This window comes from Pantherophis guttatus, chromosome 1 (genome assembly GCF_059756535.1).
Source record: "Pantherophis guttatus breed Tessera chromosome 1, ASM5975653v1, whole genome shotgun sequence".
NCBI classification, from domain to species: Eukaryota; Metazoa; Chordata; class Lepidosauria; order Squamata; family Colubridae; genus Pantherophis; species Pantherophis guttatus.
In genome coordinates, this window is record NC_142063.1 from 345,736,157 (window position 1) to 345,865,706 (window position 129,550).

Sequence of the window (129,550 nt, forward strand, 5' to 3'; positions counted from 1 at the left end):
AACTAGGTAATCGCATCAGTACAAGAAGAGAATTGGGGTTTGCGGAGAGGAGGAGGAGGAGGAGGTGAATTGTGGAGCTCCTTGGTGCTCTCTGAGCTCGGCTGTTTTCTTGCAGACCTTTCATTACCAAACTAGGTAACAAACATCAGTGTAAGTAAGGAGTGGGGTTTGCTCCAAATTTATATCGTAGTTCTGGTTTATATTCTAATGGGCAGCAATTAGAACCCCTCCCTTCAACACTGATGGCACTATCTAGCTGGGTCATGAAACGTTTGCAAGAAAACCACCAGGGCGTCAAGGACCCCAAAGTTCAACCTTGAGCTATAAATATTCATCTTTATCGAGAATGCTCTGAAATGCTTTTTTTTTTTTTTAGAAAGACCAGGGGTAAATTAAAACTCTGCCGTTGATGCCATAGTAACAGTAGTCCTTGACTTATGACCAAAATGCCCACTACGTCAGTATATCATGATGTTCGTAAAACATATCTTACCACCTTTTCTGCAACGGTCATTAAACGAACTTATGACCCTTTTTGTAGTGTCCGTTTGAACTTACGACCCTGACAAAAGTGGCTTACGACCAGACCTCGGATTTATGACCCTTGCGGCATCTACAAGGTCACATGATCAAATTTGGGTGCAAAAGTCAGTGGGGAAAGCCAGATTCACTTAACAGCGAATCTAAAGCGACCTAAAAAGGTCGTAAAAATTGGACGCGACTCGCTTAACAACCGCCTTGCTTAACATTCTCATCCCCAATGTGGTCATAAGTCGAGGACTGCCTGCAACAGCTCTTTATAAAAGTTATATTTTTTTTTCTTGCTTGCAAAAAAAAAACAACCCATCTTCAACTTTGCTGTGGCTGTAAGAAACACAGATTTCTAGAGGAGCTGAACTAGAAGGAATATAGAACTATTTTCATTACAGAAATGGTTTCTTTTTCCGAATTTGGTTAGCCTAATTAAATTCAGATGGTTTGAGGTCCTCTTTTTCAACCCAGAAAATAAACTTTTGCCATTAATGAAACGTTTCTGCTTCGGATCGTGTTTCGTTTGGCCGTTTCTTCTCAGTGACAATTCTTCCTTCTGCAGAACTCTGTACAACACAGAATATCAGAACTAGTGAAACGGAATATCCATTTAATGTTCACGCACGAAAGGAGGGAAAAGAGCCTTGGTGGCGCAGCAGACTAAAGTGCTGTTAAGTAGCACCAGCTGCCTGCAATTACTGCGAGTTCGAATCTCACCAGGCTCAAGGTTGACTCAGCCTTCCATCCTTCCGAGGTAGGTAAAATGAGGACCCGGATTGTGGGGGCAATAAGCTGACTTTGTATAAAAAAAAGAACACCGCTTTGGGGGGGGGGCAAAAGCCCTACTAAGAAGGTATATACAAAAGTATGAAGGCTATTGCTTAACGCATTGTAAGCCACCCTGAGTCTCCGGAGAAGGGTGGCATATAAATGGAACCAATAAATAAATAAAATAAAATAAAATAAAATAACACCTCTTATTTAAAGAATTAAAGTTGCACTTAATAGAAAAACAAATAACGCCGTCATCTTTTTGTTCTTTCTTCGATTTGCTTGCAAAAGCTTAAATAAACACATCTATGGAAGATTGGAGCATGCTCTGGATAGGTTCATCTCCAAACATACAGAATCATAGAATTCTAGGGACCTCGGGAGGTCTTCTAGTCCAACCCCGTGCCCAAGGCAATAGTCCTTATTCCAGTGGTGGGATTCAAATAATTTAACAACCGGTTCTCTGCCCTAATGATTTCTTCCAACAACCAGTTCAGCAAACTGCTCAGAAAGTTAACAACCGGTTCCCCCGAAGTGGTACGAACTGGCCGAATCCCACCACTGCCTTATTCCATCCCAAATAAAAATATGTCCAATCTTTTCTTAAAAATTGGACTAAACCCCCTAAACCTCACTTTCAACTGAATGACTTTGGCTAGTCTTAATTCCATCATTCTTCCCCAATTTACAACCAAGGAACAATCAAGTTGCAAACCTCTTCTAATTTAATTTTTTTTTTTAGAAATAACGTTAGCCCTCCACCACGTTGGAGGTCAGACAGAAGGCTTTCCCTTCCCATTTTTTTGACTTTTTAAAATCTTTTAGCTTTGTGCCCCCAGGTAAGAATGATTAAATCCAACAGCATCCCTCCAATAAGGGAGCGATGGAAACCAGGAGATCCTGTAGCTAAATCCAGACTGAACTTTTCAAATAAAAGTTTTGTTTTTTTAAAATAAAAAAATCCCCAAGACTTACAGAGATAGCTAAGGTTTATCTTCTGTGGGCAGCCTCTTGTTCTGGACGGTCTTTAATAATTTTCTGCGAGGGACGTCCTGCCTTAGGCGTTGGCTGGTGGGGGAAACCCAGCCTTTTTCTCTTCTGGAATCATTTATTGGTGGAATAGCCCATGTCAAAGGAAGATTTGATAGGCAAGCGGTAATGCCGAAGAAAACCCTGAATTTGACTAATACGATAATGGAGAAAGCAAATTCTCACTGCAGAAATGACGGCTGCTCCCAGGAGGCCTATAAAGCTTTTTTTTGCAAAGGGAAAAAAACAACAACAAAGAACACATTTAACAAAATAACAGAAATAACAGTGTTGGAAGGGACCCCGGAGGTCTTCTAGTCCAACCCCCAGCTCAGGCAGGAAACTCTATACACCGTTTCAGACAAAACGTCGTCCAATCTCTTCTTAAAAACTTCCAGTGATGGAGCACTGACAATTTCTATCGTATTTTCATATTTCAGGATGTGGAGATTCTAGAAAGAGTGCAGAGAAGAGCAACCAGGATGATTAGGGGATGATTGGAGGCTAAAACATATGAAGAACGGTTGCAGGAACTGGGTATGTCCAGTTTAATGAAGAGAAGGACTAGGGGAGACATGATAGCAGTCTTCCAATATCTCAGGGGCTGCCCCAAAGAAGAGGGAGTCAAGCTATTCTCCAAAGCCCCTGAGGGCAGGACAAGAAGCAATGGGTGGAAACTAATCAAGGAGAGAAGCAACCTGGAACTAAGGAGAAATTTCCTGAAAGTGAGGACAATTAACCAGTGGAACAGCTTGCCACCAGAGGTTGAGTGCTCCATCACAGGAGATTTTTAAGAAAAGACTGAACAACCATCCTTTCCTTTCCTTTCCTTTCCTTTCCTTTCCTTTCCTTTCCTTTCCTTTCCTTTCCTTTCCTTTCCTTTCCTTTCCTTTCCTTTCCTTTCCTTTCCTTTCCTTTCCTTCTGCCTCCTTTCCTTTCCTTCTGCTTCTTTTCCTTTCCTCCTTTCCTTTCCTCATTTCCTATTCTTTCCTTCCCTCCTTTCCTTTCCTTTCCTTTCCTTTCCTTTCCTATCCTATCCTACCCTATCCTATCCTATCCTTTCCTCCTTTCCTTTCCTTTCCTTTCCTTTCCTTTCCTTTCCTTTCCTTTCCTTTCCCTTCTCTTCCCTTCCCTTCCCTTCCCTTCCCTTCCCTTCCCTTCCCTCCTTTCCTTTCCTTTCCCTTTCCCTTCCCTTCCCTCCTTTCCCTTTTCTTCTTTCCTTTCCTTTCCTATCCTATCCTTTCCTCCTTTCCTTCCCTTCCCTTCCCTTCCCTTCCCTTCCCTTCCCTTCCCTTCCCCTTTCCCTTTCCCTTCCCTTTCCCTTTCCCTTTCCTTTCCTTTTCTTTCCTTTCCTTTCCTTTCCTTTCCTTTCCTTTCCTTTCCTTTCCTTTCCTTTCCTTTCCTTTCCTTTCCTTTCCTTCTCCATCTCTGGAGGTTTTCAAGAAGAGATTGGACCACCATTTGTCTGAAATGGTATAGAGTCTCCTGCCTGAGCAGGGGGTTGGACTAGAAGACCTCCAGGGTCCCTTCCATCTCTGTTATTCTGTTACATGGCACAATCTCGTGAAACAGGAAAATCAAAGTCTGAATCTTTGCAGCTTGGAAATTTAAATTCCAGGATGAGAAGAATAACAAATGCTAATTTGTCTTCTAGCAACTGCTTTGCAGATGTCCAGAAAATTGTGTTTAGCTTGACTGGCTTTAGGATCTGGGTTTTTTTTTTTAACTGTAGGGGAAAAAACAGATATACTCTGGATGTGATCTCACTTCCACATCACACAGCCTATTCAAGGACGCTACAATATCAGCAAAGACCTTTTTTTTTACTGTCTCCAGATTTCACTGCAAAACGTTGCTGGGAAATAAAAAAAACTGGCCATAAAAACTCTCCAAGGAATTAAACACACACAGACACACACACAATGAGCACGGCAATACAAACAGATTTCTTTCGAAAACAGAGCACCAGGTGGAAATGCCGCATTGTTAGGCACTGAGTTTTCATCGGAAATTGGAGCGAATGAGAAAGCAGCCAGGACCCTCCAAATTCATTTCTTATACAGGAGCCTGGATAGCTCAGCAGACTGATAGCATTGTAATTAACATCCAGCTGTCTGCAATTACTGTAAGTTCGAATCTCACCAGGCTCAAAGTTGACTCAGCTTTCCATCCTTTCTAAGGTAGGTAAATTGAGGACCCAGTTGGTGGGAGCAATAAGCTGACTTTGTATAAATATACAAAAGGATGAAGGCTATTGCTTAACGCATTGTAAGCCGCTCTGAGTCTCCGGAGAAGGGCGGCATATAAATCAAATTTAAAAAAAAAAAAATACAGGGAGTCCTCAACTTTACGACCACAATTGAGCCTCGGATTTCTGCTGCTGAGCAAGATATTTGTTAAAATGAGTTTTGCCCCATTTTACGGCCTTTCTTGCCATTGTTGTTAAGTGAATCACTGCAGGGGTTTAAGTTAGGAACACGGTTATTAAGCGAATCTGGCTTCCCCATTGATTTGGCTTGTCAGGAGGTTGCAAAAGGGGATCACGTGAGCTCAGGACAATACAAGCGTGATAAGTACATGCCAGTTGCCAAGCATCTGGATTTTGAACTTGGCCACAGAGATGTAGCAACGGTCGTAAGTGTGATCTATGGTCACAAGTCTCCAGAAGTTGTGAATGCTTCAACACTGGATGTTTTTAAGGAGATTGGATAACCATTTGTAGGGTTTCCTGCCTGAACAGGGGGTTGGACTAGAAGACCTCCAAGGTCCCTCCAACTCTGCTATTCTGCTATCCTTCCTTCCTTCCTTCCTTCCTTCCTTCCTTCCTTCCTTCCTTCCTTCCTTCCTCCCTCCCTCCCTCCCTCCCTCCCTCCCTCTCCTTCCTTCCTCCTTCCCTCCCTCCCTCCCCTTCCTTCCTTCCCTTCCTTCTTTCCTTCCTTCCTTCCTTCCTCCCTCCCTCCCTCCCTCTCCTTCCTTCCCCATCTCTGGAGGCTTTTAAGAAGAGATTGGACAGCCATTTGTCTGAAATGTTGTAGGGTTTCCTTCCTCAGCAGGGGGCTGGACTAGAAGACCTCCAAGGTCCCTTCCAACTCTGTTATTCTATTTTCTACATTCTAAGTCACTTTTTTTTTTTACTGCTGTCATAACTTCAAACAGTCACTAAGCGAACTGTTGTAAGTCAACGACTAGCTTGTATTTGGAAAATTCAATTCAATTCAAATCTTGATTGTCAGTGCACAACATATGTAGAATGAGATTGGTTGAGCTCCCTCCCGATGCCCTGAAAATATCATCAGGGAATCTAACATTGTGGTCTCTTGCGTATAAATCTTTTCAGATTAATCTCCTTCAAGGTATTATATACTATTCCTTAGTTTTAAAAACAGTGATGGATACCCAATCAGTTTTGCCTTCTGAGCAATGGGTGCATTTGAGTTGGCCACTTTTAGGTACACCGAGAGCGTATGCACCAAGATAAATTCCTTGTGTGTCCAATAACACTTGGCCAATAAAGAATTCTATTCTATTCTATTCTATTCTATTCTATTCTATTCTATTCTATTCTATTCTATTCTATTCTATTCTATTCTATTCTATTCTATGCTTCGATTGCTTATTTGTACCCTATGACTATCATTAAGTGTTGTACCTTATGATTCTTGGCGAATGCATCTTTTATGTACACAGAGTGTATGCACCAAGACAAATTCCTTGTGTGTCCAATCACACTTGGCCAATAAAGAATTCTATTCTATTCTATTCTATTCTATTCTATTCTATTCTATTCTATTCTATTCTATTCTATTCTATTCTATTCTATTTAATTCTTATTCTATTTCTTACTTCTGTTCCATTCTATTCTAATTCTATTCTATTCTATTTAATTCTTACTTCTATTTAATTCTTACTTCTATTCTATTCTATTCTATTCTATTCTATTCTATTCTATTCTATTCTATTCTATTCTATTCTATTCTATTCTATTCTATTTAATTCTTATTCTATTCTATTCTATTCTATTCTATTCTATTCTATTCTATTCTATTCCTGTTTTCTGACCCGGGGGGGGGAGAGAAAGGGTTAAAGAAGGGCATGGCTTCAATCGTGTTGTTGCAGCCACCATTTTGACTTTTTTTGACCCCCTCGGATTCTCCACGGCCGCCATTTTGGGCAACGGCCCAGCCAAACGCTTCCAATCCATCCATTGGCTCCAAAAAGCCCAATCGATTAAATGGAGACTGGGTTGGGGTTTTATTATTATTTTTTTTGCTAAAGAAACAAACAGCGAGATGCTTTCTTTTGTTCAATTTCCCACAATTAAGTCCAGGAAAGAAATTGAGCAGCTTTTAAGGACCGGGCTAATTGCTCAGAGCTGTTGAACGACTCGGCAATTTACCTCAAGTCCTCCAAATTTACTGGAAAACGGATGAGGCAAATCAAGTCAGACACGTCCTTCCGCCTCCCTCTGTTTTTCCCATGCTGAGTTCCAGAAAAAATTTCATCCGTTTACTTCACCGATGGGTTTCATGTTTTGTTGCTACCAGTTCGCCGCGCAGGCGGACGCTTGCTTCACACCCGCGCACTATTCGTGCGTGCACCCGGCTTTCCACACATGCGCTTTGCTCATGCGCTTGTCTTCCGCACATCCATCGGCCTCAAAACTGTGCCTAAATAGGACGGCATAGAGCCGGGGAGGTTGGGAGGGCCCAAGGGTGGGCTTCAAAAATTTTAGCAAGGGGTTCTCTGCCTGGTTGCTGGGTGGGCCTGGTTGCTAGTCGGGCTCCTGCACCACGGTGGTGGGGGGAGTGTTTTTGCCCTCCCCAGGCTCCGGAGGCTTTCCTTGAGCCTCCGGAAGGGCGAAAACGGCCTCCCCAGGCTCCGGAGGCCCTCTGGAGGCCAGAAATGGGCCTGTTTCCGGCCTTCCCAAACTTCTGGTAGGCCTGTTTTTTGCCCTGAGCCTCCACACCAGTGGTGGGTTTCAAAATTTTTTACTACCGGTTCTGTGGGTGTGTTTTAGTGGATGTGTCTTAGTGGGTGTGGCAGGGGAAGCCTTCTACAACGTTGTAGAAGGCTCCACACCCATTTGCACTACTCAGGTGACCCTGAGGACACAGAGAAACCTCCAAGTGGCCTCAACGACTCTCTAAAATGATGCAATTGACCAGGAGTGTAAATCCTTCCATTTCCCACCATCCGGTCAGAGCTGAAGAAGCTTCTTGGGATGAGAAGCGAAACGTCTTCAAGAAAAACCAGAAAGTCCAGTTGCCTCTTGAAAAAAGGACCTTTGGGACAACCTTTCCCTAGTCAGAGGGGAAAGAATAAGTTTCAAGAGGAAGATGGGACACCAGAGATGCTCTGCCTTAATAGAAGATTTGTAGCTCAGGGTTCAACTGTGGTGGGAAAGTGGGGATTGTGGAGAAGGAACAAGAGGAAGAGGAGGAGGAGGAGGAGGAGGAGGAGAACTATGGGGTCCTTAGTGCTATCGGACTGCTTGTTTTCTTGCAAACGTTTCATTACCCAACTAGGTAACATCATCAGTGCTAGAAAAAAGTGGGGATTGTGGAGAAGGAACAGGAGGAGGAGGAGGAGGAGGAGGAGGGGGAGGAGGAGGAGGAGGAGGAGGAGGAGGAGGAGAACTATGGGGTCCTTAGTGCTACCGGACTGCTTGTTTTCTTGCAGACGTTTCATTACCCAACTAGATAACATCATCAGTGCTACAAGGGAGTGGGGTGTGTGGAGAGGAGGAGGGGAAGCACTGTGGGGGATTCTCAGTGATTTCTGAGCTTGGTTGTTTTCTTGTAGACGTTTCATTACCCAACTAGGGAACAATATCAGTGCTAGAGGAGAGGGGCTTTGGGGAAGGGAGGAGGAGGAGGAGGAGGAGGAGGACTGAAGGGTGCCCTCTGACCTTGATGGTTTTCTTGCAGACATCTCATGACCTAACTAGAGAACAATATCAGTGCTAGATGGGAGGATGGTTGTGGAGAGGAGGAGGTGGTGGCGGAGGACTACGACTATGGAGTCCTGGGTCCTTTCTGAGCTTGGTTGTTTTCTTGCAGACGTTTCATGACCCAACTAGGTAACATCATCAGTGCATTCAGAGAGAAGGGGCTCAGTTATTATTAGCTCTGTCCCAAAAAGAAAGTCGGAGATAATTTTTCTTTACAAATCGGTTTTAATGTATAATCCTTTGGTCACTTTTCTTTTTTAGAAAAAAAATTAAATTCTGAATTTTGATCACGGTAACCGGGGAGATGTTGAAATGGTCGTAAGTGTGAAAAACAGTCATAAGTCGCTTTTTTTTAGTGCTATTGTAACTTTGGTCACTAAATGAACTGTTGTAAGTCAAGGACTGCCTGTAATCAAGAGGGGAAGCCATCTGGAAATTTCCTGACAGTGAGAACCATTAACCAGTGGAACTGCTTGCCACCAGAAGTTGTGGGTGCTCCAACACTGGAGGTTTTTAAGAAGAGATTGGACAGCCATTTGTCTGGAATGGTTTAGGATCTCTTGCTCGAGCAGGGGGCTGGACTAGAAGACCTCCAAGGTCCCTTCCAGTTGTATTCTGATTGATTCAGTTATAGAGAGATCAAGAATCTCAGCTGCAATGACCTAAGACCTCTTGATTTGAGCAAGGGGTTGGACTAGAAGACCTCCAGGGTCCCTTTTGAGTCTAAGATTCTATGATTCCTGATTGACCTCAGAATTCGATCACATGCCCAAGGTTAATATTGATCCCTTTTATGGGGAAACTAATCAAGAGAGAGATGCAACCTAGAACTAAGGAGAAACTTCCAGATAGTGAGAACCATTAACCAGTGGAACAGCTTGCCACCAGAAGTTGTGGGTGCTTCATCACTGGAAGTTTTTAAGAAGAAATTGGACAGCCATTTGTCCGGAATGGCGTAGGATCTCCTGCCTGAGCAGGGGGTTGGACTAGAAGACCTCCGAGGTCCCTTCCGGCTCTGTTCTGCCGTAATTCCTCTTTAGCATCACGTAAGCCGCACCCACGGCAGCATCGGCGACTTTGCCGTAGACCACGGGGAGAGCGAAGGCCGCCTCCACTTCCTGCTTCATCACCTCGTTTCGGCAGAGTCCGCTTCCGCTGGCCACGATCCGTTTCGCCCCGGCGTCCTTCAAGCTCTCGGAGGGAAGCATGGAGTGCAGGTTTCGGATCACCCCTCGGCACAAAGCCCGGATCACCTGCCCCAAGGAAATTTCGGAAGCCGCAATCGCCGTCACCGAAGCCAGACTGGTGGGCGCGTGCCTTTCCCCGAAGACAGTGGGGCAGATGTGAAGACGGGTCTCGGCGTGGGTCAGGCCGGCTTCGATCATCGGTCGGTAGAGAGTCGATTCTGAGACTTCGATCCCTGCGAAAAAGGAGGAGACAGTGGAGCAGGGATTGAAGGTGAACGGGGAAGACCTCGATTTATGACCACTATACAGCCCCAAATTTCTGTTGCTGAGTGTGACATTTGTTAAAGGGGAGGAGGAAGAGGAAGGAGGGAGGGAAGGAGGAAAGAAATGGAAGGAAGGAAGGAAGATGAGAAAGTGAAAAGGAAGGAAGGAAAGAATGGGGAAGGGAGGAAGGAGAGAGGGAAGATGAAGGAGGAAGGGAGGAAGAGTGGAAGGAAGGCGAGAGGGAAGAAAGGAAGAGAGGGGAGAGGAGGAAGAGATGGGAGGAAAGAAGGAAGGAAGGGTAGAATGGGGGAGGGAGGGAGGAAGGAAAGAATGGGAAAGGAAGGAAGGAAGGACAGAATGGGGGAGGGAGGGACGGAGGGGGGAGGAGGAAGAGAAAGGAAAGAGGGAGGGAGGAAGGAGGGAGGAAGGAAGGAAAGAAGGATGGAAGGAAAATGAGAAAGTGGAAAGGAAGGAAGTAGGAAGGAAAGAAGGATGGAAGGAAAGTGAGAAAGTGGAAAGGAAGGAAGTAGGAAGGAAGGAAAGAAGGATGGAAGGAAGGTGAGAAAGTAGAAAGGAAGGAAGGAAGTAGGGAAGAAGGACGGAAGGGAGAAAGAAGAAAAGGAGGGAGGGAGAAGGAGGAAGAGAAGGGAGGGAGGAAGGGAGGGAGGGAGGGAGAGGGAGGGAAGGAAAGAAGAAAGGAACAAAGGATGGATGGAAGGAGGGAGAGAGGAAGGAAGGAAGGAAAGAAGGAGAGAGGGAAGGAAAGAAGGAAGGAAAGAAGGAAGGAAAGAAGGAAGGAAGGGATTGCAAGGCTGAGGACAGCAAACCTTCCCCACCCCTCCCTCTGCTTGCGTTCCCAGAGCTAAGCTAAGCCCCCCCCTACCTAGCTCAGCCATCCATCCAACCAGCATCTTCACGAACGTCGCCATCACATTTCCGCCGTTCAGCGAAGCAGCCACCGCCAGGTAGCAGTTGTCGAAATACGGGAAATACTGTACAGGGGAATTCGGATCGGGGGACTCCACGGGCTGAAACTCGGGGGGCATGGAGACCGCCAACTGGGCAGACGTCCCGACGTTGAGAACTGGACAGGCGGGAAGGCGGGAAGGAGAGAGAGAGAGAGAGAGAGAGAGAGACAATAAAGTAAAAACGAGAAGCCTCCTTTTAAAAATGAGACTTTTCCCCCAGCCCGTTGCTCAACTAAGTTAAGTGGCAAAAGTATTTCATTTATTTAGGTTTACAAACAGCCATTCTCGTACGACCACAACGGAGCCCAAAATTTATGGGGAAGAAAGAGTCTGGGGAAGGCTGGGACGAGGGCTCTGCGTCAGAGGCAGAGATGGGGCCAGGGCCATCTGGGAGCAATGCACGGACTCCGGAGCCTCCAGAGTCGGACAGCAGAGGGGCAGAGGAACAGGAGGAGCCTATTCCTAGTGCGCGCATGCGCAGAGCTGCCAGAAGGCACGAACAGTTAAAACTAAAGGGACAACTCGGGAGTAAGGCCTGGAGAAGATTGGCCCCTCCCATAAGGCTTAAAAAGAGCAGCAAAGGCTCTTGGGCTCTTTGTAGGAAAGCAACGTTGTTAATTCTGTTTCCAGTCGGCATCTCTGTTTGATTCTGGACTCCGTGTGGCTTTGCCAAGTAGGTTTTTGGAAGAGTGTCAAGGGAGATAAAGGTGGGTGATTATCCCGAAGGACTTTTTGCAACTAACTGGGACTCAGCTGTGAATGAACGTAATTCACAGCTGTTGTAATAAAAGAGGTTTTTGGGACAACTCGTGTGTTTTAATGACTCAGGAAGCCTAGATCACAACAGTAAGCTAATTGGGTCATGAAACGTCTGCAAAAGAAACCGCCCAGCTCAGAGAGGCCCAAGGACCCCACAGAGCCAAATTCCTCTACAAGCCTAAAGTTTATTTTTTATTTTATTTTTATTTTAATTTGATTTATATGCCGCCCTTCTCCGGAGACTCAGGGCGGCTTACAATGCGTTAAGCAATAGCCTTCATACTTTTGTATATTCATACAAAGTCAGCTTATTGCCCCCACAAACTGGGTCCTCAATTTACCTACCTTAGAAAGGATGGAAGGCTGAGTCGACCTTGAGCCTTGGCGAGATTCGAACCTGCAGTAAGTTACCTTTTCCTGCAAAGCAGAATAATCTTCCCTCGCTCAAGTTCCAACATTTCCATTCTTGGCTTCAGCGGCACCTACCTGCATCGCTGTTTTCAGACATGCAAGAGTAAACCGAGCACTGGAAATCTCCCAAGGCTACCCCAACCTTGGTCCCGGCTGGGATCCGGTGCCACACCTGGCAGGTTTCCCCAGCAAGATCTCCAGAATCGACCACTTCAGGAAGCAAGTGGATAGGAAAGCCAGCGTCTTTCAAACTAAAAAAAAGAGAAGCAGGAATGAGAAGAGAAGCAGGCTGAATAATACGGGTAGGTAGACCTCCATTTACGACCACAATTGAGCCCAATTTTTTCATTGCTAAGCGAGACAGTTGTTAAGTTATGTTTTGCCCCATTTAAGGACTTTTATAGCCACCGTTGTTAAGCGAATCACTGCATTTGGTAAGCTAGTCACACGGTTGTTAAGTGAATCTGGCTTCCCCATTGACTACTGCTTGTCAGAAGGTCGCAAAACCGTCATAAATATAAGTCAGTTGTCAAGCGTCAAGTGACCATGGGGATACTGCAACGGTCATAAATGTGAAAACCGGTCATAAGTCATTGTTTGTCAGTGGCATTGTAACTTCAAATGAATGGTGGTTAAATTGAGAACTGCCTGTACTCCATTTTTATAGTTCTTTATGCCATTTCTATATTTGTTTGATTGCTGTATTAGTTCCATTTCTGTATTTATTCTATTTTTAAGGCCCCCCACCACAATGAATGCATTTAAAATAAAAAGAACATTTTTAAACTTAACTTAAACTTAACTTAAATGTTAAAGAAAGTGCATTAAGAGGGGAGGACTTCAGCTCCCAGAATTCCCCAGGCAGCCATGCTGGCTGGGGAATTGTGGGAGCTGAAGTTCAGTCTTCTTAAAGCATTCAGGCTAGGGAATTCTGGGAGTGGAAGTCCACCCATCTTAAAGCATGCTGGCTAGGGAATTCTGGGAGTGGAAATCCACCCATCTTAAAGCATGCTGGCTAGGGAATTCTGGGAGTGGAAATCCACCCATCTTAAAGCATTGCTGGCTGGGGAATTCTGGGAATGGAAGTCCACCCCTCTTAAAGCATGCTGGCTGGGGGATTCTGGGAGTGGAAGTCCACCCCTCTTAAAGCATGCTGGCTGGGGAATTCTGGGAGTGGAAGTCCACCCATCTTAAAGCATGCTGGCTGGGGAATTCTGGGAGTGGAAATCCACCCATCTTAAAGCATTGCTGGCTGGGGAATTCTGGGAATGGAAGTCCACCCATCTTAAAGCATTGCTGGCTAGGGAATTCTGGGAGTGGAAATCCACCCCTCTTAAAGCATGCTGGCTGGGGAATTCTGGGAATGGAAGTCCACCCCTCTTAAAGCATGCTGGCTGGGGAATTCTGGGAATGGAAGTCCACCCATCTTAAAGCATTGCTGGCTGGGGAATTCTGGGAATGGAAGTCCACCCATCTTAAAGCATGCTGGCTGGGGAATTCTGGGAGTGGAAGTCCACCCATCTTAAAGCATTGCTGGCTGGGGAATTCTGGGAGTGGAAATCCACCCATCTTAAAGCATGCTGGCTGGGGAATTCTGGGAGTGGAAGTCCACCCATCTTAAAGCATTGCTGGCTGGGGAATTCTGGGAATGGAAGTCCACCCATCTTAAAGCATGCTGGCTGGGGAATTCTGGGAATGGAAGTCCACCCATCTTAAAGCATTGCTGGCTGGGGAATTCTGGGAGTGGAAATCCACCCATCTTAAAGCATGCTGGCTGGGGAATTCTGGGAGTGGAAGTCCACCCATCTTAAAGCATTGCTGGCTGGGGAATTCTGGGAATGGAAGTCCACCCATCTTAAAGCATGCTGGCTAGGGAATTCTGGGAGTGGAAATCCACCCCTCTTAAAGCATGCTGGCTGGGGAATTCTGGGAGTGGAAGTCCACCCATCTTAAAGCATGCTGGCTGGGGAATTCTGGGAATGGAAGTCCACCCATCTTAAAGCATGCTGGCTAGGGAATTCTGGGAGTGGAAATCCACCCATCTTAAAGCATGCTGGCTAGGGAATTCTGGGAGTGGAAGTCCACCCATCTTAAAGCATGCTGGCTGGGGAATTCTGGGAGAAGAAGTCCACCCGTCTTAAAGCATGCCGGCTAGGGAATTCTGGGAGTGGAACTCCACCCCTCTTAAAGCATGCTGGCTGGGGAATTCTGGGAATGGAAGTCCACCCCTCTTAAAGCATGCTGGCTGGGGAATTCTGGGAATGGAAGTCCACCCCTCTTAAAGCATGCTGGCTGGGGAATTCTGGGAGTGGAAGTCCACCCCTCTTAAAGCATGCTGGCTGGGGAATTCTGGGAGTGGAAGTCCACCCATCTTAAAGCATGCTGGCTAGGGAATTCTGGGAGTGGAAATCCACCCATCTTAAAGCATGCTGGCTGGGGAATCCTGGGAGTGGAAGTCCACCCCTCTTAAAGCATTGCTGGCTGGAGAATTCTGGGAGTGGAAGTCCACCCCTCTTAAAGCATGCTGGCTGGGGAATCCTGGGAGTGGAAGTCCACCCCTCTTAAAGCATGGCTGGCTGGGGAATCCTGGGAGTGGAAGTCCACCCCTCTTAAAGCATGCTGGCTGGGGAATCCTGGGAGTGGAAGTCCACCCCTCTTAAAGCATGCTGGCTGGGGAATCCTGGGAGTGGAAGTCCACCCCTCTTAAAGCATTGCTGGATGGGGATTCTGGGAGTGGAAGTCCATCCTTCTTAAAGCATGGCTGGCTGGAGAATTCTGGGAGTGGAAGTCCACCCCTCTTAAAGCATGCTGGCTGGGGAATTCTGGGAGTGGAAGTCCACCCCTCTTAAAGCATTGCTGGATGGGGATTCTGGGAGTGGAAGTCCACCCCTCTTAAAGCATTGCTGGCTGGGGGATTCTGGGAGTGGAAGTCCACCCATCTTAAAGCATGCTGGCTAGGGAATTCTGGGAGTGGAAATCCACCCATCTTAAAGCATACTGGCTGGGGAATTCTGGGAATGGAAGTCCACCCCTCTTAAAGCATGCTGGCTGGGGAATTCTGGGAGTGGAAGTCCACCCATCTTAAAGCATGCTGGCTGGGGAATTCTGGGAATGGAAGTCCACCCCTCTTAAAGCATGCTGGCTGGGGAATTCTGGGAGAAGAAGTCCACCCGTCTTAAAGCATGCCGGCTAGGGAATTCTGGGAGTGGAACTCCACCCATCTTAAAGCATGCTGGCTGGGGAATTCTGGGAATGGAAGTCCACCCCTCTTAAAGCATGCTGGCTGGGGAATTCTGGGAATGGAACTCCACCCATCTTAAAGCATGCTGGCTGGGGAATTCTGGGAGTGGAAGTCCACCCCTCTTAAAGCATGCCGGCTAGGGAATTCTGGGAGTGGAAGTCCACCCATCTTAAAGCATGCTGGCTGGGGAATCCTGGGAGTGGAAGTCCACCCCTCTTAAAGCATTGCTGGCTGGAGAATTCTGGGAGTGGAAGTCCACCCCTCTTAAAGCATGCTGGCTGGGGAATTCTGGGAATGGAACTCCACCCATCTTAAAGCATGCTGGCTGGGGAATTCTGGGAGTGGAACTCCACCCATCTTAAAGCATGCTGGCTGGGGAATCCTGGGAGTGGAAGTCCACCCCTCTTAAAGCATTGCTGGCTGGAGAATTCTGGGAGTGGAAGTCCACCCCTCTTAAAGGATGCTGGCTGGGGAATCCTGGGAGTGGAAGTCCACCCCTCTTAAAGCATTGCTGGATGGGGATTCTGGGAGTGGAAGTCCACCCCTCTTAAAGCATGCTGGCTGGGGAATCCTGGGAGTGGAAGTCCACCCCTCTTAAAGCATTGCTGGATGGGGATTCTGGGAGTGGAAGTCCATCCTTCTTAAAGCATGGCTGGCTGGAGAATTCTGGGAGTGGAAGTCCACCCCTCTTAAAGCATGCTGGCTGGGGAATTCTGGGAGTGGAAGTCCACCCCTCTTAAAGCATTGCTGGATGGGGATTCTGGGAGTGGAAGTCCACCCCTCTTAAAGCATTGCTGGCTGGGGGATTCTGGGAGTGGAAGTCCACCCATCTTAAAGCATGCTGGCTGGGGAATTCTGGGAGTGGAAGTCCACCCCTCTTAAAGCATTGCTGGATGGGGATTCTGGGAGTGGAAGTCCACCCATCTTAAAGCATGCTGGCTGGGGAATTCTGGGAGTGGAAGTCCACCCCTCTTAAAGCATTGCTGGCTGGGGGATTCTGGGAGTGGAAGTCCACCCATCTTAAAGCATGCTGGCTGGGGAATTCTGGGAGTGGAAGTCCATCCCTCTTAAAGCATGCTGGCTGGGGAATCCTGGGAGTGGAAGTCCACCCCTCTTAAAGCATTGCTGGATGGGGATTCTGGGAGTGGAAGTCCATCCTTCTTAAAGCATGGCTGGCTGGAGAATTCTGGGAGTGGAAGTCCACCCTTCTTAAAGTATGCTGGCTGAGGAATTCTGGGAACTGAATTACACCCACTTAAAGCAGGCCGGCTGGGGGATTCTAGAATTCCACCCATATTCAAGTTGCCAGGTTTATCATATTATTTATTTTATTTTAGTTAGTTAGTTTGTCAAACATGTACAAGAAAACAGGCATAAGTATAAACATGGACATGAACATAGGAAATGAGTACAAATAAATGGGGGCAGTAGGACAGGGACGGTAGGCACGCTGGTTCGCTTATGCACGCCCCTTAAAGACCTCTTAGGAATTTTTTTTTTATTTTTTTTATTTTACTTCGAATTTATATACCGCACCTTCTCCCGAGGGACTCAGGGCGGTGTACAGCCAGATAAAAACATACAATATAAACATTAAAAACAATTAAAAGGATATATATTAATTTGGCACTAGTTTAAAATGACAAACCAATTAAAAATATTTTAAAATATGTTAAGCCAGCCCGGCTTGCTGGAAAAAGAAAGTTTTAAGGGCACGGCGTAAGGCACCGAGGTCTTGGATTCTCCTTATCTCTGGAGGCAGCTGATTCCAGAGGGTAGGTGCCCCTACAGAAAAGGCCCTCCCCCTGGGGGTCACCAGCCTACATTGTTTGGCATGGGGTGAGGTCAACAGTAGACAGTCTAAGGTTAAAGTTTTGGGGGTTTGGGGAAGAAACTACAGAGTCAGGTAGTGCATTCCAGGCATTGACCACTCTGTTGCTGAAGTCATATTTTCTGCAATCGAGTTTGGAGTGGTTTACCTTGAGTTTGCATCTATTGTGTGCTCGTGTGTTATTGCGGTTGAAGCTGAAGTAGTCACTGACAGGTAGGACATTGTAGCAAGACAATTTTTTGTACTACACTTAGGTCAGAAGGCAGGTGGCAGAAACCCCAGTGCACAGATGGTAGAGGGAACAGTGTATGGGTGCTGTGCAACATCAGCGGCCTGGGCAGTTAGTAGCTGATTCAGACAGTGAGGAGGCTGGTGTGGTGCTGCGCCAGCAGCCTGTGCAGCTGGCACTCGAGTCAGACAGTGAGGAGGCTGGAGAAGACGTGGTGCCAGAGGCAGGGATTCAGCCAGGGCCTTCAGAACCTCCAGAAGCTCCCATAAGTGAAGAGGAAGAAAAGGAGGAGCCTCTTCTCGATGCACGGGCGCGCAGAGCTGCCAAAAGGCAGGAGTGGCTCCTCAGGAGGAGGTCTCCTCGAGAGTAAGGCTTGGGGCTAATTGGCCACTCCCTTAGCCTATTTAAGGAGGAACGCCGACTGAAGCAATTTGTAGGGAACAACTTTAGTTCACTCTCCTTCGCGTCTTGATTTCAGAAAACGTTTGATTTGGCTCTTGTTTCTCTCTTGTCAGTTTTCCTGCAAATTGCTTCTGGGCATTCTGCCAACCACAGTAAGATTACGGTTATCTGAAAGACTGTGCCTCAGAATTGAGTTATTATTCTTTGGATTCTTGTCGGCTGTTAATGAAGTTAAATTAACAGCCCTTGTTCAGAAAAGACTGATTTAAACTGTGTTTGTGTCCGAACAACTACTAAGAAAGCTCATTAGTAGTCCTTAATTAGTAAACTAAGGTTTGTACGGACTTTGTGTGTGCTGCGTTCTTTGGGGTTTCGTAGCTGGGGCAGAACAATGGGGTGGCCAGGCCCCCTTTGAGGCCATGCTGAGACTTACAGTGTAGTGTTCCAGGATTTATCGAGGCTACTGAAGTATCCCCAGGCAGCAGCATTTTGCACGGACATCTGTGGCTTCTCTCGGCCGCAAAGCATGGCCACGACGTAGTCCTGGATCGTTCCAGCAGCGGTGTAGGGTGCCAGGAAATCTGGCCTAGGCAGTAAGGAAAGACAAGCAGTTCAGACAGACAAAGAGAAAGAAAGAAAGAAAGGAAGGAAGGAAGGAAGGAAGGAAGGAAGGAAGGAAGGAAGGAAGGAAAGAAGGAAGGAAGGAAGGAAGAAAAAAGAAGAAGGAAGGAAGGAAGGAAGGAAAGAAGGAAGGAAGGAAGGAAGGAAAGAAAGAAAGAAAGAAGGAAGGAAGGAAGGAAGGAAGGAAAGAGAAAAAGGAAGGAAGGAAGGATGGAAGAAAGAAAGAAGGAAAGGAAGGAAGGAAGGAAGGAAAGAAGGAAAGAAGGAAAGAAGGAAAGAAAGAAAGAAAGAGAAAGGAAGGAAGGAAGGAAGGAAAGAAAGAAGAAAAAGGAAGGAAGGAAGGAAAGAAGGAAGGAAGGAAGGAAGGAAGGAAGAAAGAAGGAAAGAAAAAAGGAAGGAAGAAAGGAAGGAAAGAAAGAAAGAAAGAAGAGAAAGGAAGGAAGGAAGGAAGGAAAGGAAAGAAAGAAGGAAGGAAAGAAGGAAGAAAAAAGAAAGAAGGAAGGAAAGAAAGGAAGGAAGGAAAGAAAGAAAGAAGGAAGGAAGGAAGGAAGGAAAGAAAGAAAGAAAGAAAGAAAGAAAGAGAAAGGAAGGAAGGAAAGAAAGAAAGAAAGAAAGAAAGAAAGAAAGAAAGAAAGAAAGAAAGAAAGAAAGAAAGTACATTTATTACTTTCCATACATTATGGAAAAACTGAGTGGCATAAAAATATGCATACACACAGACACACACACATATATATTCCTCAACTTGCAACAGTTCATTTAGTGACCATTCAAAGTTACGACGGGACTGAAAAACGTCTGACCCTTTTTCACAGTTACAACCTTTCCGGCATCCTCGTGATCATGTGATCGAAATTCAGATGCTCTGCAACCGGCTCGTATTTATGACGGTTGCAGTGTCCCGCAGGGGGGAGGGGGGTGTCGGGGGGGCGTCACGCGAATCTCCTTTGGCGACCTTCTGACAAGCAAAGTCGGTGGGGGAGCCCGATTCACTTAACAACCGAATGACTAACTGATCACTAACTGCAGGGATTCACATAACAACGGTGGCAAGAAAGGTTGTAAAATGGAGCAAAACTCACTGAACCAATGTGACCCTCCACAACAGAAATATTGGGGCTCCGTTGCGGTCGTAACAGATGACGTTATCTAGTTGGGTCATGAAACGTCTGCAAGGAAACCCCCAAGCTCAGAGAGCACCAAGGTCCTCACAGTCCTCTCCTCCTCTTCTTCCTCCTCATCCCCTCCCCCTTTTTTCTTCCTCATCCCCCTCCCCCTCCTCTTCCCCTTCACTTCTTCCTCCTCCTCCTCTTTCTCCTCCTCCTCCTCTTCCTCCTCCTCCCCCTCCCCTTCCTTTTCCTCCCCTTCTTCCTCCTCCACCTCCTCTTCCTTTTCCCCCTCTTCTTCCTCATCCCCTTCTCCTCCTTCACTTCTTCCTCCTCTTCCTCCTCTTCTTCCTCCTCCCCCTTTCTCCTTCTCCTCTTCCTCTTCTTCCTCCTTTTTCTTCTTCCTCATCCCCCTCCCCCTCTTCTTCCTCTTCCTTCACTTCTTCCTCCTCTTCTTCCTCCTCCCTCTTTCTCCTTCTCCTCTTCCTCTTCTTCCTTTTCCTCCTCTTCCTCCCCCCTCCTCCTTTTCCTCCTCCTCTTTCTTTTTGCAAACCCCCCTCCCTTCTAGCACTGATGACGTTCCCTAGTTGGGCCATGAAACGTCTGCAAGAAAAACACTAACCGCACAGAGCACCAAGGACCCCTCATTTCGACCCCAAGCCACAAATATTCTCCGTTAAAAACAGGGGTCTCCAATCTTGGCAACATTAAGACGTGTGGACTTCAACTCCCAGAATTCCTCAGCCAGCAGCTGCTGGCTGAGGAATTCTGGGAGTTGAAGTCCACACGTCTTAAAAGTTGCCAAGATTGGAGACCCCTGGTTCAAAAACATGACCCATGGAGGAAGCCCCGACCGACATCCGAAGGGCTGCCGTACCTGTTCTTCAAGAGCCAGAAGACGGTGGCGCAGCCGTAGCCGGAAGACACGCTGAGGTGCGAACGCGGCTCAGGGAGGGAAGAGAGGAATTTGGGGCTGCAGCGGCCATCTTGCCAGGTGATGAGGTGACTGACTTTCTCCGGCTGAAAACTCCACCGACTTCCACTTTCGGTCCATTTCCCACCTGGAAGAGGCAGCTGAGGGCTCAGGCGGAGGCGCATCAGGGACCAGGCGGATCACAATCCTGCTGTTTCACGGTGTCCTCGACACACAAAGGCCCCTGTGTGGCACGTTATTTAAACAGGTACCGTGTCTCCCCGAAAATAAGACCCTGTCTTATATTTTTTTTTGAACCCCCGAAATAAGCGCTTGGCCTTATTTTCGGGAAGGTCTTATTTTTTTTTTTTAATGGATTTTTATTAAATAAAGAATATATTACAATTCAACCTTTACGGTTCGGCAACGTGTAGTCATTTTGTATATTTACAGGTGCGGTATCTAATAATTTTATACAAATAACATACAATTTATACATAGGTTCTTATAAAGATGATTACAATTAAATTATGATATATAGATTTAATTAATAGTTAAACATTGTCCCTCATACGAGTTAACTTTTGCATTTATTTTCCAACCATCTATACCACAAATCCCATATCGTGTAGAATTCTGAGTCCTCCTTCCCGTTTAACACATATATTAATCTGCACATTTCTGCGCATTCCAATATTTTATTGACTATCTGTTCCTCAGTTGGACATCTTTTCTCTTTCCAATATCTGGCATAGGAGAGTCTAGCAGCTGTGAAAATATGTATAATCAAATATTTCTTTTCCTCTCGGGAAGGTCTTATTATTTGGGGGCGCATGGAGCGAGATGGGGCTCCTCTTGCCGTCTTACCTGATTTCCAGCTCTGTCTCCCTAACCCTAACCAGAGGAAATGGCGGGGACCGGCTGTGCATGCGGTTAAATATTTTTGGGGAGGGCTTATTTTAGCACATGTGCTCAAATGCCCAATTGGGCGTATTACCAGGGGAGGTCTTATTTTCGGGGAAACAGGGTAACTCGTCGACTTACAGCCATTCATTCATTCATTCATTCTTTTTTTTTTTTTAATTTGATTTATATGCCGCCCTTCTCCGGAGACTCAGGGCGGCTTACAATGCGTTAAGCAATAGCCTTCATCCTTTTATATATTTATACAAAGTCAGCTTATTGCCCCCACAAACTGGGTCCTCAATTTACCTACCTTAGAAAGGATGGAAGGCTGAGTCAACCTTGAGCCTGGCGAGATTCGAACCTGCAGTAATTGCAGGCAGCTGGTCTTAATAACCAGCTTAATAACAGGGTGCCTTAGACCACTGTACTACCAAGGCTCTTTCATGAGATTTATATTGCCGCCCATTCTCACATGGCAAGTCAAGGCAGTTTACAGGAATATAAAAACATCATATAAAAACAATGAGACTGTCAGGGTGCTAAATAATCCCATTCTGCTTTTGGGTAATCGCACCTTGATTTTATTTATTTATTTATTTATTTATTTATTTAATTTGTATACCGCCCTTCTCCCAGAAGGGACTCAGGGCGGTGAACAGCCAAAATTAAAAAACATACAAATGCAAAAGTTAAGATAATTAAAAGAATTAAATCATTGGCTACCCAAATTTAAAACCCTAAATCCATAAAATTTAAAATCCCAATTAAAAACCATTTAGGCTAGGCCGGCTTGATGAAATAAAAACGTCTTCAGGGCTTTACGGAAGGTCCGGAGGTCCGGGATCAATCGTATTCCAGGAGGCAGCTCATTCCACAGGGCGGGTGCCCCCACAGAGAAGGCTCTTCCCCTGGGGGCCGCCAGCCGACATTGCCTGACCGACGGCACCCCGAGGAGGCCCTCTCTGTGAGAGCGTATTGGCCGGTGGGAGGTTATCAGTAGCAGCAGGCGGTCTCGCAAATACCCTGGCTCTAAGCCATGGAGCGCTTTAAAGATGAGAACCAACACCTTAAAGCGCACCCGGAAGACCACCGGGAGCCAATGCAGCTCGCGCAGGAGAGGTGTTACGTGGGAGCGCCACGTCGCTCCCATAATCACCCGCGCGGCCGCATTCTGCACCAGCTGGAGCCTCCGGGTGCTCCTCAGGGGGAGCCCCATGTAGAGAGCGTTACAGTAGTCCAGGCGTGACGTAACCAAGGCATGAGTGACTGTGCACAAGGAGTCCCGATCCAGAAAGGGGCGCAACTGGCGTATCAGGCGAACCTGATAAAAAGCCCCCCTGGCCACGGCCGTCATATGCTCTTCTAAAGACAGCCGTGTGTCCAGGAGGACGCCCAAGTTGCGAGCCCCCTCTGTGGGGGTCAGTGACTCGCCCCCAATAGCCAGCGATGGCACCAGCTGGCTATACCGGGACGCCGGCATCCACAGCCACTCGGTCTTGGAAGGGTTGAGCCGAAGCCTGTTCCTCCCCATCCAGACCCGCACGGCCTCCAGACACTGGGACATCACTTCGAGGGCATCATTGGGGTGGTCTGGGGTGGAAATGTACAGCTGAGTATCATCAGCGTACAGATGGCATCGCACCCCAAAACCATGGATGATCTCACCCAGCGGCTTCACATAAATGTTGAACAGGAGCGGTGAGAGGACCGACCCTTGCGGCACCCCGCAAGCAAGGCGCCGCGAGGTCGACCTCTGCCCCCCTGCCAACACAGACTGCGACCGGTCAGAGAGATAGGAGGAGAACCACCGCAACACAGTGCCTCCCACCCCCAGTCCCTCCAGCCGGCGCAGCATGATACCATGGTCGATGGTATCAAAAGCCGCTGAGAGGTCTAACAGGACCAGAACAGAGGAACAACCCCTGTCCCGAGCCCTCCAGAGATCATCCACCAATGCGACCAATGCCGTCTCCGTGCTGTACCCAGGCCTGAAGCCGGACTTTAGAGACGTGGATCGAGACTTTTCCTTGCAAGCATACATTAAGAAAATAAACCCCGAAGATATATTTTTCTAAGAAAAAAACTCATTTATTTGTTATAAAGAAAATTAAAAAAAAACATCTCACTATCTAAATAATTACATTTTGGCAACGTTCCTGCCGGCCACCCCTCTGCAGCCGGACTTCTCGGCAGGAGAAAAAAGAAAAACGATAGGAAGGAAAGAAAGAAGGCGGACATGCGTAGTTAGCTTACGGATAAGAAATTTGGCAAGCTACGGAAAGTCTGCAAATCCAAAAATGTGAGCTCATCTGGTAAATACAAAAACGCAGTGACAGAGACCAATCAGAGAGAGAATCATATATGATAAAATAAAAATAACCCCACCACGCCGGCGACAGCACCTCACACGAGCCATTTAATGGGCTCCATCCGGGGCTGGGCTGCTGGGGGTTTGCAAGGGTTCGGGAGAACCTCTAGCTAAGATTCGGTGCAGTTCGGAGAACCCCCAAATCCCACTCCTGGCTGGCCCTGCTCTGCCCTGCCTTGCCCTGCCCATCCCGCCCCACCCCTCCCAGGAGTCTCCACGCAGCCCGTTTTGGATGCAGGTAAGTGCAGGGCGCGCACAGAGGCTCAGGGAGGGCGAAAAACGGGCCTACCAGAAGTTTGAGAAGGCTGGAAACGGGCCCATTTCTGGCCTCCAGAGGGCCTCCGGAGCCTGGGGAGGCCTTTTTTGTCCTCCTGGAGGCTCAAAAAAAGCCTCTGGAGCCTGGGGACAGAAAAATGCCCCCCCCCGCCATGGTGCAGGAGGCTGACATGGCCACGCCCACCATGGCCACGCCCACCCAGCAACCGGGCAAAGAACCCCTTGCTAAAATTTTTGAAGTCCACCCCTGGCTCCATCCCACTCTGAGTTCCCCAAGCCCGCTGGCAGAACCAGATCTTCAGTGCCTTCCGGAAGAGTATCAGATTGGGGGCCATTCTAGTCTCTGGGGGGATGATGTTCCAGAGAGAGAGGGAGCCACCACGGAGAAGGCCCTTCTTCTGGGTCCCATCAGGTGTATCTCCCTCAGGGATGGAACCCACAGCATTGGTGTGAGCCTTGGTGGTGTAGCGGACTAAGTGCTATTATGTAGCACTTAGCTGCCAGCTGCTTGCAATTACTGCGAGTTCAAATCTCACCAGGCTCAAGGTTGACTCAGCCTTCCATCCTTCCGAGGGAGGTAAAATGAGGACCCGGATTGTGGGGGCAATAAGCTGACTTTGCATTGCAAGCTGCCCTGAGTCTCCGGAGAAGGGCGGCATATAAATCAAACCAATAAATAAATAAAATAAATAATTCCCTGACTCCCCACTCTGGTGGGTCGGTCGGACTAGAAGACCACTGAGGTGCCTCCTAACCATGTTCTTCTATGTACTAAATTTCACCTTTTCCAGCTTCCCAAAACATCACCCCGTGCATTTGTCCGGAAACGCCAATGCAGCAAACTCTTTGGGTAAAAGCCGGAGAAAGAGTCACCAGACAGTTGTTCAAAGCTTCGATGATTCCGTGGACATCCTGCTCATTCTCCTATGAAAGAAAGAAAGAAAGAAAGAAAGAAAGAAAGAAAGAAAGAAAGGAAGGAAGGAAGGAAGGAAGGAAGGAAGGAAGGAAGGAAGGAAGGAAGGAAGAAAGGAAGAAAGAAAGAAAGATGGAAGGAAGGTGAGAAAGTGGGAAGGAAGGAAAGAAGGAAGGAGGAAGGAAGGTGAGAAAGTGGAAAAGAAAGAAAGAGAAAGGAAGAAGGAAGGAAGGAAGAAAGGAAGGAAGGTGAGAAAGTGGGAAAGAAAGGAAGGAAGGAAGGAAGGAAAAACAGGAGAGAAGGGAAGGAAGGAAAAAAGGGAAGAGGGGAGGAAAGAAAGAAAGAAAGAAAGAAAGAAAGAAAGAAAGAAAGATAGATAGATAGATAGATAGATAGATAGATAGATAGATGGAAGGAAGGTGAGAAAGTGGGAAGGAAGGAAAGAAGGAAGGAGGAAGGACGGTGAGAAAGTGGGAAAGAAAGAAAGAGGAAGGAAGGAAGGAAGGAAGGAAGGAAGGAAGGAAGGAAGGAAGGAAAGCAGGAAGGAAGGAATTAAGGGTTTATGAAATTAATTCTCAATTAGTCATTACAGGATTCTCTACGTCAAACTGAAAATGGGATTCTCCAGACTATGAATCAGAAATCAAAAGATGATCAGGGATGGAAATCTAGGTCCCAGAAGAATTAACCAGTGGAACGACTTGCCACCAGAAGTTCTGGGTGCTCCATCACTGGAGTTTTTTAAAGAAGAGACTGGACAGCCATTTGTCAGAAACGGTACAGGGTTCTCCTGTTTGAGCAGGGGGTTGGACTAGAAGACCTCCGAGGTCCCTTCCAACTTTATTCTCTATTCACCTTACCCGCAACTGAGGGTCTTTGATGGGCACATCAGCCTGAACCGGCTTGGTGCAGCTGGCGACCAGGGACGGGCCCTTGTTCGTTTTTTCCACCAGGGCCACTTTGACCGACGTGGTACCCAGATCGATGCCAAGGATGCACGGGGCCGGCAGCCCGACGGACCTCCGTCTCTCCTGCGCCATCCTTGAGGCCTGGATTCTGGACCACTGCCGGAAAAATGAAACCAGGTTAGTCCTACACCTGCTCAACTGGAGAGACCGCAGCGGGACGAATTTTGGATCCTTTTTAAATCACTGTTTTTAAAATGTCTTTATTGTTTTCTCTTTTTTTTATTTAAAAAGGTTTTTTTTTATTTTATAAACAAACAAACGATACATAATCAATCATTCAATATATCTTCTGAATACATCTTTTTACTCTTCCAATATTTATCATATCTTAATATTATCATTTCCTTTATTATATTTCCCCCACATTTCTTACTTCTCTATTAACACATTTATCTATCTTTTAATTTTATTAAAAATTAGACAATTTTATCCTCACACAACCTTCAACCCCCACCCCCCGACTTCCCAGAGCAAAAACAGGGTATAACATTAAACAAGCATAAACTAAAGTATACTAACTTACTACAAGATTCAAAACTCCCTCACACTCTTTAAATCCTCTTTTAAAAGTTATTCGTCAGCCTCCCCCTTTAAAATTCTAAATTAAACATTTTAAAACTTTCTTTAAATCATATCTTTTTAGGGAAAAAAAAAGAAAAAGAAAAAAGAAAAATACTATTTTAGGTTAAACCTTTTAAAATCTCTTAACTTTAAAGTTAACCGTTTTAATACCTCGATAACTTTTAAAAAGCTATTCATTTTTAGTTAAACATTTTTACTTAAACTTAAAAAATACTAATTTCAGTAAGCTGAGTAAAATGTCCTTGTTGTTTTCAAAGCAGAGACATCACCCTGCCAACAAAAGTGCGTATAGTCAAGGCCAATGGTTTTCCCAGTTGCAATGGATGGCTGTGAAAGTTGGACCATAAGGAAGCGCCAAAGAATGGAGGCCTTTGAACTCTGGTGCTGGAGGAGACTCCTGCGAGTCCCTTGGACTGCAAGGCCATCCAACCGGTCAGTCCTAGAGGAGATCAACCCCGAGTGCTCTTTAGAAGGCCAGATCCTGAAGATGAAACTCAGATACTTTGGCCACCTAATGAGAAGGAAGGACTCCCTGGAGAAGAGCCTAATGCTGGGAACGATGGAGGACAAAAAAAGAAGGGGACGGCAGAGAACGAGGTGGCTGGATGGAGTCACTGAAACAGTTGGCGTGAGCTTAAATGGACTCCAGAGGATGGTAGAGGACACGAAGGCCTGGGAGAACGTTGTTCTGTCCCAGCTACGGACCCCAAAGAACGCAGCACACACAAAGTCCGTTCAAACCTTAGTTTACTAAATAAACCAGTTTTTTTACAACAACGGCTGTTAATTAACTGCATTAACAGCCGCCAAGAATTCAAAGAATAATACTGAAAGCTTACTGTGGTTGGCAGAATGCCCAGAAGCAATTTGCAGGAAGCTGATAAGCAAAACAAGACACGAAGTTATGTGAACGAAGTTGTTCCCTGCAAATTGCTTCAGTCGGCATTCCTCCTTAAATAGGCTAAGGGAGTGGCCAAGTAGCCCCAAGCCTTACTCTCGAGGAGACCTCCTCCTGAGGAGCCACTCCTGCCTTTTGGCAGCTCTGCGCACCCGTGCATCGAGAAGAGGCTCCTCCTCTTCGTATTCTTCACTTATGGAAGCTTCTGGAGGTTCTGAAGGCCCTGGCTGAATCCCCACCTCTGGCACCACATCTTCTCCAGCCTCCTCATTGTTCGACTTGAGTGCCAGCTGCACAGGCTGCTGGCTCAGCACCACACCAGCCTCCTCACTGTCCGAATCAGCCACCAGCTGTACAGACCGCTGACGGGACGCAACAAACGTTGTCCATGGAGTCGTGATGGGTCAGACACGACTTCGCAACTAACAACAACAACATTGTTTTCAATTTGCCATTTAGGTTTTGAACTGGGCGCTGTCCAGAGCCATGGGTTGAAATGGTGGCTCTAGAAATCAAATAAATATAAGAAATGGAACAAAATCCAGCCATCGAATAAATGTAAAGATGGCTGACTTTGAATGAATGTGGAAACCGAACAAATACAGCAATCAAATCATTATGCAGGTAGTCCTCGACGTACGACCACAATGGAGCCCAGAATTGGTGATATTTTATTTTATTTATTTTGATCTGGTGAAACCTGCCTTTGGAGAGACGTTCAGTGGGCCTTCCTTACTCTTGGTTAAGCAAGGACAGACCTCGATATACGACCATTTGTTTAATGGCCGTTCAGTGTTACGATGGCGCTGAAAAAAGGGACATAGAATCGGTCCGTGCACTTAGATCCGTCGCAGGATTCCCGCTGTCACATGATCAGAATTTGGGCAGTGGTCATGTGATCGCTATTTGCAATATAGGGTAATCCTCAATTTACGACCACAACCAAAATTTCTGTTGTGAGGTGAGATATTTGTTAAGTGAGCTTTGCCCCGTTTTACGACCTTTCCTGTCACTGTTGTTAAGTGAATCATTGCAGTTGGTAAGTTAGTAACTCGGTTGTTAAGTGAATCTGTCTTCCCCGTTGACTTCGCTTATCAGAAGGTCGCAAAAGGGGATCACGTGACCTCGGGACGCTGCAACCATTGTTAAGTGTGAGTCAGTTGTCAAGCATCTGAATGTATCCCCACATGACCATGGAGATACTGCAATGGTCATAAATGTGAAAAAATGTCATAAGTCACACATTTAGAATAGAATAGAATCCTTTATTGGCCAAGTGTGATTAGACACACAAGGAATTTATGCTAAACTATATGATTTTTATATGGAGAAGACTGAACTGGATAAGATACTCATGGGAACAGAGGAAAACTTAATAAAAATTTTTAATAATTTTTTGTTGTATATTGAATTGGAGGAGGAGCAAGTAAAAGAAACGATGATAGCCTGGAGTAAAAATTTTGGTTATCCAATCGAATTTGAAAAATGACAACAACTATGGGAAAGGAACTATAAATTAACAATGTCCAGAGCATATAAGGAAAATCAATATAAGATGTTTTATAGATGGCATATGCCACCGGTGAACTTAGCAAAAATATTTAAAGATAAATCAGCTAAATGCTGGAAATGTCATCAAACACCAGGATCTTATTACCATATGTGGTGGACTTGTCCCGAAGCAAAAAATTATTGGTACAAGATTAAAATCTGGCTGGAAGAAATGATACAACAACGTACTGAATTTAAACCAGAGTTGTTCCTACTGGATATCTTTCCAGAAAAAATTAGTACGGAAAATGTATATTTGATTATACAATAACAGCTGCAAGAATTGTGTATGCTCAAAATTGGAAATTGGAGAAAATACCTTTGGAAGAAGTAATATAAAAAAAAATTTAGGCTGTGCAGAAATGAGTAGATTAACTTTGATGATTAAAGATAAGGAGGAATCAGAATATTTTAAAATATGAAATTATTTTTATAGTTGGTTGGAAAAGAGATATAAATGATTGATATTATAATTGTGTACAAATGATGACTATAATATTGATTTAGAAATGACATGTTAGAATAGTTTGGATGAATGTGAAGATAGAAGAAACTCATGGAAGATGGAGAAGATAACACCGAGGCGTCACAGGGAAGGGAGGATTGATGTATTAAATGTTTGTTTGTCTTAAAAAATAAAAAAAAATATTTTTTTAAAAAAAGGAATTTATTTCCAGTGCATATGCTCTCAATGCCTAATTTTCAAGGCCTAATTTTCTCCCCTTTCTTTTAATTTTTTAAACTGAAATTTTAATTTGTTTTAAATTATTGGGATTTTTAATTGTCTTGGGCTAAATTATTTAATTTGGTTTTAAATTGTTTCTAACTTTTGTATTTATGTATTTTATTCTGTGCCTGTTCACCGCCCTGAGTCCTTCGGGAGTAGGGCGGTATATAAATTTAATAAAACATAAACAAACATAAACAATGTACATACGATATACATATTTTTTCCAGCGTTGTTGTAACTTCGGTCACTAAACGAACTGTTATAAGTCGAGGACTACTTGTATTGATTTGTTAGAAGTTAAAAAGCCTCTGATCTGCCCTCCCCACTAATTTTAACAGATCTTCTGATCTGAAGTCAGAGAAACCCAGTATCCTTTCATAAAATACAATGTTTCCTTAAAGGTAACACACTGGAATCAATCAAAGTTTAAAAGAAGTGGGAATTTTGCAGCTAGGTCTGTTTTGCTTAAAACATGAAATTCTCCCAAGAAAAGACATATATGTCTGATCAGAGAGATATTTTTCTGATAAAGGAGATCACTAGGAGAATATTTCCTCTAATCATAAAAAAGCCATGTGTTTCCTTTTTTTTCTTTCTACCGGAAGCTGTGAGTTCGATCCTAGGGTAGAGGCAGATATTTCTTTCTCTGGGCACAATGAGAATATATCTGCTGAACAAAACTCCGCCCTGGCGACAGGAAAGGCATCCGGCCAGTAAACACTCAGCTCCATTCAGTTGCCCCGACTCCACCCCGATGCAAGGGATTATGGGGTCATTAAAAGAAAAAAAAATTAAAATAATAAAATCATATATTACATGTAAACCATGATTTATGATCTATGGCCGTGATGGCGAACCTATGGCACACATGCACGCGCCGGCCAGCTGATTTTCGGGCCTTCTGGGCCCACCAGAAGTAGGGAAACAGGCTGTTTCCTGCCTCCGGAGGGTTTTGGGGGTGGGTGGGAAAGGCCCGTTTTTCTTTCTCACCTGGTTCCAGATCCTCTCTATGCATCTGGGGAGGAGGAAAACAGCCTTCCCCATCCCCGCAAGAGGCTCTGGAGGCTGGGGACAGCAAAAAAACTTCACTTCCTGTCCAACCGGGAGTTGGGAATTGTTTTCAGGCCTCCGAGGGAATGGGGAAGGCTGTTTTCGCCCTCCCCAGATGCAGGCTGTTTTTGCTCTCCCCAGATAGAGGAACTGGAGCCAGGTGAGAAAGAAAAACGGGCCTACCAGGCCATCGCATGCCAGGAGCGGGGGGGGGGGGAAGGGAGGGTTGCGCACACATGCACAGGGTGGGGCGCATAGAATTATGGGTGTGGGCACACGCACGCACGAACCTCCCCCGCCTCCCCTCCTGGCACGGAATGGCAAAAAGGTTAGCCATCACTGATCTATGGCCTATCATTTTTGTTACTGTATGTGTGTACACTGAGAGCTTATGCACCGGAGACAAATTCTTTGTGTGTCCAATCAAAATTGGCCAACAAAATATTATATTCTGTACCATTCCTATTCCTATTTCTATTCACATGTCTTTCACCAAAGGCTTAAAATCCTATAAAAATCTTGCCGATGTGGCCAGCTGCCTCAAAGGCAAACCTTGCACAGGTAGTCCTCGACTAACAACAGTTCGTTTAATGACCGTTCAAAGTTACGACACTGAGAAATGTGACTTATGACCATTTTTCACACTTACGGCCGTTGCATCATCCCGATGGGCATGTAATCAAAATCCACATGCTTGGCAACTGGTTCATATGTCACGTGATTCCCCCTTTTGTGACCTTCCCACAAGCAAAGTCAATGGGAAAGCCAGCTTCACTTAACAACCGGGTTCCTAACTTACCAACTGCAGTGATTCACTTAACAACTGCAGCAGGAAAGGTCGTTAAACGGGGCAAAACTCACTTAACAACAGAAATCTTGGGCTTAATTGTAGTTGTAATTTATTTGGCTGCCCTCCCACTAATCTCAGTGAGCCTGGACGGCTTATAAACAACCTTCCAACAAGCAAAGTCAGTGAGGAAAGCTAAATTCACTTACCCAACTAAAGTGATTCATTGAATGACCGCAGCAAAAAAAAAAAATGGGTATGACTCACTTAACAACGGCCTCACTTAGGGACGGAAGCTCCTGTCCCAATTGTGGTCGTAAATCGAGGCCTACCTGCAAGCAGGCTGGCAAGCCTTGCTAATTTATTCAGGTGTCCCAGATTTCCATCATCCCAGGCCATGCTGCATGATGGGTATTGGAGTCCCAAACATCTGGAGAAGAAAGGCTCCAAAGAGGCTAGGGAAGAGAAATGCAACCTCAAAGATAAGGCAAAAAAAGTAGATTCCACAGCCTTTAAACCCCCAACTCCCCAAAGCAGCTGCAGAGATACATGCAATAAAACAATAAAATTATAATGACCAGGAAATGCAATTAAAACGGAGCAGGCAGCTGGAGCAATGCAGAATAGCTTTGAATCCTCATTTTCCAAGCATATCTTTCACCTTCCAAACAGATAAAGTTGGGTGGGCTGCGCTCTAGGCTGGAAAAGCAGCTGCGAAAGGCAGAAAAATCGGCTTTAAAATGAACTTTGGAGCAAAGAGGAAGCCTGCCACACTCAATATGGCGGCCGTCGGGGCGCGGCAGCCATCTTGAAGAGGTCACCCTCATATATGTGCTGTAGAAATGGCTTCGCCGCATCCAAGATGGCGGACTAAGACCGCGGTCGCCATGTTGGGCGTGTCCTAGAGCTTTTAATCATTCCCCTCCTGGACTTCGTTAAACTGGGGAGGTTTCCCGGATCCTTCACGCGCATGCGCACGCGAGGCTCGTTGCCACGGAAACGACCACCCTTTTACCCACCCAAGATGGCCGCTACGGCAAGCGACAGGGAAAGGGGATGCCCGTCCGGTCATTATATAGCGCGGATCTCGTGAGCAAACGGCAAGAACGGAACGATGGGGACGGGGCGGGGAGTCACGTTCGCGGGATGGAGCAGCGGCGCTGCTTCTCCGGGTAAGTGGACGCCCCTTCCCTCGAGAGGCGGCGGGGACGGAGACGAAGCCCCGAGGCTTCATTTGAGCGGGACGGAGCGACCTGAACGGAGTGGGGAGTGAGGAGGACTACCGCTCCCAGCGTGCCCCGCGAAGCCTCATCGCGAGCTTCGACGGTTAAGCCCCCGCGTTGCATGATGGGGATTGTGGTTTTGGGAAGAGTAAGCCCCCCCATCGGTCTGTCTAAGCAGACCCTTCTCCAACTGGGCGCCCTCCTATACGATGGGAGTTGTAGTCCAGGAGGATAGGGGGTGACAAATGACGACACCCCCCCCCCGCATTAATTGTAGACATTTATGCCCCTTCTGGTTTGGAAGCCCCCCCCCAAATGTTCCCCTTCCTCTTAGAATGTCTGCCCCTCTTGAGTCATAGAGCCTCTGAGCATGGGCAGAGTTCATGGCTTCTCTGATATCGAGATTCCTGGGGTTTTGGGGGAGGGGGGAATGGGACCCAAAGGCGACCCATATGCCTTTGGACTACAGCTCCCATACTTTGTGGTGTAGACGTGGGATTTATAGCTCAGGACACTCATCTGGGGAACCTAATAAATCATCATTTTATTTTTTAAATTTGATTTATATGCCGCCCTTCTCCGGAGACTCAGGGCGGCTTACAATGCGCTAAGCAATAGCCTTCATCCTATTGCCCCCACAAACTGGGTCCTCAATTTACCTACCTTAGAAAGGATGGAAGGTTGAGTCAACCTTGAGCCTTGGTGAGATTCGAACTTACAGTAATTGCAGACAGCTGGTCTTAATCACAATGCTATCAGTCTGCTGAGCCACCAGGCCCAGTCCATCATCATCATCATCATTTTAAGGTACTTGGTTGCTACCTAGGATGCTGGCAGCAACCTGTATCAACCATTAGCACCAGTCAATGGTATTTGTGATGCATTTTTAAATGTTCAGTTTTCATGTTTAATGAATAAAAGAGATGATGATGATGATAATAATAATAGGAGGAGGAGGAGAAGAAGTAGTAGTAGTAGTGGAGAAGGAAGAGGAGGAAGAAGGAGAAGAAGGAGAAGGAGAAGGAGAAGGAGAAGGAGAAGAAGAAGAAGAAGAAGAAGAAGAAGAAGAAGAAGAAGAAGAAGAAGAAGAAGAAGAAGAAGAAGAAGAAACTTAGTTGATACCTAGGACGCTGGCAGCAATCCGTATCAACCATTAGCACCAGTCAATTGTATTTGTGATGCATTTTTGAATGTTCAGTTGACTGAGTTTCATGTTTAATGAATATGTAAATCATCATCATCAACAACAACTAACAATAGTGGTAACAACAGCTAGAGCATTTTCTGTAGTCTTTATCACTTATCCTTTTTTAAAAAAACATTAGGAACAGTTTGTTAATCACAGTGAAAATGTTTTTCAGACATTTATTTTCGAATGAGTAACTTGCTTCCTGCTTGGCAAACAAACTAGTTTCTTCTGCATTAGTAAGCATTTTTATTCTTATTACTTGGATAAAAACAGAAACAAACAGCAAAGAAAAAAGGAGGTCAAGAGGCAAGAATAGAATACATAATAGGTAATGATGTATATAGTGGTATATAATCCCCAATTCATCTGTTTTATTTACTGTATATCGACCCATCATGTAGAGGTGACTCTTATTGGTATTCATCTATTTAAACGTTTAAATGATATTTAAACATATATCTAATTAAAAATATTATTGCTGTATATAGCTATATACTGTACTGAACTGAGACGTAAGTGAGAATTCAGAAGGTGAGATTTAATGTACTGATTAAGAGAAAAGTAAATATATTTTTTTTCCTGGTTCCTATTTAAAAAAACATTTAAACAGCTGCTGTCTGGAGTGTCAGCTGGGTTCTGTTTTCCCAGCATGAATGGATAATAAATCACGCTGGAACGAGGAAGGCAATTTAGAAAAAGGTTAAATCATGGCCAAACTTTGTAAAAACTTTGGTCCAATTGCCCTAATCTAACCTTTAGATACCTTTGGCCTGGATGATTGAGTTTTCATTAGTATGAGAAAGGCAATTATTTTAGCTGTTTATTTCTGCAAAGGTGCCCTGAATAAAAGTTAATTCAGATATTTATACAAAAAGTTTTTTTTCTTTACATCCTGTCAATCCACCAGTAATGTGATTTCTCTCACAAGATTAGTGTTCACTAATATTTATTTATTTATTTATTTATTTATTTATTTATTTATTTATTTAGTTATTTAGTTATTTAGTTATTTAAATTTCTATACTGCCCTTCTCCCGAAGGACTCAGGGCGGTGAACAGCCACAGGATAAAACACATAAATACAAAAAATTTAAAATAGAATAAAAACGAATTAAATAATTTGGCTGAGCAAATTTAAAATACCCCATAATTTAAAAACAAATTAAAACAATTTAAAAAGGGGAGAAGATTTAGGCCAGGTCAGCTTGATGAAATAAAAAAGTCTTAAGCGCGCGACGGAAGGTGCGCAGATCCGGGATCCTCCGTATCTCCGGGGGGAGCTTGTTCCAGATCGTAGGTGCCTCCACAGAGAAGGCTCTCCCCCTGGGGGCCGCCAGTCGACATTGTTTGGCCGACGGCACCCGGAGCAGCCCCTCTCTATGGGAGCGTACTGGCCGGTGGGAGGCTATTGGTGGTAGCAGGCGGTCCCGTAGATAATCTTGGTTGATACTTTTGTCTTTTGTTCGTACAAGATAACAAAACCTCAATCCAATCTCGTTGTCAGATATCTTTTGTACAGAATACAGGATAACAGCGTTGAAAGGGATCTTGGAGGTCGTCTAGTCCAACCCTACTCCAACTACTCAAGAAACCCTTTTTCCTTTCTTCTTTCTTCTTTCTTCTGTCTCTTCCTTCTTTCCTTCCTTCCTTCCCTCCCTCCCTTCTTTCCTTCCTTCCTCCCTCGTTACCTGTGTCTTCTTTCCCTTTCTATCCATCATTCCTTTCTCAGAATAACAACAGGATTGGAAGGGACCTTAGAGGTCTTCTAGTCCAGCCCGCTGCTCAAACAGGAGACCCCAGTCCTATTCAATACATTAAAACTCAAGATTGTACATGGGATACATGTGGGATTGTAATCTAAATGTTTATTTATTTATTTTTTTACCTTAGCCATAGAGGTTTATGGATAAAACAGTTCTGTTGTGAGGTGACTGTTGGCTCCCACATTATATTGGGAGTTGGTCCCCACGGAAAGGGTTCGCAACTTGGGCGTCCTCCTGGATACATGGCTGTCTTTAGAAGAGCATATGACGGCCGTGGCGGCTTTTTATCAGGTTCTCCTGATACGCCAGTTGCGTCCCTTTCTTGATCGGGACTCCCTACGCACAGTCACTCAGGCACTCGTCACTTCCCGCCTGGACTACTGCAATGCTCTCTACATGGGGCTCCCCTTGAGGAGCACCCAGAGGCTCCAGTTGGTCCAGAATGCGGCCGCGCGGGGGATTATGGGAGCGACGGGGTGCTCCCATGTGACACCTCTCCTGCGTGAGCTGCACTGGCTCCCGGTGGTCTTCCGGGTGCGCTTCAAGGTGTTGGTGACCACCTTTAAAGCGCTCCATGGCTTAGGGCCGGGGTACTTACGAGACCGCCTTCTGCCACCAATAGCCTCCCACCGGCCAGTACGCTCCCACAGAGAGGGCCTCTTCAGGGTGCCGTCCGCCAGACAGTGTCGGCTGGCGACCCCCAGGGGGAGACCCTTCTCTGTGGCGGCACCCGTCCTCTGGAACTACCTGTCCCCAGAGATACGCACGATACCAGACCCCCGGATTTTTCGTCGGGCCCTGAAAACACACCTATTCCACCTAGCCGGGCTGGCTTGATCCCATCCCTTCGGTTTTAATTTGTAATTGGTTTTAATCCGGGTTGTTTTAAATGGATAGCCAAAATTATTTAATGTTTTTTAAATTGTTTTTAAATTTTATATGTTATGTTTTACCATGGCTGCTCACCGCCCTGAGTCCTTTTGGAGAAGGGCGGTATACAAATTAAATAAAATAAAAATAAAATAAATAATCAGATTTGTAAAAAGTTTCATGCAAGGAAACATTTCTAGAAAAGAGATTTGCTGTCTTCGAAATAGCAAACTTGGGGCCCTTTGCATTTGTTAATCACAAGAATATATCCGACTAGGGCAGCAGTCACCAACTGGTGGTCCGCAAGAAAAAATTTTTGGTCCGCAGAAAAATTATTTGCATTTTTTATATTGCACTAAATCGGGGGTCCTCAAACTACGGCTTTGCTGAGGAATTCTGGGAGTTGAAGTCCACAAGTCTTAAAGTTGCCAAGGTTGGAGACTCCCGACTTAACCCGTTTAACAGCTGCCATGATTCACTTAACAGCCACGGCAAGAAAAGCCGTAAAATGGGGCAAAGCTCACTTAACCACTGTCTCACTGAGCAACGTAAAAATTTGGGGCTCAATTACGGTCGCAAGTCGAGGACTACCTGAAATGGTTTTGATTTTCTTTTAGTTTTGAGCAGTCTGGGGACAGCTTTGCTCCTTTGGCAGTCCCATTTTTTTCGGGATCGATCGATCATCTTCAGATAAGGATTGATTGTCTTCGGAGAGTTGAAAAATTTCCCCCACTGAGGCGTCACAAGGGCAATTTTTTTCCATTGTAAAAACCACAGATAAGTTTATCATGTGATTATCCGCGAAGAGTCACAATTTGCTTTGGGTGATAACTGTATTTTTCATGGCAGCTTGGCGTCTTGAGGCTGGATTTTTTTGGGGGGTGGTTTTTCTTAGAAAAACTGAGAATTTCCTCTTTTGTGTTCTCTTTTGCAGCTGTCGGCTGTTTCGGCGCAATGGCGAATAGACTTGGCCTTTTCTCGCTGCTGTTTCTATCCTTCGTCTCGTTCGCAGCCTGCGGTAAGTGATTTTTGGCTTGCAAAATCAGAATTTTCCGGTTTCCTTTTTCAACCTGTTCAACATCTGCTTCCTGTTTTTTAAGAGGTGCTTTATAAGAGTTTTTCCGACTTAACCACTTTCAGCTGAGCGGACTTCAACCCCCAGAATTCCCCAGCCAGCAGAATTCTACCTATCTTAAAAAAAAAGGCATGCTGGCTGGGGAATTCTGGGAATTGAAGTCCGCCCACCTTAAAGCATGCTGCCTGTGGAATTCTGGGAGTTGGAGTCCCCCCCCCCAGGTTAAAGTTGCCATATTGGAAAAACTCGGCTGTAGATAAACCGGCTGGTTAAATTCATCTCTTCTTCCCTTTCCAGCACCTGCCCCCTATTTATGCATGCATGGATGCAAATGAGATATTTTTAAACTATATCCCTAAATCTAGAAAATTTGAGTATCTCCTTTCAGTGTTTATCTCTACATGGACTCTATAGCAAAGGGAGTCCGATCTGGGTAACATGAAGACCTGTAGACTTCAACTCCCACAATTCCCTAGCCAGCATCTTTATTCCTCCTCCCCTCCTCCTCCTCCTCCCTCCCTTTCTTCCTTCTCTCCTCCCTTTTTCCTTCTTTCTCATCACCTCCCTCCTTCCCCTTCCTTCCTTCTGGTCACGGTTCCAAGTAATAAATCCATTTCAAGCCACAATCCAAGGCAAGTAGATTCCTCAAAGAATAGCTTTCTTGGAACGATCATACTGGCACATATCTGGTGAAAACCCGACTCTGAAAAGTCCAGCGGTTTTTCACCTGATTAAAAGTTTTCCTCTCAACCCCAAACAGTCAGTCACATGGTCCAATCAATGCGCTGTCTGATGGTCTGGTGACATCATTCCTCCTTCCTCTGACCAGGTGCAAGAACGTCCTTGGTTCCCAAGAAGAAAGTATTTGGTTTCGACTACACAACCCCAGCTGTCTCTAATCCCCCCTCCCTATCCCTCAACTCCATTGTGGCAGCACTGAAGCTCCAAGATGGCTTCGGCCAGGCCAGCTTCAGGGTTGACTCCTTCCTTCCTTCCTTCCTTCCTTCCTTCCTTCCTTCCTTCCTTCCTTCCTTCCTTCCTTCCACTCATCCATCCTTCTTTCCTTTCCTTTCTTCTTTCTCCTTCTTTCTTTCCTTCTTCCTTCCTTCCTCTCCTTCCTTCCTTCCTCTCCTTCCATTATTCCTTTCATTCTTCTTTCCTTTCGTTTCTTCCTTCTTGTCCTTTCTTTCCTTCCTTCTTCCTTCCTTCCTCTTTCTTCCCTCTTCTACTTCTTTCTTTCCTTCTTCCTTCCTTCCTCTCCTTCCTCTTCTTTCTTTCCACTTTCGTCCCTCTTCTCCTTCTTTCTTTCCTTCTTCCTTCCTTTCTCTCCTTCCTTCCTTCCTTCCTCTCCTTCCTTCCATCCATCCTTCTTTCCTTTCCTTTCTTCCTTCTTGTCCTTTCTTTCCTTCTTCCTCCCTTCTTCTTTCTTCCCTCTTCTCCTTCTTTCTTTCATTCCTCCTTCTTCCTTCCTCTCCTTCCTTCCATCCATCCTTCTTTCCTTTCCTTTCTTCCTTCTTGTCCTTTCTTTCCTTCTTCCTCCCTTCTTCTTTCTTCCCTCTTCTCCTTCTTTCTTTCTTTCCTCCTTCTTCCTTCCTCTCCTTCCTTCCTTCCTTCTTTCTTCTCCTTCCATCCATCCATCCACCCATCTTGATTTGAAGTTGAAAATCCACACACCTTAAAGCTGCCAGCATTGGAAACCACTGGTCTAGATCAGGGATCTCCAACCTTGGCAAACTTTTAAGTCCTTGTGGACTTCAACTCCCAGAATCCCTCAACCAGCCATGAGGAATTCTGGGAGTAGAAGTCCTCCGATCTTAATGTCGTCACCCTTGGGCTGTAGTCAAAGAAAAGGTGACACGGAAAATTGGAGGTGTTTTTTTTTTTTTAATTTGATTTATATGCCGCCCTTCTCCGGAGACTCAGGGCGGCTTACAATGCGCTAAGCAATAGCCGTCATACTTTTTGTATATTTATACAAAGTCAGCTTATTGCCCCCACAATCTGGGTCCTCATTTAACCTACCTTAGAAAGGATGGAAGGCTGAGTCAACCTTGAGCCTGGTGAGATTCGAACCTGCAGTAATTGCAGGCAGCTGTGTTAATAACAGGGTGCTTTAGACCACTGTGCTACCAAAGCTCTTTTTTGGGGTGTGTTACACCCAAAGGGCAATCTCCTCCAGGCCTTGAGCTTAGATCTGGGGGGAAGCTCATGTGCCAGCCTCTTAAATGGACTGGATAATGTGGGTTCCACTCAGGGGTGAAATGCTTCCAGTTCGGACCGGATCGCCCGATCTGGTAGCAATGGAGGCGGGTGGTTCGGAGAACCGGTAGCAAAAATTCCTGCCCTAACCCCACCCCCCCATTGCCCTGCTGAGCCGTGCAATCATCAGAGGCTTTTTTTTATTTTTAAAAGCATTTTTTCTACAACCTCTTTGGCCGAAAAAAATGCTTTTAAAAGTAAAAAAAAAAAAAAAAGCCTCTGATGATCGCACGGCTCAGCTGGGATCATCAGAGGCTTTTAAAAGCATTTTTTCTACAACCTCTTCAGCCGAAGAAGTTGTAGACAAAATGTTTTTAAAAGGAAAAAAAGCCTCTGCCGATCAGGCAACTCAGCTGGGATCGTCAGAGGCTTTTAAAAGCATTTTTTCTACAACCTCTTCAGCCGAAGAGGAGGTAGAAAAAATGGTTTTAAAAGTTTTTTTTAAAAAAAAAGTTGGCCACGCCCACTCAGTCATATTATCCCCCCCCACCAAGCCACGCCCACAGAACCGGTAGTAACAAATTTTACATTTCACCACTGGTTCCACTGCTGCCAAATCAAAATATTCTTGTCCAAAACCAGGAATGTGGGATGGAAAGGGACTTCAAACTTTCCTGATGGTTTTTTTTTCCCCCTCTTCCCAGTTGAAAAAGATGTACCCCCTGCTATCTCTGCTCCTCAACAGGTTTCCCTAGAAAAGCACAGCGTGAAAAAAATCACACTCGCCTTCAGGTAAACCACCTCCGATATTTTGCACCTTCCACCTCAAGGTAAACACACCTGGGGGGGGGAGGGGGAACCCAGGAAGTGCTAAACAGGCAAGTCATTCGGGATGCAGTCACTCCCGGTGATAAAAATTCAATTTTCTTTGTTCTGTTGGGACTTTCCGTCTGGGCATGACTTGTAGGATGTGTTGTGGCCCGTACGCAGGCTGTGCAGCTAGTAGCTGATTCCGACAGTGAGGAGGCTGGTGTGGTGCTGCACCAGCAGCCTGTGCAGCTGGCACTCGAGTCGGACAATGAGGAGGCTGGAGAAGATGTGGTGCCAGAGGCAGGGATTCAGCCAGGGCCTTCAGAACCTCCAGAAGCTCCCATAAGTGAAGAGGAAGAAGAGGAGGAGCCTCTTCTCGATGCACGGGCGCGCAGAGCTGCCAAAAGGCAGAAGTGGCTCCTCAGGAGGAGGTCTCTTCGAGAGTAAGGCTTGGGGCTAATTGGCCACTCCCTTAGCCTATTTAAGGAGGAACACCGACTGAAGCAATTTGCAGGGAACAACTTCGTTCACATACCTTCCTGTCTTGTCTTGCTTATCTTATTAGCTTCCTGCAAATTGCTTCTGGGCATTCTGCCAACCATAGTAAGCTTTCAGTTATTATTCTTTGAATTCTTGGCGGCTGTTAATGCAATTAATTAACAGCCGTTGTTGTAAAAAAACTGGTTTATTTAGTAAATTAAGGTTTGAACGGACGTTGTGTGTGCTGCGTTCTTTGGGGTCCGTAGCTGGGGCAGAACAGGATGATGTTATCGTCAGCGATGGGTTTCGCATATTCTTACCACCAGTTCGCCCCGCGTGCGTGTGTGCCTTTCTGCACATGTTCTTTGCTTGCGCAATCACCTTCCGCGCATTCGCCCGGCCTCGAAAACGTGACTAAATAGAACGGCATTACATCCTATTTAGGACCTACCCGCAAGACTCCGCTACCGGTTTTCTCGAACTGGCTGAATACCACCTGTGGTTATCGTGCAGCCAACCCTAACTTTCACGTCGTCCCGGCCGGGAATAGCAAGGGCTGGGCCCATCAGCAGGGCTAGATGGCACCGGGGGGGGAGGCTGAGGGTGCCAATTCTCCCGGCTGCATCTATGCGGTTTTCCTTTTTCTTGATGCCCCTGCAGAGTTCCCCCCAATGAGACTTTGGCGGTAAGGTTCAACATGACCTATACGTCCAAGGAGAACATCACCATCGTTGAACTGCCCGACCAGGTAAGTGTTTAGATGTAGATTTGAGCTTGCTTGAATTGGATTCGACCAGTCAGTTCAGTCTGTTAACATTTTGCAATTTAGGTATAGGTCAGGAGTCAGCAATCTGAGGCTCTGGAGCCAGATGTGGCTCTTTCATCCCTCTGCTGCGGCTCCCCGTCACTCAAAATACGCGTCACAGCCACCAACGTGCAACACCCACCGGCACATGATTTATTGAGCTTTTCAACCCCCGGTCGTCCAACCATGGATAAATCCAAGACAAGAAAAGTTTCAGAAGAAAACAGAACGTTTAATTCAACTGCATATGCTAGTTTTGTGGCCACTCAAGAAATAGTCAGGCACGGGAAGGGTTTTGTGGCTCCCGGTGTTTTCTTTTCTGTGGGAAACGGGTCCAAATGGCTCTTTGAGTGTTTAAATTTGCAGACCCCTGGTATAGGTAGTCCTTGACTTACCCACCCATCTTTTCACTTAGTGGCCGGCTGAAGTTATAACGGCACAGTTACGACCATTTTTCCTACGTATGACTGTTGTAGCATCTCCCACAGTCATGTGATCAAAATTAGGATGCTTGGCAGCTGGCATGTACTTATGACAGTTGCAGCATCCCGGGGTGATCTGATCCATTTTAGCGACCTTCTGACAAGCAAAGCCAATAGAAAAGCCAGATTCGCTTAATAACCACGTTTCTAACTTAACGACTGCATTGGTTCACTTAACAACGCTGTGGTGAAAGGGGGCAAAGCGGGGGCAAAACTCACGTAACTGCTCTCTTGCATAGCAACAGAAATTTGGGGCTCCGTTGTGGTCAGAAGGTGAGGTCCACCTACAGTCCTCAACTTATGGCCGATCGCTTAGCAACCATTTGAAGTTTCAACGTTGCCCCCCCCATGCTCGCATGACACATTCTGGGATGCTCAGCAACTGACTCGCATCTAGGTCTGTCCGCAGCCAAATGACTATGATTGATGACAATTTTTTTCTGCAAATGGGCGTAGACTTCAGGTTTCCAGCACAAAAATAGCCCAAAGCAAATAATGGGTTTAACAACTGCAGCGTGCCACAACCACTGTGTTCACTTTATGACCATTGCAAAAAGATCGTAAAATTGGCTTTACAAACAAGCATTACTACTTACAGCTGTAATTGCCAGGCTCAATTACTGTCGTAACTTGTATATCTGTAGATCATATCTGACTACCTGTATATCTCTAGTCCTAACTCCAGAATGTCCGGCTTGAAGTGGGAAAAACTTTAGATCGGGGTCTCCAAATTTGGCATGCTTTAAGATGGGTGGACTCCAACTCCCAGAATTCCCCAGCCAGCATGCTTTAAGTTGTGGACTTCCACTCCCAGAATTCCCCAACCAGCATGCTTTAAGATAGACGGACTTCCACTCCCAGAATCCCCCAGCCAGCCATGCTTTAAGATGGGGGGACTTCCACTCCCAGAATCCCCCAGTCAGCATGCTTTAAGAGGGGTGGACTTCCACTCCCAGAACCCCCCAGCCAGCCATGCTTTAAGAGGGGTGGACTTCCACTCCCAGAATCCCCCAGCCAGCCATGCTTTAAGAGGGGTGGGCTTCCACTCCCAGAATCCCCCAGCCAGCATGCTTTAAGAGGGGTGGACTTCCACTCCCAGAATCCCCCAGCCAGCCATGCTTTAAGAGGGGTGGACTTCCACTCCCAGAATCCCCCAGCCAGCATGCTTTAAGAGGGGTGGACTTCCACTCCCAGAATTCCCCAACCAGCATGCTTTAAGATAGACGGACTTCCACTCCCAGAATCCCCCAGACAGCATGCTTTAAGATGGGGGGACTTCCACTCCCAGAATCCCCCAGTCAGCATGCTTTAAGAGGGGTGGACTTCCACTCCCAGAACCCCCCAGCCAGCCATGCTTTAAGAGGGGTGGACTTCCACTCCCAGAATCCCCCAGCCAGCCATGCTTTAAGAAGGGTGGACTTCCACTCCCAGAATTCCCCAGCCAGCAATGCTTTAAGAGGGATGAACTTCCACTCCCAGAATCCCCCAGCCAGCATGCTTTAAGAGGGGTGGACTTCCACTCCCAGAATCCCCGAGCCAGCCATGCTTTAAGAGGGGTGGACTTCCACTCCCAGAATCCCCCAGCCAGAATGCTTTAAGAGGGGTGGACTTCAACTCCCAGAATTCCCCAGCCGGCAATGCTTTAAGAGGGGTGGACTTCAACTCCCAGAATTCCCCAGCCGGCAATGCTTTAAGAGGGGTGGACTTCCACTCCCAGAATCCCCCAGCCAGCCATGCTTTAAGAGGGGTGGACTTCCACTCCCAGAATCCCCCAGCCAGCATGCTTTAAGAGGGGTGGACTTCCACTCCCAGAATTCCCCAACCAGCATGCTTTAAGAGGGGTGGACTTCCACTCCCAGAATCCCCCAGACAGCATGCTTTAAGATGGGGGGACTTCCACTCCCAGAATCCCCCAGTCAGCATGCTTTAAGAGGGGTGGACTTCCACTCCCAGAACCCCCCAGCCAGCCATGCTTTAAGAGGGGTGGACTTCCACTCCCAGAATCCCCCAGCCAGCCATGCTTTAAGAAGGGTGGACTTCCACTCCCAGAATTCCCCAGCCAGCAATGCTTTAAGAGGGATGAACTTCCACTCCCAGAATCCCCCAGCCAGCATGCTTTAAGAGGGGTGGACTTCCACTCCCAGAATCCCCCAGCCAGCCATGCTTTAAGAGGGGTGGACTTCCACTCCCAGAATCCCCCAGCCGGCAATGCTTTAAGAGGGGTGGACTTCCACTCCCATAATTCCCCAGCCAGAATGCTTTAAGAGGGGTGGACTTCCACTCCCAGAATTCCCCAGCCAGCAATGCTTTAAGAGGGATGAACTTCCACTCCCAGAATCCCCCAGCCAGCATGCTTTAAGAGAGGTGGACTTCGACTCCCAGAATCCCCCAGCCAGCATGCTTTAAGAGGGGTGGGCTTCCACTCCCAGAATTCCCCAGTTTGAAGCATGGCTGGCCAGGGAATTCTGGAAGTTGAAATCCACCCATTGTTAAAATTGCCAAGGTTGAAAAACTTTTAAGCCCCAAGACAAGGTGGAGTCAGTATCCATCTGGATATTGACATCCATCTGGCCACACGCCCATCCCTTGAATCTTATTGGCAGTTCATATATTTTATGTCTCCATCCCTGACAGGTCATCATTGCAGCAGGCCAAAAGGAGGCACATTTCCTTGTGAAAGCTAAAGAGGTCGGGCAGGTGACGGTCTATCTACAAGTGAACGCATCCCACGACAGAGGGTAAGCGCCCATCCTGAACCATGTTCAGCCGGTGATTCTATTCATCGAGATGTAGTTTCACTTAGTGGCCATTTCCCCTTCTCTACTCCAGACGCTTTAGACATCCGCCTCCAACTGAGGCTGTGTTGTGTCTGTGGGCGCCAGTGGTGGAATTGCAGGAGGAGAAGCAGAAGAGCCCGGAGGGCGGCGTCAAGCAAGTCATCAGCCTAGAATCGTTACGTTCCCACAAACATAACCTCTCCCTCGTTCCTTTGCAGGCCCAGAATCCGGTTCCTTGTGATCCATAGCAAGGCCATAAACATTGTGGACCAAGTGATCGGTTGGATCTATTTCCTAGCCTGGTCGGTTTCCTTCTACCCTCAGGTGTATGAGAATTGGAGACGCAAAAGGTAAAAGACACGACGATCCTCATTTACCGTCCTCTGGAAGCTGCCAGTGTTAACCTGCGAGATGGCATTGAGAAGGCGCAGCAGCGGTTGGCACGGCGCATGCGTGTGTGACACCCCCCTCGCGCCCTGTTTTGGGCTAGCGGGCCTCTCTGCAGCCTTCTGGGGCCCAAACTGGGCCACGGGGGGGGCACCGCACCCTCCCCGCGCTCCCCCGGTGCATGCACCCACAACCCCTCCATCCCCGTGTGCACGCACACGCGTCTCCCACGTGTGCCCTGCACATGCGCAGCAGAGACCTGAAAATCAGCTGGCCGGCGGGAGGCGCGTGCGGTGGATCTGAGCTGGAGCGACGGCTTGCATGCCCGCCGAGAGGGCTCTGCGTGCCACAGGTTCACCATCACAGTCTTAAAGCATGCAGGCGGGGGAATTCTGGGAGTTGAAGTCCAGCCATCTTTTATTTTCTTTTATATTCTTTTATTATTCTTTTCTTTTATTTTCTTTTATTATAATTTTATTATTATTATTATTTTATTTTATTTTACTTTACTTTTTATTTTATTTTATATTTTATGTTTTATATTTTATTTTATATTTTATTTTATTTTATTATAATTTTATTATTTTTATTTTATTTTACTTTACTTTTTATTTTATTTTATTTATTTTATATTTTTTATTTTATTTTATTTTACTTTACTTATTTTATTTTTTATTTTATTTTATATTTTATGTTTTATTTTATGTTTTACATTTTATATTTTATATTTTATATTTTATATTTTATTTTATTTATTTTATTTTATTATAATTTTATTATTTTATTTTATTATTTTATTTTACTTTACTTTTTATTTTATTTTATTTTATATTTTATTTTATATTTTATTTATTTTATTTTATTATAATTTTATTATTTTTATTTTATTTTACTTTACTTTTTATTTTATTTTATTTATTTTATATTTTTTATTTTATTTTACTTTACTTATTTTATTTTTTATTTTATTTTATATTTTATGTTTTACATTTTATATTTTATATTTTATATTTTATTTTATTATAATTTTATTATTTTTATTTTATTTTACTTTACTTTTTATTTTATTTTATTTTATATTTTATTTTATGTTTTATTTTATTTTACTTTATTTTATTTTACTTTATTTCATTTCATTGAAAGGACAGTGCCATGTCAGGATAACAATGCCCATAAAGCACAACCAGAGAGAGATCAATGATAAATAACATACGTGCTAATGACTATAATTGTACTATGTTAACAGTAATTGCAACAATACAAACCCCCCCCCCCCCCAAAAAAAAAAAAAAAAAGGAAATAAAAGGAAATTTTTAAGCCCAGCCATCTTAAAGTACGCTGGCTGGGGAAATTCTGGGAATTGAATTCCGCTTATTTTAAAATTTTCCAAAGTTGGAACACAGTGGCCTAGAACTGGATTTTCCCAGCTCACTGACAATTATGATCACAAAATGCTGAGTTTAGTGCATTCGTGAAGTTCCTGAAATTAGCTAAGTTCCTCCCACAACTCTTCTTCTCAAACTTATTCATCCGTTCCTTTCGCCAGCGTTGTGGGACTCAGTTTCGATTTCATCGCTCTGAACCTGACCGGCTTCATTGCCTACAGCGTCTTCAACATCGGACTCTTTTGGATTGTCCCCATAAAGGTACCCAGAAGGTCCCGCCTTCTTCTCTGGCTGGGTGTCATCCGTCAACTTGGGGCACCAATTCTGGTGTAACCTCTTGGCCTTCTTCCACAGGAGCAGTTCCTGCACCGGTATCCCAATGGCGTGAATCCCGTAGCCAGCAATGATGTGTTTTTCAGCCTCCACGCGGTGGCCATCACTCTGTTCACCATCTTCCAGTGCTTAATCTATGAGGTAGGTGCACTGATGGTGTTGCCTAGTTGGGTCATGAAACAACCAAGTTCAGAGAGCACCAAGGACCCTATGTCTGTCTGTCTGCCTCTATCTATCTATCTATCTATCTATCTATCTATCTATCTATCTATCTATCTATCTATCATCTCTCTACCTACCTACCTCTCTCTCTGTCCGTCCGTCCATCCATCCATCCATCCATCCATCTCTCTCTCTATCTATCTTCTATCTACCATCTACCTACCTACCGCTGTCTCTGTCCATCCATCCATCCATCTATCTCTCTCTATCGATCTATTTACCTATCTCTCTCTCTCTCTCTTCTACCATCTACCTACCTCTCTCTCTATCCGTCCATCCATCCATCCCTCCATCTCTCTTTCGATCTATCTATCTTCTATCTACCATCTACCTACCTACCTGCCTACCTCTCTCTCTCTCCATCCATCCATCTCTCTCTCTCTCTCTCTTGATCCATCCATCCATCATCTATCTATCTATCTATCTATCTATCTATCTATCTATCTATCTATCTATCTATCTATCGTCTATCTATCTATGAGCTGTGGTGGCACAGTGGTTAGAACGCAGTACTGCAGGCTATTTGAAATTTGGCAGTTCAAATCTCACCATATTCAAGGTTGACTCAGCCTTCCATCCTTCCAAAGAAGCTGACTCTGTCAACCGCTTAGAGAGGGCTGTAAAAGCACTGCGAAGTGGTATATGAGTCTACATGCTATTGCATGATTTTACTCAAATTCAGCAAAACCGTTTGGCAGACTAAGAACATTCCTCTGGCCACGGGCCGCCCAGCGTCAAATTCTTTTGCCACCCTTGAGTTGACCGGTGAATTCCTTGCATTTATGCCCACTGGAATCCGATTTCTGAGGCCGAATTCTCACTATAGACAATGTTAACACTCACTCTCTCTTTACTTCCCCTGCAGAGAGGGACTCAGAAGGTTTCTCGAGTCGCCATTGCGTGCCTGGTGGCAGCGTGGCTGTTCGTCTTCTCCACTTTGGCCGTGACGGTCGCCCAAGAGATCACCTGGTTGCAATTCTTGTTTTATTTCTCCTACATCAAGCTGGCAATCACGCTCATCAAATACTTCCCTCAGGTGAGCGAAGGAAGGATCGGTTTTCAATTACCGTTTCCCCCGAAAATAAGACCGGGCTTTATATTAATTTTTGCTCCAAAAGATGCATTTATTTATTTATTATTTAAATTTATATACCGCCCTTCTCCCGAAGGACTCAGGGCGGTGTACAGCCAAAAATAAAAACATAAAAATATAAAATTTAAAACAGTATAAAAGTATATTAAACAAATTTGGTCCATATTGATTACAAAAACCCTCTTTTTTAAAAAAATGAATTAAAAACAATTAAAAGAGCTACGCCAGCCCGGCTTGCTGGAATAGAAAACTTTTGAGGGCACGGCGGAAGGTGCGTAGATCTGGGATCCTTTGTATCTCCGGGGGCAGCTGGTTCCAAAGGGCAGGTGCCCCCACAGAGAAGGCTCTTCCCCTGGGGGCTGCTAATCGACATTGTTTGACCAACAGCACCCTGAGGAGCCCCTCTCTGTGGGAGCCTACTGGCCGGTGGGAGGCTATCGGTGGCAGAAGGCGGTCTTGTAGATACTCAGGTCCTAAGCCATGGAGCGCTCTAAAGATGGTAACCAAGACCTTGAAGCGCACCCGGAAGACTACCTGGAGCCAGTGCAGCTCGCGCAGGAGAGGTGTTACATGGGAGCGCCACGTCGCTCCCACAATCACCCGCGCGGCCGCATTCTGGACCAGTTGGAGCCTCCGGGTGCTCTTCAAGGGGAGCCCCATGTAGAGAGCATTACGGTAGTCCAGGCGGGAAGTGACAAGGGCATGAGTGATCGTGCGCAAGGAGTCCCAGGCATTAGGACTTATTTTCTGGTTAGGTCTTATTTTGGGGGAAATATGGTACTAAATCAGTGAGGGCTAAACTTTTTGCCATCGCGTGCGAAAAGCGGGGGGTGAGGGGGGGGACACACACGCATGTTTGCCCGCATCCATAATTCTATGCGCCCCGCCCCTCCCTCATGCTCCCCCTGCTTTTGGCACGTGATGGCACGGTGCGCCCAGTAGGCCCATTTTTCGCTCTCCCCAGGCTCCAGAGCCTTTCTAGGAGCCTGGGGAGGGCAAAAACAGCCTTCCCAACTCTCCCTAGAGGCCCTCCGGAGGCTGGAAACAGCGTGTTTCCTGACTTCTGGTGGGCCAAGAAGGCCCGAAAATCAACTGGCCGGCGCACGCATGTGTGCCGGAGCTGAGCTCACGTGCCCACCGATATGGCTCTACGTGCCACCTGTGGCACAAGTGCCATAGGTTTGCCATCACGGTACTAAATGCACCATCTGGCTAACAATCTTAACTGGGGCTTATTTTGGGGAAAGGGCTTATATTACGAGCATCCTGAAAAATCATGGCTAGGACTTATTTTCCGGTTGGATCTTATTTTCAGGGAAACAGGATACTTCGCCGAAAAGCTTAGATTTTTCCCGATTCTCTTCCGCTGTGGACTCCGCGGTCCACACCGGAAAAGGGTACAGGTGGCCCTCAACTTACAATCACAAGTGAGCCCCAAATTTCCGCGCCTCAGCAAGACGGCCGTTAAGCGAGTTTTTGCCCCATTTTACGACCTGTCTTGCCGCAGCTGTTAAGCGAATGACTGCCGTTGTTCAGTTAGCAACACGGTTGTTAAGTGAATCTGGCTTCCCCATTGACTTTGCTTGTCAGAAGGTCGCAAAAGGGGATCACATGACCCTTCCCGTCGTAAATATGAGTCAGTTGCCAGAAGTCCAAATTTTGATGATGAGACCATGAAGACGCTGGTAGTCCTTGACATACAACCTTCGATTTAGTGACCGTTCAGTTACAATGGCACTTAAAAAATGATCTGTCGTTGTTTTTCATACGACTGGCAGCATCCCCACGAACACATAATCAAAATTTGTACGCTTGGCAACTGGTTCATATTTATGACGGTTGCAATGTGCCGGGTATCATTTTGCGACTTTTTGGCGCAATGCAACGTCAACAGGGAAGCCAGATTCACTTAACAACCGTGTTACTAACTGTGGTGGCGCAGTGGTTAGAATGTAGTATTGCAGGCTAAACTCTGCCCACAGCCCGAAAGTTCGATCCTGACTGGTTCAAGGTGGACTCAGCCTTCCATCCTTGCGAGGTCAGTAAAATGAGGACCCAGATTGTTGGGGGCAAAATGCTGACTCTAGAAACCTCTTAGGGAGGGCTGTAAAAGCACTGTGAAGCGGTATATGCTGTTGCTTGGGAAGGAAGGAAGAAAGGAAAGGAAGGAAGGAGGGAAGGAGAGAGGGATGGAGGGAAGGGAAGGAAGGGAGGGAGGGAGAGAGGGAGGGAAGGAAGGGAAGAAAGAAAGAAGGGAGGGAGAGAGGAAGGGAAGGAAGAAAGGAAAGGAAGGAAGAAGGAAGGGAGGGAGAGAGAGGGAGGGAAGGAAGGAAGAAAGGAAAGGAAGGGAAGAAAGAAAGGAGGGAGAGAGGAAGGGAGGGAAGGAAGAAAGGAGGGAGGGAAGGAAGGAGGGAGAGAGGGAGGGAAGGAAGGAAGGAAAGGAAGGAGAGAGGGAGAGATGGAGGGAAGGAAGGAAGGAAGGAGGGAGAGAGAGGGAAGGAAAGGAAGGAGGGAGGGAAGGAAGGAAAGGAGGGAGGGAGAGAGGGAGGGAGGGAAGAAAGGAAAGGAAGGAAGAAAGGAAGGGAGGGAGGGAGAGGGAGGGAAGGAAGGAAGGAAGGAAGGAAAGGAAGAAAGAAAGGAGGGAGAGAGGGAGGGAAGGAAGGAAGGAGGGAGGGAGAGAGGGAGGGAGGGAAGGGAAGGAAGGGAGGGAGGGAGAGGGAGGGAAGGAAGGGAAGAAAGAAAGAAGGGAGGGAGAGAGGAAGGGAAGGAAGAAAGGAAAGGAAGGAAGAAGGAAGGGAGGGAGAGAGGGAGGGAAGGAAGGAAGAAAGGAAAGGAAGGGAAGAAAGAAAGGAGGGAGAGAGGAAGGGAGGGAAGGAAGAAAGGAAGGAGGGAGGGAAGGAAGGAGGGAGAGAGGGAGGGAAGGAAGGAAGGAAAGGAAGGAGAGAGGGAGAGATGGAGGGAAGGAAGGAAGGAGGGAGAGAGAGGGAAGGAAAGGAAGGAGGGAGGGAAGGAAGGAAAGGAGGGAGGGAGAGAGGAAGGGAGGGAAGAAAGGAAAGGAAGGAAGAAAGGGAGGGAGAGGGAGGGAAGGAAGGAAGGAAAGGAAGAAAGAAAGGAGGGAGAGAGGGAGGGAAGGAAGAAAGGAAGGAGGGAGGGAAGGAAGAAAGGGAAGGAAGGAGGGAAGGAAGGAAGGAAGGAGGGAGGGAAGGAAGAAAGGGAAGGAAGGAGGGAAGGAAGGAAGGAGGGAGGGAAGGAAGGAGGGAGAGAGGGAGGGAAGGATGGAAGAAAGAAAGGGAGGGAAGGAAGGAAGAAAGGGAAGGAAGGAAGGAGGGAGGGAGAGAGGGAGGGAAGGAAGGAAGGGCTATTGCTACTAATTTAACTGTCATTCACTTAACAACTTTGGCAAGAAAGGTGGTCAAATGAGGCAAAACTCAGGAACTGTCTCACTTAACAATGGAAATTTTGGGCTCAGTTGTGGTTGTAAGTGAAGGATTTTACCTGTGGCTCTTTTCTCTCGGACGCACTGTGCGATATTGAGAAAGGAGAAGATGCTAATTTGTTTTGAGGTCTTGATTGTGGAAGAGCTGTTCTTTTCCTACTTACCCAGCATCCTGGTCTTTTTTTAGGCCTACCTAAACTTCCGCCGGAAGAGCACCATGGGCTGGAGTATTGGCAACGTCCTGCTGGACTTCACCGGAGGTGCCTTCAGTCTCATCCAGATGTTTCTACAATCCTACAACAACGGTAAGAGCGGCCCGTTGGGTCAGACCAGTGGGAGAAGGTGGCATACAGCTAGTCCTCGATTTATGTCCATCATTGAGCCCAAAATTCTATTATTAAGAGGCAGTGAAGTTTGTTTTGCCTCATTTTACGACCTTTCTTACCACCGTTCTTAAGTGAATCACTGCAGTTGTTTTAAGTTAGTAACACGGCTGTTCAGTGAATTTGGCTCCCCCATGGACTTGGCTTGTCAGAGAAGGTCGCAAAATGGGATCCTCTGACCCCCGGGACACTGCAACTGACTCACTTAACAACCACCTTGCTTAACAATGGAAATTCTGTTCTCAATTCCAGTTGTAAGTTGAGGACAATCTGTACTATTTGGTGATGGATTAATCATGCTTGGAAATTCCACAGGGGAATTCCACGTCATAAATACGAACCAGTTGCCAATTGTCTGATTTTAATCATGTGACCAGGGGGATGCTGCAATGGTCATAAGTGAGAAGATAGGATAGGATAGGATAGGATAGGATAGGATAGGATAGGATAGGATAGGATAGAATAGAATAGAATAGAATAGAATAGAATAGAATAGAATAGAATAGAATAGAATAGAAAATATGGAATGGAATAGAGTAGAGTAGAGTAGAGTAGAATAGAATAGAATAGAATAGAATAGAATAGAATAGAATAGAATAGAATAGAATAGAATAGAATAGAATAGAATAGAATAGAATAGAATAGAATAGAATGGCCAAGTGTGATTGGGCACACAAGGAATTTGTCTTTGGTGCATACGCTCTCAGTGTACATAAAAGAAAAGATACGGTCATCAAGAATCATAAGGCACAACACTTAATGAAAACTGCTCATAAGTGACTTTTTCCAGGGCAGCTGTAAGTTGTAGTTTGAACGGCCACTAAATGAATGGTTTTAAGTTGAGAACTATCTGTACTTTGCAGGGCTACTACAGGTAGTTGACTTACAGCCACAACTGAGCCCAAAATTTCTATTGTGAAGTGAGACATTTGTTAAGTGAGTTTTGCCCCATTTTACATCTTTTTTTTTTTGCCACAGTTCTAAAGTGAATTGCTACAGTTGTTAAGTGAATCACACAGTTGTTAAGTGAATCTGGCTCCCCCATTGACTTTGCTTGTCAGAAGGTCGCAGAAAGGGATCACATGACCCCGGGGCACAACAACAGTCATAAATATGAATCAGTTGCCAAGTGTCTGAATTTCGATCACGTGACCAGGGGGATGCTGCAAAGGTTGTAACTGTGAAAAACGGTCATAAGTCGCATTTTTCAGTGCCGTTGTAACTTTGAACGATCACTAAATGAACTGTTGTAAGTCGAGGGCTACCTGTATGCGCCTAACAAGAGCTACCCTTAATCCCTATTCACTGCATAGATAGATTGTCCTTAATTTATGGCCGTAGTCAGGACCAGAAATTACATTACTAAGTAAGGCATGCCCAATTTTACAACCTTTTTTTTTGTGGTTGTAAACAGTTTTGGTTGATTGTTCAGAGCGTGCTGGCTCCTGCATGATTCAATCTGAGCTGTGATTGGTTGCTATGATTGTGGAGGGGGTGTTTCCCTTTCTTCCCCACCTTTTTCTTTTGTGTGCCATTGCTTTGTGATTTATCTCACAATGTGTCTGCTGTGTCGATTTACCTCAGGATGCTCCTGCTGCGCTGATTTACCTCAGGATGCTCCTGCTGCGCTGATTTACCTCAGGATGCTCCTGCTGCGCTGATTTACCTCAGGATGCTCCTGCTGCGCTGATTTACCTCAGGATGCTCCTGCTGCGCTGATTTACCTCAGGATGCTCCTGTTGTGTCGAATTACCTCAGGATGCTCCTGCTGTGCTGATTTATCTCAGGATGTTCCTCCTGTGTTGATTTACCTCAGGATGCCCTTGTTTGCCTGACTATCTAGTTTTCTGTATATAGATGCAAAATATATTTTTCTATATAAAACTACGAGTTCGTGTCAGCGTCTCTGATTCCATTTAGATACCTGCTGCGCAATTTTCTTACAAAATTGTACAAACTCTTCAGTAAAATGCCAAAAACTTTTCATTCCATTGTGAATTATAAACGGGAAAAATCTATTTATGCTTTTCCAAGTATTTATTAGTCTCTATCGGTCAACCTACCAGTTCTTGTAAGCCTTCATTGTCTCTTTCTTCTTATTTTTCAGATGAATGGAAGCTGATTTTTGGAGACCCCACCAAATTTGGCCTCGGCCTCTTTTCCATCGTCTTCGACATTGTCTTTATGATCCAACATTACTGCTTGTATCGCCACCAAAATTACGAAGGGTTTGAGTAGATCAGTAGCCTATCTGAGTGCGTCCATTGCACTGAGAAGCCTTACTCCAAAGAAACCAGGACTGGCAAAATTGGTACAACTCAAGTTTCCACGCCACTTTAATTGCACCAAACCTACTCGGCCCTCTTGCGCCTTTGCGCCTCTCAATCCACCAGTGCGGCCTTGTCAAAGTCATCCTCCCGATTTTCTCGGATGCAAAGTCCTCAAAAGCTTCCGAAGAAGTCGTCATTTGCAAGAGAAGCAGAGATGCTCTTGTTTTGCCCTCCAATTTCTTACAGGAACCCTACATTGAAGGCATCTTGGCCAGGAAGAACCTGCTTTAGGAGTTTGGTTAGTTACAAGGAAAGGAAAAAACGGTTGTCATCGGAAGCTTTAAATCGGTTAAACTTGGAAGACAGCTTGTGTGACTTTGGGTCCCACTTTCTCTTGCACATGGGGAGAAATGGTTGGAGGATGTTGGACTACCTCGAAAAGCTTTACGTTGGAGTCAAGAACAATGCATTGAAAAATCTCTTGTAAGAACTTTTGTGTGAAAGGACTGAATATAGGGGTCGTGATTATTAAAGCTTTTCTAACAGGTTGTGGATGGCTTCCTTGTGGTTGCTTGACGAAGGCTCCTTTCAAAAGTCCTGTTGTGGTTGGCCAAGGTTTCAAGGGGTTCAGGACACCCGAGGGAGATTGTGGGTCCCTCTGGAAGGGATCGCGGAGCCCCATCTGCAACTATGACACTGTTGTGACCTAGGCTCACTTAGTCATTACAAGACACAATTAGTCCCCAACAAATTATTTTATTGTAACAGGTGAGAATTACTTCATTCCCAGTTTAGTCCAAATTAATTGCAAAACAAGTCTTTCAGAATAAGTCCTTTGGGCTTATCACAAACCTTTATCTTCTTTGGCACGCTGCCAAAGGCCTTTCTTGGCAAAGCCCCACAAAGTCCCGAAACGAGACACCAACTGGAAACAGATTTAGCAATGTTGCTTTCCTACAAAGAGCCCAAGAGCCTTTGCTGCTCTTTTAAGCCTTATAGGAGGGGCCAGTCATCTCCTGGCCTTACTCCCAAGTTGTCCCTTTTGCTTTAGCTGCTCTTGCCTTCTGGCAGCTCTGTGCATGCATGCACTAGGAACAGGCTCTCCTGTTCCTCTGCCTCTCTGCTGTCCGACTCTGGAGGCTCCGGAGTCCGCGCATCACTCCCAGATGGCCCTGGCCCCGTCTCTGCCTCCAATGCAGAGCCCTCATCCAGGGCTTCCCCAGACTCCAGGACTGGCCCATGGTCCTCCCCGGCCTCCTCACTGTCCGACTCCGCTGCCAGCTCCGCAGGCTGCTGGTGGACCACAACAGACAGGCCTATGGTTGGATTTCCGTAAGACCTTGTTTATCTGACCGGGATTGAAGACAAAGGGATCTGCTCCTTCTCCATTTAAATTGAACTGAGGGGGCTACTTTTCAGGAGGAGGGTGCTGCAATTTGGGGGGTCCTTAGTGCTCTCGGAGCTTGGTTATTTTTCTTGCAGACGTTTCATTACCTAACTAGGTAACATCATTGGTGCTAGAAGGAAGAGGGGTTTGCTGATTTTAGATAGTGGCTTGCCGTGTCAGTGATAGTGGGAGTCGTAAAAGGGTCGTAAAATCAGTCGCCACTCACTTAACTACTGCCTGGCTTAGCAACAGAAACTCTTGATCCCGTATTGTGGCTTTAAGTCAAGGAACATACGCCCACAATCATCGTCTTTTAACGATCCCATAATCCTTTGTTGGGTGGAGTCTGGGCAACTGAATGGAGCTGAGTGTTTACTGGCCGGATGCCTTTCCTGTCTCCAGTGCAGAGTTTTGTTTGGCAGATATATTCTTATTGTGCCCAGAGAGAGAAATATCTGCCTCTACCTAAGATCAAACTCACAGCCTCCTGATTGTGAGGCCACCGCACCACTCCAAACATACGACCACAATGGAGCCCCAAATTTCTGTTGCTAAGCAAGAGAGTTGTTAAGTGAGTTTTGCCCCGTTTTACGACCTTCCTTGCCACAGTTGTTAAATCAATCACCGCAGCTGTGACGTCAGTCACACGGTTGTTCCGTGAATCTGGCTCCCCCATCGACTTAGCTTATCATAAGGTCGCAAAAGGGGATTGCGCGATTCCAGGATAAATATTTAAGTCAGTTGCCAAGCATCTGAATTTTGATGACGTGGCCGGCGCCATGGCGATGCTGCAACGGTCGTTAAGTGTGAAAAATGGTCATAGGCCACTTTTTTTTCAGTGCTGTGGTAACTTTGGAGAGTCACTAAACGAACAGTTGTAAGTCAAGGACTATTTGTACATGTACAACGTTTCATTCTCAATTTCTCATTCTCATTCCTCATTCATTTCTTGGGCATATATGCAATTTTTTTTAATTGACTCCAGGCTTCTAGTTTAATTTCTTTTCTTTCTTTTTTTTAAAAAAAGGAAGAGACTTTTGAGATCAGAAGTCCAGCTTGGTTTATTTTGTGTAAAACGATCTACAGCAGCCTGTTGGTTGCTTTAACCTCCGAACTAAACCGATGCGATCCGGCAATACCAAAAAAAAAAAAAAAAAAAAAAAAAACCCACAAGGCTTTGTCAAAAAAACCACCACCGTCCTTCCCACCGCCATTTCTGCTTCGAAAAGACAAACCACAGGGATAAGAAACAGATAGAAGGGTTGTGACACATTTTCCTTGCAAGACAGGCCGAGATTTAAGGGCCCGGAAGTTAAACGAGTCAAAATAGCAGTCATCATCATCATTTTTTAATGACCCCATAATCCCTTGCGGGGTGGAATCTGGGCAACTGAATGGAGCTAGCAGAGTGTTTTAATGGCCGGATGCCCTTCCTGTCACCAATGCAGAGTTTTGTACGGCAGACATATTCTTATTGTGCCAAGAGAGAGAGAAATATCTGCCTCTACCTAGGATCGAACTCACAGCCCCCTGATTGTGAGGCAAGAGCTCACACCTCTAGGCCACCACACCACTCACGAGTCAAAATAGCAGTAATATACTAAAATAAATTAGTGATATAAATGTTGGAAGGGACGTTATTTACAAGACGTAGAAAAAGGCCTTCGGGGGAGAAATTTGGCACAACAGTCAAGATTGGAAGCTAACTTTGGAAAAGTCGAGAGACCCCTCGAGGGTGGAAACCGCGGCTTCCCGACACAACGGGAGTCGCTAACGTCGGCCTGTTTCCGACTGATCGTGGTTAACAGGAATTCTGGCCGAGCGGAAGTCCAGGCAAATGAAAGGCTTAAGGCCACTGAAACTGATCGCCTTCATTTGAGGACTTCTGGAAAGAGGGGACCGGTTTCAAATGCCCGTCTATCATGGCCTTCTCGGTGTCTCTGAGGAGACAAGTCAACGGTTGGACGCCTCTTAAACACAAAACCCGTGCGGGATTCTAGATATCGGCAGTAAAAACTTTGGTCTGGCTAAGAGGACTGCAAGAAGCTCATTAGGCGGCCATCTTGTCCCTCAAGATGGCCGCCTTACAAAAACGGAAATTTAAGAACGGACTCGTCCCACTGGAGGATTTCTGGGAGAAAAGCTCTTAGTTGGTTTCCCAGTGGATCAGAACCAGGCTATCCTCTCGTTTGCGGTTTGATGCCCACCGTCTTTGATCCAGTGGGCATCAAACTGCCCCCAGAGGCGCCCTTTACGGGGACGCCCCGCTGGAACAGAGTCATTTTTTGCATAGGTGTGTCAGGAGACATCTGTCTTTTTTTTTTAAGTTCCTCAGGTCAACAGGTGATAAAGCTCTGTGGTCCATCTTCAACATCTCTACGCCGTGTCCTGGAGGCCCGTCGCTCGTCCCCGCTCAGTGGCAGGGTTGGGACAGCATGGACTGTTGGACCGCTTTCTGCAGGGAGTGTCTGGTCACTAGCAGCCGGACCACTTCTTCGTTCCGCTTGGTCAGACGCTTGCGGGCTTGGTCGTGAGTCACCATGGTCATATCCCAGCCATTCACCTGCAAGAATTCAGAGCGAGTTTGACGGTAAGCGTCACGATCAAACACGGGTATTCTTACAGTCCCCGGATCACACATCTGAGTGTTCTGTCCCCAACCACACGCACACACATCAACAGATGTTCGAGAGTTAAAACCAAACCAGCTGGCAAAATCCTTTTCCTTATGATAACGGAACTTGGCAACAACCTAGTGGCTGCCTGCCAAGAGTTTATTATTTACGAAGAGGAGAGATAACTTCTCCCCACTTCTGGTACATCAAAAGAAACAGCTCAATAATTACAATCAAGTCCAGAGATAATCCAGCAAAGTCTTATAGCAAAAATCCGGCAATGCAGAATGGCGTGGAAGCTTTCACCTTTGTTCGTCACAAGGTTTGACTGGCCACCACGCTCCCTTTTATATCCTGTGGGGTGTGGTCCAGTGACTCAGCCTAATCTTGGGCACACCTTTTCTTCTGTTGCGTGCGCTTATCTCTGTGACGCTGTCGAGGATCCAGCCAAGACTCATTACTCTCGTCACTGTCCATCTGTGGCTGCGTGGATGTGCTTGGCCCTGGCCCTATCTCTTGCCCTTCGGCAGACACTGAAGGCATTGCCAGAGAGGAGGGTCCTGGAGAGGGAGGCCTTGCCAACTCCTCTCCTTCACTCTCAGAGTCCTTTCCTGCCAATGACACAGGCTCAGGTAACGGAGCCACAACACTGGGGCTCTTTCGCTGTCCCTTTCCAACCCGCACAAATTGCTTTTTTTTTTTTCCAAGAGGCAATTGGACTTTCTGGTTTTTCTTTTGAAGACGTTTCGCTTCTCATCCAAGAAGCTTCTTCGGCTCTGACTGGATGGTGAGGAATGGAAGGATTGAGACTCCTTGCAGGCAGCTGGTCATTTGCATCCTTTTAGAGGGTCGTTGAGGCCACTTGGAGGTTTATCTGGTTTATCCATTCCCCACCATCCACTCAGAGCTGAGGAAGCTTCTTGGATGAGAAGCGAAACGTCTTCAAAAGAAAAAAACCAGAAAGTCCAGTTGCCTCCTGAAAAAAGCACCTTTGGGGACAATCATGTCACGGAGGACTGAGAATCTCTACAGACTATTATTATATCAAATTCAAAGATCAGGAGAAGTCCCAATATCCCTTTTTCAAAATAACACAATTGATTAAAAGCTGTAAGCTGCAGGCTCACTTCCCTCGAACCGGTGACGTAGCTTGGCTGATGCAGGATTTAGATTATATTTAAATATAGTTTGTTGCTTTATTGTTCTTTTGGAAGAAGAGTTCTTCATAGTCTTGTTTCATCAGGCTGGCCTGACCTAAGTCTTTCCCCTTTTTAAATGGAAATTTTAAATTTGGTTTTAAAGTATTGGGGTTTTAAATTCGTTCGGCCAAATTATTTAATTCGTTTTATTCTTTTTTAAATTTTGTATTTATATTGTTTTATTCCTTGGCTGTTCACCGCCCTGAGTCCTTCGGGAGTAGGGCGGTATACAAATTCAATAAAACTAAACTAAACTAAAACTATACAATTTGGGTGTGGGAGTAGGAATGGATTTCCAGAGGAAAAAACTGCAGACTACAGGAATACATTGACACCACTCAGCTTTCCCTGAGGACACAGATAAACCTCCAAGTAGCCTCAACGACTCTCTAAAAGGATGCAAATGACCAGCTGTCTGCAAGGAATATAAATCCTTCCGTTCCTCACCACCCAGTCAGAGCTGAAGAAGCTTCTCGGATAAGAAGCGAAATGTCTTCAAAAGAAAAAAACAAGACAGTTCAGGTGCCTCTTGAAAAAAGCACTTTTTTAAAAAAAAAATTTGATTTATATGCCGCCCTTCTCCGGAGACTCAGGGCGGCTTACAATGCGTTAAGCAATAGCCTTCATCCTTTTGTATATTTATACAAAGTCAGCTTATTGCCCCCACAAACTGGGTCCTCAATTTACCTACCTTAGAAAGGATGGAAGGCTGAGTCAACCTTGAGCCTGGCGAGATTCGAACCTGAAGTAATTGCAGGCAGCTGGTCTTAATAACCAGCTTAATAACAGGGTGCCTTAAACCCCTGTACTACCAAGGCTCTTAACTTTTGGGATTCTGGAATAATAACAGAACCTTGGTGGCGCAGCAGACTTAAGCGCTGTTAAGTAACACCAGCTGCCTGCAATTACTGCAAGTTCGAATCTCACCAGGCTCAAGGTGGACTCAGCCTTCCATCCTTTTGAGGTAGGTAAAATGAGGACCCGGATTGTGGGGTGCAATAAGCTGACTTTGTATAAAAAAAAGAACACCGCTTGGGGGGGGGGGGGGCGAAAGCCCTACTAAGCAGGTATATACAAAAGTATGAAGGCTGTTGCTTAACGCATTGTAAGCCGCCCTGAGTCTCCGGAGAAAGGCGGCATATAAATCAAACCAATAAATAAATAAATAATAAATCTCCATCCATTTGGCTTTAAAGACACCAAGAGCGGAGCTGGAAGTGTCCAGCTGGTCCTTAAACCATACGGAATTTTACCTGCATGATTTTGTCCCCGACTTGTAATCCAGCCATTTCTGCAGGTCCACCTTCGGTCACGCGTGTGACATAAATGCCCTGGAGTGGGGGAGGGGGGGAGAAACGAGGTGAGAGGGGGGGGGGTCACTGCCTGGATGAGCTCTCATGAACCTGCCCCCCACCTCCCCCCCCGGCCATCGTTTACTGACAACCTGTTGCCTTTTTTCTCCAGCCATTGTTAGCCACGTAGGTAAGAGTTCAATGCGGGAGGTTCTATTTTATTTATTTACCGTATTTTTCAGAGTATAAGACGCACCGGAGTATAAGACGCACCTACCTTTTTTGGTGAGGAAAAGAAGAAAAAGAAATCTCCCTCTGCTCCTGCCTCTGAACAATTTTGCCTCCTTTGCAGCAAACAGCTTGCTTTACTTTCAATTTTCGTTTTCAGCATAGCTTGATTAGCACAAGGGGGAAAAAAAATCTGCTCCAGCAATTTACCTCTTTGCAGCAAGCAGCAGAGCCCTGCGCAAAACAGCTGAGAGCAAAACAGCTGAGAGTCGGGAGGCCGATCCAATCAACTTGGGCTAATTAGGCTGTGCTGAAGCTGAAAGGAGCTGTTTCTTCTTGCTGTTGGCTTGCAAGGCAGAGGCCATAGGCATAAAGGCTGGCTGGGTGACTGTGGGCCAATAACTAGGTGATGGTGAGTTCTAGTCCCACATTAGGCACGAAAGCCAGCTGGGTGACTGTGGGCCAATCACCAGGGAACAGTGAATTCTAGTCCTGCCATAGGCATAAAGGCTGGCTGGGTGACTTTAGGCCAATAACTAGGTGATGGTGAGTTCTAGTCCCACATTAGGCACGAAAGCCAGCTGGGTGACTGTGGGCCAATCACCAGGAAACAGTGAATTCTAGAACCAATCTCAAATAAAATATATTGTAAGAACCTTATCTTTACTTTTTACCCCATACCCTTAATGTTAATTCTTCCTGGAAACATTCCTTACTTAATAGCTTTCCATAAACTTATTCATCTTATTCTCTACAAATCCACTACACGTAGTCAAATACCCTCTTCACTATTTAATATCTATAAAAAAATATTGTAAAAACCTTCCCTCAACCCTTGCACCCCTTATATTTTCCTTATAACCCACACAAGTTTATATTTATTCTTCAACAAAACATTTTTCAATGTAAACCCCTGAGCTGAAATATTGGTAACGGAACCTCGATCTCCAAAATGGACTCCAACGTATCAAAGAAATATTATCAGTAAAGGGAGATCCATGCCAACCTTGTCCGTCTTGTCCTCCGAGAAGGGATTCTGAGCCGGATCCTGGTCGATTCCACCTCCAATGCTGAAGCCCAAAATGAGATTCTCGCCTTCACGCAGTTTGTGGATTTCAACCCTTTGCTAAGAAAAAAAAAAGAATAATCCAATTTGATCCCTCACGCCTGACTCCATCACAGCTCAAAACGCAACCAGTCTATGGCCTTGGATACTACACAGATAGTCCTCGACTTACGACAGTTTCTTTTAGGTGACGAAGGCACTGAAAAAAAAAAAGGAAACTTATGACTGCTCTTCACACTAGCAATCCCCGTGGTCACGTGATTTTACATTCGGAACCTTGACAACTGACTCATATTTATGACCGTTGCTGTGTGTGGCCCCCCCGCCCCCCCCGGAGTCATGTGATCCGTTTTTGCGACCTTCTGACAAGCAAAGCCAATGGGGGAAGCCAGGTTCACTTAACAACCGTGTGACTAACTGCGGTGATCAGGGTGGATTTGATTTAAATCAAGTTGATTTAAATCACAATTTAAATGATTTAAATCACTAGTAAAAAGGCTTGATTTAAATCAACTCGATTTAAATCATAATTTTTAGAGAGCAGCTGTCATCTCTGCTCCTCCTTTGACCCACCGTTGACTCACCGATAGTCCCAGTGTTGCAGAATATACAGCCTCCTGCTACATAACTGAGCTCCATTTCATGCTGAATAAACTAAATTATTTATGTATCTTAAATAGAAAACTATCATACGATAGATTTTTTACCCCAAAAGTTTTTTATTAAAATAAATTCGATAAAAATCAAAAAAATCTGATTTAAATCAAAAAAATCTGATTTAAATTAAAAAAAACTGATTTTTTTGATTTTTTTAAAAAAAATCATTGATTTTTATCCACCCTGCTGGTTGGTGACCGCTGGACTTGATGACCTACAAGGTCCCTTCCGACTCTGATAATCTAAAAAAGAAAAAAAGAAAAAGAAAAAAAAAGATTTTGCTTCAATCCTTCTAGCCTTTGGTGAAGCTTTGAAGTCCCAGCTCTTCCTCCGAGCGCTGCGGGAATATGATTAGATGCTGCAACATCAGAAGGCTGACTTGGTGCCAAGGCTTTTCATGTTTTTAATGAGTTGAGTTTTATCATTTTAATGCGGCTTTGAATGCCGGTTTGGCTTCGGATGGGGAGACGGCCAGAGCTGGTTTTGAAAATGGACGGCTTTTTACGCGATAAAATTTAAATCAATAACTCCGAACATCTTCGGATCGATGCATGCCCATCTTCCCACAAAAGTATAAAAATAAAATAAATAACAATTATTATTATAAAAGAAGCCGGGCCCTGGTGGGACCATAAAGCAGGGAATCGTAGAAAAGGAAGAAGCTAAATTGCTCTGGGATTTTAGAATCCGGACAGGCACCTGCTACACAACTTTAACAATTGTCAATAAGAAAGACCATAAAGTTTGGATAGTAGATGTGGCAGTATGCAGGAGGCAGAAGAGAAGATATTACGGGAAAAAAACCCAACAAAATACAGTTAGTCCTCGAGTTATGACCACAACTGAGCCCAAATTTCCATTGTTAAGTGAATTTGGCCCCATTTTACGACCTTTTTCACCATGGCCGTTAACTGAATCATTGCAGTCATGTTGATAATTTAGTAATATGGTTGTTAAGTGAATCTGGCTTTCCCCCTTGACTTTTGTTTGTCGGAAGGTCGCCAAAGGGGGAATCACGTGACCTCGGGACACTGCGACCGTCATAAGTATGAACCAGATGCTGCCAAGCATCTGAAGTTGTGAAAAATGATCGTAAGTCACATTTTTTCACTGCCGTTTGCGACTACGAACGGTCACTAAACGAACTGTTATAACTCGAGGACTACCTGCACGGAGACCTGCAAACTGAAACAGGACAACGATGGCAGAAGAAAGCAAAGGCAGTACCAAAATGATGGTATTCAGCCGGTTTGGGCGAAATGGATGCTAATTTTACATCTGGTACGCTGAAGCGGTAGTTGCAAGGACTGGCTGAGCCCGCCCACTCCACCCAGGAGTCTCCACGCGGCCCGTTTTGGATGCCAGGTAACTGCAGATCCTGTGTGGAGGCTCTGGGAGGGCGAAAAACGGGCCTCCCAGAAGTATCAGAAGTCCAGAATAGGGTCCGTTTCCAGCCTCCGGAGCCCAGGGGAGGCATTTTCACCCTCCTGGAGGCCTGAGGAAAGCCTCCGGAGCCTGGGGAGGGTGAAAACGCTCCCCCCCTCCACCATGGTGCAGGAGGCCGAGTAGGCCACGCCATGGCACGCCCACCCAACAACTGGGCAGGGAACCGATTGCTAAATGTTTTCAATCCCACCCCTGTGACAGGCGTGAGGGGTGCGGTCCCAAAACATCTGGAGCACCACTTGAATACCATGGGCATCGACAAATTCATCATCAGTCAACTGCTGAGGACAGCTCAATGATTCACTTAATACGACGACACAGGGCAGAAAACATCCTGCAGCCAGGAAGGGTCCACACCCATTTGCACTACTGAGGCGAGGACACAGATGAACCTCCAAGTGGCCTCAACGACCCTCTAAAAGGATGCAAATGACCAGCTGTCTGCAAGGAGTTTAAATCCTTTCCATTCCCCACCATTCGGTCAGAGTTGAACAAGCTTCTTGGATGAGAAGCGAAACGTCTTCAAAGAAAAATCAGAAAGTCCACGTTGAAAATAAAACACCTTTGGGACAACCATGTCCTGGATGACGGACAATCTCCACAGACGTTCATAAATCACATTTTTTTCGGTGCCGGGGTCACTTTGAATGGTCGCTAAATGAACTGGTCGTTAAGTCTAGGACTGCCTGCAGTTGGACATTAGGAGCATTAAACTCTCTCAAACTGTATGAGGAGAACAACTCCCACCAGCTGCACTTGAGGTCAGACTTCTGAAAGGGGGACACCAAGGATCATCTTGCTGTCAATAGATTGTCAACTTGCAAAGCTTTCAAGTTGCCATGAGCAGGAGGGAGGGAGAATTGAAGTGAATTCCATACATTCTTTCTGACCCGCAATCAGAAGGAGGGTGTTAGGTTTCACAGCCAGCCAAAGTGGTGAATTGGAGAATGTGATTTATGACATGGCCAGAGAGGAGGGGAGAGACAGGGTCATAGGGGAACGTAAATCTACGTAGGATCAGTCCTAACTGCATCCGAGTATTGCCGGAATGTTGCTCCTAATAAATGACTATATTTCCTTTGAAGTTTGGATCATGGCTCATGAATTAATTAGGGCATCTTTCGGAAACTTGACACAGATGAGCTATCTATACAGGACAGTGGGGCCGACCCCCTGCTACAATTCAGAGACGCTTTGTCCCCAGTTCATCTGGGTCAGACAAGAATCTCCTGCGAAAACTGTGGGTTTTCGCTCCCCAAACACGGCCAACCCTCTAAAGTTAACTCAAAAGATTCCTTTATTAGGACCGCCGGCAGCCCCGGCAAAAAGTTTCTCTCTCACCGCAAGCTAACAAGTTTGTCCGGCAGGGGAGATTAATAGTTGTCTGCCACATCTATTCATCTCCGCCCCTTGCCTTTTATTCCCAGAACTAGGAGTGGGACTTCGTTAGCAGAGGTGGCTCTTCCGTCCCGAGGACCGGCCCATAGATTTCCACTGCTCTCCTCTCCTCTGCCTTCTGTGCATCTGCGCGTCAGGCACTGGACCCAGCTATTCCTCCTCCTCCTCATCAGCCACCTCCAGACCTGGGGGTTTTGACTCTCCATCTGAGGGCTGACGGACGGCCCAGCCTCCGCTTCTCTCTCTCTGACAGCCGCATTCCCTCTTCCCCCTCGGAGCTCTCAGGTTTCCTTGATGCTGATCCTGACTCTCACACCGCCTCCTCCTCCGATTTGTCTGCTGGAGGAGCAGGAGGCCGACAGGCCACAACAGTGGGCACTGTGTGGCATCCTAACAATCGGGTTCAGTTGGGGATTTTGTTTTTTGTTTTTTTGCATCGTGCCCTCTATTATTTTTCCCGTCTTCTCTTTTCAGAAGATGCTTTTTCCCCGCCGGAGGCACCAGTGTCCATTAAGAAGAAAACTGGGCCTTTTTGGCTTCTTTTTAAACAAGGACCCATTGATACGTTTCCTCCCCAGAGGCTCCCATAGATGATGAGCTCACTGGAAAGAAAGATAAAAAAAAGCAGACAAAGAACGAGGACCGGGGTCTTGCCAGCGTGGACTGCACCGGCTGGCAAATTGGAAGCGTTTTGGAAAACAAGACAAAGAGGAATCCTGCGAGGTTTTGCCGACAGATGGCTTGCAAGAAGGGCCGGCAATCCACAGCTTCCAGGATGCCAGTTTTCCTCTCGTTTTGAAGTAGAGGTCCTTTCTTTCTTTCTTTCTTTTTTTTTTTCAGAGAATGAAAAAAGCTGGAAGGTGTTTCTCTTGAAACTCCCAAGGGTGTAGAGGAAACGCTGAAGTTCGGGGTGTCCAGAACCCTGCAAAATGGCTCGTCTTGAGGTACAAGACTTAAGACGCGTAATAGAACTGACTAGAACAGAATTCTCCAACTTTGGAGAATTCTGGGAGTTGAAGTCCACAAATCTTAAAAGTCGCCAAGGTTGGAGACCCCTGGATTAGAATAGAATTGACCAGAATATAGGTTAGAATGTAGACTAGATTAGACTAGGATAGATTGGAATAGAATAAAAGTTAAAATAGAGTAGAAATAGAGTAGAATAAAATAGGATAGAATAAAAGTTAACGTAGAGTAGAGTAGAATAGAAGAAGAAATAATAGAATAGTATAGAATTAAAATTAGCATTAGCATTAGAATCAGGGTGGATAAAAATCAATGATTTTTTAAAAAAAATCAAAAAAATCAGATTTTTTTGATTTAAATCGGATTTTTTTGATTTAAATCAGATTTTTTTTTATTTTTATCGAATTTATTTTAATTAAAAACTTTTGGGGTAAAAATCTATCGTAAGATAGTTTTCTATTTAAGATACATAAATAATTTAGTTTATTCCGCATGAAACGGAGCTTAGTTATGTAGCAGGAGGCTGTATATTCTGCAACACTGGGACTATCAGTGAGTCAACAGCGGGTCAAAGGAGTAGCAGAGATGACAGTTGCTCTTTAAAAATTATGATTTAAATCGAATTGATTTAAATCAAGCCTTTTTACTAGTGATTTAAATCATGATTTAAATCAACTTGATTTAAATCAAATCCACCCTGATTAGAATAGAATAGAAAAGAATTATAATAGAATAAGAATAAAATAGAATAGAATTGGAATCAGAATTAGAATAGAATAAGAATTAAATAGAATTAAAATTAGCCTTAGCATAGAATAGAATACTGGATAGGATAGGATATGATAGAAGAAATAATAGAATAGCATAGAATAGAATTAAAATTAGCATTAGCATTAGAATAGAATAGAAAAGAATTATAATAGAATAAGAATAAAATAGAATAGAATTGGAATCAAACAGAATTAGAATAGAATAAGAATTAAATAGAATTAAAATTAGCATTAGCATAGAATAGAATACTGGATAGGATAAGAAATAATAGAATAGTATAGAATAGAATTAAAATTAGCATTAGCATTATAATAGAATAGAAAAGAATTAGAGTTATAATAGAATAAGAATAAGAAAATAGAATAGAATTGGAATCAAATAGAATTAGAATAGAATAAGTATTAAATAGAATTAAAATTAAAATTAGCATTAGCATAGCATAGAATACTGGATAGGATAGGATAGAAGGTAATCCTAGAAGGCAACTGGTTGATATTTATGACGGTTGCCATGTGATTCCCTTTTGCCATCTTCTGACAAGCAAGGTCCATGGGAGAAGCCAGATTCGCTTAACAACCATGTTGTTAATTTAACAACCGAAGTGATTCACTTAACAACTATGGCCCCCCCAAAAGGTCATTAAACTGGGTAAAACTCACACTTAACAAATGTGAGTTAACAAAACTTAGCAACATACATTTTGGGCTCAGTTGTGGTCGTTAAGTTGAGGACCACCTGTAGAATGGAACAGAACCGAGCAAAAACGGTTTTATTTGGCCAAGTGTGACTAGCACACGTAAGGAATTTGTCCCTGGTGTGGCGGGAGAAAAACTTTCTTTAAAAAAATCTGTGCAGCAATGGTCTTTTTAGGACTTCAGGGGTTCACCCTGTAAGATAAGATAAGACCTTTCTATCTTTAACAACCGTATCAAGTGGTTGGAAGCTGCAAAAAGTTAAATTTAACAAAGAGGTTTAGAGGGCGAGACCCAGCTTTGCCCTTTGCCTATATGGCAGTGTTTTTCAAACATGGCAACCTTAAGAGGAGTGGATTTCAACTCCCAGAATCCCCCAGCCAGCCATGCTTTAAGAGGGATGGACTTCCACTCCCAGAATCCCCCAGCCAGCAGGCTTTAAGAGGGGTGGATTTCAACTCCCAGAATCCCCCAGCCAGCAGGCTTTAAGAGGGGTGGATTTCAACTCCCAGAATCCCCCAGCCAGCATGCTTTAAGAGGAGTGGATTTCAACTCCCAGAATCCCCCAGCCAGCATGCTTTAAGAGGGGTGGATTTCAACTCCCAGAATCCCCCAGCCAGCAGGCTTTAAGAGGGGTGGATTTCAACTCCCAGAATCCCCCAGCCAGCAGGCTTTAAGAGGGGTGGACTTCCACTCCCAGAATCCCCCAGCCAGCCATGCTTTAAGAGGGGTGGATTTCAACTCCCAGAATCCCCCAGCCAGCATGCTTTAAGAGGGGTGGACTTCCACTCCCAGAATCCCCCAGTCTGCATGCTTTAAGAGGAGTGGATTTCAACTCCCAGAATCCCCCAGCCAGCATGATTTAAGAGGGATGGACTTCCACTCCCAGAATCCCCCAGCCAGCAGGCTTTAAGAGGGATGGACTTCCACTCCCAGAATCCCCCAGCCAGCATTCTTTAAGATGGGTGAACTCCAACTCCCAGAATTCCCCAGTCAGCATTCTTTAAGATGGGTGGATTTCAACTCCCAGAATCCCCCAGCCAGCATGCTTTAAGAGGGGTGGACTTCAACTCCCAGAATTCCCCAGCCAGCATGCTTTAAGAGGGGTGGACTTCCACTCCCAGAATCCCCCAGTCTGCATGCTTTAAGAGGAGTGGATTTCAACTCCCAGAATCCCCCAGCCAGCATGCTTTAAGAGGGATGGACTTCCACTCCCAGAATCCCCCAGCCAGCAGGCTTTAAGAGGGATGGACTTCAACTTCCAGAATTCCCCAGCCAGCCATGCTTTAAGAGGGGTGGACTTCCACTCCCAGAATCCCCCAGTCTGCATGCTTTAAGAGGAGTGGATTTCAACTCCCAGAATCCCCCAGCCAGCATGCTTTAAGAGGGATGGACTTCCACTCCCAGAATCCCCCAGCCAGCAGGCTTTAAGATGGGTGAACTCCAACTCCCAGAATCCCCCAGCCAGCCATGCTTTAAGAGGGGTGGACTTCCACTCCCAGAATTCCCCAGCCAGCATGCTTTAAGAGGGGAGGACTTCCACTCCCAGAATTCCCAGCCAGCAATGCTTTAAGAAGGATGGACTTCAACTCCCAGAATTCCCCAGCCAGCATGCTTTAAGAGGGATGGACTTCCACTCCCAGAATCCCCTAGCCAACCTGCTTCAATTCTGGGAAATGAAGTCCATCCATCTTAAAGTTGTCAATTTTGACACATACTACTGTGATGCCTTTAATATCTTCTGCCATATTCCTATTTTGTGGCCAGGATCCAACCTTCTCTCTGCTTTTCCTACTTCAGTGACAAGATAAGGGACAATGTCAAGAGTGAAATTCTTGGCCCTGGATCATAAATGGCCAGATTGAAGCCCCTACTTGGCCAGGAATGCTTAGGGGTCACTTGATCTAAACCAGAGCTGGACATTTTACAGCCCCAGGCCACATCTCGCCCTTTGGCCTCCCTGTCTGTCCTGCATGAGGTCAATTGGAAATTAGAAATCAAATATAAACAAGCGCACACCATGCACGCAACACAACTACAGGTACTCCTCGACTTACGACCACAACCGAGCTCCAAATTCCCGTTGCTAAGTGAAACAGCTGTTAGGGGAATTTTGCCCCATTTTACGACCTTCCTTCCCGTCATTGTAAAGGGAAACATTGCAGTTGTTGCGTTAGGAACCTGGTTATTAAGTGAATCTGGCTTCCCCGTCGACTTTGCTCGTCAGAAGGACGCAAAAAGGGGATCATGTGACCTCGGGACGCTGCGACCGTCGTGTGAGTTCAGCTGCCAAGTATCTGAATTCCGATCACGTGACCGTGGGGGAATGATACGATGGTTCTACGTTGGAAAAACGATCGTCACTTTTTTTTCAGGGATGTTGTAACTTTGATCAGTCACTAAACGAACGGTTGTATGTCAAGGACTACCTGAACAGTGCTATTAATTAGAAGACAACTGCTAATTTTTTTTTCAGTTCACATATGTGCACGCGTGTGTGCCTACACACTTTCGCAGCAGTGGTGGGATTCAAATAATTTAACAACCGGTTCTCTGCCCTAATGACCTGGGTGGGCGTGGCCAGGGGTTCGGCGTGGCCAGGGGTTGTGACAGGCAGCACTCAGCCTCCTGCACCCCATTGGGAGCAAAAATGGGCCTGCGGGAGGGGGGGCTCCCCAGTGCCCCATTTTGGGCCTAGTAGGCCTCCCTGCAGCCTCCTGGGAGCAAAAATGGAGCGCGTGGGGATTCATGGAAGGAGCGGAGCCAGCCAGAAATTCAACAACCGATTCGCCCGAACCGGCAGAATCTCACCACTGTTTCGCAGCCCTGTCGGTTCAACCCCTCCACACCAATCCTGATTTTGCCTGGGCTTCCTCGGGAAAATTAATTGCTCACTCGTGATTTAGTTATATTCCGTATGTGCAACTCTGCTCCCAGGCGGTAGTTGGGGAAATAAAATGAAGGCGGGATCCTCACACCCAATACTCTTAGGAGTAAAGTACCAACGCAGCTCGAAAATCTGCAGGTACGAAGTTGTATTTATATCGTCGTCAAATTTGGAAGAGAGGGAAGCTGGAGAGAGAAGAAAGCAACTGGCAAACTCAACTGAAAAACAGATTATAAAGGCAATCGCGGAGGAAATGTTTAACCGGATCATTTTTTATTTCATTTTTTAAATTGATTTATATGCCGCCCTTCTCCGGAGACTCAGGGCGGCTTACAATGTGTTAAGCAATAGCCTTCATACTTTTGTATATTTATACATTTTAATTCCCTGCAGGGAATGGGAGTTTTTCAACTTTTCCATGGATGCTGTTTTTTTTTACAGATTCGAGCAGCTGGCAAAGGCGTATATTTGTTTGTGTATTTATTAAACAAATGTTAAGATATCCTAGCAAAATAACCAATTTGGATTGCGTCTCTCCCTAATAGCTGTTAAGAAATAAATTAACCAAAACCACCCATCTAGCAAAATAACCATTTTGAGCTGACTCTGTCCCTAATCGCTCTTAATAAGTAAATTAATAAAACCACCCCATTTATCCAAATAACGAATTTGAGTTGAGCCTCTCCCTAACACCTCTTAATAAATAAAACCTCCAATATATCAAACTAATCATTTTGAGCTGACTCTCTCTGAATAAATAAATAAATAAAACCACCCATTTACCAAAATAAACACTTTGAGCCGAGTCTCAACCTAATAGCTCTTAATAAATAAATAAAACCATCCCATTTACCAAAATAACGAATTTGGACTGAGCCTCTAACAGCTCTTTATAAATAAAACCACCAATATATCAAAATAACCATTTTGAGCTGACTCTCTTAACAGCTCTTAATAAATTAATAGAACCACCCATTTACCAAAATAAACACTTTGAGCCGAGTCTCAACCTAATTGCTCTTAATTTATAAATGAATAAAAAACCCAAAATAAACAATTTGGGCACAGCCTCTCCCCTAAGAGCTCTTTCCCTGAATTTTGCAGCCGAGCTGGTTTTTACAACCTGGATTTTTTTTTTTTTTTTAATGTCTAATCCTCTCCATCACACCTAGCAAATCAATTCTGATCGTTTTTAATCCCAGTGGTAAGTAAATCAGTGCTTTTGCCCGCACAAAGTTTTAGAGCCAGCAGCAAATATTAGATCACTGAGCTAACCCCAAAAAAACATGATTCACTCCTTTTGAGAAGAAAACATTTGTTAATATGATGCTGCCTGCAGAAAAGCCAACGAAACTCTGTCTGGGCTACGCATAACTCACACGTAACTCCGTCTCATGATTGTGACACATTTCATTCCTCCGAGCTATTGCGCGAAGCAAACCAGACATCTCCAGAGGGCATTTAAAAGAGGAATTGGGTTCAAACAGATTGTTTTGACCTAGGCTTCCTTAGAAACTAAACAGCACAAACTTAGTCCCTCACCTTATCTCCCTTGGAACGCTGCCAGAGAACTAATTGCCACACGCAGGACAAGGCCAAACTTGGCACAGAGTCACAAACAGGGTTTTCAAATCTTGAATCGGCCCGATTAACTAATTGCTTCCTGCAAAAGCTCACGTCCCGTTCGTTTCTCTTTTATGTCTTATGGGAGGGGCCTGTTAAGGATATTCTTGGCTCATAACCGATGTTATTATGGGTTATTGAGCAGAGTACCCCTTGAGTAAGCACATGAAAGCGGCTGAGAGTGAATAACCACAGTTAATATACTGACAGACTGAGTTGTGGCAGTCTTTTACTTTTTAGAAAAAAGTAAAGCAAAGTCCAATAACAATCCAAGTCATGCACAGATAAGGCGATAGTTAAGATATCAATTCAGGGACATTCCAAGTACAAAGTCTTCTTACCAGTTGTTGTCATTACACAATAAAACAGTTCTTCTTGAGTTTCAAACAGGAACAAGTTCAGTATTAACACATTCAATAAATAGTAGAAAGCAACAAGTAGCAATGATCAAACAGTGATCATAGAGAACAGGTAGAGAGTAACAGCAAATAAGTAGACAAAATGGTGTAGTGTCCACAAGCCATGATTCAGGCTTCCCCTTAAGTACATTGGCTACAGGGCTTAGCCAATCAGGATACAGGATGATGCAATACAGTCTTAAAGCAAATATAATACCTTTTGACAAACATGTATTGATAGTTTATATATTGCCTGACCAACTAGTTAGACAATAGCCATTTCCTAACAGGGCCAATCATCTCCAAGCCTTACTCCCAAGTCGACCCGGTTTCCTTAATTGTTCCTGTCTCCTGGCAGCTCTGCGCATGCGCACACTGGGAAAAGGCTCACGCTGTTCTTCTGCCTCGCTGATGTCAGACTCTAGAGGCAGCAAAGAACTACCAGATAGCCTTGGCCCCCTCTCTGCCTCCGACGCAGAGCCCTCGTCCCAGCCTTCCCCAGACTCCAGGACTGGCCCACGTTCCTCCCCAACCTCCTCACTATCCAGATCTGAATCTGAATCTGTCCGAAAAAACCATCCTAAGGAAGGAATACTTGACTTATAAGGACATTGCAGACCAAAATTTCCATTGCTAAGACAGTCGCTAAGTGAGTTTTGCCCCATTTTATGACCTTCGCTTGCTGCCGTTCTTAAGGGAATCACTGCAGTGGATAAGTTAGCAATAACGGTTGTTAAGTGAATCTGCTCGCCGGAAGGTCGCCAAAGGGGATGGCGTGACCCCGGGGGGAGGGGGTGGTGTCTGCAACCGTCGTAAATATGAACCAGTTGCCAAGCCTCTGAATTTCGATCACGCGACCACGGGGATGCCGCAAAGGTCGTAACTGTGGAAAAACCAATTCCAAGTCCCATTTTTTTTCAGTGTCGTTGAACGGTCACTAAATGAACCGTCGTAAGTGGAGGATTACCTGTAAGTGACCCTCTCCAGCCTTTGCTTTTGGAGAAGGGTCCCACAAAGGAGTTTTCAAAAGGAACCGAAGAAGCTTCTCAGGGTGAGAAGTGAAACATTTTCCAAGGGAAGAAAAAAAAAAAAAACCCGAAAAAGTCAATTTGTCTTTTGGAAAAAGCTTTTGGGACGAACGAACATTTATTTATTTATTTATTTATTTATTTATTTATTATTTATTTTTCGTATTACTATGCCGCCTATGACCTGAAGATGGAGAATCTCCATGGGGAGATTTCGCAGAAGGGGTTTGCTTCCAAGCAGGGTGGATAAAAATCAATGATTTTTTAAAAAAAAATCAAAAAAATCAGATTTTTTAAAATTTAAATCGGATTTTTTTGATTTAAATCGGATTTTTTTGATTTTGATCGAATTTATTTTAATAAAAAACTTTTGGGGTAAAAATCTATCGTAAGATAGTTTTCTATATAAGATACATAAATAATTTAGTTTATTCAGCATGAAATGGAGCTCAGTTATGTAGCAGGAGGCTGTATATTCTGCAACACTGGGACTATCGGTGAGTCAACGGTGGGTCAAAGGAGGAGCAGAGATGACAGTTGCTCTTTAAAAATTACGATTTAAATCGAGTTGATTGAAATCAAGCCTTTTTACTAGGGATTTAAATCTTGATTTAAATTGTGATTTAAATCCACTCGATTTAAATCAAATCCACCCTGCTTCCAAGCGACTGCAACTTGGGAACGGCGAGATTGCACAAATTGGAGGTTTTTAAGTCAGCCGCCTCTGGAGTGTTAGATTAGATCTTAACAGAGTTGGAAGGGACCTCGAAGGTCATCTAGTCCAACCCCAAGCAGGAGACCCTACACCATTTCCGGCAAATGGCAGTCCAGTCTCTTCCCGAAAGCCTCCAGTGATGAAGCTCCCACAAAAGTATAGTTTGGTTTTCCTGCAGAGTGGAGTCCTGGATTCCCAGTTGCCTTTAACCCCCATCATGCTGGGAATGTTAAGACATCTAAGACGCCAATGCAAAAGCATTGGCATAGATGAGGGGGGGGGTCTTCAGGGGGTGCCCTGTGAGAACAGGCTGAAGGTCTCTGGAGGTTCTCCGCCATCCAGATCATGGTTGTCCCAAAGGGCCTTTTTTTTTCCCCCCCAAGACTTTCTGGTTTTTCTTTGAAGACGTTTCACTTCTCCTCCAAGAAGCTTCTTCAGTTCTGACTGGATGGTGGAGGATGGAAGGATTTATATTCCTTGCAGAGACAGCTGGTCATTTGCATCATTTTAGAGAGTCATTGAGGCCACTTGGAGGTTTCTCTGTAAATCCTTCCATTCCCCCCACCCTCCCACCCCATCATTCAGTCAGAGTTGAAGAAGCTTCTTGGATGAGAAGCGAAATGTCTTCAAAGAAAAAAAAATAGAAAGTCCAGTTGCCTCCTGAAAAGAAGCACTTTTGGGGCAACAGGCTGAAGGGGATTCAGTGGGGAGAAGAGGGGATGGAAGGGAGGCCTTGAGAGATCCCTTTGGGTGCAGGAAGAGCCTTAAGCCAGAAACCAGGAGATGGGAGTTCTAGTCCTGCCTTAGACGTGAAAGCCGGATGGGCGACTTTGGGTCAGTCACTCTTATCGCAGCCCAACCCAGCTGATAGGTTGGTGGTGGTTGTGGGGAAAAGAGGAGGAAAGAAAAGGAGGGAGGGAAGGAGGTGAAAGGGAGAAAAGGAAGGAGGAAAGAAGGAAGGGGGAGAGCAGTAAGAAAAGAAAGGGAGGGAGAAAAGAAAAGGAGGGAGGGAGGGAGGACAACAGGAGAAAGGAAGGAAAATGTAGGGGAGAGAGAGAGGGAGGAGAAAGGGAGGAAGGAATGAAAATAGAAGGAAGGAGAAAGGAAGGAGAGTAAGGATTGAGAAAAGGAGGAAAGGAGGGAGGGAGGAAGGAAGAAGAACAGGAGAAAGGAAGGAGAATGGGAGGGAGGGAGGAGAAAGAGGGAGGAATGAGGAAGGGAGGGAGGAAATGAGAAAAGGAGGGAGGGAGCAAGGAGGGGAAAGGGAGAAGAACGGAAGGGAAAGAGGGAAGGAGGAGAAAGGAATGAGAAAAGAAGGGAGGAAGGAAGAAGAACAGGAGAATGGGAGGAGAATGGGAGGGGGAGGGAGGAGAAAGAGAGGGAGGAATGAGGAAGGAAGGAAGGAAAGGAGAAAAGGAGGGAGGGAGCAAGGAGGGAAGGAGAAAGGGAGGAGAATGGAAGGGAAAAAGGGAGGGAGGAGAAAGGGAGGAAGGAATGAGAAAAGGAAGAAGAGAGGGAGCAAGGAAGGAAAGAATAAGGATGGAGGAAAGGCGGAAAAGAGGGAGGAAGGAAGGAAGAACAAGAGAAAGGAAGGAGAATGGAAGGGAGAGCGGGAAGGAGGAGGAAGGAATGAGAAAAGGAGGGAGGAATGAAAACAGAAGGAAGGAGAAGAAAGGAAGGAGAGTAAGGAATGAGAAAAGGAGGAAAAGAGGGAGGAAGGAAGGAAGAACAGGAGAAAAGAAAGGAGAATGGAAGGGAGGAGAAAGGAATGAGAAAAGAAGGGAGGAAGGAATGAGAACAGGAGGAAAGGAAGAGAAAAGGAGGGAGTAAAAGGAGAAGGAATAAGAAAAGGAAGAAGAGAGGGAGCAAGGAAGGAAAGAGTAAGGATGGAGAAAAGGAGGAAAAGAGGGAAGAAGGAAGGAAGGAAGAACAGGACAAAAGGAAGGAGAATGGAAGGGAGAGAGGGAGGGAGGAGAAAGGAATGAGAAAAAAAGGGAGGAATGAAAACAGAAGGAAGGAGGAGAAAGGAAGGAGAGTAAGGAATGAGAAAAGGAGGAAAAGAGGGAAGAAGGAAGGAAGGAAGAACAGGACAAAAGGAAGGAGAATGGAAGGGAGGGAGGAGAAAGGAATGAGAAAAAAAGGGAGGAAGGAATGAGAACAGGAGAAAAGGAGGGAGTAAAGGGAGCCGGAAGAGGGAAAGGGAGGGAGGAAGAACAGGAGAAAAGAAGGAGAACGGAAGGGAGGGAGGGAGCAATGAGAAAAGGAAAAAGAAAGGAGAACGGGAGGAAAGAAAGAAAGAAAGAAAGAAAGAAAGAAAGAAAGAAAAGGAAGGAAGGAAGGACCTCCAAAGAAAGCGGGAGGGGAAAACGCCCCTCCTCCCATGCCCGGAGCGGACTTTCAGACGAAATTTGGACTTTCACTCTTCCAGACTAAATCACACAAAAAAAAAAAGAGGCCGGACTTTTTAAAAACTCTTTTAAAACTTGCCGAACGTGAGAAACCGGCTTCCTGGGAGGGTCGCGGGAGATTTTTTGGGGGGAAGGGGGGGGGGGCTCCCTTCTCCGGTCACTTCCACGGACGCCTTGCCTGCCACGCCCTTCTCCCCCTCCCCCACCCACCCCCACACACGCGTGGACCACGCCCGCGCGCCAGAAAGGCTGACACGTGTCTGCAGGTCGTGGGAACGGACTCGCGGGAAAGGCAGGAAGGAAGGGAGTCACGGTGGAATGAACCCGAAAAACAAGGATCCGTCCTCCCTTCTGCCCCCCCACCACACCCCCCTGGACTCCAATGCCCATCATCCCCTGCGGGACGGCCGGCCGCGGAGGATGGGCTTTGTAGTCCCGCGTGGAAACTTTGCGGGCTTACCACCACGGCCGTGACGGGCTGGCCCGGGATGTAGGACATGGCTCCGGGAGTCGCCGCCGCCAATGAAGCCGCTGCGGTCGCTTCGCCTCCGGCGGAACAAAAGCGGAGAGAGCTGGACGGCGAAGCTCCGCCCCTTTCCTCCTCGAGGCCGCGCCCACCGCCCTGTCAGGCCGCGCCCCCTTCTCTCCCCCGCGCACGCGGGGCTTTTTTTTTTCTTTCTTCCCCTGGCCACGCCCCCTTCTCACTAGTCCTCCTCCAGCCTATCCTGGGAGAGGGGAGGGGTTTTTACCAAAGTGGGCGTGGCCGAAGCCTTTCCTTTCGGGACGTGTCCACAAGGGCGGGTGCGGAGAGGCGCTCTCTCTTTCCGTCTCTATGGCCTCGCTCGGAAGCGAGGGGAAGGGGGGAGTCCTCCAGACTCTATGGAAGACGCGCGGGGAAGGAGAGGCTTCTGCGTGACGTCGGCAGCGTGGGACGCCGTCGCTCCCCAGAATCCTTTCCGATCCAAGATGGCGGCGGCTGCCTTTTTGCGGTGAGGTCGGCTGAGGCGAGAGCTGAGGGGAGAAAACACGTAAGGAGGTAAGAGGGATTTTGGGGTTTAAGTAGGTAGGGAAAAAAAAGACGCTTAGAAACTCGCCCTGCTTTTTAAAATTTCTATTAAAGGAGGTCGGTTTTGAGGTCGTCCCTGAGAACTTTCTCACGTGTGTGACGTCATTACAGGGTTGTGACGTCATTACAGGGGCCTTAAAAAGGGGGGGTCTGGTTTGGGCACACATGTGGGGGGGCCTTTCTCTGCCTTTAAATAAGATATTTAATTGCACCCTTTGCATTTTATGCTACTGGACGGGTAGTCCTCAACTTACGACCACCGTGGTGCCCAGAATTTCGCTTGCTATGCGAGGCAGTTGTTGAACTCTGCTTTGCTCCACTTTACGACCGTTGCCACGGTCATTAAGTCAGTATTTCTCAACCTTAGCCATTTTAAGATATATGGACTTCATCTGGAATGAGCTCCCCCCCCCCCCCCGGGGAGATACGGAGGATCCCAGATTTACGCACTTTCCGCCGCACCCTCAAAACATTTTTATTCCAGCAGGCTGGTCTGGCTTGACTCTCCCTTTTAATTTGCTTTTACGTTTTATACAAATTGGGTGTTTTTAAATTCGTTTTTTTGGGGGGCCAAAATTATTTAATGTACTTTTAACTTTTGTGTGATGTATTTTTATCTTGTGGCTTGTTCACTGCCCTGAGTCGTTCGGGAGTAGGGCGGTATATAAATTAAATTAAATAAAAATAAAAATAAATAAACTCCCAGAATTCCCCAAGCAGCAAAGCTGGCTGGGGAATTCTGGGAGTTGAAGTCACATTTTAAACTCGCTAAGGTTGAGAAATACTGCATTAAGTGAATCACTGCAGTTGGTGTGGCACACGGTTGTTAAGTGAATCCAACTTTCCCCCATTGGCTTTTTTTTTCCCCCAACAGAAGGTCACAAAAGGAGATCACGTGACACCTCCTCCCCCCGGGACTCTGCAACTCCGTCATAAATATGAGTCATTTCATTCATTTTTTTCATTTCATTTTTCATTTTATTAAATTTGTATACCGCCCTACTCCCGAAGGACTCAGGGCGGTGAACAGCCATAAATAAAACATATAGATACAAAATCAGTTGCCAAGTCAGTTGCCAAGCAACTGAGAATATAAATCATATAAACCATATGCGTATGGTCATAAGTCACTTTTTTTCAGTGCCGTTGTAATGTCGAACAGTCACTAAGTGAATTGCTCTACGTCATGGACTACCTGTATAAGGAAGACCATTGAGTTGGCATGAAGCAGCCCTGTTGAACTTCTGCCTGTCGGCTGCAGCGTTGGGATCTGACAAATTAAAAATAAATAAATTTATCAGCATGCATCCCCTAGTAGTTTACTCGTTGTATGACAACAGAAAACCAGAGAAAGTGTCTGGACCTTATGTAAACAAACCAGAGGGGGGGTTTCAGCAGGTTCTCACCAGTTCGGGAGAACCGGTAGCGGAAATTTTGAGTAGTTCGGAGAACCGGTAGTAAAAATTCTGACTGGCCCCGCCCCCATCTATTCTCTGCCTCCCGAGTCCCAGCTGATTGGGAGGAAATGGGGATTTTGCAGTATCCTTCCCCTGGAGTGGGGAGGGAATGGAGATTTAACAGTATCCTTCCCTTGACACGCCCACCAAGCCATGCCACGCCCACAGAACTGGTAGTAAAAAAAATTGAAACCCACAACTGAAACAAACCACAATGGTTGAAAGTCAAGGGTTACCTGTATTGATTGATCTCTCTTCATTTCATTTGTTACTGAAAGTAATGGCCACTTAGAAGCTAAGTCAAAAAGGGAGGGCAACTACCTGAAAAAATTACAGCGAAACAGTTCACCTATCCACTGGATTTTAAGCCCCATTACAGGTAGCCCCCAACCAAAATTTGAGCCCAAAATTTCCATTGCTCAACAAGACAGTTGTTGAGTACAATTTTTAACCTTTCTTAGGTTTCCTGCCTAAGCAGGGGGTTGGACTAGAAGACCTCCAAGGTCGTCCCTTCCAACTCTGTTATTCTATACGATTCTTGCTACCGTTGTTAAGTGAATCAGTACAGTTAAGTTTTAGTAACATAGTTGTTTCACTTAACAACTGGCTTCATCTGGCTTTGTTTGTCACAAGGTCCCAGAATGGGACAGCAAGACTTTGGGACACTTATAAATATATGCCAAAATTCAGATAAAAATCTGAATTTTGATCGCATGACCCACAGGGATGCTGCAACAGGTTGTAAGTGTGAAAAGCAATCATAGATCTGGAACGAGCTCCCCCCAGAGATATGGAGGATCCCCGATCTGCGCACCTTCCGCCACGCTCTTAAGACCTTTTTATTCCACCAGGCAGGCCTGGCCTAACTTTCTCCCTCTTTTTAAATAATTTTTTAATATTTGTAATATTCAAAGTTTAATTGGTTTTAAATTGATTGGTGTTTTTAAATCTGTCTGGACCAAACTATTTAATTCGATTTTATTTCTGCTTTTTAAATTTTGTATGTATGTATTTTATTGTTGGCTGTTCACCGCCCTGAGTCCTTCGGGAGTAGGGCGGTATGTAAATCAAATAAAAGTAAAGTAAAGTAAAATAAGCCACTTTTTTCAATGCTGTTGTAACTTTGAACATTCACTAAATGAATGGCTGTAAGCCAAGGACTACCTATTTATTACACCACATGGGTGGCTTAAAGGAATTGATTGCTTCATCTGTTCTCTACTGTAGTGATAAAGTTGACATAAAGTCCCACTCAGAACAGGTTATGTTACCACAGCCTCTCCAGAATTAAAGCAAATAGTGTCCTAATATTATGGTTCCTGTTTGCTTTAATTTTGGAGAGGCTGCAGTAACGTAAGGAACCAATCCTTTCAAATTGCAGCTGTAGCTTTTCAGCCGAAAGCATGATGTCTATGGAAATTCTCCATCATCCAGGTCGTGGTTGTCCCAAAGGTGCTTTTTTCAAGAGGCAACTGGACTTTCTGATTTTTCTTCACTTCTCATCCTCATCAACTCTGACCTGGATGGTGGGGATTGGCTAAATGAAATCCTTCCATTTCCTACCATCTGGTCAGAGCTGAAGAAGCTTCTTGAATGAGAAGCGAAACATCTTCAAAGAAAAACCAGAAAGTCCATTTGCCTCTTGGAAAAAAAAGCACCTTTGGGACTGATAGCACGATGTTTTCATTAACTGCCTAATGTCAGGATGGTTGTATAAGTGCCAGAGTTGAGTAATTATGCAAAATATGTACACAGGTAGTCCTCGACTTACAACTTCAACTGAGCCCCAAATTTCTGTTGTTGTGTGAGACATTTGTTAAGTGAGTTTTGCCCCGTTTTTACGACCTTTCTTGCCACGATTGTTAATCACATTAAGTGAATCACTGGAGTTTTTTAAGTTAGTAGCCCGGTCGTTAAGTGAATCTGGCTTCCCCGTTGACTTTGCTTGTCAGAAAGTTGCAAAAGGGGGTCACATGAAGCTCAGGAACACTGACCGTCATAAATAAGAGTCAGTTGCCAAGCATCTAATTTTTAATCACATCATCATGGGGATGCTTCAAAGGTAAGTGTGAAAAACGGTCATAAATCACTTTTTTTCAGTGCAATTATTCAGGGTGCCATGAGAGAGAAATTTGCAAGCTGCTCAAGGCTCTAAAAAAATCCGGTTTCCTTGAAAATCCCATAAAATCTTTATCTCCTGATAAAGAAATCAAGGTTTAAATCTTTTTGTTAAATATTTGGTTATTGGTCATATTCTTTGGATTTTTCATTCTTTTAACTGTTCTGTGGTTTTAGAATTATAAGTCTCTCGGAGTCACTTGGCTTAGATGGGCAATTATAAAAATTGAATAAATAACTATATAATTTGTCTTTCGCTGAGCGTGAAGCAGCTCAGCGAAATGTTTCTTGCTTCTCCCTCCTGTTTTATTTATAATTGTGTCTTCTTTTACTTCGAAAGAGGTCATTTTTTACTTCGAAAACAAATGCACATATTATTTTACCGGTAAGTTCTTTTAAGCGGCTTGCTAATCACCACAGGGCTGTGTTTAATATTAATTTGACAGTTTCTTTGGTCTAGTGCAGTTATGGCTAACCTTTTTGCCATCGCGTGCCAAAAGTGGGGGGAGTGAGGGGGGGGTCGTGCGTGCACGTGCCCACACCCATAATTCTATGCGCCCCACCCGCTGCGTATGCACACAGGGCTCCCCCTGCTTTTGGCATGTGATGGCCCAGTGGGTCCGGTAGGCTTGTTTATCACCCCTTCCCAGGCTCCAGAGCCTTTCTAAGAGCCTGGGGAGGGTGAAAATGGCCTTCCCCACCCCCTGGGAGGCCAGAAAAGGCCCGTTTGCCAACTTCCGGCAAACAGACCGTTTCCGGAGGGCCTCTGGGGGGGTGGGGAAGGCCGTTTTCACCCTTCCCAGGCTCCTAGAAAGGCCCTGGAGCCTGGGGAGACAGAAAAACTGGCCCTCCCCACACCCCTCAGACCCTCCAGAGGCAGGAAACAGCTTGTTTCCCTACTTCCAGTGGGCCCAGAAGGCCTGAAAATCAACTGGTGAGCTGAGCTCCCGTGCCCACTGATATGGCTCCGTGTGCCACCTGTGGCACGCGTGCCATAGGTTCGCCATCACAGGTCTAGTGCTTAAAACACCAGCGTAGAAAGTGGGAGATGATGAATTCTAGTCTCACTTTAGGCATGAAAGCCGACTAAGTGACCTTGGGCCAATCACCAGGAGACGGTGAGTTCTGGTCCTGCCTTAGCCATGAATGCCAGTTGGGTGACATTGGGCCAGTCACCAAGAAACTGTGAGTTCTAGTTCCTCCTTAAGTATGAAAGCTAGCTGAGTAACGTTGGGCCAGTCATACTCTATTAGACCAACCTATCTCAAGGATGGTGGTTGTATTGGATATGTTCCCCTCCTTGAGCTCTTTAATAAAGATTAACCAATAAAATTTGTTTCTCGTATGTCACCTGGCTCTGTGGAAAGACAGTATCTCGGGTTTCCAAAAAACAGATCTGCATATATGAATGATTTCCGTTTTTCTTCCCAGAACGCACCGTCCTGAAGGAGAGCTGCCCCACCGCTCCCAGCCGAAGCCATGGCCACAGTGGTGGCCAAACGGGAAGGCCCCCAGTTCATCAGCGAAGCAGCCGTCCGGGGAAACGCAGCCATCCTGGATTATTGCAGGACGTCCGTCTCCGCTCTCTCGGGAGCCACCGCCGGCATTCTCGGCCTCAACGGCCTCTACGGCTTCATTTTCTACTTCCTGGCCTCCGTCTTACTCTCGGTGCTTTTGGTGCTAAAAGCCGGACGGCGATGGAACAAATATTTTAAATCCCGAAGGCCTCTCTTTACCGGAGGACTGATCGGGGGGTTATTCACATATATTCTCTTCTGGACTTTCCTCTACGGCATGGTGCACGTTTACTAGGAGGAGGAGGAAGGTATAGCCAGAACGGTCGTGAGGAGAGACGGCTTGCTCCTTCCTCTCTGATGCCCTAGAACGGGGATCCCGACCCATTGCTTGCACTCTTCACGCGCTCCCTAACCTATGTCAGAAAGCAAGAACCCTGCTAATGAAACAGAATGTGAAACACCCCCCTCCCACCTCCTCGGTCTTTAAAAATGACATGTAAATAACCCAGTCCAGAGGACGTCTCCGTTCTCCTCGGTTTATCCCTCTGCCACAAGGCTGCTAGAATTCTCTTCTAACCCCCTTTAGCCCAACCTTCCCTTCGGAGACTTTCCTTGCTGTGTAACCAGATCTTCTATTTTGGAGAGGAAAAAAAAAATCTATATCAATATCCCATGCTTGATCGATTTTGTACGCACCTTGGTTGAAAGGCTTCAGGAAGGAAAACACAGTTTCTACAGCCTGACTACAGGCAGGTTGTAAGGGGTGGGTGGGTGGGTTGAGGGGCGCTTGGCCTGAAGCTGCTTAACTTCCAAGTAAACATTTGCAACGAGTTCGGTGGGAGTTTTATTTTGAAGGTGGGGGGGGGGATTTATAGCCATCTCTAATAGCAATAGCACGTAGATTTATATGCTGCTCCACAGTGCTTTTACAGCCTTCTCTAAGCGGTTTATAGAGTCAGCCTCTTGCCCCCAAATAATCTGGGTCCTCATTTTACTGACCTCGGAAGGATGGAAGGCTGAGTCAACCTTGAGCCTGGTGAGATTTGAACTGCCAAATTGCAGGCAGTCAGCAGCAGAAGTAGCCTGCGCTACTGCACTCTTAACCACCGTGCCACTGTGGCTCATAATCAACACAGCCAGCGTGGTGAGGGGTGATGGATGCTGGATCTTCACATTTGTTATCTATCACCTCAAGTTCGGTAGAGATCCAGTTTTCTCATACCTGCTCAAGGTACTGCAGGGGTCTCCAAACTTGGCAACTTGGAAGACGTGTGGGCTTCAACTCCCAGAATTCCTCAACCTTTCTAAATTTATCCTCATATTTCTGTGTATTTAGTATTCTCTGTGCAGGGATTTCTGGGAAAAGATGCTATCAGGCTCCAGATTTTTTTACTTTAAAAGGAGGAATTTCTGGAATCTTGAGTTAAATCAGTGGCTACTGATAACGATAAATGGTATGAATTAGACCGAGATGTTGCTTTCTTAATCTAGGCTTAACGGCAGATCCTGGCTGGCGGTGATGAGAAACAGGCTGTTAAAATGGATTTTTTTTGACAGTTCTGGTTCCTTTTTAGGGAACATTGAAGTTACACAGAACGGACCGCAAACTTTTCACTCACTTCCTTTTATTCTTTACATTCTTAAAGGCCACGTAATCCAGCTTTCATAAACCACACAGCAAAATAACTATTTTTTTTCGTGCGTGCATGGTTTTGGAGACGCAGGAGAGAGTGTCTATGAACTTGGGGAAAAAAGTCAAAAGGTCTTCTTTTTCTGACTACATCAAATGGTTCTTCACTGGTACTTTCGTGAAATAAAAATTTGGGGGAAATCGCGTGTTCCCAGCAAATGCATTTTTTGTCACAATATCCCATTTGCGTTCGTTGCTTCCTTGTTCTCGGCAAAGAAACTAAACTTCAGTCTGTGTTAAGAGATGTCCAACCTAGGCAACTTTTAAGACTGGTGGACTTCAACTCCCAGAATTCCCCAGTCAGAGAATTCTGGGAGTTGAAGTCCACCGGTCTTAAAAGTGGCCTGCTCTATTGCTTTGATTCGACATTGTTAACGACAACTAGAATCTTAGAAACCTGGTTTATTCTCCTGCCGCACAATTTATGTTTGCCAATTATGCCTAATTACGGGAATCCCTTTCGGGTTTTTAAATCACAGCGTTGGTCCTGATAAGAGTTGTAGCTTTCCCCTGCTATAGGCAGTCCTCGACTTAACGGCCGAAATTATGACTGTGAAGTTCACAACAGGCAGTCCTTGACTTAACGACCACAAGTGAGCCCAAAACTTCCGTTGTTAAGTGAGTTTTGTCCCGTTTTTACGATCTTTCTTGGCCACCGTTGTTTCGGTGAATCGCTGCTGAATCGCTTACCGTTAGTAACGCAGTTGTTAAGTGAATCCGGGCTTCCCCATCGACTTCACCCATCAGAAGGTCAGGGGATCGCATGTCCCTGGGGCACCCCACTGTCATAAATGTTGCCAAGCATCTGAATTTTGATCACGTGACTCTGAGGATGCGGCAATCGTCGTAAGTGTGAACAACGGCCATAAGTCCCTTTTCCCAGTGCCGTTGTAATTTTGAATGGTTACTAAATGAACTTTTGTAAGTCGAGGACTACCGGTATTCACTCACCTCCCCAGTGAAACCTACACCAGTTCTGACACGCTCCCTCCCCACAATGACACACACACAGGTATGTATATAATTTTCCTCTTTTATTGTTTTTATAAATTACTTAAGGTGGTGAACATACTTAATACTTCCTCCTCCTCCTCCTACTTTCCTCACGACAACAACTCTGAAAATATAAAGGAAAGACAGGAAATGAAAAAAGCCCAAACTGAAAAAAAGAAACTGAAAAAAAAGAGAAAGAAATAGCTTCCAATTCTCTTTGTGGCAATTATAAATAAACAAATGCCACATTATCTCTTACTCTACAGTTTTTGTTGTTTTTTTAAAAAAAGAAACCTCTCTGATCTATTTCTTCTCATCATTAAAATCATGTTTTATTTTTTTTAAAACTTCTTTTTCAGTTCCACCCATTTATTTATTTTTTAAGCATACAGAAATTCCTGCTGAAGCTGCCATCTGGAGTATGGCTTGTGGTTCCGTAGATAATATTCTGATTTAATTCCTGCGACTTGCCATTCTGTCATAAAACAAGACCTGGGTTGTGTTTAAATTCATACCATAGGCATAAAAAAAATAAAATCCAGTCTCTTTTTTTTTTCCCTGAAGTGGAGGTTCAAGACATGCCAATGACCAATCCATCTTCATCGTGAAGTTCTGTTTCGTGAGTTGGTTGGATGGTGGAGAATTGTTTATCCATGTTGCAGGAATTTATTTAGGATTCCGGCATAATCCCACAGACTGGAGAATTGTTTATCCACGTTGCAAGAATTTATTTTGAATTCCTGAATAATCCCACAGGCTCAACAATTTGCAGGAAGAGATTCAAAATGGACAGCAGAATGGGAAGAAGATGATTAAAGCCTTATTATTGTATAATTTCCAAGAATGCTCAGAATATCATTATTCTCAGAGTCGCTTTGAAGTGCGAGATGGACAGCAAGTAAATTTGGCAATTACAGGCAGTCCTCAACTTATGACCACAATTCAGCCCAATATTTCCATTGTTAAGAGACATTTGTTAAGTGAGTTTTGTCCCCGTTTTACGACCTTTCTTGCCACATTTGTTAAGCGAACCACTGCGGTTGATAAATTAGTAACACGGTTGTTAAGTGAATCCGGCTCCCTCATTGACTTTGCCGGTCAGCAGGTCGCAAAAGAGGATCACGTGACTTTGGGACACAGGAACAGTCATCAGTATGAGCCAGTTTTGATTTTGATCACAGGACCAAAAGTTCGTCAAGTGTGAAAAATGGTCATAGGTCGCTATTTTCAGTGCCGTTGTAACATTGAACAGTCACTAAATGAACTGTTGTAAGTCGAGGACTGGGGCAAAAGAAAGCAAGGTAGTATCCATAGTAACAGATGCCTTGGGGGCAATCCCAAAACATCCTGAGCACCACTTGAAGGCCATTGGCATTGACAAATTCGCCATCAGTCAATTACAAAAGGCAGATTTACTCATAACAGCTGACATCCTTCGACGAGGATTTTACCACCATCAAATATCCACATCTGCCTTTTCTGGGGTCTTGGGAAGGATTTTATTTTATTTTTTTTCTTCGTTTAATGACCTCGTAATCTGTTGCGGGATGGAGTCGGGGCAACTGAATGGAGCTGAGAGTTTATTGGCCGGATGCCTTTCCTGTCGCCGATGCGGAAATTTTGCGGCAGATCAATTCTCATTGCGCCCTGAGAGAGAAATATCAGCCGCTACACCTAGGATCGAACTCAACAGCCACCTGATTGCGAGGCGAGAGCTCCACCTCTAGGCCACCGCACCGTTCTTGGGAAGGACTCGATGGGTGGACAAAAATACCAAATCCATCTGGCCGACTGCGCGATGGAACGATAATTCAAGGTGGACAACTATCCTCTCCACTCATCCGTTGACGTACATTTGACAGGTTCAAAAATGGCTGTCTTAGCTTTCTCCAGAAGCCACAGAAAGAGAATTGATATCCACCACGCGGCTACGGTCCTTACCCAAGATTTTCTGGCATTTGGTTTGATTTTAAAAAGTTAACATCCTGCAATGTGTAGCAGTATCCTCGGCTTAGGATGTCGAAAACGAAGACCGCAAAGAGCTGAAGCGAATATCTTCCTGGCAACTTTCTGTGTAGTCCGCGGTTTCTCTTAACAACGGATGACGTTGCGAAGGGTTTAGGCCTCAACCGTCTGTAGCTGTTGATCCAGCCGGGATAAAGAATTGTCACTCTGATTCCCAGCCTGGTTCCCGTTGACGGTGCTCTCCGGCAAAGATTTCTTGGTGTTTGACCTACATGAGGAAAAGGGAAGTCGGGAAAATGAGTAAATGTGGAATCTCTGTAAACTTTCTGGCAGGCGTTTCGTTACCCAACTAGGTAACATCATCAGGGCTGTTGAGTGCGAGGTTTGCTGCCTGTTTATATATACAGCAGACTTAGGACCACGAATGAAGCCAGAATTGATGTTGCTCGGTGAGAAATTGGTTAAGTGAGTTTTGCCCCATTTTACGACCTTTCCTGCCACATTTGTGAAGTGAATCACTGTAGTTGTTTAAACTTAAGCTCTTCCTTCTCCTTGTTTTCCTTCCTTCCTTCCTTCCTTCCTTCCTTCCTTCCTTCCTTCCTTCCTTCCTTTTTTTTTTTTAAATTTGATTTATATGCCACCCTTCTCCGGAGACTCAGGGTGGCTTACAGTGCGTTAAGCAATAGCCTTCATCCTTTTGTATATTTATACAAAGTCAGCTTATTGCCCCCACAAACTGGGTGCTCAATTTACCTACCTCAGAAAGGATGGAAGGCTGAGTCAACCTTGAGCCTGGCGAGATTCGAACCTGCAGTAATTGCAGGCAGCTGGTCTTAATAACAGGGTGCTTTAGACCACTGTACTACCAAGGCTCTTCCTTCCTTCCTTCCTTCCTTCCTTCCTTCCTTCCTTCCTTCCTTCCTTTCCTTCCTTCCTTCCTTCCTTCCTTTCCTTCCTTTCCTTCCTTCCTTCCTTCCTTCCTTCCTTCCTTCCTTCCTTCCTTCCTTCCTTCCTTCCTTCCTTCCTAAGCAATAGCACTTAGACTGCAAGGCTGAGCCAATAGCACTAACCCTTAGACTTATATACCACTTCACAGCGCTTTGCAGTCCTCTCTAAGCCTTTTTACAGAGTCAGCATCTTGCCCCAAAAATCCGGGTCTTCATTTTACCGACCTCGGAAAGGATGGAAGGCTGAGTCAACCTTGAGCCAATCAGGATCGAACTCCTGGCAGTCAGCAGAATTAGCCTGCAATACTGCATTTTAGCAACTGCGCCACCCCCTACTCATTGTAGTTGATGGGCTACATCTGTCAGCACTTCAAGCTGCATTTACTTTAGTGCTGACATAAGAAGGAGAAGCGGAGGCGTCTGGAAAGGGACGTTTGACTTTTCACCTACTTATTTTCCCTGGAGATAATATCCCGTAGGAGATGGGATGGGAGGGGGGGAAATTCCTTTGAGCTGGAGCAGTAGATTAGGGGTAGAGTGACTTGGAAGATGGCCAATGAGTGCAGAGGAGTGGGGAACGGAAAGGGAGGGTTTTGGGTCTGGAAGTCAGTGTTGGCTGCGATGGAGTCGGAGTTAGAATGTCGTGCTTAATAAATGGGAGTTTTTTTCATCAAAGACTTTGTTTGAAATGCAATTTATTTGAGATTTCTCGGACAAGGTCGGAAGTTATAAAAATAAGGAATCTCGATGAATCGAGAATGCTTTGCAGCTGCAGGCCACCTACCTCACTTCCTCGTATTTTTTCCCTCTGTAAAACTGGCTCTTTCGAAGAAGATACAGCAGCACCAAGTCGCAGAGAAATGCTCCCTGGGTGGGTTGGATGGCAGAAACAATTCCATGTGAACCGAGTGGAAAATCCACTGTGCTAAACAGTTAACTTTTTAAAAAAATGGTTTCTTATTTGCAGTTGCATGCAAATAATGAGGGTTTTTTAATTATATTTGATTATGTTATTTTATTTTATTTTATTTTATTATTTTTTTTTTATTTTTTAAACAAACAAACATAAAACCATCATCAATTTGCAAACAGTGTGTCGGTTGGTTACAAGTCTTTTGTGCATCATTCGCCAAATTCATAGTTTACAGTTTTCAATTTACCTAGATTCTCATATCATCAATCTATATGTTGTTATCCTCATTAATCATTTGTTTAGATATAACTATTTCTTCCCACATTATCATTCAAAGTATTCTAAGATTTGAGTTAATTTTTATTTATGACATTCATTTATTTTATTTTTAAAGCCAAAAGAGCAGCTTTAGATGATCAGATAATAAGATATATAACATTTTAATACAGTGGTGGGAGTCAAATAATTTAATAACAGGTTCTGTGGGCGTGACTAGGTGGTCATGTGACTAGGTGGGCGTGGCTAGGTGGTCATGTGACTGGGTGGGCGTGGCTAGGTGAGCATGTGACTGGGTGGGCGTTATAGGTAGTTCTCAACATACAACACAACAGGTCGTTTAGTGACGCTTCAGAGTGATAGTAGCATTGAAAAAGTGACTTATGACCGTTTTTCACACCTACGACCCTTGCCGTATCCCCGTGGTCACAGGATCAGAATTTGGATGCTTGGCAACTGACTCATATTTATGACGGTTGAAGTGGCCCGGGGTGACATGATCCCCTTTTGCGACCTCCTGACAAGCGAAGTCAACGGGGAAAGCCTGATTCATTTAACAACCGTGTTAGTAACTTAACACCTGCAGTGATTCACTTAACTGTGACAAGAAAGGTCGTAAAATGGGGCAAAGCTCACTTAATAAATGTTTCACTTAGTGGCAGAAATGTTGGGCTCAATTGTCGTAAGTCAAGGACTCCCTGTAATAAGGTAATAAGATAATAAGACAATAGTCCTTGACTTATGACCACAATTGGGAGCAGGATTTCACTTTGCTTAGCAAAGTGGTTAAGTGAATCGCACCTAATGTTGTCACCTTTTTTGCCATGGTTGCTAAGTGAATCACTGCAGTCCTTAAGTGAATCGTGCGGTCATTATATGATTCCGGATTCCCTCATTGACTTTGCTGGTTGGAAGCCAGCTGAGAAGGTCCCAAATGATTATCACGTCATTCCAGAATCATAAATAGATGCCGCTTATCAAGCACTTGAATTATGATCACGTGACTGTGGGAATGCTGTAACGGTCGTAAGCACGAGGACTGGTTGTAAATCACTTTTATCATAACTTTGACCCATCGCTAAACGAACGGTTGTAAGTCGAGGACGGCCTTTGATCCAGCAATTGCTGCTTGCTTCCATCCCGAATCAGAATGGAATGGAATGGAATGGAATAGAGGAATGAAGAATGGAACAGAACGGAACGGAACAGAACAGAACAGTGGAATGAAGAATAGAATAGAATAGAATAGAATAGAATAGAATAGAATAGAATAGAATAGAATAGAATAGAATAGAATAGAATAGAATAGAATAGAGGAATGAAGAATGGAATGGAATGGAGGAATGAAGAATAGAATAGAATAGTATAGAGTAGATTACAGTAGAGTAGAGTAAAGTAGAATAGAATAATTGTATTGTCACTTTTAGACTAATTGGCATACATTAAAAATGAAATTTGGTTGCATATAGCTCTTAAAGGCTCATCACTTCCAATATAGCACTACATAAACATGACAAGATAAATACAAAATTATATGACACAGAGAAACAACACAGTCTAGTTCGGGTGTATACAGTACATGTACATGGTGAGAAAAATGAATCTTGCGAGTTTACTAGACAGATGGCCTAGGGAACAAAACTGTTACAGAATTTGGTAGTCCTTCCGTAGATACTTCAAAACCTCCTCCCAGGGCGGAGCAACAGAAACAGAACCGTGAAGTAGGTGAGTGGGGTCTCTAACAATGCTTTGAGCTCTAGGCACACAGCGCTTACAAGCAGTATCCTGAATAAAGGAAAGTGAGATTCCTATAATCTTCTCCACTGTCCTCACCACTCTCTGTAGGGACTTTCTATCTGAGGCACTGCTGCCACCAACCCAAACAGGGATACAGTTTGTTAAATTGACTTACCACTCCCATTAGCGCAAGACTGGAACCCACGTTGATTACCGTTGGGATGATGTTAAATTTCCCTGCCTGAAAAAAACCAAAAAAAAAAGAGTGAATTTGTGAGATGTGCACAGATTTTAAAGTTTCTACAGGTAGTCCTTGACTCACAACCACAATTGGGCCCCAAAATTTCTGTTGCTAAATGAGACAGTCGCTAAGTGAGTTTTGCCCCATCATACAACCTTCCTTGCGACGGTTGCTAAGTGAATCACAGCAGTTCTTCAGTAAACAACATGGCTTCCCCATTGATTTTGCTCGTCAGAAGGTTGCAAAAGGGAATTGTGCGACCCCCAGGACACTGCAAACGTCATAAATATGAGTCAGTTGCCCAATGTCTGAATTTTGATCATGTGACTGTGGGAATGCTGAAACGGTCGTAAGTGTGAAAAACATGAGTTACCTTTTTCAGGGCCGTTGTAACTTCGAACCATCACTAAACTGTCGAGGACTTCCTGAACTGGTTAGACCAGTGTTTCTCAAAGTTGCGTGGATGTCAACTCCCAGAATTCCCCAGCAGGACCTCTGGCTGGGGAATTCTGGGAGTTGAAGTCCACACAACTTAAAGTGGCCAAGGTTGAGAAACAATGGCTTAAAGAGCACCAGTATCAAACTCGCTGCGTCATGTTGCCGTCACGTGATATATCGCAAAAAAATTTCCCATTCGCAGAACGGGTTGGCGTGGCCCGCGCATGATGCATCCGGCCTGCGGGCCGCCAGTTTGATACCGCTGTCTTTGAGCCTTAGACAGTTCCAGTGGTGGGTTGCCCCCAGTTCGGACCGGTTCGGAAGAACCAGTAGTAAAACCGGCGGGAGGCTCCGCCCACCGCCCCGGATGTCACCCTAGGCCCGTGATGGCGAACCTATGGCACACGTGCCAGAGGTGGCACGTGGAGCCATATCTGTGGGCACGTGAGCGTTGCGCTAGCTCAGTTGATTTTTGGGCCTTCTGGGCCTACTGGAAGTTGGGAAACGGGCCATTTCCGGCCTCGGGAGGGCCTCTGGGGGGTGGTAGGGAAGGCTGTTTTCACCCTCCCCAGGCTCCAAGAAAGCCTCTGGAAGTCTCGGGAGGATGAAAAACGGGCCTATTGGGCCCACCGTGCCATCGTATGCCAAAAGCAGGGGGAATGCGGGGGGGGTCGCGCACGCATGCATGGGGGGTCAGGGTGCAGGGGGGGCATTGAATTATGGCCGTGGGCACGCGCACGAAAGACCCCCTGTCAGGTTTCGATGTCATCTCAAATAAATTGCACTCCCAAACAATTAATCTTTGCTGAAATATTCCATTTATTGAGTACGACAGATCTGGCCCCGACTTCGTCGTAGCCAATACTAACCCTCTGACCCCCAAACCCTTCCCTTTCCGTTCCCCAATTCTCATCTTCTCATTGGCCATCTTCCAAGTCAGTCTCCCCAGCTTCTGACCTCAACCCACAGGAATGTTCCCCCCTCCCATCCCATCTCCTAGGGGATATTATCTACAGAGAAAATAAGTAGGTGAAAAGTCAAGCCTCGTCTCCTCCTTTTTATGGCAGCATCAGAATGCTGACACCCCCCCTGCACTCTCTCTGCTTTTGGCACGCGACGGCAAAAAGGTTAGCCATCACTGCCCTAGGCAATCTCTGCATGCGCAGAAGCTTCTGCTCATGTGCAGATGCTCGGTTCGTGCGCGATCCTGTTGCGAACTGGTAGTAAAGGTAAGTAGAACCCACCCTTGGACAATTCCCCCAATGGGAAGTCTGTTATTTAGAACAGAGTTGGAAGGGACCTTGGAGGTCTTCTAGTCCAACCCTCCCTTGCTCAAGCAGGTGGGTTGGACTGCAAGACCTCCATCAGAAGACCCTCGCCTAATGTGACCTTCACCTGACATGACCTCCCCACACAAGACCCACTGAACCATACTAAGCCCTTATATAGTAGTGGCCCAAATTGTGGAAACTTTTTGGGAAAAGTGTATTTTCTAAAACTAGCTAATAACACCACTTTTTTTGGGGGGGGGAGTAGTATTTATTTATTTATTGGTTCAATTTATATGCCGCCCTTTTCCGGAAACTCAGGGCGGCTTAAAATGCGTTAAGCAATAGCCTTCATACTTTTGTATATACCTGCTTAGTAGGGCTTTCGCCCCCCCCCAAAGCGGTGTTCTTTTTTATACAAAGTCAGCTTATTGCCCCCACAATCCGGGTCCTCATTTTACCTACCTCGGAAGGATGGAAGGCTGAGTCAACCTTGAGCCGATCAGAATTGAACTCCTGACTTTGAGCAGAGTTACCTGCAATACTGCCTTATAACAACTGTGCCACCACAGATTCCTTCCTTCCTTCCTTCCTTCCTTCCTTCCTTCCTTCCTTCCTTCCTTCCTTCCTTCCTTCCTTGGTTCGATTTATATGCCGCCCTTCTCCAGAGACTCAGGGCGGCTTACAATGCGTTAAGCAATAGCCTTCATACTTTTGTATATACCTGCTTAGTAGGGCTTTCGGGCCCCCCCAGGCGGTGTTCTTTTTTATACAAAGTCAGCTTATTGCCCCCACAATCCGAGTCCTCATTTTACCTACCTCGAAAGGATGGAAGGCTGAGTCAACCTTGAGCCTGGTGAGATTCGAACTTGCAGTAATTGCAGGCAGCTGGTGCTATTTAACAGCACTTTAGTCTGCTGCGCCACCAAGTTATATATCAATGGAAAGATAATTTAATCAAGAACGTAATGCAATAACTGTTATGAAGGATTTGCTCTTAGAATAGCAGTTACAGCAGAAAGAAGAAAAGTGAAACACGTAGAAAAAAAGAGATATGCAGAAATGATCCCCATGTCAGTTAATCCTTCATTGGGTAACCTTCAGCATGAATGATGGCCTTACAACGTCTTCCCATGGAGGGAACCAAGTCTTTGAGTTCTGCAGCTGCTCTCATGTGAAACCAAGATTGAATGATGGCTTCTATTAACTGGGTTTTATTGCTGGATTGCTTCTGACTAACCAGTTTCTTTAGTCAGCTCCCTAGATTTTCCATTGGGTGAAGATCTGGGCTATTCCCAGGCTATTCCAGCAGTGGAATAGGATTATCTTGAAACGCCAAGAAAAAAAGTGGTGTTATTAGCCATCAAACCTCAAAAATACAATTTTTCCCAAAAGGTTTCCACAATTTTGGCCACGCAACACCGACCCTGACCTCCCCTAAACTCTGCTGATGATGTTACCTAGACTGGTAACAAAACGTTCAAAACTAAACCCACAAGCTTCATCCTACACCTGAGCTACAGATATTTTGCCACCATCGCAAATCTGTTTTGTTTTTTTTCCCCCAGTTGTGCCTGAGATCACCTTGCCGTTCACCATGATATCAAAACGGATCCCGTAAGCTTTGATCAGCGTTCGGAAATCAACATCAGCCGCGCTCCGGTAATACTTGGCAAATCTGAAAAGAAAATAAATCATAAAATGTCATACGATTTATTTTTTCTGAGCAAAAGAAAATTTTCTTTTCTTTTCTTTTTTTCCTGTGGCTTCCTTCCTTGCTGGTTGAATCATGACAGACTTACTGTCTGATTACAGGCAGTCCTCGCCTTACATCCACTCGTTTAGTGACCGTTTGAATTTACAACTGCACTGAAAAAAGTGACTTACGACTGTTGCAACATCCTTGCGTGATCAAAATTCAGACGCTTGGAAACTGGCATTTATTTATGACAGTTGCAACGTCCCGGGATCATGTGATTGCCTTTTGTGACCTACTGATGAGTAAAATCAATGGGGATTGATCCGCTTAACAACCGTGTTACTAACTTCACAACTGCAGGAGTGGTGGGTTTCAAAATTTTTTACCGGTTCTGTGGGTGTGGCTTAGTGGACGTGGCATGGCTTGGTGGGCATGGCTTGGTGGGCTTGGCAGGGGAAGGATACTGCAAAATCTCCATTCCCTCCCCACTCCAGGGGAAGGATACTGCAAAATCCCCATTCTCTCCCCAGTCCAGGGGAAAGATACTGCAAAATCTCCATTCCCACCCCACTCCAGGGGAAGGATACTGCAAAATCCCCATTCCCTCCACACTCCAGGAGAAGGATACTGCAAAATCTCCATTCCCTCCCCACTCCAGGGGAAGGATACTGCAAAATCCCCATTCCCACCCCATTCCAGGGGAAGGATACTGCAAAATCTCCATTCTCTCCCCACTCTAGGGGAAGGATACTGCAAAATCTCCATTCCCTTCCTACTCCAGGGGAAGGATACTGCAAAATCCCCATTCCCTCCACACTCCAGGGGAAGGATACTGCAAAATCCCCATTTCCTCCCGATCAGCTGGGACTCCGGAGGGTAGAGAATAGATGGGGGGCGGGGCCAGTCAGAATTTTTACAACCGGTTCTTCGTACTACTCAAAATTTCCACTACCGGTTCTCCAGAACCGGTCAGAACCTGCTGAAAAACCCACCTCTGAACTGCAGTGATTAGCTTAACAATTGTGGCAAGAAAGGTGTAAAATGGGGCAAAACTCCCTCACTTAGCAACGGAAAGTTTGAGCTCAATGGGGGTCGTAAATTGAGGATTACCTCTAACGAAAGTCATGAATGTTATTATCTATCACCTCTGTTACAAGAATGCCCCCAGATTTTCTGCCGTCTCCTGGGAAGATAAGACTTCATGGATGTTGTGAGGTAGTGTCGCGACCTCTCGGCCGCCGGCCCCTCCACCCGCCGAATCAGAGGAGGAGGAGGCGGTGTGGGACTCAGGATCAGCATCAAGGCAACCTGAGAGCTCCGAGGGGGAAGAGGGAATGGAGCTAGCAGAGAGAGAGACAGAGGCGGAGGCTGGGCCGTCCGTCAGCCCTCAGATGGAGAGTCAACATCCTGAGGTCTGGAGGTGGCTGATGAGGAAGAGGAGGAACAGCTGGGTCCAGTGCCTGACGCGCGGATGCACAGAAGGCAGAGGAGAGGAGAGCAGTGGAAATCTATGGGCCGGTCCACTGCTAGTGAAGCCCCACCCTAGCTTTGGCGATAAAAGGCAGGGTGCGGAGATGAATAGATGTGGCAGACAACTATTCATCTCCCTGCCAGATGGACTTGTTAGCCTGTGGTGAGAAAAAAAACTTTTTGCCAGGACTGCTGGCGCTCTTAACAAAGGAATCTTTGAGTTCACTTCAGAGGGTTGGTCGTGTTTGGGCAGCTGGGTCAGAACAGGTAGCTCAAGCTTATGCCTCTTGCAACTAATGTAGGTAAATGCGGATCCAGCTGGATGATCACTGAAGGGCCCTCTTTATTCATAGTATTGTAGGAAAGAAAATGCGCTTGCAAATTAACCAGTTGAGACAGTACAAAGGCAGAACAAAAGTTCCTTTGAAGTAGAAACATTCAGAGAGGGGGCCCCTCAGTTGTCAGAGATAAGAGACATTTGGTGATATACAGTATGAAGGTTAAAGAGATCAAGTATGACCACATGTAATATTAACAAGAGATAATTTGAATCTATGCTTCGGTAATTTACATGAAGAATTATGACTTGGCAAAGAATAATATGAAACAGTAATTAGGAAATGTCAATTAAATATGACAAATGTATACGATCACATAAACTGCTGAGTCAACAGAACCCTTTGTCTTAGAAGAGTATAAAAACCATTGTACCTAATTTCTGTCTTTGTTCAACGCTTCATGTACAGAGCTTTGAACCTATTGCGCAATATACAATGTCTCTGGCTAACCCTGAAAAGTTGTGTTGGTCTTATTAAATCCACAACACAACCAATCTTCTCCCTTTTAAAATTTTAAAATTTAAATTTTAAACACTAATTTTAATTTGTTTAATTATGGGATAGTTTTAAAATTTAGCCAAATTGTTTAATCTGTTTTAATCTATTTTAAATTTTGTATCTCTGTGTTTTATCTTTTGGCTGTTCACCGCCCTGAGTCCTTCGGGAGAAGGGCGGTATAGAAATTTAATAAAATAAATAAATAAATAAATAAATGCAAGGATTCCAAGCTAGGCCCTCACTTGACTCTTCCTTCCTTCCTTCCAGCCTGGCTGACCTGATCAATGAAATCCCATCGGATTTGGCCACTGAAGCCATTTCGGAAAGGCCGAACTGCCAAAGTTGCGGATTGAGGATGCTTCGGCCAAACGCCTCTTTCTCCTTTACCTGAAGTTGTATCCAGAGGAGACAGACTTCTCCGCAAATGTGTTACCTAGGCGACTGAAAGAATAGCGAGGGTTGCATTCCGACGGCTTTTTATCCAAGTTGCAGTCCCATTCAATCTGGATGCCAATCACACCGCCCTGGATTAAAAACAAAACAAAACAGAGGAAGTTTTTCTTCAGTTTTGGAAGAAGATCGGGAAATTGTTTTCCCTCAAAAACGTTGGGAGATCCACCAGGCTGGCTCCACGGCCTGTCCTAAATGCAGGTGGTCCTTGACTTACAACTGGTTGCATAACGATTCAAAGTTACAATGGGCCCACCCCCCCAATAGGTATTTACGACCTACTTCTGAAGTTCTGATGGCCAGTCATCCCCTCATGGCCACATCTGGGGTGCATTTAGGGCTATTCGCAGCGTTCTGTGGACATCTAAATGTGATTTATATCACGCGTAGGCATGAAAACCAGTTGAGTGACTTTGGGCCAATCACCAGGAGACGGTGAGTTCTAGTCCCGCCTTAGGCATGAAAGCCGGCTGGGTGACTTTGGGCCAATCACCAGGAGACGGTGAGTTCTAGTCCCACCTTAGGCATGAAAGCCAGCTGGGTGACTTTGGTCCAATCACCAGGAGACGGTGAGTTCTAGTCCCACCTTAGGCATGAAAGCCAGCTGGGTGACTTTGGGCCAATCACCAGGAGACGGTGAGTTCTAGTCCCACCTTAGGCATGAAAGCCAGCTAGGTGACTTTGGGCCAATCACCAGGAGACGGTGAGTTCTAGTCCCACCTTAGGCATGAAAGCCAGCTAGGTGACTTTGGGCCAATCACCAGGAGACGGTGAGTTCTAGTCCCACCTTAGGCATGAAAGCCAGCTGGGTGACTTTGGGCCAATCACCAGGAGACGGTGAGTTCTAGTCCCACCTTAGGCATGAAAGCCAGCTAGGTGACTTTGGGCCAATCACCAGGAGACGGTGAGTTCTAGTCCCACCTTAGGCATGAAAGCCAGCTGGGTGACTTTGGGCCAATCACCAGGAGACGGTGAGTTCTAGTCCCACCTTAGGCATGAAAGCCAGCTAGGTGACTTTGGGCCAATCACCAGGAGATGGTGAGTTCTAGTCCCACCTTAGGCATAAAAGCCAGCTAGTGACTTTGGGCCAATCACCAGGAGACGGTGAGTTCTAGTTCCAATTTGGGCATAAAAGCTCGCTGGGTGACTTGGGGCCAATCGCCAGAAAACTGAGAGTTCTAGTTCCAACTTTGGCATGAAAGCCATCAGGGTGACTTTGGGGCAATCACCACAAGACGGTGAGTTCTAGTTCCACCTAAGGCATGAAAGGTCACTGGGTGACTTGGGACCAATCACCAGAAGACAGTGAGTTCTAGTCCCGCCTTAGGCATGAAAGCCAGCTGGGTGACTTTGAGCCAATCACCAGGAGACGGTGAGTTCTAGTCCCGCCTTAGCCATGAAAGCCAGCTGGGTGACTCTGGGCCAATCACCAGGAGACGGTGAGTTCTAGTCCCGCCTTAGGCACGAAAGCCGGCTGGGTGACTCTGGGCCAATCACCAGGAGGAGATCCCTTTATGACGGACCACCAGCTAAAAGGAAGGAGCAGCCCACTTTTTCCCCCATACCTCTGATGCCATCTCGTGGAAGTTGCTCCCAGCCCAGTTGACCAGTTTCCCCAGTGAGAAGATGGGGCAGTACGGTTGGTCTGCTCCATAGTGACAGTTTTTCAGATAAGCATCGTTTTTGGTGTCGAGGACGTTGGTTCTACATCCGAAAGACAGGGAAGTGAGAAAGGTATTCAAAAAATCAGCAACACAGGCTGTCTCGTTATTGCAATGGTCATTAAGTGAGGTAATCCTCACTTAATGACCATTCATTTAGCAACTGTTTGAAATATATGATGGTGCTGAAAACAATAACCGATGCTGAAGGGCAAGCTACTCCAGGTTAGTCCTCGACTTATAACAATTCATTTAGTGACCGTTCAGTGGTTACAGTGCCACGGGAAAAAGTGACTTACGTCCGTGTTTCACACTTACGGCCGTGGCAGCATCCTCACGGTGACATGATCAAAATTAAGATGCTTGGCAACTAGTTCATATTTATGACGGGTTTCATTGTCCCTTTTGCGACCTTCTGACAAGCAGAATCAATGAGGTTGCCAGATTCACTTAACGTCCATGTTACTGACTTAACAACGGCAGTGATTCCCTTAACGACGGTGGCAAGAAATTTCGCGAAAGGGGGGCAAAACTCATTTAACAACGGTCTTGCTTAGCAACGGAATTTTTTGGGCCCAGTTTGTGGTCGTAAATCGAGAACTACCTGCACCGGACTTTATTAAATAGGAATGCTTGTTCTGGTGGGCACATTCTTCTTTTTTCATGTACCTATTGTTTTTTATAATTGTAATGTTTTATGCTGCCCAGAGTCTTAGGGAGCTGATGGCCTTCGAAATTTAATTTAAAAAAATATGTTAAAACATGGGACGCTATCAGTTGGAATTTCAGTCTTCCAGCAGCACTTAAATCAGTCATGTTGTGATTTAGGCTTCCTGAGTCATTAAAATACAGAGAGTCGTCCCAAAAACCTCTTTTATTGCAACAGCTGTGAATTACGTTCATTCACAGCTGAGTCCCAATTAGTTGCAAAAAATCCTTTGGAATAATCACCAACCTTTATCTCCCTTGACACTCTGCCAAAGACCTACTTGGCAAAGCCACACAGAGTCCAGAATCAAACAGAGATGCCGACTGGAAACAGAATTAACAACGTTGCTTTCCTACAAAGGGCCCACGTGCCTTTGCTCCTCTTTTAAGCCTTATTGGAGGGGCCAATCATCTCCAGGCCTTACTCCTGAGTCATCCCTTTAGTTTTAACTATTCTTGCCTTCTGGCAGCTCTGCGCATGGGCGCACTAGGAACAGGCTCCTCCTGTTCCTCTGCCTCTCTGCGGTCCGACTCTGGAGGCTCCGGAGTCCGTGCATCACTCCCAGATGGCCCTGGCCCCATCTCTGCCTCCGACACAGAGCCCTCGTCCGGGCCTCCCCCGACTCCAGGACTGGCCCATGGGCCTCCCCAGCCTCCTCACTATCCGACTGCGCTACCAGCTCTGCAGGCTGCTGGCGGACCACGAGAGGTCATCTTGGAAAAGCTGTTTATTGTTCCTTTCCTTTTCGTAATCTCCTCTCCCATAAATGTTGATCTACATATCCACGGAGCCCTCTTCTGTTTGTTTTTTTCTCCCAACCTGACTTCTCCCAAAATTTGGCAACTTGTTCCAGCAGGCAGAACATTTCCTAGAATGGTGACAAAAACGATTAAAAGAAGAAAAAAAAGAAGGAGGAAAAACTTACTTGGAAAAATTAAACTTAGGAAAACGGATGCTGTTCTTAACGTAAACCGTGAAATTCTCCGCATCGGCCAGAAGAGCTGATCTTAAAAATGAATAAATAGATTGGTTAAGTGAATTCTTTCAGAGCAGAAATAGAAATAGAAATAGAAATAATAGAAATAGAAATAGAAATAATAGAAATAGAAAAAATAGAAATAGAAATAATAGAAATAGCAATAAATAGAAATAATAGAAATAGAAATAAATAGAAATAGAAATAGAAATAATAGAAATAGAAATAATAGAAATAGAAATAGAAATAGAAATAAATAGAAATAGAAATAAATAGAAATAATAGAAATAGAAATAAATAGAAATAATAGAAATAGAAATAATAATAGAAATAGAAATAAATAGAAATAATAGAAACAGAAATAGAAATAAATTAGAAATAGAAATAGAAATAAATAGAAATAATAGAAATAGAAATAATAGAAATAGAAATAGAAATAAATAGAAATAGAAATAAATAGAAATAATAGAAATAGAAATAATAGAAATAGAAATAGAAATAATAGAAATAGAAATAGAAATAATAGAAATAGAAATAGGAATAGATATAACAGAGTTGGAAGGGACCTTGGAGGTCTTCTAGTCCAACCCCCTGCTCAGGCAGGAAACCCTACACCACTTCAGACAAATAGTTGTCCAACATCTTCTTAAAAAATTCCAGTGATGGAGCATTTACAACCTCTGGTGGCAAGTTGTTCCACTGGTTAATTGTTCTAACTGTTAGGAAATTTCTCCTTAGTTCTAGGTTGCTTCTCCCCTAGTTTCTATCCATTGATCCTTGTCCAGTAGACTTACAGTGATGTCACAAAGAGGTCAAATCCATTATATGAGTAGTCCTTGACTTACAACGATGAATTCAACAATTGTTCGAAGTTACAGAATCCTGGGGTCACGTGATCACTACCTGCAACCTTCCCTGCTGGCTTCTGACAAGCAAAGACAATGGGGAAGCTGGATTTGCTTAGCAACTGCAGTGATTCACTTAACAACCGTAGGGGGAAAAAAAGGCCGTAAAATCAGGGACGTCTCTCTCTGTCTTAACAACCGTCTCGCTCAGCAACAGAAGTTCTGAAATTATTTGTGGTCGTAAATCAAGGACTTCCTGATGTTTCCATATCACGATGGAATCACGGACGCAGAGACGGTGGGCTCCCCTTTTTAGGTTCAAACGGAGGGCTTGCGTGCCATTTCTCACAGATGCTTTAACTTGAATTCTATACTGAGTGAGGGGTTGACTAGATGACCTCAAGGGACCCTCCCAATTCTAGCCTTCGAGGCCTCAGCTTCTATGGAAAAGATGTTTTGTTTTGTGGGTTTGTTTGTTTTTTCCCGAACTCACTTTGTTTTGTCTTTCTTCTCCACCGGGCACCAAGCTAGGATTTCGCACGTCCCGCTGATATTATTCCCCATTTTTATACATATTCCGGTCTTGATACCTGTAGGAGCGAAGGAAAGGATTAGAAAAACGTCAGCCAGGTTATAATTTTGTGAATCGCTGAAATAATTTTTCAGGTGGGCTCGGGAGGAGGGATAATGGCAGGCACGGTGGCAAATAGGTCAAAAAAGTCAAGATGGCGGTCACAACCGAACACACTCCACACGGCAAATGGGTGGAGTTGTAAATTCACCTTTGCAAAGTCTATTTTGAGGTGGGTTTGGGAGTTTTTTTGCAAAAAGGTTTTTATTTTTTTTTTCCAAACATACAAATTACATCCTTTCGGAACAGAGCTTTGATCCGGTCATCACGGATTGTGGCTGATCCCAATGAGGAGGAGGCTGGTGTGGGGTTGCGCCAGCAGCCTGCGCAGCCGGCGCTCGCGTCGGACAGCGAGGAGGCCGAAGAGGATGTGATGCCAGAGGCAGAGACTCAGCCAGGGCCTTCAGAACCTCCAGAGGCTCCTTCAAGTGGAGAGAGTGAAGTGGAGGAGCCTCTCCTCAATGCTCGAGCACGCAGGGCTGCCAAAAGGCAGGAGTGGCTACTCAGGAGGAGGAGGTCTCCTCGAGAGTAAGGCTTGAGGATAATTGGCCATTCCCTTAGCCTATTTAAGTCACACACCGTTAGTAAGTTTCTTGCTGGAAACAACTTGTATTATTATCAGAGTATTTTGGTTTATCATATCTTGTTTTCTGGGCTGGTTGCCAACCTTTGCCAGTCTTGTTTATTCTTCTTACTTAATAAATTTGATAAGGACTGTTGGTGTGTGTCAATATCCTCAGAAATCCGGAGCTGGGGCAGAACAGTACCTCAGTTCAAAAATTGTTGCCTTACGATGCACCGTTTTGCCCAGTTAAAGGTTACAAACAGACAAACAGACACGAGAGTTTTAGTTGCATTTAGAAGAGGAATGGGAAAATTTTGGTGGTGAGGACAGGAATATCTCTCTTTGCAGCTTGGAAAAAAGTGTCAGGTTTAGGAAGTAAGGAAAGGCTAAAATTATCCTTTGGAAAAACAATTTTAAAGCCCCTTCAAATCCACCCAAGGAAAATGTCTGTGGAGATTCGCAGCCATCCAGATCAAGGTGCTTTTTCCAAGAGGCAACTGGAATTTCTTTGTTTTTTTCTTTTGAAGACGTTTCGCTTCTCATCCAAGAAGCTTCTTCAGCTCTGACCGAATGGCGGGGAATGGAAGGATTTACACTCCTTGCAGACAGCTGGTCATTTGCATCCTTTTAGGAAGGCCTTGAGGCCACTTGGAATTTATCTGTCCTCAGGATCACCTGAGTGGTGCAAATGGGTGTGGAGCCTTCTTGGAACTGCTGAAAGGATTATTATTATTATTATTATTATTATTATTATTATTATTATTATTATTTATTGAATTTGTATACCGCCCTACTCCCGAAGGACTCAGGGCAGCGAACAGCCAAATAAAATACATATAATACAAATGTTTAAAAACCATTAAAATACATTTAAATAATTGGCCCGGAAAATGAAATTTAAAACACCCCAAATTCATAAGACAAATTTAAAATTTAAAAATTTTAAAAGTTTTGAAAAAACAGTTTAAAAGAGAGGTTAGGCCAGGCCGGCCTGCTGGAAAAGAAATGTTTTGATGGCGGCGGAAAGCGCGCAGGTCTGGGATCCTCCGTATCTCCGGGGGGAGCTTGTTCCAGATGGCGGGTGCCCCCACAGAGAAGGCTCTCCCCCTGGGGGCCGCCAGTCGACATTGTTTGGCCGACGGCACTCTGAGGAGCCCCTCTCTATGGGAGCGTACTGGTCGGTGAGAGGCTACCGGTGACAGAAGGCGGTCTCGTAGATACCCCGGTCCTAAGCCATGGAGCGCTCTAAAGGTGGTAACCAAAACCTTGAAGCGCACCCGGAAGACCACCGGGAGCCAGTGCAGCTTACACAGGAGGGGGGGTCACATGGGAGTGCCACGTCGCTCCCATAACCACCCGCGCGGTCGCATTCTGGACCAGCTGGAGCCTCCGGGTGCTCCTCAAGGGGAGCCCCATGTAGAGAGCATTGCAGTAGTCCAGGCGGGAAGTGACGAGGGCATGAGTGATCGTATTTAATGAGTCCCGATCCAGAAAAGGATGCAACTGGCGATTGTGTTATAGAAAACTCCACACCCATTGATTGGGCCCTGAGGACACAGACAAACCTCCAAGTGGCCTCAACGACCCTCTAAAAGGATGCAAATGACCAGCTGTCTGCAAGGAACGTAAATCCTTCCATTCCCCCACCATCCAGTCAGAGCTGAAGAAGCTTCTTGGAGGAGAAGCGAAACGTCTTCAAAGAAAAACCAGAAAGTCCAGTTGCCTCTTGAAGAAGAAAAAAAAAAAAACTTTGGGACATCCAGGGAAAACTTAGGTTTTTAATGTTATTTACATCTTTTGTTTATCGCCTGGCACTCTTCTTTTTTTCCCCCACCTTTGCAAAGTCAGCTTAATTTTCCCATTTGTTTAAAAAAAAAAATTGTTATTTGAAAAAATGCCAAACAGAACAATTGGCCCCCTTAATCCTATAATTAGCAAAAATAGGGATGACTAATCCTCCTAGGGGAATTAAGAGCGCAGAGGGATTTCAAACACTTGGCTGTTGCTTTTTGCAGTAATTGATTTTAATTAATTACGTTATTGAGAGGTGCTGTTTGATTTTTTTTTTAGCAGAGGAGTTTTTAATCTTGTTGCAAAGCTTCATTTATCCTCTCTGCTTACCCTGAAGTGGCATTGTTCACTTCGATGTTTTAATCCTGTGTTAGGATATGGTTTGAGCCTAACAAGTTGTCCAGGCAACTTGCCAAATCTATGCGAAATAATATTTAATAGCAATTATACCGTTGCCGGCTATCACGGCTTCTCCGCGAGGACAGTCGTTGTCACGGTAACACAAGGCATCTGGAATACCGGGGTTCTGGAGGAGACAGGAAGAACAAATTCATCTTTTTAAAGTCTTAACTCAAGATTGGAAGTCAACTGGAATTCTTCCAGGATCATATTTTAAACTGATCAAGATACAGCGGAGGATGGGATATAAACCTGAACTCTGATGTTGCCTCCTTCTCATGAAGAACCACTAAACCACCACTCTCCTCTTTTAAATTTTTAATTCGTGATTTTATAAATTGGGTTTTTTAATCTGTGTTTCGGCCAAAATATTTAATAATTTTAAGGGATTTTTAATATTTGTATTATCTGTATTTTATCTTGGCTGTTCACCGCCCTGAGTCCTTCGGGAGTAGGGCGGTATAGAAATTTGATTAATAAATAAATAAATAAATAAATAAATAAATAAATAAATAAATAAATAAATAAAAAAGAAACTCGGTTTGTTTGGCTCCAGGTTTCTAAAGCTTGGCTACTTTTAAGATGAGTGAACTCCAATTCCCAGAATTCCTCCGTTGGCAATGCCGTAACTAACTATCTATCTATCCACCTACCTACCAACCTACCTACCGATTATCTATATCTGTATTTTCTATCATATCTATCTACCATACCTACCTACCTATTGTCTATCTAAATAGAATAGAATAGGAGTTGGAAGGGACCTTGGAGGTCTTCTAGTCCAACCCCCTGCTTAGGCAGGAAACCCTACACCACTTCAGACAAAGGGTTATCCAACATCATCTTAAAAACTTCCAGTGTTGGAGCATTTACAACTTCAGGAGGCAAGTTGTTCCACTGATTAATTGTTCTGACTGTCAGGAAATTTCTCCAGGTTGCTTCTCTCCTTGATGAGTTTCCACCCGTTGCTTCTTGTCCTGCCTTCAGGTGCTTTGGAGAATAGCTTGACTCCCTCTTCTTTGGGGCAGCCCCTGAGATACTGGAAGACTGCCATCATGTCTCCCCTGGTCCTTCTTTTCATCAAACTAGACATTACCCAGTTCCTGCAACCGTTCTTTATATGTTTTATCCTCAAGTCCCCTAATCCTCTTTGTTGCTCTTCTCTGCACTCTTTCTAGAGTCTACCTGTATTATCTCTCTCTCTCTTTCTCTCTCTCTCTCTCCTAGCTATCATCTAGATCTATTGATCTATCGATCTATCTGTATCATCTATCTATCAAATTTACTGGTCGCCCATTTTACCGCAGGGTAACTCTTGATGACTTACAGTATCAAAAAATAATACTGTAACTATATACTTTTTATAACTATATTGTTTATAACTATATAAACAGAATGCTACAAAACTATAAAAATAATACAAAATATAGCTAAAAAATGCAAAGGGTGGAAGTAGGATGAGTCGAGTGGGAGGATCTGATATTTAACAGACGCTTAGCAACCGTCTCACTTAGCAACAGAAATCTGGGGCTCCATTCTGGTCGTAAGTCGAGGACTCCCTGCACAGTATTTGCAGTTCTGACTCCGAGAGAGAAGGGCGGTTAAGAAATGTGAAATATAAATAAATAAATTCCAAAGGAGGGGGAAAAAATGATCCTGAAATATTGTAAGCATCCATTTATCATCCTTAGCTTTTCCTCTTGTGATTATTCAGGCTAACGAGCAATTCTCCGCTCCAAATCTCCCAGAGCCGAACATTGTATTATTTATAGCTTCCTTGGCATCACATTAAATTGATCAGACCTTCTAAATGGCCTTGACCAAAGGCAAAACACCAATAAATATTTGTACCAAGCGGCCAAGAGCAATACAATCATATAATGTTTATTTTTTTTCCCCTCCCTCCATCAAACTCAAAAAGACACCTTGAACAAAATCACTGCCTTTCCTTTCCTTCCATAATGTAAGAGAAAGACTTAGCACGTCCCAGTCTTATCAGGCTGGAACATTTTGTGACAGAATGACAGAATGGAAGGGACTTTGGAGGTCTTCTAGTCCAGCCCCCTGCTCAAACAGGAGACACTCTTTAACATTTAAGACAAAAGGTTGTCCAGTCTTTTCTTAAATAAGAATAGAATAGAATAGAATAGAATAGAATAGAATAGAATAGAATAGAATAGAATAGAATAGAATAGAATAGAATAATAGAAGAGAAGAGAAGAGAAGAGAACAGGAGAGAATAGAATAGAATAGAGCAGAGCAGAGTAGAGCAGAGCAGAGCAATAAAATAGATGGAAGGGACCTTGGAGGTCTTCTAGTCCAACCCTCTGCTTAGGCAGGAAACCCTACACCACTTCAGACAAATGGCTATCCAATCTCTTCTTTAAAACTTCCAGTGTTGGAGCACCCACAACTTCTGGTGGCCAGCTGTTCCACTGGTTAATTGTTCTCACTGTCAGGAAATCCCTTCTTCGTTGTAGGTTGCTTCTCTCTTTGATGAGTTTCCACCCGTTGCTTCTTCTCCTGCCTTCAGGTGCTTTGGAGAATAGCTTGCCCCCCTAAATCTTCTCTGTGGCCACCCCTCAGATATTGGAAGACTGTTATCATGTCACCCCCTAGCCGCCCTGGAAACAGTGAAGGACCAGCCCGGGGTGCCTCTGCCAGTGAAAACGGAGCATGGGAGGGTCGCGTATAATAATAATAATTTTTTTGAAAAAAATAATTTTATTTCTATTTTTAGTATAGCCCTCCTGAGCTCCGTTTTTGGCTGGCTGAAGGTTGCAGGAGGCCGTCAGAGCTGCAAACGGAGCTCAGGACCCCGTTTTCGCTGACTGAGCAGTAGGGCCACCACCTGAGCCCCTGACATGAGTGACATCAAGCTGGCCACGCCCACCTCCAGCCCCCCCGAAGGTCAAACACAACCCTAATGTGGCCCTCAATGAAATCAAGTTTGACACCCCTGGATTACAAGACCTCCAAGATTCATCGTGTATTCCTTTCTTGTTTTGAACATGTGTTACCCGAATATCCCTCTCTCCTGGGATCTAATGCTCCTCACTCTTTGCACACTCAGTCCTTCCGCTTGCAAGGAAGACGTTTCCTTGCACACCTGTGACCCTGGCCAATATGAGTCCCATCTTACCTCAGGGCAGGTATCTTGCCGCTGGTTGGGGGTGATGATCAGATTGGTCATCACGAAAAAAACACTTTCGCCCTAAAGAGAGGGAAGAAATTAGGGGAAAAAAGTTTGAGAATTTTGCGAGAAAAAGAAGGAAGGGGAGGAAGGAAGGTAGAAAGGAAGGAAGGAAGGAAAGATAAGGAAGTGAGAAGGAAGGAAGGAGGGAAGGAGGGAGGGAGGGAAGGAAGGAAGGATGAAATGAGAAGAAAGGGAAGGGAAGGGAGGAAGGAAGGAAGAATGAAATGAGAAGGAAGGGAAGGGAGGAAAGAAGGAAGGAAGGAATGGAAGATAAGGAAGTGAGAAGGAAGGAAGGGAAGGAAGGAAGAATGGGGAGGGAGGAAGGGAGGAAGGGAGGAAGGGAGGAAGGGAGGAAGGGAGGAAGGGAGGAAGGAAGGAAGGGGTGGAAGATGAAGGGAGAAGGAAGGGAAGGAAGGAAGGAGAGAGAAGGGAGGATGAGAAAGTGAGAAAGGAAGATGAGAAAGTGGGAAAGAAGGAAGGAAGGAAGGAAAGATAAGGAAGTGAGAAGGGAGGAAGGAAGGGAGGAAGGAAGGAAGGAAGGAAGGAAGGAAGGAAGGAAGGAAGGAAGGAAGGATGAAATGAGAAGGAAGGGAAAGGAAGGGAGGAAGGAAGGAAGGAATGGAAGATAAGGAAGTGAGAAGGAAGGAAGGGAAGGAAGGAAGGAAGAATGGGGAGGGAGGGAGGGAGGAAGGAAGGAAGGGGTGGAAGATGAAGAGAGAAGGAAGGGAAGGAAGGAAGGAGAGAGAAGGGAGGAAGATGAGAAAGTGAGAAAGGAAGATGAGAAAGTGGGAAGGAAGGAAGGAAGGAAAGATAAGGAAGTGAGAAGGAGAGAAGGAAGGAGGGAAGGAAGGAAGGAAGGAAAGATGAAATGAGAAAGGGAAGGAAGGAAGGATAGAAGGAAGGATAGAAGGAAGGAAGGATGAAATGAGAAGGAAGGGAAGGGAGGAAGGAAGGAAGGAATGGAAGATAAGGAAGTGAGAAGAAGGAAGGAAAGGAAGGAAGGGAAGGAAGAATGGGAAGGGAGGGTGGGAGGCAGGGAGGAAGGAAGGTGTGGAAGATGAAGGTAGAAGGAAGGGAAGGAAGGAAGGAGAGAGAAGGGAGGAAGATGAGAAAGTGGGAAAGGAAGATGAGAAAGTTGGAAGGAAGGAAGGAAAGGAAGGAAGGAAGGAAGGGGTGGAAGATGAAGGGAGAAGGAAGGGAAGGAAGGAAGGAGAGAGAAGGGAGGAAGATGAGAAAGTGGGAAAGGAAAATTTTTCTCTTCTATTTTGAGCCATCAGAAAACCTCAGCCAGTCAAAACACACAACCCTTCCCTCATCCTGGACTTCTCAAAGAGATCAGGCCACTTATCCCCATCTCCAGCCCTGAGTTACTGGCTGGGAATGATGGACCCTGGAATCCAAGCCTTAAAGGAACAACGTGTTTTGGAGAGATTTGGAGGAGCCAGTGCAGAGGAGGTGAAGCAGGGGTAGCTCCTGACCCAATATTAAGAAATCTGCAGAGAAAGCAGTGAGTTTTTCAGTCCCTTCTGTTTCTCTTAGCAACAGGTCCCTTAGCAACCAACTTCAAGATGGATGGACTTCAACTCCCAGAATTCCCCAGCCAGCATGGCTGGCTGGGGAATTCTGGGAGTTGAAGTCCACCCATCTTCAAGTATTGAAGCCGATGTGGACCATGGGCAGTGAGCCCCACCACAAGTCATCCTCGACTTACAAACAGTTCATTTAGTGACCACTCGAAGTCCCAACAACCCTGAAAACAAGAGGACCATTTCCCACACTTAACGACCGTTGCAGCATCCCCCTGCGGTCACGTGATCAAAATTCAAGGCCCTTGACACCAACTGACTCGTATTTATGACGGTTTCAGCCTCCCGGGATGACGTTGATTCCCCTTTTGCGTCCTCCTGACAAGGAGAGTCAAGGGGGAAGCCTGATTCACTTAACAGCCGTGTGACGTACTTAACAACGGCAGTGATTCACTTAACAACGGTGGCCAGAAAGGCCGTAAAGTGAGGCAGAACTCCCTTAACAACTGTCTCGCTTAGCCACAGAAATCGTGGGCAGAGTTGTGGTGGTAAGCAGAGGCCTAACTGGTACCTGAGGAGGCATGACGTAGTCCACCACGTCCCAAATCCTTTTGCCCATCTCCGAGGTGTTGGTGAAGGCCACGCCCTTCACCTTGGTGATGACCGAACTCTGGATGGAGGTGTCCACTTCCTGGTACCCTTTCTTGACCATGAAGACCCACCTGGGGAGGTCAAAGGTTAAGCGATTAAAAATAGCCCATGGGTCTGTTGGGGCAAGGGCTGTTTAGAGTTCCTCAGGTTTTGCATTTCAGGAGAGATAATCTTGGCTGGCCTTCAGAAGCTTGGTGGCTTCTCCTTTGGATGTGTTTCAGTAGAGTCCAGTAAAATGTGGGGAGAATTATATTAAGAAAGAAAGAAGAAGAAAGAAAGAGAGAGAGAGGGTGGGCAAGGGAGAGAGAGAAATTAAAAGAGAGAGAGAAAGAAAGAGAGGGAGGGAGGGAGGGAGAGAAATTAAAAAGAAAGAAAGAAAGAAAGAAAAAAGAAAGAAAGAAAAAGAAAAAGAAAGAAAGAAAGAAAAAGAAATGAAGGAAGGAAGGGAGAGAGGAAGACAGAAAGACAGAAAGACAAAGAAAGAAAGAGATGAAGGAAGGGAGGGAGGGAGGGAGGAAGAGAGAAAGAAAGAAAGAAAGAAAGAAAGAAAAAGAAAGAAAGAAAGAAAGAAAGAAAGAGGAAGGAAGGAAGGAAGGAAGGAAGGAAAGAAAAAAGAAAAAAAGACAAGAAAGAAAGAAAGAAAGAAAGAAAGAAAGAAAGAAAGAAAGAAAGAAAGAAAGATAGATGAGGGAAGGAAGGGAGAGGGAGGGAGGGAGGAAGAGAGAAAGAAAGAAAGAAAGAAAGAAAGAAAGAAAGAAAGAAAGAAAGAAAGAAAGAAAGGAAGGAAGGAAGGAAGGAAGGAAGGAAGGAAGGGAGAGAGGGAGAGAGGAAGAGAGAAAGACAGAAAGACAAAGAAAGAAAGAGATGAAGGAAGCGAGGGAGGGAGGGAGGAAGAGAGAAAGAAAGAAAGAAAGAAAGAAAGAAAGAAAGAAGAAGAAAGAAAGAGAGAGAGAGGGTGGGCAAGGGAGAGAGAGAAATTAAAAGAGAGAGAGAAAGAAAGAGAGGGAGGGAGGGAGGGAGAGAAATTAAAAAGAAAGAAAGAAAGAAAGAAAAAAGAAAGAAAGAAAAAGAAAAAGAAAGAAAGAAAGAAAAAGAAATGAAGGAAGGAAGGGAGAGAGGAAGACAGAAAGACAGAAAGACAAAGAAAGAAAGAGATGAAGGAAGGGAGGGAGGGAGGGAGGAAGAGAGAAAGAAAGAAAGAAAGAAAGAAAAAGAAAGAAAGAAAGAAAGAAAGAAAGAGGAAGGAAGGAAGGAAGGAAGGAAGGAAGGAAAGAAAAAAGAAAAAAAGACAAGAAGAAAGAAAGAAAGAAAGAAAGAAAGAAAGAAAGAAAGAAAGAAAGAAAGAAAGAAAGAAAGAAAGATAGATGAGGGAAGGAAGGGAGAGGGAGGGAGGGAGGAAGAGAGAAAGAAAGAAAGAAAGAAAGAAAGAAAGAAAGAAAGAAAGGAAGGAAGGAAGGAAGGAAGGAAGGAAGGGAGAGAGGGAGAGAGGAAGAGAGAAAGACAGAAAGACAAAGAAAGAAAGAGATGAAGGAAGCGAGGGAGGGAGGGAGGAAGAGAGAAAGACAGAAAGAAAGAAAGAGAGGAAGGAAGGAAGAAAGAAAGAAAAGAAAGAAAAAGAAAGAGAAAAAGAAAAACAAAAGGAAGGGAAGGAAGGGAAGGAAGGAAGGGAGAGAAAGAGAGAAAGAGAGAAAAGAAAGAAAGAGAGGAAAGAAAGAGGAGAAGGAAGGAAGGAAGGAAGGAAGGAAGGAAGGAAGGAAAACTAGATGGCCATCTTTCAGGGATGTTGAAATGGTATACCCCAGCCCTGGACAGGGGGTTGGACTAGATGATCTCAAGGTCCTTGCAACCCTCACATTCTATGATTCTGTCTCAGAAGATTTTCCAGATCTAAGATCTGTTCCCTGGTGGAACCGATGCCTCTAGAGAGAATGGACTCTTTTCTGGAGCTGTTTAAACCCAGGCTGGATGATCTTTTGGTGACCTTCGACGTAGACCAGGTTAGGAACCAAGAATTACCGGGACTCAAATTCATTGTAGAGTTTACAGGTAGTCCTCAACTTAACAACAGTGACCATTCGAAGTTACAAACGCACTGAAAAAAAGTGACTTATGACCATGTTTCACACTTACGAACTTTGAAGCATCTCCACCAGAGGTGGGTATCAGCAGGTTCTGACCAGTTCTGGCGAACCGGTAGTGGAAATTTTGAGTAGTTCGGAGAACCGGTAGTAAAAATTCTGACTGGCCCCGCCCCCATCTATTCTCTGCCTCCGGAGTCCCAGCTGATCGGGAGGAAATGGGGATTTTGCAGTATCCTTCCCCCGGAGTGGGGTGGGAATGGAGATTTTACAGTATCCTTCCCCTGCCACGCCCACCAAGCCACGCCCACAGAACCGGTAGTATATAAATTTGAAACCCAACACTGATCTCCGTGCTCATGTGATTAAAATTCAGAGGCTTGGCAACTGGCTCATATTTATGAATCCCCTCATCATCCTAGTTGCTCTTCTCTGCACTCTGCAACGATTCGCTTAACGACGGTGGCAGGAAAGATCATAGCATGGGACGAAAACTCACTTAACGACTGTCTTGCTGAGCAGCGAAAGTTCGGGGCTCCGTTGTGGTCGTAAGTCAAGGACCACCTACAATTGTGGCATCAAACTCAGGACCTCCAAACCAATCAAGTCTCACTAAAATTTATTATTTATTCGGTACATGCTGGAGGAATTTCACCCCAGAAAATAGTTGAAGGGATTCCAGCAAATAAAGAGATACCGTATTTTTCGGAGTATAAGACGCACCTACCTTTTTTGGTGGGGAAAAGAAGAAAAAGAAATCTCCCTCTGCCTCTGAGCAATTTTGCTTCCTTGCAGCAAACAGCCTGCTTTACTTTCAGTTTCATTTTCAGCATAGCTTGATTAGCACAAGGGGGGAAAAAAAATCTGCTCCAGCAATTTACCTCTTTGCAGCAAGTAGCAGAGCCCTGCGCAAAACAGCTGAGAGCAAATCAGCTGGGAGTCGGGAGGCCGATCTAATCAACTTGTGCTAATTAGGCTGTGCTGAAGCTGAAAGGAGCTGTTTTTTCTTGCTGTTTGCTTGCAAGGAGGTAAACTGCTGCGAGGCAGAGGCCAAAGGGTGGGGGCCCGTGGGTGGGTGGGTCTACATTCGGTGTATAAGGCGCACCTAAATTTTCACCCCCTTTTAGGGGGGGAAAAGGTGCGTCTTATACTCCGAAAAATACGGTATATTTATTTTCATCCATTACAGGGGAGGAGGGGAAAAAATGATAATAGTCATATAAGTGCATAGGTAATGGATGATGTCAGCATGAATATTCCTCATTAGCAAACTCAAGTTATTTCTCCACCCATCTACTCTTTCTATTCTCAGGAAACAGCTTAGAGGTAGTCCTCGACTTTCGACAGTTCATTTAGTGACCGTTCGAAGTTACAACGGCACTGAAAAAAAGTAACTTCTGACCAGTTCTCACACTTACGACTGTCGCAGCCTTCTCCAGGGTCACGGGATCAAAATTCGGCCGCTGACTCACATTTATGATGGTTGCAGTGTCCCAGGTCACGGGATCCCCTTTTGCGACCTTCTGACGAGCCAAGTCCGTGGGGAAAGCCGGATTCACTTAACAACCACGTGACTAACTTAACAACGGCAGTGATTTTTCTTAAAACCGCTGTGGCGAAGAGAGGTCGTAAAACGGGGCAAAACCCATTTAATACCTGTCGCGGAAATTTTGGGCTCGATCGTGGCCGTAAGTCGAGGACTACCGGCATTGTCACAACAAAATTCATTTTTTTTTTCCAATTTTTAATTCATTTTCAATTTTTTTTGTATTTATGTGTTTTATCTCGGGGCTGTTCACCGCCCTGAGTCCTTCGGGAGAAGGGCGGTATGGAAATTTAAGAAAATAAAATAAATAAAAATAAATAAATAAAAAAAGACACAGGTCGGTTGTGGTTTTCATAGCGGAAACCGAGAGCTTTGAGGTGGCCTCAATTAGCGATTAACGTCCCTTCCACGTTTTTCATTTTGCTGAGTCACTCGCTCCTGCCAGCATTTGTCTTCCTCACGTCATGCAGCTCTTTCCATAACTCCCTGATTTAATAAAAGACCCCAATATTGGATGCTGCATTTCCAACAGAGGTAATGGGGTCTCTGAGCAGATGCAGAGTGTCCCTGCATCTGAATACCTGCAGATCATCTCTAGGCTTCCTTGCCAACTGAGACGGAACAGAGATTTTCCCATCTCTTTAGCTCCACTCACAAGACCACCCTAATCTCTGCTGGGGCGGGTGGGGTGATACAGGGGTTTCCGGGGTCTCTTAAGGCTTTTTCAGCCCTCAGGCACCCCAAAAGAGGCTGGCTGGGACGAGGAAGCTCCCTAGCACTTTTCTATCAAGAGGAAAAAAATGCAGATGATATTTTAAGAGCCCCTCAGGATTCCCTTAGGTGAGATGGGGAGGAAAGGAGGGAGGGAGGGAAGGAGAGCGAGAGAAAGAAAGAAAGAAAGAAAGAAAGAAAGAAAGAAAGAAAGAAAGAAAGAAAATGAGAAAGAGGAAGGAGGGAGGGAGAGAGAAAGAAAGAAAAAGGAAAAGGAAGGAAGGAAGAAAGAAAGAAAGAAGGAAGAGGAGGGAGGGAAGAAGGAATAGGAAGAAGTGTGGAGAGAAAAAGGAAGGGAAGGACACAGAGTGGAAGGAAGGAAGAAAGAAAGAAAGAAAAAGAAAGAAAGAAAGAAAGAAGAGGAGGAGGGAGGGAAGAAGGAATAGGAAGGAGTATGGAGAGAAAAAGGAAGGGAAGGACACAGGGTGGAAGGAAGGAAGGAAAGAAAGGAGGAAGGGGGACGGGGAAAGGAAGGAAGGACAGGAAGGAAGGAGTGGGGGGAGAGAAAGAGGAAGGAAGGGAAGGACGGAGGGTGGAAGGAAGGAAAGGAGAGGGAGTGAGGAAGGAAGAAAGGAAAGAAGAAGGAGCAGGGAGAAAGAGGGTGGGTGGGAAGGAGGGTGGAAGGTAGGAAAGAGAGAAGGACGGGGAGGCAGAAGGAAGGAGAGGGAGGGAAGGACGGAGGATGGAAGGAAGGAAAGAAGGAGAAGGAGGGAAGGAGGGAGGAAGGAAGGAAGGGGAAGGAGTTGGGAGAGAGAGAGGAAGGAAGGGAAGGGTGGAGGGTGGAAGGAAGGAAAGGAGAGGGAGTGAGGAAGGAAGAAAGGAAAGAAGAAGGAGTAGGGAGAAAGAGAGTGGGTGGAAAGGAGGGTGGAAGGTAGGAAAGAGAGAGGGGGAAGGGGAAGGGGAGGGGGAAGGAAGGAGAGGGAGGGAAGGACGGAGGGTGGAAGGAAGGAAAGAAGGAGAAGGAGGGAGGGAGGGAGGAAGGAAGGAAGGGGAAGGAGTGGGGAGAAAGAGAGGAAGGAAGGGAAGGACGGAAGATGGAAGGAAGGAAAGAAGGAGAGGAGGAAGGAAGGAAGGGGAAGGAGGGAGGGAGGGAGGAAGGAAGGAAGGGGAAGGAGTTGGGAGAGAGAGAGGAAGGAAGGGAAGGACGGAAGATGGAAGGAAGGAAAGAAGGAGAGGAGGAAGGAAGGAAGGGGAAGGAGGGAGGGAGGGAGGAAGGAAGGAAGGGGAAGGAGTTGGGAGAGAGAGAGGAAGGAAGGGAAGGGTGGAGGGTGGAAGGAAGGAAAGGAGAGGGAGTGAGGAAGGAAGAAAGGAAAGAAGAAGGAGGGAGGGAGGAAGGAAGGGGAAGGAGAGAGAGAGAGAGGAAGGAAGGGAAGGATGGAGGGTGGAAGGAAGGAAAGGAGAGGGAGTGAGGAAGGAAGAAAGGAAAGAAGAAGGAGTAGGGAGAAAGAGAGTGGGTGGAAAGGAGGGTGGAAGGTAGGAAAGAGAGAGGGGGAAGGGGAAGGGGAGGGGGAAGGAAGGAGAGGGAGGGAAGGACGGAGGGTGGAAGGAAGGAAAGAAGGAGAAGGAGGGAGGGAGGGAGGAAGGAAGGAAGGGGAAGGAGTGGGGAGAAAGAGAGGAAGGAAGGGAAGGACGGAAGATGGAAGGAAGGAAAGAAGGAGAGGAGGAAGGAAGGAAGGGGAAGGAGGGAGGGAGGGAGGAAGGAAGGAAGGGGAAGGAGTTGGGAGAGAGAGAGGAAGGAAGGGAAGGACGGAAGATGGAAGGAAGGAAAGAAGGAGAGGAGGAAGGAAAGAAGGAGAAGGAGGGAGGGAGGAAGGAAGGAAGGGGAAGGAGTTGGGAGAGAGAGAGGAAGGAAGGGAAGGGTGGAGGGTGGAAGGAAGGAAAGGAGAGGGAGTGAGGAAGGAAGAAAGGAAAGAAGAAGGAGTAGGGAGAAAGAGGGTGGGTGGGAAGGAGGGTGGAAGGTAGGAAAGAGAGAAGGACGGGGAGGCAGAAGGAAGGAGAGGGAGGGAAGGACGGAGGATGGAAGGAAGGAAAGAAGGAGAAGGAGGGAAGGAGGGAGGAAGGAAGGAAGGGGAAGGAGTTGGGAGAGAGAGAGGAAGGAAGGGAAGGGTGGAGGGTGGAAGGAAGGAAAGGAGAGGGAGTGAGGAAGGAAGAAAGGAAAGAAGAAGGAGTAGGGAGAAAGAGAGTGGGTGGAAAGGAGGGTGGAAGGTAGGAAAGAGAGAGGGGGAAGGGGAAGGGGAGGGGGAAGGAAGGAGAGGGAGGGAAGGACGGAGGGTGGAAGGAAGGAAAGAAGGAGAAGGAGGGAGGGAGGGAGGAAGGAAGGAAGGGGAAGGAGTGGGGAGAAAGAGAGGAAGGAAGGGAAGGACGGAAGATGGAAGGAAGGAAAGAAGGAGAGGAGGAAGGAAGGAAGGGGAAGGAGGGAGGGAGGGAGGAAGGAAGGAAGGGGAAGGAGTTGGGAGAGAGAGAGGAAGGAAGGGAAGGACGGAAGATGGAAGGAAGGAAAGAAGGAGAGGAGGAAGGAAGGAAGGGGAAGGAGGGAGGGAGGGAGGAAGGAAGGAAGGGGAAGGAGTTGGGAGAGAGAGAGGAAGGAAGGGAAGGGTGGAGGGTGGAAGGAAGGAAAGGAGAGGGAGTGAGGAAGGAAGAAAGGAAAGAAGAAGGAGCAGGGAGAAAGAGGGTGGGTGGGAAGGAGGGTGGAAGGTAGGAAAGAGAGAAGGACGGGGAGGCAGAAGGAAGGAGAGGGAGGGAAGGACGGAGGATGGAAGGAAGGAAAGAAGGAGAAGGAGGGAAGGAGGGAGGAAGGAAGGAAGGGGAAGGAGTTGGGAGAGAGAGAGGAAGGAAGGGAAGGGTGGAGGGTGGAAGGAAGGAAAGGAGAGGGAGTGAGGAAGGAAGAAAGGAAAGAAGAAGGAGTAGGGAGAAAGAGAGTGGGTGGAAAGGAGGGTGGAAGGTAGGAAAGAGAGAGGGGGAAGGGGAAGGGGAGGGGGAAGGAAGGAGAGGGAGGGAAGGACGGAGGGTGGAAGGAAGGAAAGAAGGAGAAGGAGGGAGGGAGGGAGGAAGGAAGGAAGGGGAAGGAGTGGGGAGAAAGAGAGGAAGGAAGGGAAGGACGGAAGATGGAAGGAAGGAAAGAAGGAGAGGAGGAAGGAAGGAAGGGGAAGGAGGGAGGGAGGGAGGAAGGAAGGAAGGGGAAGGAGTTGGGAGAGAGAGAGGAAGGAAGGGAAGGACGGAAGATGGAAGGAAGGAAAGAAGGAGAGGAGGAAGGAAAGAAGGAGAAGGAGGGAGGGAGGAAGGAAGGAAGGGGAAGGAGTTGGGAGAGAGAGAGGAAGGAAGGGAAGGGTGGAGGGTGGAAGGAAGGAAAGGAGAGGGAGTGAGGAAGGAAGAAAGGAAAGAAGAAGGAGGGAGGGAGGAAGGAAGGGGAAGGAGAGAGAGAGAGAGGAAGGAAGGGAAGGATGGAAGGTGAAAGGAAGGAAAGAAGGAGAAGGAGGAAGGGAGGGAGGAAGGAAGGGGAAGGAGTGGGGGAGAGAGAGAGGAAGGAAGGGAAGGGTGGAGGGTGAAAGGAAGGGAAGGAGGAGAGGGAGTAAGGAAGGAAGAAAGGAAAGAAGAAGGAGTAGGGAGTGAAAGAGGGAGGGTGGGAAGGAGGGTGGAAGGTAGGAAAGAAAGAAGGAAGGGGAGGGGGAAGGAGAGGGCGGGAGGGAAGAATGGCGGGTGGAAGGAAGGAAAGAAGGAGAAGGAGAGAAAGGAGAAGGAAGGAAGAAGAAGGAGTAGGGAGAGAAAGAGAGAGGGAGGATGGGAAGGAAGGAAGGACGGAAGGACAATCCACAGAGGAATGTTAAGAGAGGAGAAAGAGAGAGAAGGACCAAAAGAAAGAAAGGAAGACGCTCCACTGAATTCGCACAGCCACCAAATGCAGATAAGCCGAGGTTCTCCTTCTCCCGAGCGAACAGGAAAAACCTGCCTCCCAACCTCTGGAACCAGGAGCTCCTCCGAATAGCACCTGAATGCAGCTTCCAGCTTCCCAAACATCTGTTTTGCACCCAGACCCAATCCAGCCAGCCAGGGAAGGATGGAGACCTGGAGAAAAACCCTCCCCTGGTTCAGACTCCCGTCAAGAAAGAAAGACCCACCTCCCCAATTTTCCCCACCTCCCCTTCTCCCCTTCCCACCTTGGCACCTCTCAGGTTGCACCCGGTGCTGCGAATTCCGCCCTCCTCCCATCCCTACCTGCAGAGGAAGCCGAGTTATTCTGCCAAGATAAAAGACCAAGATATCCTCACCCCACGATGTAAATCAGGATGGAGAGCTGGACCACACGGTAGAGAATCCCCACTTTCTTGTTCTTGGCGATGACGTACTTCTCGGTTTTGTAATCAAAAAGCGAGCAGCACAATTCTTTCCAGGCGATCTGGTCCATTTTGGAAGATCAGAGGCGCATCAGATGGATGGGTGGGCGAAGAGATGCGGCGGTGAAGAAGGTGGAGAGGAAACAACCCGCTCTGAGAGAGAGCACGGCAGAAATGCCAGCCTCGTCTAAAATATTGTGCTGTGCTGCAGATCCCCGTGGGGTTAAAATGCCGGCTTTTCAAATGCAAATTCAGAATAGAGCTGGAAGGGACCTCTGGAGGTCTTCTAGTCCAACCCCCTGCTGAGGCAGGAATAAAGTGAATAATGTGAATCATATAATAATGTGAATAATGTGAATGGTATAAGGTCAGCTATATGAACACTGGAGGACTCTCTTTATTCACGTTATTCTAAGAAAGAAAAGTGCTTGTTTAGAAATTACACTAAGTCAGCGAAATTCCATTCTTGGCGACATATATCTTTTGAGGGGCCTATCTGTCAAAGATGCAAGGACCATATATAATATAGATCTTCTGAGGAAGATATCTGTCAAGGATGCAGAGACATCCATCTGAAACAAAAAGTTACTTATTAAGCCATGAATCTACGCATCAGCGGATACAGAACTAAGGAGGATGTTTAGGTAAAATTATCTCATGTACTGTAAATTAAGGCAGGAATTTATTAATTAAAAAAGTGTCAATTATCATGTAACGGATGTATGTTAACCATATATGGAAAACTGCTGTGCCAGCAAAGTCCTTTGTCTTGGATATGTATAAAAGCAGCTGTATCAGAACTCTTCCTTTGTTCAGAATTGCAGATACGAATCTGGTTCTGAAACTGCGCAATAAAACTGTCTCTGGCTGACCCAGGAATGTTGTTTGGTCCCATCATTCCACAACAGGAAGGCCTATACCATTTCAGACAAAGGGTTGTCCAATCCCTTCTTAAAAACCTCCAGTGTTGGAGCACCCACAATTTCTGGTGGCAAGTTGTTCCACTGGTTAATTGTCCTCACTGTTAGGAAATTTCTCCTTAATTCCAGGTTGCTTCTCTCAGTGATTCGTTTCCATCCGTTGCTTCTTGTCCTGCCTTTTGATGCTTTGGAGAATAGCTTGAAACCCCCCACCCCTCTTCTTTGGGGGCAGCCCCTCAAATACTGGAAGGTCGCTATCATGTTACCCAGAGGTGGGTCTCAGCAGGTTCTGACCAGTTTTGGAGAACCTGTAGGGGAAATTTTGAGTAGTTTGGAGAACTGGTAGTAAAAATTCTGCCCCCATCTATTCTCTGCCTCCCAAGTCCCAGCTGATTGGGAGGAAATGGGGATTTTGCAGTATCCTTCCCCCGGAGTGGGGAGGAAATGGGGATTTTACAGTATCCTTCCCCTGCTATGCCCACCGAGCCACACCCACCAAGCCATGCCACGCCCACCAAGCCACGCCCACAGAACCCGTAGTAAAAAAAATTTGAAGCCCACCACTAATGTTACCCACAAGAAGATCTTATGTCCTCAACCTTTCTGTTAACCGGCCTTGGCTGCATCCTTTTCAAACAGCCACGTTAGAGCTGTGCAAGGCACTGGAGACTGTAGATGGAAGATAGAATATCAGCATTGGAAGGGACCTTGGAGGTCTTCTAGTCCAACCCCTTGCTCAAGCAAGGAGACGTATATATACCATTTCAGACAAGTGGCCGTCCGGTCTCTTCTTAAAGACCTCCAGTGTTGTAGCACCCACAAGTTCTGGTGGCAAGCTGTTCCACTGGTTAATTGTCCTCACCGTCAGGAAGTTGCTCCCCAATTCCAGGTTGCTTCCCTCCTTGATTGGTTTCCATCCGTTGCTTCTTCTCCTGCCTTCAGATGCTTTGAAGAATAGGTTGACTCCCTCTTCTTTGGGGCAGCCCCTGAGATATTGGAAGATGCTATCATGTCTCCCCTGGTCCTTCTTTTCATTAAACTAGACATACCCAGTTCCTGCAACTAATGTGAATGATGAGGAATAGTACAGGGTCAGCTATATGAACACTGAAGGACCCTCTTTATTCACATTACTATAAGAAAGAAATGTGCTTGTTTAGAGATTACACTAAGTCAGCTAAATTCCATTCTTGGTAATATATATCTTCTGAGGGGCCTAGCTGTCAAGGATACAAGGACATCCATATGAAACAAAAAGTTACTTATTATCCAAAGCAGCCATGAATCTACGCCTCAGCAATCACAGAACTGAGGAAGGTTGTTTAGCTAAAATAATCTTATGAACTAGAAAATAATGTAGGAATTTAGTAATTTAGAAAGTATCAATTATCATGTAACAAATGTACGTTAACCATATATGGAAAACTGCTGTGCTCGCAAAATCCTTTGTCTTGGAGATGTATAAAAGCAGTTGTATCAGAGCTCTTCTTGGTTCAGAATTGCAGATACAAATCTGATTCTGAAACTGCGCAATAAAAACTGTCTCTGGCTGACCCAGGAATGTTGTTTGGTCCCATCATTCCATAACACAACCATTCTTCATATGTTTTTGCCTCCAGTCCCCTAATCCTCTTTCTTGCTCTTCTCTGCATTCTTTCTAGAGTCTCCACATCTTTTTTACATCGTGGCAACCAAAACTGGATGCATTATTCCAAGTGTGGACTTCCCAAGGCTTTATAAAGTGGTATTAACACTCCACGTGATCTTGATTCTCTCCCTCTGTTTACGCAGCCTAGAACTGTGTTGGCTTTTTTGGCTGGAACTGCACGCTGCAGGCTCATCTCCAAGTGATTGTCTGCTAGGAGCCCTATACAGAATAGCAGAGTTAGAAGGGACCTTGGAGGTCTTCTAGTCCAGCCCCCTCCTCAGGCAGGAAGCCTTATACCATTGCAGGCAAATGGCCGTCCAGTCTTTTCTTAAAAGCCTCCAGTGATGGATCAATCACCATTTCTGGAGGCAAGCAGTTCTATTAATTAATTGTCCTCACTGTTAGGAAGTTTCTCCTTAATTCCAGGTTGCTTCGCTCCTTGACTGGTTTCCATCCGTTGCTTCTTGTCCTGCCTTCAGGTCATTTGAAGAGAAGGCTGACCCAGGGGTGAAATCCAGCAGGTTCTGACGGGTTCTGGAGAACTGGTAGCGGAAATTTTGAGCAGTTCGGAGAACCGGTAGCGGAAATTTTGAGCAGTTCGGAGAACCGGTAGCGGAAATTTTGAGCAGTTCACAGAACCAGCAAATACCATCTCTGGCTGGCCCCCGAGTGGGGTGGGAATGGAGATTTTGCAATGTCCTTCCCCCAGGAGTGGGGAGGGAATGAGGATTTGGCAGTAAATTCTTCCCCTGCCACGCCCACCAAGCCACGCCCACAGAACCGGTAGTAAAAAAATTGGATTTCACCACTGGGCTGACCCCTTCTTCTTCGGGGCAGCCCCTCAAATACTGTACTGGAAGGCTGCAGTCATGTCACCCCTGTAAGAAAAGCAATAATAGCTAAATGCTGTTTTTGCAGGCATCTTACACCTGAAGGGACCAGTACTAAGAGAGGTAACAGGGCTTAGAATTATAAGAAATTATAAGAAAGAGCTCACCCATAATCTAGAAATACACCTGCTTGTTTCAGTTTACGCTTATAGGTTCCAAGAAAGTGCAGGTGTCCGACTGTGCGCAGCTTTACTACGCGAGACGACCCAGGAGGTTGTAATAAATAGTGCTAAAACTGTCGTGTCTATCAAATTATTCTCCAAAGCAGTGGTCACCAACTGGTGGTCCGTGGACCATTGGTGGTCCACGAGAAAATTTTGGTGGTCCACAGAAAAATTATTTGCATTTTTTATATTGCACTACATCAGGGGTCCTCAGGCTGGATACGTGCAATGAACGTTTATGTTGCTGCAGAGAGTCTCCCCCTTCGGGGTCTTTTTGGGTGGGTCGGAGGGGGGCAGAAATTCCAACTTGGGGTCTTCTTCGGCCTCCTGGTGGGGGGCTTTGGGCGAAGGCTGGAGGGAAGAGCCGCTGGTGGAGAAGAGCCAGAGTGCCTGGTTCCAGTGGGACTGCCTCATGGCCTGGAACTGGCTGACCATCTCAGCCCGCTGAGCCTCCAGGCACCTGTACCTGGCCTTGCGCTCCCACAGGTCTTCCCTCTACTTCCCTTTATGCTCCTAGTCCTCAGTGAGGTGCTTCTGCTGAGCCTCTGTCTTGGTCAGATCCAATTTGAACTGAGCTGTTTTGCCAACTCTTTCTCGTGGTGGTTGCTTAGCTCCAGCAACTGCTTCCTGTTGGGGCTCTAAGGAGCCCAGGTGGGCAGGCGAAGAGTAGCAAGTAGAGACTGGCAAGGCGCCCCTCGATGTGAGTGACATGGAATTGGCCACACCCACCCCGTCACATGACCACCTTGCCACGCCCAACCAGCCGGTCATTAGGCAGATCATATTGTTGTGGAAAAATTGAGACTGAACAACATTCCTGGGTCAGCCAGAGTCAGTTTATTGCGCAGTTTCAGAACCAGATTCGTATCTGCAATTCTGAACAAAGAAAGAGCTCTGATATAACTGTTTTTATACATATCCAAGACAAAGGATTCGGTGAGCTCATTCATTTTCCATATATGGTTAACATGAGCTCATGCATTTTCCATATATGGTTAACATACACTTGTTATATGATAATTGACACACTTCCTAATTACTAAACCATTAGTTTCTGGTTTATAAGATTATCTTTAGCTAGACAACCTTCCTTAGTTCTGTAATTACTAATATGGGAGATTTATTGCTGTCCTTAGGTAAATTTATTGGATTAAGTAACTCTTTGTAACATATATGTCCTTGTGTCTTTGACAGTGAGGCCTCTTAAATGTTTTTCATAAGGCTGTCCTTCCATGACAGCTAGGCCTCATCAGAAGATATATTACCAATAATGGGACTTAGCTGATTTTTAATATAATCTCCAAGCACTTTTCTCCCTTATAATAATGTGAATAGAGAGTGTCCTTTAACTGACCCTTTCTCCCTTATAATAAAGTGAATGAAGAGTGTCTTTTAGGGTTCATGTAACTGACTCTGTATGATTCCTACTTTATTCACTTTATTCCCATTCACTTTATTCACATCATTATTTTATTCACTTTAATATTAGTGGTCCACGGGATTTAAAATTATGAATTTAGTGGTCCCTGAGGTCCGAAAGGATGGTGTCTCCTCCTCCAAAGCACCAGAGGACGGGACCAGAAACGACGGATGGAAACTAATCAAAAAGAGAGAAGCAACCTGGAATTAGGGAGAAACTTCCTAACGGCGAGGACGATTAAACCGATTGTTGGAAATGAATTCAACCCAACGAGCATGGATTTTTTTGAAAACAGAGACTTTATTAAAAGAAAATAATTGAATCAATTTTGCAAAATAGGGTGGGTATATCCCAGAAGACCTCAACAAAGGAGTTTGAGCCAGGAAGACAGATCTAGAATTTCGAAAGCATTACGTTTTATAGTTCCCTATCCCATTTCCCTCCTCCTTTGGAGTTATTGGACAGGCCCTCTGGGGTTTCAGCTAATCCAAGATGCCTCAAAGGAATACATTCTCTCTGTCTTTGTTTTCTCAGATTACTTCCTCTTCAGCACCTCCCCGTACTTCTCCGTACCTGTCCATTACACTTTACCCATAGCATCTCTTGTATATAATCTAACTACATTGTAAAACTCCATCATATACCCTAACCTAAATCTACATCCCCCTGCAACAGTCAGATTCCTTCCTTTTGTCTTCCTAATTGGCCACTAATTGGTCCCCTATTAACCACACAAAAGGTGCGAGAATTGTTCTTGTAGTTACCGTACCAATTCCTGGGGAAACAGGGTGACATTTAAGAAAGAAAAAGGATTTATGAAGGATTTAGATCTTAATGCAGGAAGGATACAATTGATTTCATACCTATGTTTACACAGTTACGTGTTTTTTGTTTTTTTTTTAAAATCTGATTTATATGCCGCCCTTCTCCAGAGACTCAGGGCGGCTTACAATGCGTTAAGCAATAGCCTTCAGACTTTTGTATATTTTTACAAAGTCAGCTTATTGCCCCCACAAACTGGGTCCTCATTTCACCTACCTTAGAAAGGATGGAAGGCTGAGTCAACCTTGAGCCTGGCAAGATTCGAACTTACTAATTGCAGACAGCTGGAGTTAAATTACAATGCATTAGTCTGCTGAGCTATCCAGGCTCCTAATTTATAAGTATTATATATATATATATATATTAATTTATTTATATGCCGCCCTTCTCCGGAGACTCAGGGCGGCTTACAATGCGTTAAGCAATAGCCTTCATACTTTTGTATATTTATACAAAGTCAGCTTATTGCCCCCACAAACTGGGTCCTCATTTCACCTACCTTAGAAAGGATGGAAGGCTGAGTCAACCTTGAGCCTTGGAGAGATTCAAACCAGCAGAAATTGCAGGCAGCTGGTCTTAATAACAAGGTGCACTAAACCACTGTACTATCAAGGCTCTTGTATTTGCTTAACAAATAAATGCTTAAATGGAAAATGCTTTTGTAGCAGCATAACATATTGTACAATAGAATAAGAAGTTTCTATTCATTTATTACTATTCCCTTAGGTTACTATTTTATTTTTGAATTCCCTTATATCCTACACAGTGGAACAGAAGTTGCCACCAGAAGTTGTGGGTGCTTCATCACTGGATGTTTTTGGAAGAGTCTAGCTTTTTTTTTTTTTTGGATTTGACCAGTCATTTCAGTCTGTTAGTCTTAGTCTTTTTTAGTCTTTATTTGATTTATATACCGCCCTACTCCCGAAGGACTCAGGGCGGTGAACAGCCAAACAATAAAATACATAAATACAAAATTTAAAAAACAGAATAAAACCGAATTAAACAAATTTGGCCCAGACAGATTTAAAACACCCCAATCATTTAAAAAACAGATTAAAATTTATGTATTAAAAGAGAAAAAGGCGGGAAAAGATTAGGCCAGGCCCGCCTGGTGGAATAAAAAGGTCTTGAGAGCGCGGCGGAAGGTGCGCAGATCCGGGATCATTCCGTATCTCCGGGGGGAGCTCATTCCAGATAGTAGGTGCCCCCACAGAGAAGGCTCTTCCCCTGGGGGCCGCCAGTCGACATTGTTTGGCCAACGGCACCTGGAGGAGCCTCTCTCTATGAGAGCGTTACATTTTGCAATTTAGGTATAGGTCAGGAATCAGCAACCTGTGGCTCTGGAGCCACATGTGTCTCTTTCACCCCTCTCCTGCGGCTCCGTCACTCAAAATACGTGTCATAACTGCCAATGCGCCGGCATGTGATTTATTGAGCTTTTCAACCCCTGGTAGGCCAGCCATGGATATATCCAAGTTAAGTAAAGTTTCGGAAGAAAACAGAACGTTTAATTCAACTACATATGCTAGTTTTGCGGCTGCTCAAGAAATAGTCAGATACAGGAAGGGTTTTGTGGCTCCCGGTGTTTTCTTTTCTGTGGGAAACGGGTCCAAATGGCTCTTGGAGCGTTTAAGGTTGCAGACCCCTGCTCTCTAGACAGTCACTTATCTGAAATGGTATAGGTTCTCCTGCTTGAGTAGGGGGCTGGACTAGAAGACCTCCAAGGACCCTTCCAGCTCACTCACTCACTCATTCAATTCATTCCTTCATTCAACCTTTAGCTGGATGAAATTGTGCCCCATAGTACAAAACGTTTCCAACCAAGTGAGATAAGGGTTTAAGAGCCTTGATAGTGCAGTGGTCTAAGCACCCTGTTATTAAGACCAGCTGCCTGCAATTACTGCAGGTTCGAATCTCGCCAGGCTCAAGGTTGACTCAGCCTTCCATCCTTTCTAAGGTAGGTGAAATGAGGACCCAGTTTGGGGGGGGCAATAAGCTGACTTTGTATAAATATACAAAAGGATGAAGGCTATTGCTTAGCGCATTGTAAACCGCCCTGAGTCTCCAGAGAAGGGCGGCGTATAAATCAAATTAAAAAAAAAAAAAGATAACCTTTATTGTCATTTTTTATTTTTTTTTTACTGTGGGCACCCTGGCACACATTTGTTACTTGCGATGTTATGGAATGATGGGACCAAACAACATTCCTGGGTCAGCCAGAGACAGTTTATTGCGCAGTTTCAGAATCAGATTTGTATCTGCAATTCTGAACCAAGAAGAGCTCTGATACAACTGCTTTTATACATCTCCAAGACAAAGGATTTTGCGAGCACAGCAGTTTTCCATATATGGTTAACGTACATTTGTTACATGATAATTGACACTTTCTAAATTACTAAATTCCTACATTATTTTCTAGTTCATAAGATTATCTTAGCTAAACAACCTTCCTCAGTTCTGTAATTGCTGATGCATAGATTCATGGCTGCTTTGGATAATAAGTAACTTTTTGTTTCATATGGATGTCCTTGCATCCTTGACTGCTAGGCCCCTCAGAAGATATATATTACCAAGAATGGAATTTAGCTGACTTAGTGTAATCTCTAAACAAGCACATTTCTTTCTTATAATAATGTGAATAAAGAGGGTCCTTCAGTGTTCATATAGCTGACCCTGTACTATTCCTACACCATTCACATTAGCGAAGTCGTGTCCGACCCATCGCGACCCCATGGACAACGTTCCTCCAGGCCTTCCTGTCCTCCACCATCCTCTGGAGTCCATTGAAGCTCACGCCGACTGCTTCAGTGACTCCATCCAGCCACCTCGTTCTCTGTTCTCCCCTTCTTCTTTTTTGCCCTCCATCTTTCCCAGCACGTGTGCTTTCCTGGCACACATTAAAAATGAAATTGCTCTCAAAGGAAAGTACATATCTACACATAGCCATACATAACACTGAAAGGGAGTTGGGCAATTCCTATCATGTCTAATGGCTTTCCTCCTATATTGGATCTTGGGTGATGGGGCTGCCTCAATCCTATCACTCTGCCTTTCTTAACTGTCATTTCATTTTCATTTCATTTCATTTATTTAAATTTATATACCGCCCTTCTCCTGAAGGACTCAGGGCGGTGTACAGCCAAAAATAAAAACATAGAAATATAAAATTTAAAACAATTTAAAAGTAAATTAAAAAAAAAAAATTGGCCCATATTTAATTAAAAACCCCTTTTAAAACCTGTCAAACTTTGCTGCAAGCAGTTTCAAAATATCCTGCCTTGAATGGATTTCTGCCCGCAGGATTTGCTTTGCTTATGAATGGAGCCATCTAGATCCTCGCCTTCCTCTTTCAATAAGCTCTTTATCTCCTTAAGTGCTGGTATCATGCTTCTAAAAACATGTTTCTCCTTTAGGGAAATATAATATTTTGCCTTTCTTTTTTAAATATTTCCCAAAATATTTCATTCTTCTAGGAAGGCGGGAGGGGCTTCTCATACCAGCACTGTAAATTTCTATTTTTCAACTTTGGGAAAATTAAGCTGTCTGGGGAACTCTGGGAGTTGAAGTCCACCTTTTTTAAAGTTGCCAGAGAATAAATGTCCAACTTTCTGCAAGCATAAAACCCTTTGAGTTCCCATGTCCTGTGCGCCAGTTGTTTCCGCTGTTCTTCCTCTTCCCCTTGTAATGTAATGAAGCGGGCTCTGATGGATGACCACTGGATAACTTTCT

At 45.3% G+C, this 129,550-nt stretch overlaps 5 protein-coding genes across 8 annotated transcripts; 2 read left to right on the plus strand and 3 right to left on the minus strand.

The window, feature by feature from the left end:
- Nucleotides 1-8,486: 8,486 nt before the first annotated feature.
- Nucleotides 8,487-32,058, minus strand: SHPK (sedoheptulokinase). Of its 3 annotated transcripts, XM_034407022.3 has the most exons (9): nt 31,821-32,057; nt 31,575-31,697; nt 25,537-25,740; nt 24,546-24,687; nt 20,178-20,361; nt 18,007-18,159; nt 11,946-12,121; nt 10,616-10,816; nt 8,487-9,701 (listed from the first exon to the last, which is right to left on the minus strand). In XM_034407022.3, exons 3-9 carry the CDS (start codon nt 25,714-25,716, stop codon nt 9,268-9,270), a joined length of 1,470 nt encoding a protein of 489 aa, XP_034262913.2. In that variant the 5' UTR covers nt 25,717-25,740; nt 31,575-31,697; nt 31,821-32,057; the 3' UTR covers nt 8,487-9,267. The 3 variants fall into 3 exon arrangements, with proteins under 3 accessions (XP_034262913.2, XP_034262914.2, XP_087739605.1); XM_034407023.3 differs by lacking the exon at nt 31,575-31,697 and having other exon boundaries at nt 31,821-32,058; XM_087883479.1 differs by lacking the exons at nt 25,537-25,740; nt 31,575-31,697; nt 31,821-32,057 and having other exon boundaries at nt 20,178-20,457; nt 24,546-24,663.
- A 121-nt stretch (nt 32,059-32,179) lies between these two features.
- CTNS (cystinosin, lysosomal cystine transporter) lies at nt 32,180-54,972 on the plus strand. The gene is made up of 11 exons (XM_060688486.2): nt 32,180-32,414; nt 37,222-37,305; nt 40,266-40,353; nt 41,512-41,599; nt 44,773-44,876; nt 45,134-45,265; nt 46,849-46,948; nt 47,042-47,161; nt 48,108-48,278; nt 51,959-52,076; nt 54,262-54,972. Exons 1-11 carry the CDS (start codon nt 32,357-32,359, stop codon nt 54,390-54,392), a joined length of 1,194 nt encoding a protein of 397 aa, XP_060544469.2. The 5' UTR covers nt 32,180-32,356; the 3' UTR covers nt 54,393-54,972.
- Nucleotides 54,973-56,854: 1,882 nt separating this feature from the next.
- Nucleotides 56,855-77,859, minus strand: TAX1BP3 (Tax1 binding protein 3). The gene is made up of 4 exons (XM_060692429.2): nt 77,661-77,859; nt 62,152-62,271; nt 60,879-60,956; nt 56,855-58,374 (listed from the first exon to the last, which is right to left on the minus strand). The coding sequence occupies exons 1-4, from the start codon at nt 77,697-77,699 to the stop codon at nt 58,225-58,227; spliced, it is 387 nt and encodes a 128-aa protein (XP_060548412.2). The 5' UTR covers nt 77,700-77,859; the 3' UTR covers nt 56,855-58,224.
- A 245-nt stretch (nt 77,860-78,104) lies between these two features.
- Nucleotides 78,105-83,794, plus strand: EMC6 (ER membrane protein complex subunit 6). The gene is made up of 2 exons (XM_034407029.2): nt 78,105-78,236; nt 83,273-83,794. Exon 2 carries the CDS (start codon nt 83,321-83,323, stop codon nt 83,651-83,653), a length of 333 nt encoding a protein of 110 aa, XP_034262920.1. The 5' UTR covers nt 78,105-78,236; nt 83,273-83,320; the 3' UTR covers nt 83,654-83,794.
- A 2,274-nt stretch (nt 83,795-86,068) lies between these two features.
- On the minus strand, nt 86,069-120,103 carry P2RX5 (purinergic receptor P2X 5). Of its 2 annotated transcripts, XM_087883480.1 has the most exons (12): nt 119,892-120,103; nt 111,152-111,302; nt 109,001-109,072; nt 105,910-105,985; nt 102,966-103,062; nt 101,577-101,657; nt 99,847-99,985; nt 98,219-98,355; nt 95,411-95,504; nt 92,055-92,120; nt 89,738-89,820; nt 86,069-88,274 (listed from the first exon to the last, which is right to left on the minus strand). In XM_087883480.1, exons 1-12 carry the CDS (start codon nt 120,026-120,028, stop codon nt 88,160-88,162), a joined length of 1,248 nt encoding a protein of 415 aa, XP_087739606.1. In that variant the 5' UTR covers nt 120,029-120,103; the 3' UTR covers nt 86,069-88,159. The 2 variants fall into 2 exon arrangements, with proteins under 2 accessions (XP_087739606.1, XP_087739607.1); XM_087883481.1 differs by lacking the exon at nt 89,738-89,820 and having other exon boundaries at nt 86,767-88,274; nt 119,892-120,032.
- Between the last annotated feature and the right edge of the window lie 9,447 nt (nt 120,104-129,550).

Bases quoted from the DNA above. Each gene is read 5' to 3' on its own strand.
- SHPK (XM_034407023.3), bottom strand. From the start codon at position 25,716: ATGGCGCAGGAGAGACGGAGGTCCGTCGGGCTGCCGGCCCCGTGCATC. The intron at 24,688-25,536 runs GTAAGGTGAATA...TTTCTTTCATAG, and splicing joins TCAAAGACCCTCAGTTGCGG to GAGAATGAGCAGGATGTCCA. The intron at 18,160-20,177 runs GTACGGCAGCCC...CTTACTGCCTAG, and splicing joins TTCTGGCTCTTGAAGAACAG to GCCAGATTTCCTGGCACCCT.
- TAX1BP3 (XM_060692429.2), bottom strand. From the start codon at position 77,699: ATGTCCTACATCCCGGGCCAGCCCGTCACGGCCGTGGTG. The intron at 62,272-77,660 runs GTAAGCCCGCAA...TTTTTTTCTTAG, and splicing joins AGCCCGTCACGGCCGTGGTG to CAAAGGGTTGAAATCCACAA. The intron at 60,957-62,151 runs GTTGGCATGGAT...CCCCCACTCCAG, and splicing joins CGGAGGACAAGACGGACAAG to GGCATTTATGTCACACGCGT.
- P2RX5 (XM_087883480.1), bottom strand. From the start codon at position 120,028: ATGGACCAGATCGCCTGGAAAGAATTGTGCTGCTCGCTTTTTGATTAC. The intron at 111,303-119,891 runs GTGAGGATATCT...TGACCTCCCCAG, and splicing joins ATCCTGATTTACATCGTGGG to GTGGGTCTTCATGGTCAAGA. The intron at 89,821-92,054 runs GTAAGTCAATTT...CAACCCACCCAG, and splicing joins GTCTTGCGCTAATGGGAGTG to GGAGCATTTCTCTGCGACTT.
- EMC6 (XM_034407029.2), top strand. From the start codon at position 83,321: ATGGCCACAGTGGTGGCCAAACGGGAAGGCCCCCAGTTCATCAGCGAA.
- CTNS (XM_060688486.2), top strand. From the start codon at position 32,357: ATGGGGACGGGGCGGGGAGTCACGTTCGCGGGATGGAGCAGCGGCGCT. The intron at 41,600-44,772 runs GTAAGTGTTTAG...CATCCCTGACAG, and splicing joins TCGTTGAACTGCCCGACCAG to GTCATCATTGCAGCAGGCCA. The intron at 48,279-51,958 runs GTGAGCGAAGGA...GTCTTTTTTTAG, and splicing joins TCATCAAATACTTCCCTCAG to GCCTACCTAAACTTCCGCCG.